We start from the raw sequence: 112371 nt of genomic DNA, 5'->3' as shown, positions 1-112371 counted from the left end.
TCCCAGTGCCCCAACACCAGTTTGTAATTGTTCCACACCTTAATTAAGTTCAGATTATAGCACTAAATGCTGATTTTTAATAGTACCCCCCTCACGTTTTAGTCAGCAACATGTTGTTTTGAATTAATCACACAGGGTTGAGAATAATGATGCGGAGATGGTGCTGAAACAACAGTCAGAGCATCTTATCTATTCACTGTTGTCCAATGAAAACTATTGAGGTCACTGGGATGCCCCCTGGTCATCAAGGACGTTATTGACCATCATTCACCTCTAGAGGATTGTGTCCAGTTTGATTTCAGTAATGTCACACCTATATGTCCTCTCCTCTTTTCGCTGATGCAGGATACCACAAGTGGCCGGTCTGTCCTTTTCTCCAATCTCCTCCCCATCCTCCTAACCTGGCCAGAGCATCAGCACCTTGGCTTTAGACTGCTTACTGCTTATACAGTGTCACAGTACAGTAACAGTCTACAGTCATGGCTACTGAAGCCTGGCAATGCACCGGACACCGCGCTGGAGCGATGTCAACCTGAAGAAAAGAAAGAAGCACCATGGTAATACTGCGCAGTGCTTTTAAAATGGTGGAAGTTAACTACACGTGTTGAAGATTTCTCTGTGCCTCTCCTGCTCCGTCTCTTTTCTCTCTCCGGCACAGAAAGGAAACCTGTGTGGGCTTGCATTGGGGGAGTCCTACACTGTCGAAGTGCGTAATACCCACGCGCAAACCAATGAGACCTTGCAGCTTCCAGTTTCCAGTTACCATGCCGACTCCGGCTCCTCCTCCTCCACCCTGCTGTCTCCATGGCGACCGTGGCTTTAGATTGTTACTCTAGCAACAGGAACATGGTAACAGTCTACAGCCATGGTCGTTAGGGACAGCTGCCGCGAGGAAAGGAGAGAGAAGACTGGAAAAGTTTCGTTGTAGCTAATGGTTAAGTTTGTTTCTGATGTAGCTCCTGTCATTTAGAAAGTAGGTCAGAGGTCGTTCAGTCATCCTTGTACTCTGCTGTCCCGAGTTTTTCAGTTTGACTTTTGTTATCGCTGTTAGTTTCTGTGCAAGTCCTTCGAAAGTCCTTTAATGTTGTAATTCTTTTTGTTCTGATGTAACTTTATGTGACAAAATACCCATGATGCAATCTACCTGTTTCCCCCGAGGGCAGCTTAACAACCAAGCACGCAATGACACATAATGACACATATTGTTTCATCTGTATTTTTATTGGATATAATGAGTTTCTTTACGGCTCGACCCCCGGGTACAGTCATAAAATCAGCGAGCACGGATGCTGAACGGATGAGTCAGCCGGCTCCAACACCTGTTCCGACCTCTTGTTTATCAGACAAGAGCAGCCTCACTTCAAAGCAGCACAGCCGGGAAATCCCAGTGGGCCGCGCAGTGACCTGCTGGCAGACATAAACCATACACTGGGTCTACACAGGTGGGCTAACCCACACGCAGACACGCACACATGCAGCTTGCTCGCAAAAAAACTGACACTCACAAAGAGTAGAGTATAGTCCTTGAGCCACTCCACCTCAAGTTCCACTGATATCCAGAGTTATGCTGCCCTCTACAGGTCGTAACAAAGGTAGCAACCGTTTTCCAAGCTGCAACATGTGCCTGATTTAATAAAATCAAATACAAACATTTGCCAGTGTTTGGTGCATACCTTGTACTGTAGATGATCCCCATGTTCTCCTGTGTCCGGTTTTCACAGTTTGTAACTGAGAGGGGGAAAAGGAGAAGAAAATTCACTGCAGATTTCAGCATGACAGACACATAGATTTCTCACTCAGATTACGTGTGGCAGCCGTCCAAACTCTCAGACATCCTCCACACTTGGGGGTCTTCAAAGTAAGTGAAAAATACAGAATTTTTCCTTCTCAAAAATTCTTTTTTTTATACAGACAACTAAATAATTCAGAGATTTGCGGGCAAATAGTCAGCACATGGAGCACAGTTCCACCGTGGCGAACCTATGACATGTATGTTTACTGCAAAACTGAGCAGACTCAAGGCCGTTTTAAACCACTGATTTGTAAAAGACAGATTAAAATGATATACGCAATTACACGGTCAGAGTGGTGCAGGCACATTGTTTTTCTAACCACTCGTCACAAAGCGCACTAATGGACGGCTTACAGAACATTATGGAGAGGAAACTGTTTCACTTTTCAATGCTTCCTCGGCCATCGCACTTGTGTTCCTCACCGTTTTCTCTGTCCTTGTTTTTTGATTGATGAAAAGAAAAAGAAGAGAAAAGACTGAACAGTTGTTTATCCTCTGCCTCCCTGCACCGTAAAAGCTCATGTGCTGACAGTTAAACAACAGCACATAAACTCTTACTGTTCAAGGCCGAGAAGTAAAGTTATATAGCACACACACACACACACACACACACACACACACACACACACACACACACACACACACACACACACACACACACACACACACACACACACACACACACACACACACACACACACACACACACACACACACACACACACTACTGCAGGTCACACCAAATTTAAAGGAGCATTCCACGGATTAACCACTGTATAAGACTGCTGTTATACATAATCATAATAAATGAGGAAACCTAAAAAACTTTTAACCTCAAATAAATGTTCGTATCTGAACAGGTCATAATCTAGTCCCAGTACAAGGCGGAGAACAGGTTGTGTATAGTTGAATTCCCGTCAAGGTTTTTATACTTTTTAATATGGTTCTAACCACAATAGCTATTTTATTGTTATCGTTTCTTTGGCACTGACAAAATACCTTCAATATTTCACTGAGCTAAACACCACACATAACAATATTGTCATGTCCCTTTTCACCACATCATCTGCTTCATGATCACCTGAAACAAAACAAAAGTGTGAGCAACAGCGTTCAGAGCTTTTGGGCTTTGTGAGCCAAGACATGACTCTCTGCCTCTGTTTCATACTGACGCCACCACAGTCCTCCTCCTCCTCCTCCGTGGTCACGATGACTAATATCTGCCCCTGCAGTGTCAGTTGGGCACCTTTAAGGACAGCCAAGCCACAACTCCCCATGCCGGAGCCAAAGCCACGCCCTCTGAAACAGTCGGGCATAGCCGGAAGCAGACAAATTGCCGCAGATGACATCATACATCAACCGGCGGCTGCCCAAAGTTCAGGAAGGCCTCGGCCGCGACCTCAGGTCACCTCCGTACCTGCTTAGACAACAATCAACATCACCGTGACCTCTGAGCATATTAACATCTGGTGTCACATTGAGACAAGACAAACCCAAAGTGAACATGTCGACCCGTCAATCAGAGATAGGATTTAGCAAGAGACCAAATCTGTGACTTTTTTCTTCTCTTTTTTTTCCAAGGCTACACGACCGGTGAACAAATAGATGTTAGCCGTATGCCTGAGCCAGTGAGGGGGACAGAAGGAGATAATGATGCGCGCGCTGACGGAGGCGACGGCAACAACCACAGCCAGAGGACACTTTGTCCACACAAACAGGAAGACCGCAAAGCAGAAGAAAAACCAAAAGCTTGTGGGTATGCAAAGCGTGGAATAACAAATGACCAAATCACAGTCACATGGAGGGAAAAAGAAAAAGAAAATTCCCATCCACACAAGTGCACACACACACGTGGACAGCCACTGCTGCCTGGCGTCGGGGCCCGAGGTGTCGCACGAACGCCGCTCGTGGATTCCTTCACCGTGTGGTTTTATGATGTCCCCTGGCATCAAATGGCTTTCCTTGCCCTTGCTGTTCTTTAAATAGCAATTTGACTGATAGCTCTAAATATACTCTCCCTGTTCCCACTTTCAGGTGTCGTCACACATCACACACACTGCACTATCTAGCCAGCTCGCACGTCATCAGATTTTTTTTCTTTTGCTATGCAGATGTGGACGCACTCAAGACACCCTCCCCCCCCCCCCCCCCCCCCCCCCCCCCACCACACACACACACACACACACACACACACACACACACACACACACACACACACACACACACACACACACAAACACACACACACACACACACACACACACACACACACACACACACACACACACACACAGGAAGCAGAGAGGCACGGCTAAATCCCATGAGATACTGGACGCAGGCCATACCTCTGGAAAGCATCCAGCATGATGTTACATCATATCCATCTGCACCAGCGTACCAATTTTACAATGCCAGCACATACGCACACAAACCCATAAATTAACTGACAATAATAACATCAATTCAATGTCCAATCTTTTTACAGAGGTATGAAAACTCTGGTTTAAAAAAAAGGAAAAAAAAGAATCCAAACTTAAACAACGGTCCTTCTGTTTTCAGCATCTTCACTTTGTCCGGAGCCGAAAAATTGTAGATTAGGGTTCAGACAGAAGTAAAAAAAGAAGTGTAAATCCAAAAGTTTGGGGGCCTGGTGATGAAATCTCGAGCACCCCCCACCCCCGGCCCCGAGTATCTTGTCATCCCAGATTATTCCACTGACAGCTGTCAGTGGTGGCAGCCGTAGTAACCGGGCAGAGTTGTTCGGCTCTGTCAGGCTCTGGATGAGCCTGGTCCATGGGGTGACCAGGCTCTTTGGAGTTTAAGTGCAAGTCTTATATAGACACACGCGCTGCTCTGTTGCCCCTCCCCTCCTGCCGTCTCCCATAACAACGAACGCTCCATAATCAAAATAGAGCCCATCTGTGCCCTGACGCACCCTCCTGCCCCCAGCTCCATTCCCAATAGAGGGAAAAAGTGATCCTTCAATTCACGATGAAGACTTGAATATGCCCTTACTCTCCCTTTTTTATTCAAAAAACAACAACAAAAAAAACTGCAACGGCCAGAGAGGCAGAGTAGGAGAGGCAAAGGGAGAGTGGGAGGCAGACGGGGAGGAAGGGAGGATAACTCCACCCTCATCTGTCTCTGTCTCTCATTCCATTATTTCCCGGTTGTTGTGCAACAGGGGGAACGGATTCCTGAGAAGAGAGTCACGGCTCTGTTGTAAAACTTACTGGCAAGAGAGACCCTCTGTGTTTTTCTTTTACCGTTTCCCCCGCTCCCTCACTCTCTCCGTTCGTCTTTCACTTGTTATCAAAACCATGTGTATGAGTGTGTGTGTGTGTGAGTGAGAGTGTGTGTGTGTGTGTGTGTGTGTGTGTGTGTGTGTGCGCTTTGAGGTCTTGGAGGGACACAAGGACCACAGGGGAGCACAGGAGAGAACAAATATGAGAGCTGTGATGGAGAAACGAGGCCACGTCGCCACGGCATCTGTGTGCGAGTGTGAGCGGCAGCAGGAGATCATCGGGCGTTGCAGCAGGTGACATGTTTTAAACATGAGACAGCGCGAGGGGGCGGATGCGGACTTTAGGCCGCTCAACTGTGAAAAAGTCTCAGCAAGTTAATTAGCCACCGACAACTGACCACAGTTGTCTGTAGGTTTTTGGATTGAGAGTGGATGTTTTTCGAGATATCCAGACAAACAAAACTATTTTTGTCCTGGTCATGAATGTGGCCGACATGTGATCGGGTGTGTTGTGCCCAAAGTGGGGTTTAGTGACACGCAGTATGAGGGAGGGAGGGAGGGAGGGAGGGAGGATGTTGGGAAGAGTTTCGGAACGAGGTAGAGGTAGGAGATAAAAGCAAAAAGGGAAGGGGAGAGAGAGAGCGAGAGAGCGCACACATCTGGAAACAATCGAATGAGCGCAGTCTGACATGCACATGCTCCTGCTATTAAAGAACAACATGTCCCTGAACCCTGTGCATTTCTGTGCGTACATAAAAACCTGTCTACATAACCCACACATGAGGAAACGTGCCCAAAAAGACCGAAAGCAATCACTGAGACTTACACACGGCCGCCGGACGGATGACGAGGGCGTCACAGGACACATGCCACCAGGTGCAACTTCTACATGGGTGAAAATGACTCAAGAAACCATGTGGAGATGAGGCCTGAGACTCACAGCTGTGAGTGAATTTATTGTGTTCACATGTAGTGATTCCTCCTTCACCCTTGGTTTATACACAACTGTCCCAAGCAAACGCTTGTTGCGTCTGTAAAGCTACGTTATGCAAAAATAATGCTGCTCAAAACTTACGAAATAAGGTTTTCCACTGTGGCTCCGCTTCTTAAAATTCTTGACATAACTCTGCACAGTCGCGGTGAAGTGTTTCCCCCAGCACCCGGAAATGTCAATTCCTCTTCTGCCGCAGTGCTCCTGCTACCGAAAACCCCTGTAAACCAAGTCAAGTATAGCACATCTCCATTTTCATCTAATTCCACAAATAAATTAAACAAATTCCCAGACTGAGCCGTCAGCGGAGGGTCTCTGTAAACTTCAAACAAAGCGCTTGTTGGATCCTCTCACTTACTGAAGGCAGAACGAAGGGGCCTGCGTCCAACGTATTTTTTCAACCTTTCAAAAAACAACAATCTTTTTCTTTTGAATTATGCAGCAACGAGACCAGGATTGTGGAGGTGTGAAACGAGGGAAAGATGTGAACTCTTCTTTAAAAGCTTGTTATTCATTTTTCACAATTCTGACACTTTTTTCTGTTTGTGCAAAAGTGAGGACAACGCATTCATCTCTTCATCTTGATCTATTCCCAGTCAATGTGTAATTAAAATCGCTTCACCGGAACAAATCCGCAATAAACACCATTAATTACACCACTGGTCTTCCTACTATGATAAATTAAAATCTATTCCATAATTATATATTTTACAAAAAAAGATTCTGATCCCCTTTTAGCAAAGAATCAACTGGTAAAAAATAAAAATAAAGATATTTAACACAGGTCACAAAAAAAGAGGCAGAGACTAAAATAGATTAAATAAACAGCTGTCCTCTTATTTATTGCCTATTACAAGACATCTTCCCTGAGAAGAACAGCAGTCGCTGAACTGTTTTGGATGGATCTGATCAGATCAGAGAAAAAAACCCCAGCATCATGACATTAAACATTAAACAAGCATATCTAAGTGCTGAGGTCACAGGTTGTAGCTCTTCTCACTGGAAACTCTTGAGAAAGTCCTGGTACGTTGGTCTGTGAGCAGATGCGGCCGGAACAAAATGGCCACCGGGATGCGTCAGGACCCGAGGCTCGAGGAAGGAAGGGAGGAGCTCTCTGCTCATGTCGTCGGGGATGACTCGGTCCTCTAGTCCAAACACGTGCAGGGAGGGGATGCGGAGGGGAGCGCTGTAGAACTTCAAGTGTTCCAAACACGCGCTGCGGAAGCCAGCGACAAGGACGGCAAAGCGGAAGCTGAACTCCGGCTCCAGTTTTTGCTCCTGGAGAGAGCAAAGGATGGCCACGAATGCTGCTCCCTGACTGAAGCCCAGGATGCCGTCGAATGGCCCCTGGACTTGCACAGCTTCCCTCACAACTGCCACGCTCTCGTCGAGCCCCAGGCTCTCCTCGCACTGCTGCTGAGCGCTGAAACTCCGAGCCTGGACGTCCGAAAACCACCAGCCCCTGGAGTCCTCGTCACCGCCAGGGCCAGGAGCCGAACCGTCCTCCTTCTCCGGAGCTTCTGAAATGATAGGTGGAAGACAGTGGTCATTGTGCTGAGAGACGCAGCACGGATGAGAGGGCCGCCGCGCACATATAATGTGACCTAGTCTTAATGAAAGGTCAATTAAACTAACAGCAAATATCATTTTCTTGACAGAATCCATAAGTAATGATAAATCCCCTTTTCACATCATCCTAGAGTCTTTGTTGGGATACTAAAATGTCTTCCTTCTTTCTGACTAACGGCCCCAAACTATCACTCTTCGAAGCAATAAAAAAAAAAAGACCAGAGAATTCTTGGTGTTTTCAATTTAAAAATTGATTATCATCATACCTGCGGAAACATTTTCTTTCATTCAACTAATAATTGCAGCTCTAAAGACAGAGAATAAGAATGTTGTTTATCACTCAATTTAACTTTAACTTTCATTGTGTTTGCCTTTGAATCAAACCCTGCATTTGAAGAAAAACTCACGGTGACGCATCATTTTATTACCACGATCCACGTCTGTGGAAAAGCCTCCCTGAGGAGAATGGGGATATTTTCAAAAGCAAAATCAAGACCTGTGCCCTTATAGCCTGGCTTCTAAAGGGACAGTTCAGTGATTTCTAAGTGACGTTGTCCGAGTTACTTACAGGTCCGACTTTCGCTTCTTCCATTTCTCCTCCAAACTCCGTTAAATGACATCGCTGATCTCCATAAGGTGACACATCCATTATGCATAAGTAATTCATACAACCCCACTTCAAAATCACTGAACTATCCCTTTAATTTAGTTTATGTATCTATGTATTTAGCCTACACTCTCTAAGGTTTTATACACTCCTCTTCCAGCATTGTAATCATTTTATCTTTGTCCCTTGCTCATCTCCGTTAGTATTTGATCTTCATCCTTTTTTTTCCATCTCGTTTAATATTTTAATAATTCTGCTTCAGATCTGTGTCCGTCCTATAGTTGGCCGTCCTCCAGTGTTTTTCTTCATTTCAAATGTATGATGGTATTTCCTCACTTCCTGTCAGTATTGCTTCGCTCTGTGCATGAAATGGTTTGAGGAGCACGTTGTGTTTCATCGTTTCCATGCAAAGTGCAACACAAGTAACGTGTGATTGATCGACGCCGACAAAGAGTTGACATAGTTTTTGCTCACATCATCATGTGGTTCGTAACTTTTTGTTCAACTGCAGCTATGAAGTCCCTGTAGAGTTGAAGCGTGGCCGCAAAGTGACATGGAGCTTCTCACGCCCGCCACCAGCGCCTCCTCGTTGCCGCCCCCCTCCTCGGTGTCGTTGGCCGGGGGGACAGGTACAGACGACCGACCGACCGACGATGACCCACCTTCGCTGCAGCCTTGCCGGACGCCGTGCGGTGCGCTCAGGTAAACCAGCTCCACCTGTTTCTTCAGCAGCTTCCGCAGAGCTCCCGTCTTCTCGCGGAACGAGCCGCCGTTCTGCCGGTAACCGTGTACACACAGAACCCGGAGAGGAGCCATGAAGGGGTTAGCCGGAGTTAGCTTAGCTTAGCTTAGCCTAGCCTAGCCTAGCCTAGCCTAGCGTAGCCAAGCCGCAGAAGTTTGGTTCGGACTTTCAGAAAGTGAAATATTTACATTTGCAGGAAACACTCGTCAAATGTCAGACCGCTTTACTGGTGAGTTGAAAGCCACGGCAGGATTCGCGAGGGATGACAAACACTTGCTCAGCTTTTAAGGTTGATCAAACTTAGGCAAGTTTCTGCACGAGTTGTCAGACAATCCTCGGTCGAGGTTGTGCCGGAAACGGTAAAACGTGCTTCCGTTCATTCTTTTCAAAGTAAAATACTTTTTGGATTAATATTGTTAACTTTACTTAAGTGGAAATACATTAAAAAAATATGTATATTGTTCTAAAAGTCCTAAACGTAAAAACACCCACTATGTAGAACGATATATATCAATACATCCTCTCTCATAAAGGTTTTAATGTTCAGTTTAAGCCGATACTGTTTCAGTGTTGATTCAACTTTATGGTTATTTTGCCGGATGATATTATTAACAGGTGTTTCTGTTTTTCCCCTCCGCCTTTTGTATATCATATAAGCATATCTCTGTCTAATGCTAAACATCAACAACAACCTACATCAAATACAATGTTGAAACAGAAACTCTAAAACAGTTTCAATTATTCAATTATTGCAGCCATATTGTATTAAAGTTCATTTAGTTTTAGCTCGGTGCTCCTGATAAATACATTTACAACTCAGAGTATGCATTATTATCTTATTATCTTATTATATATATTATAATATTGTAACAACTGCTAATTGTAATAACTTCATATATTGCTGAGATGCATCATAATTTAACCTATATACCAAGGATATACAGAGATCATGTGCCAGACAGAAATAGGACATTTGACCTCCTCTTGAGTAAAGGAACAGTTTTTTTAGTCTTTGATGTGTTTTGCAGGTGTTTATCATTTTGTGTATCTAATGATGATGATCAGCGTACATCGATATAGTGAGCAAAAAACATAGTGAGCAACAACTTAAATGTCTAGTTCAGACTTTAAATACGGCTAAAAAAAATTGAGATTCATTACAGGGCTATTTTATCATCAGTCATTTGTCATTAGATGAAATCGCAGCGGCTCAACATGTCTAAAGTTTTGACAGCCCTTCCCATCACACGCTTCCCTCGTACATCACTGCCTGTCTGCTCTGCTTTCCTTTCCTTTCCACCAGTACCTCTGATTAACAGCCTGCAGGCTGTGTGGCTCATACCGATGATGTTGCAGCCATTGACTTCAGCTATAGGCTTGAGTTGACCACAAAATGACTGGGTTGTTGTCTCCCGTGAAGAAAAAAGTTAAATCTCGCTTATCCATTATGTTATTTTATTATATACAGACTTAGTTTTGTCAATAAACGCTGCACAGTGGAACCTCAGAGAGTTGAAGGGAAAGCGAATGTGCTGACAGTCAGATCTCTGACTTTGACAAGAGAAGAAACTCTGTGTTCTTTCTGTACTGGTCTGAATTATTCAGCACTGCCGTATTCTTCTCCTCAGTGTATCTGCTACTTCGACTGGTTGAGCAGTCGACTGAGGTGAAGTTATCACAGCTTTACACATTTCTCCACAGAAGCGCGAATGCAAAGTACTCGTATGATGTGGATATTGACTGAAAACATCCCGAGACGTTTGTAACATTTCTTCTGAGCTTTGAATTAGCTTCAGGCAACAGCGCCTGGCTTTAGCCAGAGCAACACTGTTTCTCATCTGTACATAACTGTACTTGACCCCCCACTTAAACCCTCCTTCACACGTGCTTAGAGATGCAACAGTTACTCGATTAGCAATCGACTACTAAATTAATCGGCAACTATTTTGACAATCGATTAATCGGTTCAAGTAGTTTTCATGAGAAAAAAAAAATCAAAATGATCTTTTTTCAGCTTCTTAAATGTGAATATTTTCTGATGTCTTTGCTCCTCTATGACAGTAAACTAAATATATTGTGTGTGTGGACAAAACAAAACATCATCTTGGGATTTGGGAAACATTTTCCAATGGACATTTTTCACAATTTTATGTACCAAACAACCGATGGATTAATGGAGGAACTAATCGACAGATGAATTGATAATGAAAATAATCATTGGTTGCAGGCCTACTTGTGATTTTGCGCGAGGTGAGAAAACAACCCTTCCTCCCATCGATTCACTTTTATAGCAGATGCATCTCCCTGCCTGTCTGACTGATGCTCTGCTAATGGATCCGTTGTGTGGTTGCAAGTGCTGGGAGACTGACCCCTAAAGTCGCAGAGAAGAAAGTCTCATGCTGTGACGTCCCAGACGAGCCAAGAGACACAAAGCAAAATCATGAAATCTTTGAGCACTTAAAATCGTTCACCTCCCTGCAACAAACGACAAAGAACTTTATTTTCAGCACAGAAAAGAGAAATTGTATTTCTGGGCCACAGGCAGGAACTCACTTATCACCCCCCCCCCTCCTTCAGTGGCAGAACATCTTTCCCTAAGGACTCAGGCATTAGGTTTCATCTAGATTCTCTTTTTCGACAAAACATGTGAAGGCGATATCCAAAACACCATATTCCTGCTTCACACTGATATGCAGAAGTTGGCATTTAGCTAGTCTGGGGGGCGGCCCACTGCAAATGACAGCCATAAAAGTGTAGTGCTCAATAGGGGAAAATAAAGGATGAAGAAAAATAAAACCTTAAATAGTGTTTTCCCTGCGTGGATTCATAATTGCACTGTACATCTTTTTCTCGTATAATGGCCGGACATCCAACATACACAGTGTTTGTCTTTTTAATGTAATATTCTTCTGCTTACTCATCTTTGTTACTTTTTCTCAGATGACAACAGACGGTAAATTGTTCACGTGGCCGCGGGGCACACACACAAACTGAGATGTTTACCAAGACGTCTTGAGAGGTGTGTGTACTCCGTGTGTTAGGAAAGAGGCTTTTTTTCTGCTGGTGACGGGGGCGCTGAGCAAGGACGACAAAGCACGGCTGTTTCATAGGTGTGGCCTCAAGACGACTGCTTCTGTTTCCACTCAGGAAATTCTGCAGCCTGCTTCCACTCACACTATTGATGTTTGCTGCGACGATGACGTTGCAAGTTTTCTGAGTGCTCTCATTCATATTCAGCCTCTGCCAATTAGCGGTATTGTTGCCGAGAAAATGCATGCGTCGCCTTGCAATGACGCACATGGCAACGTGTGCACACGCACACACACACACACACACACACACACACAAAAAAAGGCTGTTGTTGAGGAGCCATGTGTTGACCCTCCAGAGTGAGATAAACTGATCCCCCTGTTTGATTTTTTTAAAAAATTCCTTCCAGAACTTGCTGTTTGCTTCAATCTTTCTCAAAGCTGACAAACTGATTGGTGATTATGTGTCTTACTTATACTTATAAGTTTAAATATTCAAACAATCAAACATGGGAGGTCACAGTCGGATTGTGTAGAGAGAGAGAGAGAGAGAGAGAGAGAGAGAGAGAGAGAGAGAGAGAGAGAGAGAGAGAGAGAGAGAGAGAGAGAGAGAGAGAGAGAGAGAGAGAGAGAGAGAGAGAGAGAGAGAGAGAGAGAGAGAGAGAGAGAGAGAGAGAGAGAGAGAGAGAGAGAGAGATATTGATTACTAATGTGATTTACAGGGAGAGGTTGCCCTATTTACAGAGGTTACCAATTTGGAGCTGTGAGACGGAAACGTGGTCTCCCTTCATGCAGTCCACAGGGTGGCAGTGGTGCACCGTAGGTTCAGGATGTACAGTTTGAAGCAGACGCCTTCCTCCTACCCCTGGATGCAAAATTCCACCAGCAAGCAGAAGCTACCTGTGTGTGTGTGTACGAGTACACAAGAAAACAAAATCCACAGCATGTGATTGCACAAAGTGACGATCAAGTGTTGGGTCATGCATAATATTGTAATTGGTAAAATTGGAAAACCCTGATCCAAATTGAAATTGAAGTGTGTGTGTGTGTGTGTGTATATATATATATATCTCCACTCTGCTATGTCCTCATGAATCCCGGATCATGAGGACACTCAGATTAGGCCTCCGAGCCAAGAGCCAACACAAGGGGGTCAGTCACGTTGAGAGGAGTCAGAACAGCCCGAGGGGTCGTGTCCTCCAGCGGCAGGATCAGTGCCGCCGGCCTCTGCAGCGACAATATCAGATCGATAATCAGTGAATTTGTGTGCGTTCTGCGAAAGTGAGTGTGTGCACATGAAAAGGAGGACAGAGAAGAGTGTGACAAATTGTCTGTCTGCTCCGGATCCTCGCTGGAGCTGGAGGTGGCAATGTAGGCCATGCGCGACGGCGTCGCGTAGAAGACGTAGATAGACGATCGGAAAAGAGCATCTTTTGTGCTTATTCAAAGTGTTTATCTTCTGGTGTTACATTGTGCTCAGGGAGACAGAAGCAGGGTCTTTTTTCATTTTTATCAAGACAGAGTGCCGTGCAAAAAACCCCCCAAAAAAGTTCAAGTGGGATAAAAGGCTGTTTTTGTTGTTGACAGCTGACAGATGCTATCGTGATGTGGGACAAAGGTGACAGGTGAGGCAGCAGAAGGTGGAGATATGCCACTGCTCGTGACCGAAAATGTCGCAGTTATTCCACGCGTGACATCCTCATCATTATTTTGTCAGGTAATGCAAACAATCTGTCCATCACTTCATTTCGTCTGCGTGGCATTGGCTGCGGAAACCTAATGTCCCCCACATTTTGGCAACGTTAAACATGTTTCCATCCACATGCTTTCACACATTTTGAAATTCAAAGGGCTGCGGTTCGTGGGATGTCGTGATCCTGTGTTTTCCCATTAGGCCGATCAGACCACAGTTTTGGCAAAATGCAAGTAAACAGTTGCTGCCGTGCCCCACTTTGGCAAATCAGTACAGAAAAGGTCCACCACATGGAACTAGGGCGACAGCAGTCAAACAGGATGTGTGTTAAGAAATCGAGCGCCGCACCTTGAGCTCGCCCGCCAATCTGCATCGCTATCGTGAGCAGGGGACGCCCGGCATGGACGGACACAATCCTCCGTCACCCGCCACCGGACCTGACACGTGTGAAAAGTTGGCCACGAACATCTGAGGGGAGCTGTGGCCGATTTGTCATTGACACAGGAGAGGCTCCGGGTTCTGCAACAGCGGCAGTCGGACTTGCGTGTGCCAAGTGAGTTGTTCTGGGCGTCAACATGGAAGAAGAACACGGGTCGGTCTCCGAGTATGTGTTCCAGTATTGAAGATAAGAACCCCTTAACCCTAACCCTAAAAGGTTCAGCTGAAGATCTCAACCCCTAAACCCAAATCCTAAACCTAAGCCAAGTGGCAACCCACCGTGACGCCGTCCATTGGTTAGTGAACTGGCGTTTTGAAGCCTCGAGTTTAGTATTTTCATAAGCGCCATCTTGTTTTTTTGAAACCAGAAGTAGCCATATTGTGTATTATTATGTACTGTCATATAATTGTATTTGTACTATAGTATGCTATCATCTGTATTGATACTTCAGTTCAATATTTTAGAGTACTTCTTCCGTTGTTGCTCAAATTTTCAATCAATTTTTTCACGGAACATCGACATGCGTGCATTCAGTCTTATGTCATCTCTGTACTCTGTGCTCGCATTAGAAAAGGTTTTCTTCACAGCTAGGATGGGCAATTTACAAAGAAAGAAAAAGGAAAACAATTATTTCAAATATACACACGAGTATCCAAGTTTTTTAGTAAGACTTGAAACATGTGAACCCATCCTTTAGGATAGGCAGAAAGGAGAAATCATGCGTTTGCTTTTCATCAAATTCCCTCTCGAGTGGGAAGGAGAAAATCTCTGTCATGGCAGTCGAGGTCGTTTTGATTGTAGAAAATCTGTCCAACACTTAACTCTCTGGTGAGTATTTCCAAAATGATGCACTGATGCATTACTGTTCAAATTCACAGTCCGTTGGCTGCTGCAGAGCGAGCAGAACTTCAATGGATTGCAAGTGATCCTGATGCTTTTGGGCTCCGGGCTTTCATTAAAAAAAGAGATCAAAGAGATCAAATTGATAAAAGTCTAGAAGGGAGGGTAAACCATGTCCCCATGGAAATTAAATTTCATGATCAGACACATGGGAATCAAACACTGAACATGGGATATCCCACTCTGTACCCTCACACCCTCATCCGCTTCACGCATGCCTCTCAATTATTTAATTTTACGTTACAGATATTTCAAGATCAAATAGTCGGAAGTCCAGCCACTGCATGTGTCATAAAACGTTAACTCAGTCCCGCTCCTCTGTCAACATAGAGCGAGGGGCTCCAGCATGAGGTTGCTGATCATCCGGAAGACGGTGTTGTCGTTGGACAGCGGCCGAACATACAGAGAGACAAATGACTCTGAACTTGTGCAGAATAATTTATTGGGGTTTGCGTAGAGGAGTTCCACTGGTTCGTAACAGCGGAGGCTGCAGCAGGCTAAGTGTCCACGGGGAGGGAGAACGGACGCCGAGGATGAAGATTGAGGAGATGGAGGGAGAGGTACTGTATCAGTGCTCCCAGGGAGACAATGGAGAGAGACACCCGTGCCTAATATCGACTGAAAGGTCTTCTGCTATTTCAATTGCCTGGGGCAAATGGGAAACTTAATGGGGGCTCACAGAGGAGGCACAGAAAAAGTTACTCGCTATACTTTCTCACATTTTCTTGGAACATCAAAGCTCCTTAACTCCCCACAGAGTTGTACCTTCAGTAGGTCTAAAAACAGAAAAGGGGCCAAAAATAAAAATAAAAAATCATCTTAAATCCCACTCACAGATCCTCAAAGAGTAACGGTGAAGCACCATGCCCTTTTATTTTACATGTTATAGCCTATTAACTGCAAGCCCCTTATTTTTTAAACATGTACCACGAACCATTGGCGATGTACATTGGCCAATTTCTTTATAGCCGTTGGTTTTCAATTGTCCTCTCTGAACTGGGTTATGGAGACATCTGAACATTGCTGGTTCATACAACATTTTCCATGTCCGTGATTTGGTGTCACTGTTTGTGGATTTACCACCAGGTGTAGGATGTATATACAGTCACTGAGCAAACCGAGGGGTTGCACCTGTCGAAAAAGCCTCAGTCCTCTTGTGTGCCATGGATTCAACAACATGTCGGAACCACTCCTTTGAGATTCTGGTCTCTGTTGACTAGATTGGATTACATAACTTCTGCAAATTTGTCTAATGCACGTCCATGCTGCCAGTCTCCCGTGCCGCCACATCCCAAAGTTGTTCTTCAGTCAGATCCCTCGACCGCGGAGGCCACTGAAGTTCACCCGAAACTCCTTATCATGTTCATCGAAACCTGTCGGAGAGACGACCCAAATCTTTGTCACATTATCGCGCAAGTAAGTTTAGAAGATGGTGAATTGTGATGGTGAAAATTTTCCCCACACCGTTTATACCACCACACCATCACGACCGACCTGGACCGTTGACACGAGGCAGGTTGAGTCCATGGATTCATGCTGTTGATGCCAAATTCTGACCCGACCATCTGCAGCCTACGACCAGGCTATTTTTCCAGTCTTTGACTATCCAGTTCTGGTGAGTCTGTGTCCACTGCATTGTCAGATTTCTGTTCTTGGCTGACAGGAGTGGAACCTGACATGGTATTTTGCTGGTGTTGCCCATCCGCCTCAAGGTTATAGCATTCCTGTCAGCTCCAACCAGATGGTGATGCACAGATTTTCTTCATTTTCTGGCACTCAAGTCGAGAGAGGGTTGAGTGTGAGGATCAGCAGTTTCAGAAAAACACGTACTCATCTGGCGCCGGCAATCCTGCCGCGGTCATGATCACTGAGATCACATTCTGATGCATCTGACAGGCTGCGTCTGACACTTGGACTGGACTCACCTCAACACGACTAAGCGTTGGCAACCGACAGATCTGCTGTATCAGTTGAGTTTCGGGTCATTGCAGGAGATGGTGTTTGTGCCGTAGTGAGATTCCTGGAGACCAATTGGCAAGGGAGCAGAAATACAGCTGGGTATGATGCGGCCTATTGTCAGCATTGCATGGCGTGTCTGCTGTAGCTGAATCATACAACAGGCTTTAAATGGTAAGAATGAATAGTCGATTCTTGTGTGGGTGCAGAGAGACATCGGAGGCAGGCTGCATCCTGCCGGTAGACGGAGTCTGTACGGTGCCTGTTATCGAGGAGCCCAGCTGGGACCTGGTAGTTAGGCAGGGATAACACCAACTGTTTAATAGGTGTGGTCTCCGGACCTGCTTCCTGTCAAGGCAGCTCCCAGATGAGGGTTTGTTTTCGCCGGCTCCGTCTCCCCTCAGCATCTCTGCGACTGCTTTCTTTTTCTATATTTCATCTTTAAGGACGTGCCACTAGCTTTTCGATATGTGTCATATACAGGCTGCGGTAGTTAGGTTTTACTGAATGTCTTTTGTTGTCAGGAAAGCACACGCAGGCCTACTGTTGAGTCATGATGCACATGCCAATTAGGCAGAGTTAAAAAACACACCCGGGGGACAAGGCTGCTGTTGACATTCTGCCGCGCTGATGAGAAGCTACGTGTCGACTCCCTGGGGGAGGCGCAGCGCACGAGTGAGGCAGTGCAAATAAGACAGGGTGTGATAAAAAAGGTAAGGACGAAGAAAGAAAGTGGGGGGAGTTCCTATACTCAGGTGTAATGTGGCCCTTCCCTGTCACGGTGATTTATGGAGAACAGAAATGTTATTACAATGTTCCTGCCGCAAATCAGAGAAGGGGGAGTGAGAGAGTTTGGCGGAGTAGGACGGTGTAAATTGTGTGTGCGCGTGTGCGTCTAAGAACAAGTCGGGCGGAAGAGAAAACATATGTATGAGCCCTAAGCAGACAGGAGAGTATATCAAAACAATAAGTGGACAAGGCACTCAGTGGGCTTCAGATCTACAATATGCACCGACACACTACTTTTGTAATTGTGGTATGTCCTCGGTTGTACACTGCACAAGATTACATGCGGATAATTCAGTGTCCTCTTGCATTTGTGCACAAGTCCTGTTGGAGGTCACACGTAGAATAAAAACAGAGGCCATGCCCGAATGTCCCTTTGAGCCTTTGCATTCATTTGTGAATGCTGAGAGCCGCGGCTGAGCTCTGTTCGGCTGTTCAGCGGACAGTTCTCCCCTGGGTTTTGCAGATGGGCTGTAAGTGAGAATGCGAATGTTGCTCCAGATCTTTTTTTCCCCCTTGTAACAATTTCAGAGTGAGCCCCTGTCAGACTGGAGCGGAACAATCTGCGCAAGGTTCACGGGCGCCACCCTCGCCACTCAACGTCCTCAGCCTCCCGGAGCTCACGCCTGAAAACCCAGCTCATGATTTCTCTCGACTGTATGTCTCATGCACTCACCCTCTTTTGACATGTTCGGCCGGCACGACAGGCGCAGGCTCGGTTGGTGTTTCACATCCATCGGTGAGGTTGTGTCTACGTGGAATCCATTGCTCATTATTCGGCGTTAATTATCCTTATCGCTGCTCAGCATGCGCGGAGAGAAAGAGGGACGACGGCGTGGAAAGAGTGATAACCTTGAGAGAAGGTTTCCTCCACGCGACACGCCAAGCTTTCCCTCTTTGAAGAACTGCTCTGAATCCGCTCTCTCTCTCTCTCTCTCTCACCCTCATCACATTCATTCTAACTCCTCGCCAACAAACAAACAAACAAACACACGCGCGTCTGTGAACTGTACACCAACCAGTTCGCTGGAGTTTTTTATATTCCCATCCATTACTCTTACCAACACATTCAGCATCAAGCTTCAGACGTGTTCTAGCACGAGCCCTCGTGGCCTTTCCTGGATTTTGATCAACACAAAATAATATAGAATTTATTTCAAAGAGAAATATTGGCATTGGTTATACACAGGTGGGACTCGCCAACTAAACACAATTAATGAGAAAAACCAGCAACTATGAGGTCAATCGATCCTTGACCGGCAGAAGAAAAAAAAAAACTAAAAAAAAACTTCTCCAGGTTTCATGAAAAGTGACAAACGTTCGAAATGACAAATTGCCTTTTACAGGTCAGTCCGTCAGGTCAGACTCCCACTGTTGGACATCACCACCACGACTAATTCCGCGCTGTTAATGGAACATTTTACAGCATTGCCAACCGCCATTAGTGATGGGTAATGGGCGACGAGGAGGAGTGGTGACAATACAGGGGCCACACATCAAGGAACAGTGGCGCGGAAACAAGTCGAAGAGCCGAGAGATGTGTGGAGTGCAGGAGGAGCGGGGTGAGATGAAATGAAAGGGGGGGGGGGGGGGGGATTAGCTACAGCTATTAGCAGCTTCTAAAGTAATCACACTCATTAGTTGCTATCAGATTGGGTTAGATGGTTATGAAACAAAAGAGAGCGGGAGACGCATGGAGCATATTTCTTACCTACTTTGCTCCTCCCGGTTACAGACGCAGTATTCAGAAAGAAGAGTGCACAGATTCATAATCACCTTTTAATTTGATCTGGCCAAAATTTGGTTAGGGAAAAAAGCAGCTGCTTGTTCACACGCCCGGGGAGATGCCGAGCGACATTACCCGTTATTTTGGAGTTTCGTATGTTCACAGCCTCCAGTATTCACATTTCCGAGCTCCTTTTTTCTTCTCCTTCCCCGCCCCTTCGATGACACTCGGGGGAAATATTGGTCTGTTAAGCAGCTAAACGCTCCACTATATTCACTGGGCAATCGCCGACTTTTGTCTGTCTGCCGTTTGGTTTATCGCGGCTTTGTCGCCCAGAACATCTGCCTGCTGCTGCTGCTGCTGCTGCTGCTGCTGGGAACAAAGCGCTGACGAGAGCGGATCAAAGCGGCGAGGTTTTGATCCGTGAAACCAACACAATTAGTCAAAAGAAGATGATGAAATGCCGAGGAGAACGGTGGAGGCGGGCGCTGACTGTAAACACACAAATACTTATTGCGTTAGCGGTGAGCATCAGAGCATGATAAACCATTTTTAGTTAAAAATATTGGATGTGCTAATGTGTAGACAGCACGATGGTCAAGTCATGCAAGGTAAGATTTAACTACATGTACCTGATAAATATTAATACGTTATCTCAAAACTGTTGAGGCAAGAATCAGATCTTCTAAGCCACTTAATTTGAAGGTCAAATCTAAAATGAACACGCCTGAAAATTCTGCAGAGCCTCATTCCACGGGATGACATTGCAAAACGGCGTCCTCCTGAATCTTTAAGTGAGGTCGCCGTGTTCCCAGAGCTCAGCAAGGACATGGACCGAACAACAAAAGTAAGAGCCAAGATTAAATAACCTCCAATGAGGACCTGTGTGCAATACAGCAGCCGCAGAGACAGCCAAACTGATTAATATTAATAACCAATGTACTTACTTAATAATATATTGCAGGAAAAACATTTGTCAAAATGAAATTAATATTGAATAATTCATACAGATAAGCCCATTTTTCCAGAGCATCCGAAAACGAGATGTTCGGTATCTCGGCTGTTTGGAATATTTAATCAACCTCAGTTACCAGGCGGGATCCATAACAACGTGTCATACCACGATTCTTTCAGTCATTTCTTCTTGACTGCCAACTTGTAGCTTCCACTATTCCATCAGGTGTCGTGCCGGCTCCCTTTGGGAATGGTCAAAGCAGCCTCGACATAATCTATTCACGTGACAAGGTCGATTGTCAGTGACATTATTTACATCATTTCGACTTCCTGCGTTGGCGGGAAGGCGTCTCGGGCCCCATAGTTCGGAGGAGCATTCACTGCACTGGTCACTGGTATTTTTTCTGTATCGCATTCTGCTCCTGTGCGCGGAGGAGTGGGAGTCCAGAGATGCTGCTGGAGGAAAGTTTCGAGGGGCTGCGCGTTATATCGTATGAGTGCCTACAATAGAGATGTTGCTGACTCGGTTTTCATGAATAATTTTCACATTAGCCAACAGTGCAGAGAACACATTGAGACGGGGAGAGACGGGCAGGGAGGAAGAAAAGAAAGGAGCGAATTATAAAGGAAATATCGGCGTGCGGCTACAAATGTTACACTTTTATTTCATCTGTTGTCCAGGTTTTCACATTGAAAGTCGCCTGCTCTGGCATCCAATCATACGGATTAATTAGTTGACCTTGCTGTCTCCGTTTGGCTCAAAGTAGGTGTTGATATTGATGTTCTGCCTGAATCCGTCAAAGGGAGCTGTTGCCATTGATAATCATTAATTAGTACAATAATAATTATCAGAAGGCAGTAGGGACGTGATATGTGTAATGCTCCATTGGGAGAGAAGACTGCAAATGATGACAAACTGCATACGTTCACTATGCAGTAGTCCAATTCATATTGTGTCACACATTTTGCTCTGGTTTAGGGCATAAAGTAGAAATCCATCTGTCAGAATTAGGTCACATGAGCGGCGACTTGCGACTCGTCTCGTATTCAAAGCTGCACAAATCAATATCATCATGTTAGCAATGGAAAGGAAATACTGCAGCATGTGTAACGTGTATCTGATGAACCCAGGGACTCTGCAGCCCCCCACCCCCCCTCGGCTCTGTGAAACGTGTCTTGCAGCTCATTGTTTTTGTTTTTTTCCGGTGCAACTTTACAGCTTTGTATTTTTTTGATTTTATTTTTTTTCCTGCTGAGGGGAGCAGCTATTTTTAGCAGAGAAGCTGTAAAAACACTCTGCTCAGCACCAAATGGCAGGCGGACGAGTTGGTGACTAGCGTGGTGTTGAGAGTAAAGCAACTGAGAGCCAGACGTTTCCTTCAGGACTTAGTGGAGACGAGAACCGAGGTCAACGGTGTGAATGTTGGATTTACAGCTCACTGTTGTGCCCCCAAGTGACCGCAGAGAGAGTAAAAGTGATTTGGACTTGTGTCAGAAACACTTGGGACTTGAAATGGATTTGCCTCAGAGATGTCAAACTCTTTTTTTTCTGAACGAGGCACGAGTGCCCGACTTTCATGGGACAATTCAGTTGACTTTACGACAGAGAGAGGCCTCGAGGAGAGGCCACAGTGAGGACCCCGCTATATGGGCTTGTGCAGTTTCACTGCTGCAGGCTGCAGCCCCCCGTACTCTCCACCGTCTGTGGACTCCACCAGGAGTGTTGGCGGGTGAAAAGTCCTCACCACCATGTTCTGTGGCGCAGGCCGGACAGGAAACACAGCCGATACAGCAAATGTTGCTTTTCCTTCCGAGAAGATCGACACCATCCTTGTCTGTTAAATATGAAGCGACAGCCAGGAGACTCTTAAGTCATGCTCTGACCAATCATGAGATAGTCTTCAACCATTTACACACACACACACACACACACACACACACACACACACACACACACACACACACACACACACACACACATATATATATATATATATATGATTATTTACAGGTGCTAACAAAGCTAATTGTTTTCCCTTTTTGCAGTCTTTATGCTAAGCTATGAGCTGCTCATGAAAGTTGTAGTGTACGTCTCATATCACATCATAACAAGAAAAAATAGTTAAAAAAAATAAAAACAATCATTTCAATGACTGTTCAGTAACTCCATGGTATACCTTTTGTATCACTACCAGATCTCTGATGATTTTTCTAACATTTATCCTATCAAATTCCTACTGTGTACCCCATAAATGACGAAAAACAAAACAAAAGCTGGAACAAAACTCTGCTTATTACACCATAAGCGAGCAGGGGGGATTTTAACAGCTCGGAGCAATTTAAAATTCACAAGGTAATATGTAAATGTGATTTCCAAGTTCTTGTTCCAAACATATTTGGCGCACAACCAAACAACATTCTGCCATTTGGGGAATACATTTCTATATACAAAATCAAAAAAGCCGTACAGTTTATTACTGTTTATCAAAAGCAACAGTTCACAAGGTCATTAGGTTGTCCAGCTGAAAATGAATCTTGACAAAACTACAGTGAAAACAGAGAGGTTATCAGATGCGTTGTTTGGTATTGTTGGCCTGTAATTTCCCTGAGGTGTTCAATTTAACATTATTTATATATTTCCCTACTCTTGAATCATTCATGCAGCTTATTATTGCTAAAATGTTTCACTGAAGACCATTATCATATTATTTAGGAAGTTTTACATTCAACAACCCTAAATGTTAAGGATGAGATGTGCTGCTTAAAGTAATTTGTGAGACAGCACTACGTCCCGGAAATATTAAGGACTTGCAGAGGAGGAAATGGTGGGGGAGGCTATTTGGAGGGAGTTGGGAGTCTTGTGAATTATAGATATTTGCTCTGGTCTGCGATATTTAGCTATTTATGAATAGAATTAACGTGCGGAGCAGCGAGGGGCCGAATGGTCTCCTGGCAAAGAAAAAGCAATGCACCCAGCTTCCCCTTTAATGGAGACGCCGTCGCTTCACAAGGGGCGCGTTAAGCGAGTGCAACTGAAAGGCTAAGACAAGTGTGGACAATGTGTCCACATGAAGAAAAGAAAAAGGGAGGGTGGTGATATCACAGACATAAACTCTGAACGAGTCGGCATGAGCTTCGTTTTTGCTTCGGAAGTTGCCACAACTCACACAACTCACATGACGAGTTGCGAGCATGGATCCACATGAGATACACTCCCTTAAAATAAAGCAGTCTTTAATACTTTAATACTTCATTACAATATACATAGACAGGTTTGGTCTAGTTTATTTTGATCCATTCCTGCAAAACAAACTGCTGCTGCAAATGAGCACGCGTGCATTCAATTATGGGTGGAAATACACACATTTGCTTCTGTTTCAGTGACATTGTGGAAATTAATAACCTTTGTGTTTTAAAAACGAAGCTACATATTTGTGACCAATTTTTTAAAGACTAACATCCTCAGCATGAATGGAGGGACTTGGAGCTGCGTGCCACGAACAGGGTCGGCAATTATTCAGACACAAACCAATGCATTGTTTGTTTGTTTTTTCTTCATCCGTAGCCTTTACGTTTTAGTAACATTCACTTGGATTAAAATAAAATGAATTATTCTGACCCTGGAGGGGAAATCATTAGAAAGTAAAAGATTCTATCTTTAATACTATCGATGGCAGAATATAACATATTCAACGCTAAGTCATTAATCTGAGTTGCCTTCGTCAAACTCCAAGGGACTCATTCCACACATGGTGCAAAGCACTACCAAGCACAATGCAGGCGTCTTTTCCAGTTTCCGACCGACACCGTTGTCATTTCACCGTCCGGTGCCTGTGTTGTTTTAAATAGTTGTTTAGCCGTAATCAGGAACAGAGTTGATCCATTGCTGTTATTGAGGCGGCGGCGGCGGCTGCGGGGGCGGTGCAGTATTTCAAGATGTATTTAAGGACACGTCAAGACAGTAATATGCGCCTACATAGGTGGGTGTACAACATGCGCACGCTGCGCTTGTTAAACACACAGGCGGTCCGCTCGTGTGCAAAGTGAAACTGTTTCCTCTGCAGAGAGGCCTTCTCTGTCTCTCTGCGCTACGTGGCCAAATTTCCCAAAATGAGAGCGATCCGACAACGTGCAAGTGCACCTGGCGTTCGAAGGGAACCGGAGAAAGGCACTCTGACCGGGTAATTGCGTGTCACATCCAAAGCAAACCCAGGATTATTATGAGACGACACGACGGAGCCAATGCGCCTGGCCTGGTGGCAACCCCTCCAGGCCTCGAGTTTAGCGCTTTGGCCCGGCGCCGTCTCGTTCTTTTGGAACCAGAGGGCTGACCGAGCTTGTCCGCTGCGCGCCCACCCACGCCTGCCAATCAGGTGAGAAGAAGAGTCATTTTCTCATCGACCTCTATAGAAACTGACTCCTTCTTCCGACCAGAGGAGTCGCCCTCTGCTGGTGATTCCAGACAGATACAGTCTTCAGGCTCTTCGTACAGTTTTATATACACAGTTTATGGGCCTGGCGCAGCAATGTCTCCCCCCCCCCAGCATTAAACTAGTAGATAAGGTCATGCTCTACATGCACTTGCTCGATAGCGTTGGTCCATCCTCTTACATTGTTAAAATAGAGCCCATAGTGTTAAACCGGCAACAAGTGATTTTATTTTTGCCCACTCGGGGGGTCAGCGTTAACGTCTGTGAACATCATTAAGATATCTTCAGTTTTTATGTTAACATGTTTCTGCATAGCAAGTAAATTCAGGTCCAGTTCTCATACTCTTTCGACTCTTTTTGACCTTTTGGTCCAACAGTTGAGGACAATGTCCGTCCTGTGTTCATTAGTCGCCGACTTTTCTTTTTCTTCACCTGCTTTGGCTGCAAATGAACAATGACAGCAGTGAGAGTGAACCAAAGCAGTACAGTTGTTGCCTGGACAGCAAATCGATGAACCGCAACTCTGGAGCTCTGCGGAGCCGACGGGACCTGCCGATTTGGCCGATAACTCTTTGTCGGTTCCTGTTCATGAGCGACCCCCTTTCACATCATCAACCGATTGTTTCCCGTTGACGTTTGTTCATTGTCATCGCCACCCCCGCGACAAACGCGACGTCAATTAAAGGAATAATAATTGACTTTTATAGCCTTTTGACATTTGGGCGTTCACAGTGTGCGCGCCCCCCCCCCCCCATTCCTCTCCTACCACCACATAAATCACGCACGCATGTTTCAGTGTGTGAGCAGGGGCACGTTTATCTGTATGTGCACAACTCAAGGTGAGGGCCTGCGGGCTCTCCCACGGGGGCCGACGGAGTCCGTGAAGCTCCACAGTAAATGCAGCACCTTGTCTCCCCCTCCCTCCCTCCCTCCCTCCCTCCCTCCCCCTCTGTATCTCATTTCCCCAAACCCTGTAAAACAAGATAGACAGCGATAAAACAGAACAGGGAGAGAAAGATAAATGATAGGACAAGTGAAAGATATGGATTGGGGAGATAAAATGACTCCTTCGTTTTGGCTGAGTCTCGGAGGAATAAATATGCAGTGTGTGGGCACTGCCGACGGTTTACAATCCAGCCTGTGGTAACGGCTTCATATAATATATTGAACATTTACATATGCCCGCCGTGACATTGTTCCCTGAAATCAAGTCCAACTGAGCTTTGATGGCCGCCCACAGCGGACGGAGCTGCGCTGTGAGCGGCGCTTGTGGTCTGACCACCGTTCGCGCGATACAAGTGCTCTGTTTTCATTTAGTTCCTCGTTGTGGAATTGTGGCAATGACCGGTTACGTCGCCGGCATTGTCGTCTTCGAGCGAGGCACGGCATGAGGAGAGTCAAGGAGTTTGTAAGAAAAGGAGAGCAGCAGCAGGAGCTGAAGAGTAATTGAAGAACATCGAGTCCATGGTGAGGACACGGCGAATGTAGAGAACGCAGGTACAAATTTGCTGTGGTTAACAACATAGTGGTCGATGAGCCTCATCATTTTACCCTTCAGAAGCGAAAAGAGGAGACGGGAGATGGGATTTCTTAGGTGGAGTGTTGGACTCTGTGTGTGTGTGTGTGTGTGTGTGTGTGTGCGTGTGCGTGTGTGCGCGTGTGTGTCTGTGTCTGTGTCTGTGTCTGTGTGCGTGTGTGTTGAGCAATGCTGCAAATGAAGGCGGTGGAAAAGGAGTACGAGTGCATGAAAAGGGAAAGCAGAGCAAGGAGCGGACCTTTCAGTTGAAAAGGTCGTCCAAGCAGCTCCAGTTGTCAGGCGAATCAGAGAGAGATGGGGTGGACACTAATCAGCTGGTCAGAAAGTCGTGAAAGGTCACTGAAAGGTCGCAGGGGTCACCGCAGCCCGGCACAGATCACCTGTCCATCATCCCCGCGAATGACCTATCTTTGCAAAGGGAGCGAGAGAGCGAGACAGAGATGGAGGAGTTATCACCGTCTCCGTGTTGCGTGCATTCTGCTTAGGTGAGGTCTAGTGCAGCATTTACTGAAAATGGGCCCAGCTTGTGTGGTCAAGACAGAAATTAGCCTCACAAGAGCAGATAACAGGGAGGGCAAGCAAGTAATTTATAGCAGGGATGCAGGGATGCTGGCGTGACGGATGGGAGGCCAAAGGGAAAAATGTGTTTGCAATTAAAGGAAACCAGAAGAAAGTCTGGACTCAGATAAAATGCTGAAAAAATAAAAAGGACTGAGCTGGGCAATCTAATATTGACTATATATAAGTATAAACTGAGTTTCTTACATAACAAACTGCCTATTAGTAGAATTGGATGGGAGATAAAAGAAGCCAGTGTGAGACGGACAAATCGGGTGAACTGTTGACTGATTGAGATCTGAAACGGGATCTCTCAGATAGTACAGTACTTTATCAAGGGAAGGAACGGCTGCGGTTAGTGAGGGAAAAAAAAAAAAAAGCGTCACATTTCCCTCACGGAGAAAACGCAAGGCCCCTCGTATGATCAGGATGTCTCACCGGCTCCGATAGTTCCCGGTATTTACGAAGGATTTTGATTATTTTTTAAACGCCAGCCGGGTTTAATCAGGGAACACAATCCCCAAACAATGGTTGGTCCCCTGCCAGAGGTACCAGTGAGTAATAACAAACAGCATTTGGCAGATGAGTGACTGGCTCGACAGATGGCGGGTGACCGGTGTTGACACCGGAGAGCCAGGAAGAAGACCACACTTGGCCAGGGGATCTCACACACGCAGGAGTCGAACCTGCTCCGGAGACAATTTAGTCACTTTATATGTTGCATAACCGCAGATCACGATAGAAGAAGAGCAGTCGATAGAAAAGAGCAGTCGTCACGAGGGGTGGATGTTATGTTATGAATAAATGGATGAGATGATCTGTTGTTTTTTTCTTTTTTATGTGAGAAGCACTTTTTTTTGTTGTTGTTGGACGGGCTGATGCCCGACTGTCAGGTACCAAGAAGAGGACGTTTAAAGATCCCCTCCAGGCGTGTGTAAAGACATTTAAAAAACACGCTGCTTTGAATAACAATTAGCGTCTGATACGGTCTTCAGACAAAAAAAAAAGACATTTGGAATTAACTTAAAACACTGACGAAAACAGAATCTATGAATGTGTAAAGATTGATCATTTTAAAGGGTTTCACCACTGCCCACACCGACAGGCCTGTTCAAAGTGTCCACGCCTGTGCACCGGAGGATTCGAGTCTTCGCACCACGCTAGTGTCAAGCGACATACTGGCTGAGGACCGACTTCAAAACTAGTTGTGATGTTACAACACTTGTTAAACACAGATTTGTTAAGCATCCGGCAGCAGGATGACTGTGCAAACTCCCTGCTCGTGTGAAACACGGTACTGTGCGCTGAACATCATTCTGAGCATATTTTTAAAGGAGTACCGCTCATACTCTCGATTACCTGTTACGTGCATTTCCACAGACTAGACACAGTCAGCCAGTTCACGAGTCGGTGATTATCTTCGTGTCCTGCCAAACATTTCGTCCGTCTCGAATGCGGCTGCCGTGACTGTACGTATAACCTAGAGAGAGACGTGACTCATAGCGTTATGCGGCGATAGAATTTCAGGTAAAGTGTATGGAATGTCACAGAAATTGTGCAGCAGATGAATCGATATCTTTTTTTTTGTGTATGCATAATAATAATGATAATAAATTTCATTCGTAGAGCACTTTTAATTGCTAAAAGCAATCTCAAAGTGCTTATATGAATTACATAAGCACTTTTATTTTCCAGACTGACATATCGTCAAGTTTCAACATTAAGATTCCTCCTCCAATTTAGCATCACACTCGTACATCGTTGGACTTGCAATGCACAGTATAGAGAATAATGCAGCAGAACCAGAATTTTCATCTTCTTTAATGCCACTCAATTTGCCGACTGCTCACTTTGAGATTCCAATGCTTGTAGCAAATGTGGCTAATCTAGATTCTAGCAACGGCTACAAAGATCTACTAAGCTCTTTTCTAACCCCCCAGATTTTTTTTCATTTTCCAACTCGCAGTCTCCTGACCCAAACTGCGCTGCCACAAATGACATCACCTGGGACAATTGATCAGATTTCATGCATCTGGGTCGGTGGCGGGGGGGTCGTGGCTCCCTCTGGAGCCTCCAAATTGCTTTGTACATTTTTTTTTCTTCATATGAGTATGAAATGATGGCAACATTTTGAGGCCTTGTTCGTTGATTACCATCTTTGGGAGACCAGACGAGTTAGGTTGATTACATTTTTTTTGCAAAGAGAAATGAATAATGAGTTTGCTGGTCAGATTTCGCACTGTCCGACAGCGGGAATCTCCTAATGCTCCCTCTCTTTTTCCCTCACACTTGAGAAAGAAATGAACGTCTGCGTTTTTTGCACAAACGGCAACTTTTCTTTTGTCAGACCTTTGTAGCCTTGCTTGGTTTGCGTATGCGTGCTCTTCACGCTCATAATTACTATGGCCACTCGATTGTCTTGCACAGACACCTGGGAGGTGACATGGGTGTCAGGTTTTATAACTCTTGCATGCGGTTTACTCGAGTCACGCGCATGATTTTTCCAAAGCTTGCATGCAAATTAGTGAAGCGCACATAACTTAAGTCATGCGTGAAAATTGCTTGAGTTGTGCACAACTTACTGAGGTGCACACCCCCCTCCCATCATCGGGGATACATACACCAACAGAGACGGGAGATAGGCAGGTTTTTTGGGACCTTGATCTGTGAAACAAACCAGAAATCCCTTTAATATGTTGGACATCCACGATCTCTGTCTTCCGTCAGCGTCAACTGCATCAACAACAGTTAAACGTCACTATGGTCGTAGTAAGCTGCTTGCAGAATCAAACTAGGGGGGAAGACAAGATCTCAAAATAGTACCCTTCATTCTTCTCCCACCTCATTTTCATTTTCAATTTTAACTGTCCTAAAGTCTACCTCACACAACATTTGTGATAGTTCCATCCTCAGAAGAATCCTACTCCAGTTTCCGCTCAGCTGTGGACGACTTTTCGATTATGGTTCGGCAATTATCATACTTTTAATTCCATATGTCCGTAATCTAATACTGAGGATCAATACTGGACCATGCAAATAAAGTGTGATGGCCGAGCCTGAATATGAGGCGTTAGAAATTTCATTACTCTAGTAAATCTTCAAATATGTCATCATCCTAATTTGATAAAAATATGCAGATTTATTCTAATAGGGCCCAAAGCACATTACTTTCAAGTATAAAACTGATGTATTAAGCCAAGTACCCAGTGCCCTTACAAATCACTCTCTCGTCCCCATTTGTTCATGATGAGCTGCTGAACTTGTACAACATTATAACCTGGGCACATGAGAGTTGGAATTTACATGGTCAGTCTTTTTTATGGCCTTATAATGCTGAAAATTATTCAAGAGATGTGTTATAATTATGGGGGGACACTGAGCATTTTCAATTAGGCCTCTCACACAACCGACAAACAGATTTGTCTCACTTGGGCATGGTCCAATGAGACGTATCATGTGGATCTGTGCTTTACATCGGCCCACGTTTTACTCAAGAGTGCGTATAATCTTCACACATAAATCAGACGATTTGACCTGCCGTTAACAATAGTTTTAAATATGAAATGTTCAAAGGGACAACCAATCACGAAAGCTACAAAACAATAAGAGCCCTGGGCTTAATGAGATTGGAGAATTGACTGTCGCACTGGAGAATTGACTGCAGCCCAAGACAAAGGTTAGATATATTCCACTTCTTGTGTGCAATATTTCCAGCTCAAATTATGAAAAACTGAGGGTCTCTTGACCCACACTCCAGATTACTCTTCATCAAGTGACATCATTTCATTCTGCATCTCACAAACAAAACATCACACTTTTATGCTCCAAACAGCAAATCTGTCAGTATGATTTGCAGTGACAATTATCTTTTGTTGATTGGAGGTTTGTTTTCTGACTCTGAGCCGATGTGGCTGTCTGATGCCATGGACTGACACAAGCACTGCTGAAGTGTTCACTTTTACATCTCAGTGGAATTAGCATTCACGACTTGCGTTAAGGAGGAGATGTTATTCCAGTGACAAGTCATATTGAGTTAATAAAGATGTATTTTTGTCTTGCGACTGTAATATTCCCATATCCTTTTTGCAGTATATGGAAACTTCACGGCCATTATGGCAAGATTCTCTCTGCAGGAAGCACATTTTAGTGATTGAGTGTGGAACACACTCATCCAGACGCTATTACTAACAAAGCTCAACTCATCTCATGCAGAAAAGTGATTTCTGAGTCGAGTTAAGATCGGTGACAGAGGAAGACGAGAAATGGGTTGGAAATATACAGGGATATAGATGAGATACCCACGAATTGAAATAGATGTTATAAGGAAGCAAGAAACTCAGAGGCAGAGCAGACTGGGAGAGGACGAGAAGAGTCTGACTCATCTTCAGCTTGGGAAGGAACATGTCTGTCAGAGTTGACAAACATCACACAACTCCCAGATAAACTATATGAACAGAAATACTCCTTATAACACGAAGAGAAAGACAGGAGAGGAAACTCTGGTCACATGAACAATACAGGAACAATGACGCTGATTGTAACGATGCAATTTGAACAATATTGTGTATAAATTTGATAGATTTTTCTCAGCGTAAAAGTTTCTCTTCAAGTTCTCTTTTGTCCTTGGTTTGTGGTATTGGTGAACGAAAACTTTGTCCACAACTTTTTTGATCCAGTGCATTGTTAATATTAGTGCATTTACACAAGCAGCACACCGTTGTATTTATAGTTCGATATATATTAAGCGGATGTTCTGGAACAGGACTTTACAGTCATGCCAGTCGCTCTGTAAAGTTGAACTGAGGCAGAATGGTGTTTTGAATATGCGGTTTTATTATTACATACCATGTTCACCATCTTACATGCAAATATGACATGGTCAGCACTAATAACAAACTAACTCACAAGTTTTTCAAGTATTTACTAGAAAATGAATGTGTTGGGCAAACTTGATGACGGAGCGGTATGAAAAGTTATGGTTTCGTAAAAAAATTACAACAATTCATCCTGAGGGTAAAAAAAGGAATGTGTGCAATCTCTTCAGTAGTTTCAGTAGACGCTTCGATTAATGGAACAAAACCTGGAAGTCAAGGTGGCCTCAGACCTCCGGGTCTTACGTCAGCTTCGTCAACTCGGGATGCGGTGTCAGCAGTCTCAGGTGATGTCTTGAGCAGAAGCATTAACTGAAGCTTGATCGCTCAAAGGGAACATAGCTGTACAGTGTGAGCTAAAAATTGTAATGCCACAAAATTGTGCCGGCTCTCCCTCGCAGGCGGGCTCACATGGCGTGCAGACTTCACATGACACCATATGTCCAATGCGGGAGATCCTTCATCTACCTACACAAATGTGTGAAGATGTCACTGGGTAGCAACGTGACATCTATATGCAGCATGTGTGACGATCCTAGCGTGTCAAAACACATGCACACTGTTTACATGACTCTTGGTGAATGTCCCAATTCCCCTTTTCCTAATTTGAGACAACTTGGGTAACCAAACAACTGTTTACCTCCTCCTGCCTAGTCTGGAGCCTGTAGCCTTGGTTGCCATGGTTACTGCTGATGGGAACTGAGCCGATGCGTTGGCACAGCTATGCTGAAGATACACAATGAACTGTGGTCTATAGTGGTTGACATGTCAGCGTGAGGGAACTGTATGTGACCCGTGGTCTGAAGACAACAGACTTAATGATCTGACCAACTTAATCTAGAAAAAGGGCCTTCGCACTGTGACAACGCTTCACAAGGCATTTTAGTTGTTAGTTAGAAGAGGCGCCACGGAGACTTCAAGGTCTAGGCTCAGTTTGACAAGGGACTATCTGTTCAATCAGATGTGAACTGGGGTTTGTTTTAGCTTAGACCTGCATGGAGAGAGTGCTTTAAAGCTCCACTAATCGATGGTTTTGTATTAACAAAGGATCAAATTCCTGTGTGTTTTGTCAATGGGGTCGCTCCGCTGCCACGCACGGCAGGCAGATCCCTTATCTGCCCAAGGTAAACAGGAGATGATGTCGGCAACTGGCTGGTGAACATGGTAGAGAATTTAGCAGCTAAGAAGTCTGACATTTTTCTCCAAAGTTGTTAAGGGGAAACCAACATGGTGCGCAAAGAAGAGTGAATATTGGCTTAGAAAGCCAGAAGAAGAAGAAGAACAACAACAACAACTCAAAAGGAGTGCGTGTGTTGCTCCATGTCTGCTGGGTGTGTAAAAAGGCAGCATGTTCAAAATAACAACTTCAGAAGTTGACAACACGTCAGTGCTGCCATCTTGCCCCTTTGACGTCACTAGAAGGCACAGTCTGTCGACCAATCACCAGTCAATCATCAAACTAACTAATTAAGACAAACTCATCGTACACATATGATGAAATATTCGGAGTGTGTGCAATTATAGTGCAGCGAGCCATGACGTCATGCTTAACGGACAGTCGGGATGACGACTAAGGTTAATCTATGATGAATCTTGCACTGGTTTCAATTAAGTCATACACTCTATCAATGCTGTGTGTGTGTGTGTGTGTGTGTGTGTGTGTGTGTGTGTGTGTGTGTGTGTGTGTGAGAGAGAGTGTGAGAGAGAGAGAGAGAGAGAGAAATCAGTGAGAAAGTTAATAAGAGATTGGGAGATTGCTTTTTGGCATTGAAGATACAGATTATATCCGTCAAGGGGACAATTCCATCATATGTTGTGGCCAACGGTACGATTTTCCTCTCAGCTCTTGCGCAGAGAGAGAGAGAGAGAGAGAGAGAGAGAGAGAGAGAGAGAGAGAGAGAGAGAGAGAGAGAGAGAGAGAGAGAGAGAGAGAGAGAGAGAGAGAGAGAGAGAGAGAGAGAGAGAGAGAGAGAGAGGAGGAATAATAACTGGACAAAACAAAGACAGCAGAGAGAAAGCAGGATGCCCTCAAGAATCTTGACAAAAATTGAATATGAAGAATTAAACTGCGGGAGAGGAAACCTCCCCGGAGACAGCTAAATATATCAGTACATGACATAACCAAAGGAAAAAGCCAATTGAGCAACACATGGAAGCTGTTATTGTTCTCATCCACATTTGCCAATTTGTTTCCATTTTCAAGACTCCTCATACGACTGCATTGATTTTGCAGTACTGCTTTGTTACGTTTCATAATACACACAGATACACAACCGGACGTCAACGTCATTCAAACTGGCGGGTAATTGTTTTGTTAGTAAGTTCAACAGATTGAAAGCAGATGATGACAACTTGAGAAAAAAGAGAAAATGGGAAACATACTGGATATGATAGGTTGAGAGACACGAGCACACGCCTCACTCAATCTGTGGTGGTCCAATTATAGCCACAGATAAAAAGGAAAGTAAATCAGCCATTGGACTGCAACCACTCAGAATACACTTCAGTCATGAACAGACAACACAGAGTGGCAGTGACGGTACCATCTGGGCACCACGAGTGACCAAGAGTCGAGAAAAGACGCGAAGTAAACTCAGTCGACGCAACCTGGCAATGGAGACTTCTGGACACGGACGGACCTCGAAAACCCATCAAGGCCGCAGTGTCGCTTTCAAAAGATAGCAACAGAGATACACTTTGATCCCTGCAGAGACGTAAGGACCAAGTTCTCTAACAGGACAAAAACTCAGGGACCAAGAATCTGACAGACTCCCCAGCAAATGTAAAACTCATTCGGGGAACACTTGCCACATGAACAGCAAAACATAATCCGGGATAGTGGTTGAAGGAAGACACAGAGCCGTAACTTACAGTGGCTTCAGAAGACCCCTTCACTCTTTGCATTTTTGCACTATAGGGGTGTTGTAGATTTGAGTTTAACATTGATTAAAAGTACAGACCCTTGATTCAGCACTTTGTGAAAGCCCCCTTTGGCAGCCATTACAGCTTCGTGTCTTCTTGGGCAAATCTCTGCAAGCTTTGCACACCTAGATTTGGGCAGTTTATCCCTTTCCTCCTGGCAGATCCTCCGGGGCTCAGGCAGATTGGATGGGAAGCGTCTGTGAACCGCGGGTTTTCAGGTCTCTCCGCAGATGTTCTCCGGGGTGGCAAAAATCTGGGGCTTTGGCCGGGCCTCTCAAGGACAGTCTTGGCCGTTTGCTTTGGTTGATTTTCCTGCTGAAAAAGGCGAACCATTACCCCGCGTCTCAGGCCGCATGCATCGCTGAACAGGTTTTTAGTCGAGGACCTCTTTGCATTTGGATGCGTTCATCCTTCCCCTTAACTCTGACCCGTCTCTGCCACTGAGCAGAAACCATAGTATGATGCTGCCGAGAGCTTTCTCCTCCGCACGTACGGTATCAGCCAGGTGATGAGTGCCTGGTTTCCACCAGAGGTAGTGCTCTGAGTTGTGCCTTTAATTTGGTCTCATCTGACCTCATAATCTTTATCTTTATCCTCTCAGACTGCCAGTTGCTTTTTACTCAAAGTGGCTTCTGCCTAGCCACTCCATAAGGGCCTGACTGATGAAAACAAATCCGATCTCCCATCTCTGCATTGGGCTCCTGACGATCTGTTAGAAGCTCTTAGTTTTTCAGTTTTGACCAAACATCCAACTCTATTAAGGGTCCTGGTGGTTCAAAACTTCTTTCATTTCAAAATTATTGAGGCCACTCGGCCTCTGGGAACACTCAAAACTTACGAAACTCCTTTCTTTTTTGATCTATGCCTCACAAAAATTTCCTTGGTAGGGTCTACAGAGAGTTCCTTGGACTTAATAGCTTGGTTTTTGGCCAAACATGCAGTGTGAACTGTGAGACCTTATACACAGTTGTGTACCTTTCTAAACGAAGTCATGAGTTCCAGACAAATCAAACAGGAGGCACCTGGACCGAATTTGGAGTTACCTAGCAAAAGTTCTGAACACTGATCTTTTCCCTCTGTCATTATGGCTTTGCAATTCCTGCATTACCTTACCCGACTGCTGACTGGTTAGCCACTGTGGTTTTTCAAGATTCAGACAGCGACGTTAATATTGCAGCGTTGCCTATAGCGGCCGTGTTCTCACCACGCCAAGTATATCATATACACGAGTGACGACTTCCTACGTAGCAACCACAAGCTCACGAGTTCCATTCGAAGGCAGCTGAAGAAAAGTAAGGTGGGCTAAAAAGTGCAATATTTTCCAGTTTATTGTGGTAAAGTACATGTAGAAATATTGAAACATTTGTCTGTTATATTTCAATATACTTCTGCTTTTCCAAAGGTTACACCATGACTATTACATTCCATTATTTAAAAAATATTTCATAAAATCAACGCCCTAAATAGGAGTTAAAAAAATTATGTTTTGCTTATGCAAAATCATTATCCATGAACTGCAAACCTTGTGTACTGTACAACATGCTTTCACCATAGCTATTGTACTAAATTTGAATATGACCATGCCAATAAAGAAAAGGAGGCAGTGAAAGCAAGACATAGGGGAAAAGGGATCATAAGGAGAGAGAAACAGAGAGAGAGAGAGAGTGAATTAACTGTAGTCTATAACAAGCAGTGGTAATATTGTTTATGCAGCATTCATGGCCATAAAGCATGCAGGGGTTGTTGTGATGAAATTGAATTCTGGGCAATAAAGGTGAAAGTGGAGACTTGGACATAAGTGGAAGGCACACGAATTAAAACAAGGAGGGTTTTAATATGGGAACATTTAACTGCTTCATGAGAGAGAGGGAGGGAGAGAGAGAGAAGGAGGGAGAGAGAGAGGGAGAGGGAATTATAGAGAGGGAGAGAGAGATAGAGAGAGAGAGGGAGAGGGAAAGAGAGGAGGAGGGAGAGAGGGAGAGGGAGGGAGAGAGGGAGAGAGAGGGGGAGAGAGAGAGATAGAGAGATAGAGAGGGAGAGAGAGCAAGGAGGAGGGAGAGAGAGAGAGAGAGAGACAGAGAGATAAAGAGGGAGAGAGAGATTGAGAGAGAGAGATGGAGAGGAGAGAGAGAGAGGGAGAGAGAGCAAGGAGGAGGGAGAGAGAGAGAGAGAGAGAGAGAGAGAGAGGAGAGAGAGAGAGAGGGAGAGAGAGCAAGGAGGAGGGAGAGAGGGAGAGGAGAGAGAGGAGAGAGAGGAGAGAGGGAGATGGAGAGAGGAGAGAGAGAGAGAGAGAGAGAGAGAGAGGAGAGAGAGCGAGAGAGAGAGAGATGGAGAGGAGAGAGAGAGGTTCAGGCTCTCATCAGTCACATCTCGCGGAGGGAGGGTGAAGCCGCTGCCTCGGATCTCTCCGGTAACGGAGACAGTGGACGACACTGACTCACGCTGCACATTTCAGACTCCACCTGACCCGCATGAACCTGACGAACCGACAGGAGGAGGACGATGGTGAAGACATAACAACAACAAAACAAGAAACTTCCTCTCGTTGTGGGGTTTTTTTTTTTTTTGAGGAGGAGGAGCTGGGGACTGTTTTCAATCCTCTCTGTGGTTCGGGCATCAACTCAAGTCAGCATGCGTATCGTAGACCCGTCAACAGCAGACATGGCGGGTGAGTTGAGTTGTGTCGTTGGTGACGGGACATGGTTTCGCCACCTCTTTATCCAGTAGAAGAAAAAAGAAAAGCGCGGAGGAGACAACTTCGTTTGCGCCCGCTGTTTTCATCCTTAATTCTGTCGAGCATCATCCGACCCCACTCCTCCTCCTCCTCCTCCTCCTCTTCACCTGCGAAAACAAGAGCCACCGAGGAGACAAGACATTCGCGGTCACAGGGAATCAAAGGTTCGCTCAACGGCAGCAGAGGATCGGACTCTTCGCAGGGATGCTACTCCGGCACCGACACTACTAGACGGTCCAAAACGCCGCTGCCAATATGTTCAGGAGAGGTAAGAGGAAGAGAAATCCACTCGCTTTTGTTGAGCTGTTCATTGCGGAGTGTGTGTTTGCGAGAGTTGGTACAAATCATTTGGGTTTTTTTTTAAATCATTTTTTTATTATTATTAAACGTTTTGGCTAAATGGAGTCCCAGAGGAGCCTCGTCGGCGCGGCCTCAACAACTTACCAAGCCTCCCAATGCGCGCCGTCGGCCGGGGCAGGAAAAAAAAGCAAATTAAATATTTATCCACTTCATGTAAAAATCATTCTTAAAATAGCGAAACCGCTGCCGCACTGCAGTTTGTGCGACTTGCCTGCAAGAGGGTGGCTGCTGGTTGCTGCGCGCGCCCGCGCGTGTGCGTGAGAGCCAAAACACACACACACACACACACACCGAGAGAGAGAGAGAGAGAGAGTGTTAGAAAGGAGAAAAGAAGAAAACAAAAAGTTCACAATCGGGTGGATTGTTATGAAAGTGTCATCCATTTGGGCACATGGTGCGCGCCCGCGTACTTATGGCTTCATTACGCGCGCGTTGGTGCGAGCGTCTGGTTAAATTGGTGTGAAAGGAAGAGACGCCAACCGGCAGCGGGGTGTGTTGACTTCACTTGTGCACTCAGGCGGGGGCTCTCACCTCCGGGACACGGGGGGGGGGGGGGGGGGGGGGGGGCACAGGAACTCGCCGTTTCTACTCTCTCACGCTGCCACGTGGCTGTTTTGGCTGATGACAGAGAGGACGCGCGGCTCGACCACGATGACCTTGCCTGTGGATGTGTTGACGGGGGGTTCCTCCAATCCCTCGCTCAGCCTCCCTTTCTCTCTGTGCGCGCACGCGAAGGTGCACGCGCACGAAAGTCCAGTTACAACCACTTAACTTTACAAATCCTTAAAAAGCCATTTTCACAACCTGCAAACATGGCGTTCCATTTTTTTAAAATGCCCACTCACTCAGTTATAGCTGAAATCATGCTGCAGAAATATGAAACAACAAACACCAGGACATTTAGAAGTCTATTTGTGAAGTTGTGACTCATCTGCCAATCCCCCCCACACACAAAGGATAACATATACAGAGAGGCTTCAGTGAAAGGCAGATTGTCAGGGTACTGTTTTGTGATGAGTTTAGTGCACGGCTGACTGAGCCCTGACAGCATAATAGAAAAAAAACAAACAGATTCTTTAATGGAGACACTGAGAAGATTGTCATTTGTCATTTCGATGCGGCCCAAACCTGGAGGAGGGAAACAACATGCACACACCCGTGCACATCATTATCTGTTAGCACACTTGGTTGGCTCAAGTCGGGGCACAAGCTGGGCGATCTCCTCATTAAGGGTGGGGACCTAATGGGCTTGACAGAGGGCTGATTAGTGCTGTCATTGTGTGTGTGTGTGTGTGTGTGTGTGTGTGTGTGTCTATGACAGAGCAAACGAGACACAGAGAGAGCTCGCTGGCTAGAGGGAGACAAGCTTTAATTTTAATCTTCCCGTAATTTCGGATGGAAAGCACCGCACCCACCCACGTAGACACGCACAGGCGCATGCGCGCACGCACGCACGCACGCACGCACGCACACATACAGCAGTGATTGCTGAGGCGCTGCTTTGTGTCTCCTCCTACAAATACTGTATGTGACTGTCAGTAACAATGCTAACATTCAGAGTAATTGTGCATTGTCTGCCCGAGATACAGTTATCTATGCCTGTCACCTTCACCCACGGAATCTCTCTGTGGTGGGATGAAACAAAGGCGGGAGAGAAGAGAGAAGAGGGAGGATAAGTGTTTTTGTGTAATGAAAACTCCCTCTCTCTTTCTCTCTCCCTCTCCTCGTCTGTCTCCCGTTCTTTCTCCATCTCTCTGCTTGGCCAGTTCCCGCTGCCAGCCCCAGTCGGAGAGCAGAGAGGCCTGGCAGGCTGATTGGCTGCGAGCTGCCTGGTTTGGGTAGCTGCCGACGCTTTGTTTTCCAGCTTGTTTGAAGCTGGATTTGTTTCCCTTCCTTGACTTTGCCTCTGTCTCCAACTTTAAGGCTGTCTCTATTAATCTCCAGATTTCTTTATCGGCGATATAAACACTTGAGACAGTGAAATAAAAGTTCATCTATTTAGAGTTTCCTTCATTCATCGTTCGTGATCAGTCAATTCCTTTTTTTCCCCCTCTTGAATAGTCACAGATTCGATTTAGCTTCGATTCGAAAGGTAAATGTGGATGACGTTTGACAGTGCTGACACTGGATCACACAAACAAATCCCTTGTTTGCAGCTGATCAGCGCAAGGGCTCAGCAGGGGGGTTAGTTCCAACCTGACCTAGAGGTGTGATACGCGACCCTCGAAAGATAACCTGTATAGATAATGGCTGGATGGATGATCAACATTTCTACTTTCGGTCAAGGCTACATAATCTCGTGCAGAGTGGTACTGTGTCGAGAACTTCATAAAAAGGGGAACTTTGCTAAAGCTCGAAAAACTGTTATTGTTACCCGACTCAAACTTGCTTGTTGACAATAAAAATGGACAAAGTCACAGGGTCCAGAAAATGAAGCCAAGTACCTGGAGCCTGTATCCTCTGGAATGACCAACAGAGGGCAACTCGCCGGTCGCAAACAGAAGTCCGTGAGAAGATGACTCTGCTTCCCACTCGATTAATAACGTTTTCCTGAGGAGTTTATGGTCTCAGTCGTCAATCCTATGTCTGGATCCTGTTCCAGGGTTCCTGATTGCAATGTACCCCGTGGACGTAGAGAGAATTATCACTGAATTATTTTAATGTGGGAAAAAAAAAAAAACGTTAAAATGTGATAAGTCTCAGGGAGGATCTGTGAAGTTTTAATGAGGCTGTTTTTATGATTTATTCACATTGGACATAATAATAATAATAATAATAATAATAATAATAATATTCTCAGGAAGTCACACTGAATAAGAAAACAAATCTGTTCATCACGTCTCAGAGAAGGAGTATGCATTCATGATGCACCACTCCCTTTCTAGAATAACTGAGTTTTCACATTTTCACATTTCGGGCAATAATATCATGGAATGTGTGTAAACACGTTATTCATTTTCCACGCCTACTCTTATTGAGAAGTGAACCTGAGCCCAGTCTCTTTGTCTTCTCATTTCTCACCTTATTATATACTTCTTAACATGATTTCATCCTCTTGGTTCCCCCAATGACGACACTGTAATCCAGAAAAGAAAATTGCCATATGTGAGGCAGCGAAGTGTTCTGTGATATTACCTTTAGCCATGCTAATCTATAGCTAACTCCAGCTCTGCACTGAAATTCTCTGATCAATATCAATATGTGATGGTAGAACTGCAAGTCGCTGCTCATTCAGACTATTGCTTCAACCTCGCTCGAGGGCCACTGGCTCGAATGTGAATACAGTCTGGCATGATTATGAAACTTTCCAGCAGCATTATGCACTACCGGCTGCTCGACCAAATGAGAACTTTGTCCTCATTCTATCCAAACACTTACTGTATGTATAAGCACAAATGTCGACCTGCTGTAGGCAACTCAAAAATCGATAAGTCATCCATGCTAATCGGGTTGAAATTATTCATCATCTCCAAACATGCAATGTCAGAGGACGGATTTCATTTCATCTATTTTTTTTAAAAACAAACACAGCCATCAGACGGCGTCATGAAAAAAGACGAATGTCGCATCCTTTCTCCCTCTGACCTGACAATTGCATCGGCGCACATATGTTGCCTGCAGGCCACTGTCACGTCAACAAGTCGCACAATTAGAGGTTGCTGTTTCTGTTTTTCATGGTGGTGCGTTTGTGTGTTCACCAGCATCCCCGACGGCCTTGGTGGGTGATAATAACATATGGATTAGTGACTAAATGTTTATTCGGGTCGTGAGGCACCAAATGGCGGGGGTAATTTAGTGCTGAGATTGATCCAAATTTGCTTCTGACATCCCGAGGCGGTGGACAGATTTAAAGATTAGGCAGAGGGACACTATTTAGGGGACGTGGTGCTGCTTGCAGATCCTGTTCATATACCATATCAGAGAACTTAATCGTCTCGGGATTTGATGGCTGAAATTGAATTCGTATGATAATCAATTACATCTCTAATGCAAGTCACAGTGGCGGAGGGGATGAAACGCATCAGCACACACGCCGCCGCCGCCGCCGCCGCACACAGTGGGCGTCCGCGCGATGGCTGTGCATATCAATGACCTTTGCAGCGGCTCCTGCTGCCTGATCTCAAGGTCACTCACAGACTCCGTCTTTCTTCTGCTGCCTCTGAGCTCGGCGTGGTCTTGCCTGCTGAATTCTATTTCGTCGTCAGGTTGCACGGGCGGTCTCCCTGGGCCGTGCTCGGCATCTGTTATCGGCACGCCGCGTATAAACAACGCGTTGAAACAATTAGAGCAGCGGATGTTTTACATGTTCAGAGCGTCTAAACCGGTGAACTCTCACTAACACAATGCAAAAGAAAAAAAAGAAAAGCTCAATGAGCGGGTATTGTGTTGATGCTGTGTACGCAAACACCAAACAGACAACAAACGATGCTGTGCAGAGCATGAACCGGCACTGCAGTGCTATATTCAAGCTTTCTTGCCAGACAGAGCCCCAACACACATTTATCCTTATGTACAAACAAACAGTTTTGCACTTTCAATATTCCCGAGGTTATAGTGCAAGTAAATGGAGCCAGCCATTGTAAAGTCAATATTACACTGCATTCTTTTTTGCATTGTTCCTTTTTTTCTGTGCTGGCCTTATGGTTTTGTTTACACAAAGTGGAAATGGATTATGCTTCAGTTCCCTTCTAATTAGACTCGTGCTACGTGTTAAATTGCCGCTGCAGCAAAGTCGTTGCTGAAGTGGGGTTTTTTTCGCAAAATGTGGTGCGCTCATTTGTTTTTTTTCGCTCACGAATCTCCGTGGTTCACTTAGAGAGTCGGCTGTACGCTCAGCGGGAAGTTCCTGTGTGAACAAGGCGCCCCGATCAAATGAGACATTACTCCTTGTGAGGAGCCGCGGTGAGCCGTCTGATTGTTGGTTCACTTAGCAACGGCTGGAGCTAGGTGTGCATTAACGTGTGTGCGTGTGTGTGTGTGTGTGTGTGAGTGAGAGATTGAGAGAGAGAGAGAGAGAGAGAGAGAGAGAGAGATGTGTGCTTACATGAGTGTGAGAAAGTGTTTTTTAAAAAGGATATACAGTAGATGTGGGTGATCACATAGCATGAAGACCGTGATCATAAGAGTTGCGTGCGTGTGTGTGTGTGTGTGTGTGCGTGCGTGTGCGTGTGTGTGTGTGTGTGTGTGTGTGTGTGAATCAGGAATCGCTGTGAGAGCAGGAACTGAATCGATGTTGATGCAGACATGCAGGAAAGACAGGGAAGAGAGGAACAACGTGTGAGGCAGAGACAAACAGACTAATGTAAGGAAATAAGTGATTATTCGGAAATAGACTTCACCTAGTGGAGGATCAAAAAAATAAGAAAAAGAGCGAGCCAGTGGCAAGTGAAAACAGAGTAGACTGGATATTTCCCATGTGTGTAAGTGGTTGTTTTTTGGTTTTGTTTGCACAGAGAAGTGAACGAGCCACCAGTATTTATGTTAATGCGGGCCTGTCTTATCTCAGAAGTCAAAACCTTAGGATGTGCACAATGGATATTTTTTGAAAATAGGCATATTTGCTTTCTCTCTGAGAGGGAGTTGAGCCGACCGATATCCCCTCGCGTGTCTTCGCATTAACTACGTACCTGGAGAAGCTTCGCATTACAGCCGGAGGCCGGGGGAAAGCATTCAGAAATGTAAAAAAATTCATCAGTTTTTCACCCATATGGTTCTTATCAGGCATCAGGCTCCAACCGAGTGGCAACGCAGAGTTGTCACCCGTTGGTTTGCGAGCGGCCGCTTTGAAGCCTTGTGTTTAGTATTTCGGCCAGGGCCATCTTGATTTTTTGGAAGAACCAGAGTATTTGGAGAAGCGGGGGGGGGGGGGGGGGGGGGGTGTCCACTGCACGTCCACCTACTGTACACCTGAAAACATGGTACTAGCCGTCAATCACGCAGTATCCAACCCCACCAGTGCATACGGCGCTTTATCATCTAATTCACTCTAAATAGGACCACAATTTACAAAATGACCATCCGGCTGCATTGAAGAGGACTTGAAACTATTGAACCATGAGCGTCTCGGGAAAATGTTTGCTGACGTCACGGTTCGGGGGTGGGAAGTTTTCTCAGAGGCGTGTGGAGAAAGAAACTGGCTTCTCCCTGCGACCAGTGGAGTCGCCTTCTGCTGGTCGTACGGGAGAATACAGGTGCAGGGCACCGCCGCATTGGCTTCGCTCTCCGGACCTCGCGACTACGCCCGTTTGGATGCACAGTCTGTGGCCGTCAGTGGTGAACACGGGCACACTGGTGACAAACCTCTGAGCCAGTTTGTCGCTTCGTTTGCAGAAATGGAAAACGGTCCGACATGTCATTTGTTGTAAAGCTCAATGTCTGTTTAAACGTTGCCCAGACAAGGGCTGGTGGTCACATTGACACTTTCCCCTCATTCTCAGAAAAGAGAAACACAACCGTAAAGCCGACGAACACCGCAGCCCTCAAGTCCCACATTTGTTCATTGTTGCTGCGGCATTTGTCAAAAAGTGACGGCTGCGTGTTATCAGCGGACCGCGTATAGCGCATTTCTGAACACGCTGACGGGCGGTGAAAAAAAAGGAGAAAATAAAAAGAAATTCGAATCCTTTGTGCAGAACTCCCGTGAAGGATGTGTCTCGTCTCCCCCCCTCCTCTCCTCCCCTCCCGTGTCTTCTCCTCTGTAGCCGGTTCGCTCTGTACCTGTTGAATAATTGATCGCTGTTTTGGTTCCCCGATAAGGCGTTTGGGGTCCAAAGCTCGCAGCAGCGGGGGCTTGCGGCTTTTCCTCGCGGCGGATCGCACGGCTCAGTCCGTCCTTTCGCTCCCTCTCTCCTCCTTTTCTCCCCAACGCCTCGCTTCTTTGAAAAAAAGACTAATCCACACGCCGGTTGTCCTGACGTGTGCCTCTCACATTCTCTGGAACATTGTTTCCCGCCCGCGCGCCGTTATTTTATTCCCATTCCAGACGAACTCTCGGTACCCATCTCATTCTCCTCATTGCAAACAGCCCCGCCAACATAAATAACTGGAATATGCTGGATATTACCATGGAAACAGAACCTCGCAGTGGCAGGAAAATAATAGATAAATAGGAGAAGGTTCATGAACTGGCTCAGCCCTGCAGGTTGTTACGTGGGATCTGAGTGAGGATCTGAGCTGCCAGCCGGGATCTATAGGGGGTGGACGCAATACCAGAAACACTCAATGAGCAAACGTTTCCTCTTTGAGGTGGCTTAGTCATGGTTGGAATCGCGTACAGAGAGGTGAGTCAGGTAGGTTTCAAGCCGATTAGCAGTTCTCCCTGGCTTCATGTATCGCGCTCTTTGTGTCCACGTGTGTTCTTTCTTTTTCTTTTCATGGGTGAGGATCCGAACGCAGACTTTGAGTCAGATTCATGATCCAAAACAGACGCGGCCTTTCGTCACGGCGGTACACCGGGATGACAAGGGGCGACTCAGCGGAGGCACAGAGGTGACGCGGCCAGAATAAAAACAGAAAGTGTCGAACAGCGAAAGTCCACATGGAAATAACAAAGTCCGCAACCGAAGGACGGACGAGGCCGACAGAGGTTCACTTCTGCCCCGTCGAGCGCCCGACAGGGGCAGAAGTCTCGAATGAGTGAATGCGGCCTCGTTCAACTTTTTGAAGACACTCACTGCACTCAGGTAGGATCCAGAAAAAAGGAATAGTTGGGTCCCAAAAAATGGTCAAAGTGATTTAAGACACTTCACGTTGAATAAACAACAACAACAACAACAACAACACAATCTTACCCGAACACTGTCGTTGCCCTAAACTAACAGTCGTGAAGAGTCTTTGCGTTTTATCCGCCCGCCATCGGCCCCCGGCCATCGCCTCGGCGACACCGCCGCCGTTAATACACATAATGTTTCATTCATTCAACGACTACATTTCCCCCTGAATATAATCCAGCCAGTGTTTTGCTTTATGTCTGCTGCTCCGATCGGGGGGCTGGAAACCTCTTGCCCATCAAGGGCCATTTGAATTTTTATGACGTCCTCCGAGGGGCCATAGCTCCGCTGTGTTTCTGAATGGACGCAGTATATCTCTCTAACCTCTCTCAACGCGATGTCCACAACTGCGTCTCCTCTTCTTGCCAGGCTAGGTTTTTCCCTAGGTCTTGGCTCAAGTCCCCGAATCGTTGCAAAGACTCAGCATTGGGAAGAAAACACAGCAGCGGGGCGGGGTCGTCCCACACGGAAGACAGGGGCCGACTTCAGATTGCGCGTCCGACGAGAAAACCCCCGAGGGGCGTTCGCACCGTACGGAGCGAGGCGGCCGTGCCTGGCTTTGAGCTCGCCGTTGTCTTTGACACCTCAGCGGTTTCCTTTTTTTTTTGGAGGTTGCCAGGCACACCTGCTGGTCCCGCGTCGAACGGCTCAAGCGATGGGTTGAATCTCCTTTTGTCCACAAACCTCTGGACAAGTGCCCAAGGGAGGTTTGTACGCTCGGTGGTGTCGAAAGGTCACTGCGGGTTTTCACTTTGTCCGGTGCTGGCAGCTCCACAGCAGCAGCAACAAGGCTCCTGCACTAACTCGTCCACTGACTAAGGTTTCAGCTTCTCAGCTATTAGCTTACTCACCACAAAACTTGCCGGCGCGACACTCGTCTCCTGTGTGAGAAGTCGCGTCTTGCGAAGGCCGCTTGTTTGGAACAAACCAAAGTCTGCCACAGAGGGATGACTCCATCCGAGTGCATTTGTCCGTGCACGACTCCCAAATATATATATATATATATATATATATATATATATATGTTATGAGAATAGTTTTGTATATCTGAGTTTCCTTTTATGTGTTTATGAATCATATTGCGGGCCCGATCAAATTGCGGCTGAAACATTTACTGGGGGCTGGAGCGTCCCCACCCCTGTAGACTCCTGAATCTGTTGGTCCAACTGGCAATCCTCCATCCTCTTCCGTCACCTGTCCCCACCGGCGTAGCCCTCTGTGTTAGGTTCCAGTGCTACATGAACGCGGTCCATTTGCCATTTGTGGACAACAACGAAACATATTTTGTCGCTCAGTTCGGAGGACTTGTTGGTTTCCTCGCAGAGCGAGCGAGGTACGTGACCAGTGACCGGTGAACGTCGGCGCATCACTTTGCAGTAAAAGGGCCAATCACCAACAATGACTCCGGTTCCCAGACATCCCACATGGGTAACGAATGCTGCGCGCTGACTTTCAACCTCATGCGGTCCGTTCATACTGAAGCCAAGTGTTTGTGTTTCAGTTACTACATAGTTAAAAGGCAATTTCCATTCATTATTCATGTTGTTTTGTCTACCCCCATGCGATAAATCTCTAGTGGAGCACGTGAGTATCCACAAATGTATTGGTGTGTTTGTGTTAATACGCATGTTCGGAAACGGTCTCATGACTTTTTAAAAATTTGATTTGTTCCCTTGGCTTCTCTCTCTCTCTCTCTCCCTCTCTCCATCTCTCTCCGTCCCTCTCTCTCTCTCTCTCTCTCTCCCTCTCTCCATCTCTCCATCTCTCTCCGTCCCTCTCTCTCTCTCTCTCTCTCTCTCTCTCTCTCTCCATCTCTCCATCTCTCTCCGTCCCTCTCTCTCTCTCTCTCTCTCTCTCTCTGCCTCTCTCCATCTCTCTCTGTCCCTCTCTCTCTCTCTCTCTCTCTCTCTCTCTCTCTCTCTCTGCCTCTCTCCATCTCTCTCTGTCCCTCTCTCTCTCTCTCTCTCTCTCTCTCTCTCTCTCTCTCTCTCTCTCCCTCTCTCCATCTCTCCCCGTCCCTCTCTCTCCGTCCCTCTCTCTCTCTCTCTCCCTCTCTCCATCTCTCTCCGTCCCTCTCTCTCTCGCCCTCTCTCTTCCCCCCCTTCCTGCTCACTCTGTGTATGTATAAGTGTTTCCAGTCTGTCTTGTGGGCCATTGAAGGAGATGGGTTAAAGAGGGAGAAAAGTTCATCAAATCCAGGACAACAAGTCAATTCCCCCTGATTTACCCCATCAATCCCCATCTGCCCCTCAGTGTTTCCACACACACACACACACACACTCGTACTCTCCCTCACTCTCTCTCTGTGCTGCAGTACAGACAGACAGGAGCGGCAGCAGTAGCAGGTCTTACGTAACCACATCATTGCATTAAGGAGACCATCTGCCTCCGACCGGTGCTCACAGCTCCAGCCCTGTTAGAATCACGCACTCCTCATACGAGAGGACGAAACGCACCTCAGCCGCCGCCACGCGCAGACCGACCAGGCCACGACGCGCTGAGTCGGCGTGGGGCCAAGTATGGACGCAGGTTTCTACAGATGAAAAGTCAGTGTGTTTTCATCGCAAATTTTCACGTTATTGCCATTGGTGCGTAGCCCGCCTCTTGTCTTCTGCCCCGCACCCGTCTGCTGACGCAACGCTCAGACGTGTTTTTCTATCGATCAGTCAATGGATGCAAGTAAGCAAAGAGTTTGATAATTAAATAGTTGTTTTTGAGTCATTTGCTGAAGAAAATGCCAAATGTTTTTCTCAGTCCAGCGTCTCAATTGTGTTTGTCATGTAGTTATTTTCTATAGGGATTCATCTGCTGATTATTTACCAGATTAGCCGATTCCTTGTTTTATCTGTGATATGTAGGGGAAGATTATATTTTCACACAGCCCAGAAGTAGAGTCTTGTTTATGCCAACCAACAGACTACCACTCACATATATTCAATTTTAAAGTTTAAAATTTGAAGACATCATGTTGGACATTTTATCAACTGAATTATCCATGAATTAATGAAAAAAAAATAATACATTTATTATGCAGTAGTGGAAATAATACTTTGCATAGTATGGTCCATTCCATACACCCTTTTGAGCATTTTGGGGGAATCTGCCTTTTGCAGCAGACAGCTCATCCTGATTCCTTTTTACTGACGCTAATTTGCCCACTGAACAAATGCGGGGGGAAAAAAACCCCAAAGGAGGACATCGCTCTGCAAAGGTGCCGCAGCTCACCACTCGAACGACACTGACGCATGAAATGGCTGAAATGATTCGACGAATCGTCTATTTTGTTCAAGTCAGTGTTCGATGCGCGCTTCAGAGCCATGACGGGAAGTAAAGATGGAGCGATGTGAGAGAGCGGGAGATGAGCAAAGTGGGCCCAAGTGTTGTTTGTCTGCTGCCGCAGCTTGTTTGTGTGTTCAGTTTGAGTCACATTATAACACAGAGGCACGCGCGTGTGTGTGTGTGTGTCTGTGTGTGTGTCTGTGTGTGTGTGTGTGTGTGTGTGTGTGTCTGTGTGTGTATGAGCACGGTGTGCATGCGTGTGTATTCACTTGGATGCGTTAGAGTGTGTGTGTGTGTGTGTGTGTGTGTGTGTGTGTGTGTGTGTGTGTGTGTGTGTGTGTGTGTGTGTGTATGAGCACGGTGTGCTTGCGTGTGTATTCACTTGGATGCGTTGGAGTGTGTGTGTGTGTGTGTGTGTGTGTGTGTGTGTGTGTGTGTGTGTGTGTGTGTGTGTGTGTATCACACACTTAGCCTTACATAACAATCAGATGCTCAGCTGGGGAGACTACAGATGGATCCCACGATGCCCTTTTATTGGATTAAGTGTAGATGTTTGCTGGAACTTCACTAAAAAAGTAACCAAAGACCAAGTTTTACCAAACTGGAAAACATGTGTGTTATTCATATTTGAGGCATTTTCCAGAATGAGTGAGTCAGAATACACGAGATGGATTTTACATATTTAGTTCTTAGCTGTTTCTGTCCCTGCCGTATTGAATTCTGTGTGGAACGGCTATTTTTGTAGCTGGATTTTAAAATGCTAATCATAACTGCATATTGTTTATTGTGGACAGCCTGATTAAAATTGGAGAAATGTGTCACGGAACCAATCTACCTTTAACGTGTGAATTCAAAACAGTGAACCAACCCTGATACTCTGCCTCATGTTCAGCAAATTAGAAATGATTTGTGCATGATGGGGTTAAGGTCCTGCCTGTAATAATCCATAGTGAGTTTTCCTTTTTTATGTAGTGAGCTTAGATTTTTATGTCGGTAATCATTCAAATATTGGATCGTGGCGAGGAATGAAACATCTCCGTTATGGCATGTTAACAACTGGCCAGTACGTCTGCTTTTGAGTTATTATTACCGTTCGATAACGTAAGAATGGAGGAAAAAATTCTCACCCAGATCTACAGTTTGTGCTCAGTGAGACCGAATTTAATATAGTGAGCCTTAGATAAAAGTGTCAGGATGGTATTGCCACTGCTGACGGAGCTGGTTTATGGATGTGCCGCCGTCCCATGTAAGTGGTGTTTGTGGGGGACTTCTACTGTCAGCACAGAGGGGTCAGGGTCTGTTTGACCATGATTGCGGCAACTCGCGGCTGAACAGACTGTTACTGCGGTGGAAAGAAGACAGGGTGAGGACATCCACAGTGCACCCTCCGACCTCCCTCTCCCCCCTTTACGCAATAGTGAATTCATCTTCGAGGAAAATCTCCGGGCCAAGAAGACAACAGCTTGACTAATGCTGAGTTCGGCACAGCTCACCGAGCTCGCAACTGAGTCGTAGCACCGTCGTCTTCGCGCAATTCAATCACGGAGTCGGGGCGAAAAAAGGCGCTTACCTCGGCACGCTCCGGCTCACCCGTGACTCAGTTCCTCCCCTCGGCCCCGTGTTTGGACTGGAGAGCCCCGACTTCTCCGACCTGTAGGCTTTTTCCCCCTTTAATCCCAGACGTGCGGTTCTGCAGACGACGGCGCCGCCGCCGACGACCCGCGAGCCCATGTCGGCTCCCCAACACCACAGGAGGCACGTTCACGTGGTGCACGCAGGTGTGAGGGAATGAAAAGGTGCGCGTCGCAGTGAGGTCAATGCTGTGACACCGCGAGGACGGGTGAAAGAAGGACAACGAGACCGATGAAGGGACGAGGGCAGGGTGCTCTTGAGCCCCAGAGGACGCTGGGGTTATTTTTTTTTTTTACGACTTCACTTGCGCCTGCTCACCGGTGATTACGACGACGTGTCAGATAATCACGGCGCGACAGACGTTACGATACGGTGAGTCCCAAAAACCCGGAGTGACCCGCGTTGTTGTTGCGATTACTACAGCGCCGCTGCCTGAATAAGGACTTGGCAGCTACACTGCAGCGCGGCCGTCATGAAGATGGGCCGCCTGCCCAACTGCGCCAGCTGTGCCAGCCCAACCATCACGTAATCACTCTGTGAGGGAAGCGGGGAGGATCGGGCGTGAAGTGAAAAAAAAAGAAAGACGGCAGTTGAAGATGAGATTTAAATGAAACATGCAAAAGTGCAGAGAGGAACAACGGAGGGGGAGGGGGGGGGGGGGGCATTTCGGTAAAGTGGTCAGTGGGTCGACAGATGGAAAATGAGATGGATTTGAGAAACGAGGAGTTCGATGGAGGACGGATGGGATGCGCGAGAGAAACACAGAGGTGTGAGATGCGGGGAAAAAAGGGGGGGGGGGGGGGGGGGGCACAAGAAGCAAACTGGAGAAAAGTGGAGGCAGACGAGGGACGGGAGGAAGCTGAGTGTGCCGGAGAAGAGTGATGGCAGTGAGAGTGATAACGAGGAGAGGAAAAGCTGAGGGAGTGAATTGTAAAAAGAAGGAGAAGAAAAAGGAGAAAATAATAACAAGGAGGCAGGGAGCTGAGGCGTGATGGAGAGGATGAGAGGTCGTAGAGACGCAGCTGAAAGGAGGCGAAGATGATGTCAAACATGTCTGAGGTCGATTCCTCAGCCGGCGTGATCAATACCGCTGCAATCAGTCTTGTAATAGCAGGAGCCGTATGCGGCGGCACAGACGGCAGTGCACTATATTTAGCCGACAGGGGCCGACGGGCAGACTTTCAGGACCTGCGGAGGCACGAGCGCGCGGCCGCGGGGCTCGACGGACACTCGCTGTGGCTCATGGAACGCGACCAAATGCCACGACCAACGCTGAAGCGGAGGGTGAATCAGCTGACCATTTCAAAAATGATCTATTCATCATATGCATCTGATGCATCTCTCTCCCTGTCCCTCTCTTCCCTCTGTCTGAATAAATTTGACCAAGACTACGTCAGGCGACAACTCTCAGAGCAAATCCTCCGTCTCCGGGACGGACAGGTGCAGCCGAGATGAGCACATTTGTCCGTATAGTCACGACGGGTCGCGCGTCCTCTTCACTCTGACACTGGCGATGAATCCGCGCCAAACGTTTTCAAGACACAATCGCCCGCAGAAGCAGATCATTTCATTGCCAGGATGGATATGTGCTGCGAGCCAAAGGGAGCCTCCGGCCTAACCCGAGTCGGCCGGCGGCCATCGATCTGAGCGCGTGCGATCTTGAGAAGAGCTTCAGGTTCGTATTGAACGCTCACAGTCATTGACGCGGAACTCGCAAAAGTTAATTGATGTGGACACACTCCCCGGAGCTGCTGGTGCGCTGCCGCGTCCGGCTTAATTGATCTACATTGGAAGGTAACCTGGTTAGGAGGACACGACTCACTTGCTTTTCACATGTTTTTAAATTGCATCATCTCCCCGTGCTTAATGTCGAAAAACACGTTTGATTTTCTCTCCGCTCATCCATGGCTGAAGGAAGGATTTAAAAAAACAACTTATGGTCAGATACGCTGCCAACTTTCTTCAAAAAAGAAAACTGTACAGTCAAGCGGCAGCGGATTTTTGTATCTACACATTATCTAGTATTTTTTGACCCTTCGCTGAACCCCTACATCTTTTGTTTTGTCCTATTCTGAGGACGTTATGTGAAGCGAAAAAAGCATATTCATATGAACAAAACAACCCGAACGAACGATGAAACTAGAACGGCACCCAGTCGAGAGCATGCCTCCGCCGAGGCTGAGCAGGCCTCCGCATGATTGTCTAGAGAAAAAGGAAAGTGGTCCAAAAAAAATTTGAATTATTCATTTGCCGTCAAACGTGGTGAAAGGAAGAGAAGGAGAGGCTTCCTCCCAGGCCCAGGCGCCATCCCTCCACCAAGTCTGGTGGGTTTTTTCCTTTGGCGCAACCCTGCGAACAAACAAACAGAGTGAAAACACAACTTTCCTTGGTGGAGGTAATAAGATGGAACACGTGACCTTACTGAATAATTGACTCGTGTATCCGATATAAAACGGGCGGAGCATGACACTGATACGGAGAGCCAGGCTTCCTGCCCACCTCTCAGGACGCGTTTCCCTCTCCCGGCTGCTACCTGCCCCGTCTCTCCCCATCTGTCTCCGCCTGCTCGTCTGTGGGACCTTACACGCTCCGCTCCGCTCGGCGGCGGATCAAGACAGCTACATCTTCACCAAATGTCATTCCACACGCATTTCCCCCCCGACGCGCTCACGGGAGAGGTTTTTCATGTAGTCACACGTGCATGCGCCGCCGGCCGCACAACGTGTGGGAGTCGAGTCTGCTTCCAAACATGTCACATTTTGTCTGGATCAGCCGGAGTAATAACCAATTGCGTCTCGCCTTTGTGTGTGTGTGTGTGTGTGTGTGTGTGTGAGTGTGTGTGTGTGTGTGTGTGTGAGTGTGTGTGTGAGTGTGTGTGTGTGTCGCCGGTGTGCTGAATAGATTACATGTGTTTCCACGGCGAGTGGAGAGGTAGGACGCGGGGAAGGATGCAGCCTTGTGTTTGGTTTAAATGGCGGAGTCAGAGATGGCGGCTGCTTAATTCCTCATTAATCATCATGAGATGTCAGCAGAGAAGAGGATGATAACATGTAATCCACTTCCTCGGCCCCCACTGCCGCCGCCAGTTGTTTGGACTCCAGCTCGGCGTTTTGGGAATGACAAGGACGCTTCAGCGAAGCAAGATAAATCAAGTAGAATAGATAGTTAAACTGGCAACACACACACACACACACACACACACACACACACACACACTGCACGCACAAAGTCCCACTTCATGAATTCAACGCCTTCCCCCTCCGCCCCGACCTTGTTTACACCCCTGCCACACCCCGGACATCGCAATTCCCCCGTCCGACTACAATCCCTCCACGTTAACCCGGTGGCCCCCTGTGGAGCAGAGGTGGCAGAGCACTGGCTTACCTTAAAGAGTTAGCGTGGTAATACCTCCTGGAATTGGAGTCAGTCAGCCAGGCCAGAGCAGAGTTAAGCCCCTGCTCTACGCACATCAAAGGGGATGGGCCCTTCCACAGCAATCCCCCAGAGAGAGGGAGGGAGAGAGGGAGGGAGGGGGGAGAAAGAGGGAGGGAGGGAGAGAGAGAGAGAGGACGGAGGTGAGGGGAGGGAGGCCGTCATATATTCCCTATATCACTTGGAATTTTTACGGTACAGACCTGTGATTCTGAGGGGAATTTTATGGGCTGACCAAAGATGGGCAGCTTCAATTCAAAAAGTTGAGCTGTCTCATCACTTCCCAATGTGTGTGTGTGTGTGTGTGTGTGTGTGTGTGTGTGTACATCTGTGCGTGCGTCTAGGTGTTGTGGTTGTGAGTTTTACCCCTTCTTTACTTTAAAGGCATATTTCATCATCCTGACAGCTTATTGTTTATAAATCCCGTTTTGTGCAAGGCTGATTCATGCGCCGCCGTTGCCTTCCGCTCAGCCTCCGCATATTTAATTGGGCGCTTCTCCACGGGGGGGGGGGGGGGGGGGGGGGGGGGGGGGGGTGGGGGAAACCCCTATTAATCTGCTCGTTTTGGGGAATAAAGTTTGTGTCGCGCAGGTTGTTCCTTGGATGCGAGTGTGTGCCGTTTTAAACGCGAGCGCCCTCGGCAAACATATCAGCACAATTACTTTTGGTGTTGTGGATGGATGAAGAGTTTGCCCACTCAGGTGGTTGTTGTCATGGCTTCGCAGAGATGTATAGCGATAGGATGACCTAAGCGTCGTTATGTGTCACGCGTAAATATTGCCGTAAACACGCCATTCACATTGCATTGATGAGACATGTTTCTCTAGAGATTATTCATATTCGGCTTTAATTATGAGATGGTCTCACTACACGATAAGCTCCTTATCTGACAGTGAGCGTCGGTTTATTTCCAAATGAGCCTCTGATATCCAGACCATGAGCCCGCATGTCCGCGGCCACAGAGTTGTGAGCATGCTCACTGGAGCGCACAGACACACACTGTACAGTACTTCCTGCTATAGGTAATGTCGTATAATGGAGCTGCGACGCATGATTATTTTCATTATCCGTCAATCTCTCACTTATTTAGTTGTTCGCTCTTCACAATGAAGAACATGTGAAAATAAGATATGGGCTTCCGCAGCTCAAGTTTGATTTCTGGCATTTTCGCTCGAAAGATTTAATCAAATTATGAATCTATCACCTCCGCTGAAGTTTTGTTCGTACCTGTGTCTGTTTGTTGTTTGTTTTTCTTTTTTTTTCCCTTTGCCTGCAAGATTATGAAAAAAACCACTGAACTGAGTTACACCGAACCATGTGTAGTGGGTGCATATATAAAATACGCCTACATTTTCAAGGATTTTCTTTTAAACTGACATTTTATTTGATGATGTTCCGATACCATCTCTAATAAGTTAGAGATGTTCCGATACCGTTTTTACCTTCCCGATACCGATTCCGATTCCTGTTTTTTGTGCATTGGCCGATACCGAGCACGGATCCAATACCAGCTACCAACTCTTTATGGAAGAGATGATTTTTACCATCATTGTTTGGCCTTTTGAAAAACAGACATATAGAGGGAATTAATGTCATCAAACTTATTTTACCATCTTGTTTCACAGTCATAACTGCAAAAGAACACATAAATAGATCTAGGAATAAACAATTACTTGCTTTGAAGTTGCTGTTAAAGTAACAGCAACTTCAAAACTAAAAACATCTATGAATAAATTCCTTGGAAAGAAATTGTCGCCACACACTACCTGAAATCACTTCTTCTTCGCTGCTCTAAAAGCGGTACGTGCCGGTGGCAGAACAGCACAACAGCTGTTTCGGCGCGACAAAGACGGGGGGATTTCAGTTTAGTCCGCGTGAAACTACTTTAGGGAGTGGTATTGAAATCGGTACATGGAACCTTATGCTCACGATGCCCCATTCGACATTTTCCGCAGTATCGGAGGCTTTTTCTGACACTGGTCTCGGGAAATCGGAACATCTGGTGTAAAAATGTTTTTTTGTTTGGAGGTTGTGGAAGAAGTTAGAGGAGGACACTGTCTTGGCTGGACAGCGAGGTCATCTGGTCGCCAGGGAGGCGACGGGGAGAACAGTTCCCACTCAGTGGAGCAATAACAGGTCAATGTTCCTCTGTAGAAACCAGGACGTTGATCATTTTTGACGGCCCACGTGAGCTTATTACAGTAAACACACTGAAACAGTTGCACCTTTTTTTTGGTTTCGGTTCAGCCAGTGGTGCTTGAGTAGAAGTGCAGTCTAGCGTGGGGCTAATTGCTAAGTGCTCAGTGTAAGAGCATCATCATAGTAAATATTAAATGTGCTGAGGTTCTCTCCGGAAAGCTGTTCGATGTGCTGGTTTCTATTATGGAACAGGCTGAACCCCCCAAAAAAGTGCTGCATTATTTTTAGCCCTTCAAAGTCCACTGCAGATATTCTGTCTGCCTCAGTCTCTCTCCCTCTCTCACAGACGCAGACGCATGCATATTGGCCATATTGAATGAAGTTCATTCTACTGAGTATGTTCATTAACTGTGCCACCATGATATCTGGGATAAACCAATCAATTCACCTCCATCCGTGGGGAAGCTTGAGAGGCACTAAGCCCGTCTATGGAGCGGCTTCACGGACAGACCAATTAGGAAACAGAGACGGAACTCCAGATGAGGTCGAGACACTGAGGGCAAAAGACTGAAATACGGGAAGACGACTATGCAGAGAGACAGTGTGCATGAAGTCAGATTGATGGAAGAAGAACAAAGAAGAGATGGAAGGAACGATTCCAATAGATGAAACACAAAGTGACTGAACAAAAAGAGATCAAATGAACAACGTTCAAGTCAAGAGTGCACCGGAGCGGAGAGGGGATCTTTGCAGCCGATATAAGTTTGGTCCAATAACTATCAATCTTCCAGCTAGAGAGGGAGGTGGCACGGTGAAGAGGATGCTGCTGTTTTAGAATATATAAGCGCAGCTGTCGCCTGCAGCCAAGGCAGAGCGATTGCGGCTTAACTCTGTAGCATCTGCTGCTCCCTGGCCGGGCACAGCAGGCCGCTGGAAAATACCGCGGAGAGGGGAATTAAAACAAGGGTAGGTGCAGGGCAGGGGTCCCTCACGCTTTGTCATGGTGTTCATCCCGTCTGTGTCACGTCTTCCTGTGATCGGTGTCCCGCTCTCCAGAGGCTTCAAACCCACAGGCACATCCATGCTCGTTCTCCCCAGAGAGACGGCTGGAACGAGGGGGGCACGAGGCAGAGAGGGAGCGAGGGAGGTGTGTAACACACCGACGGATGGAGGGGGGGGGGGGTATTTTTGCGGCAGAGCCACGAGGGTCGGTAACGGCGACCCGAGGAAACCGGTGGGGTGTGAGCGCGCACGGGGCGAGCGGGTCTGCGCGTGGACGCGCACGCGTCTCCGTGTGTGAAAACGGAGGTTCGGCCTCATTAGGAGCTTGTTTGCGTGGGACGCGATGTTTCCGCTACCGTGAGAAGGAGGATGAGGGATGAGGGAGCAAGGAGGGAGCTTGAAGTACAGCTGGGATTGAAGTCAGATTGGAGGCTAGTTTCTGCAAAGACGGCACGCTGAGGAGGGCATCAAAGAAACGCGAGAAAAACAAAGTCAATCGGCTCACTCCCGTGTGCAGGGCCATTCATGTGGCCGTGGCGGAACAAAAGCTTTCGAGAGAAGAGAAAAGGCTGCTGGGATCCCGAGGAAGTTACATACATTTTACAAGGACATGCAATGGCTACTTTTAAGGCCACAGATAAAATATCACACTCGTATACATCTTCGAGTAGAAAAACTGAAATTCTTATCATTATTCATATTTTTTAAATTTATTTATTCATTTTTCCTTCCTGTGTGGCGTTTGCATGTTCTCCCCGTGTATGAGTGGGTTCTCTCAGGGCTCTCCGGCTTCCTCCCACAGTCCAAAGACATGTATGTCTTGTGGCTCTGTGATAGGCTGGCGACCTGTCCAGGGTGAACCCCGCCTCTCGCCCAGTGTCAGCTGGGATTGGCTCCAGCCAAAACAATGTTTTTTGTCACTATTGCGTTCGTAAATGTGCACCCAACACATAATTATATGCTCATTACTATACTTAACTGCACTTCTTTTTTTTTTTAAATTCAAAACAGTTTAGACCAATGTGTATTTTGATTCAACATCAACACCAATAATAATAATAATAATAATAACGACATGAATAATACGTCAAATGTATCGTATCTTGTTGACTGCCATTGCCCACTGTGCACAGCCGAATACTTAGTACCGCGAGTGCAGCAAGGGTACAAATTCGAGTAATCTTTGTCGAGGGGGCTAAGTAGACAGCGAATTAAAAGAGCACAGCGAGAGAAGAGAGAAAAGAGAAATTTAGAGTAGAATTGATGAGGTGTAAAAAGAAAATGGGTCTGCGGTGGCTTTGATGTTTTTCGTACAGCATCCCTGACAGCCACGCTGCAGTGGGACTAAGAAGTGTTCCCATTATTGGAGCTATGAATGTGTGTGAATAGAGAGAAAGAGAGAGAGAGAGAGTCCTATGTATGAGTCTATGCAGTTAACGTGGAGGAAAACATTCAGCAACCATGTCAAAGACGCACGTGCGGCGCTCTGCTTTGTCTTTGTTTTTCTGCTGAGATGCGATCGGGTTGTGAAAAGCTGCGGAGAAGGTTCACACATGCTGTGCAGTCACCTTTCGGAGAGAAGCGTACATATTCTTTGCATTTCAATGTTTACATCCGACAGCGTGCTTCGCTTTAGTGGAGTTTTAGTCTCCCCCACCTCCTTATCTCTGTCACCCGGCACTCTTCCTTTTCCTACCTACTGCTGACCCCTTGTTTATGTGAAATCAAAGATGTGTGAACAAAAAAAAAGAACATGATTCATAACACGGTGTTAGCGATGTGAAGGAAAGCTCATTAAAATAAGAAGCAAAAAAAAAAGAAGAGAACTGCATTTCAAACTTTTACGTCACAGTGAAAGATGTACTTGCAGCGAAATCAACAGTTTTCACACTTCTATATATAGAGGTTAAAAAAATGCTGTGGTCCCAGGGGAGCCCTGTCAAACCAATTCATATGCCTTAGCAGCTGGCTACTTTAAACTACAGCGAAATGTAACACCTGGTAAGTGTCTTTAGTTGCTTTGTAAGGTCCCGGTGAGGAAACTGTTTCCATTAGCAGTGTCTCAGTCGGCGCTTTCTCCCCGTTGTCCCGTGCGGGCCGAGCTCCACCAATCCCCTGGTTTATATTTAGATCGAGGAAACATAAGGTAAACGTTCAATTTAGGTCACGGCCCACTCTTACAGAGAAATAAAGATGCACAAGACGTCGGGAAGCATGTGGGGACTGAATTTGACCCAAGAAAACAAAGTCCGTGCATGCACGCGTGGACAAAGTCGACAAACGGCCTCGTCTCTGTTCGTTACTTTGGTGTCATTACATATATGTGTGTGTGTGTGTGTGTGTGTATATATATATATATATATATATATATATATATATATGTATATATATATATATATATATGAGAGAGAGAGAGAGTTTGAACAAGAGTTTTCTATTGAGGTTTATTTCCAACATGTCAGAAAGAATTGGTAGTTGTTGCTGTGCCAGAAGATAGCTGCAGGACTTGAATAGCTGCCAGCATAAATTGGTGTATGCTGTAGTGTAGGCTGCATGAACATGTATTTGTGTGTGTGTGTGTGTGTGTGTGTGTGTGTGTGTGTGTGCGCGCGCGTAAGACAGTCAGAGCGTGTTTTCGTGTACACAGATGTTTAACTCGGCTCATCTTTCGGCAGCCGACTGAATCCACCTTATGTAACTCTGATTCATATTTCATACCCTTCTACTTCAGCCCCTCCACCTGACGTTAGGGGCGACGCAGTTAAAGGACTAAGGGGCGTCTGGGATGTGACAGACGCGCGGAGGAAAAGAAAAAGGGTGAAGGAAGCCGAGGCCGACAACACACGGGGGAGTGGGCCGACGTGACTTAAGGATACACGGGGGCGTAAACACATACCCGGGTCAAACATCTTTTGCAGAAACTTTTAACAGTTTGCCATGACTCTCTGAGATGCCGCAGTTTAGAGATGTTGCCCCTCAGTGTGAAGCCTTTAAAAGGCGTCCCGTGACTGACTACGTACCTGATTTGACCTGACAGTTAGAACCCCGCACGTTTGGTGCATGTTCACATGCGAAAGTGATTTGTGCCGCGTCTTCGGGCGATTTAAGTGAAAAAAAGTTGTCCGCGTGATGTCACATCGTGCCTGTAATCCTACAAAGACACTAGCAGGAAGAGGCATAACATTCCAACCGGCGGAACAAATATTGTTGGGCTGTCATATTCATCAGAGGCTGATCCCATTTGTGAGGATCAACACCCCAGGAACATAATCTCACAGTAATCTCTCTCTCTGTTTATACAACACAAACATCCCAGTGTTCAAAGCAGAGGGACTTTCTGTAGTAGATCAGAATGGGCATTTTATTTCACGTTAGTGCCCCTTCCCCTGATGAAAAATAGCACTTTTCCAATACAGTAATGTCGGCTATTTAATGCCTTTGCGTGAGCTGCTCTCTCATCATCTTTTAGTCTCCGCTGCCTGAAGGTTCACTTTAAATCGTTTTCCAAAATGCCTCACACAACAGCCGACACACACACACACACACACACACACACACACACACAAACAAGCACACACGCCCTCAGACACAATCTAATCCTCCTTTATTGTACCAATCCACATCTCCTTTCACGCGGCCACGGGAGGAAGGTATTTATGCAAAAACAGGAGATACACAAACAAAGACATTTACTCACGCTCACGCCGTGCACACGCATGCACATGTGCACACGCTCTGTCGCTCCAACTGTGTCTCAGGTGACAAGGTTGCTGCCAATTATTACAGCAGTTTCACTGGAGATTCTATCGTATGCACATTTTTTTTTTTTAAACCTGTCTGAAACAAATGCCTTCCCATCAAATGATATATTTTTTTTTACTCCTCCCTTTTATTGTCCCACGCACGCACACCTGTGTCACAATCAGACGCGCTCGAGCGCGCCGGCACAACCGCACCGACAGACTCTGGGTGGCAGCAATAAAAGCCTGTCCAAACTGGAAATGATAAGACAGCCGCCGTGGCAGCACATTACAGCACTACGGCACATTTGTTTGGAAGTCGCCCCGCAGAGGCACAAGCAAACGGAAGGAAGTTTGCCAAGACATAGAATCTGCATTTTACACAGGTGTGTTGTGTAAAATGAGGGAAATAAAGTACGTGACGATGGGCCGGGCGGGTTCGCAGCAACACGGCCCCTTTCAGTGACGGAAAAAGGTGATTTAAATGAGCGATGACAGTCAGGTACAACAATTCTAGATTCAGAAATTCAAATGCGTCTTACTGAGGCACAACTACACTCAATCTACAAAACTTCCGGGACGCCTTCCTGATCTCGAGCAGCAGTAAAAATGGAATTATCGTACTATTTTTACTGTAAGCCATCTGCTTCTGTTCATCTGAATATTTGCCCGCTCTGTTCAACGTTGCGATTGATATTTAGTAAGGGGACTCCACAAAGGATACTGCCCTTTGCCTGGATCCACCTCATCAGTGTGAAAACGGCGACGCTCTCTCCCATGTGCCGCGCGTCCAGTGCCACAGCTACGTGCCCGCTGCGACTCGAGGGATGTTCCCGGGTCGTGTCCGCCGCGTGGCAGCTCTGTCCACGCCGCCGAAATCGCTCTCTCCTGACTGCTGACACATGTAAGTCATGTCAAGATCTCCTCCGCACCGAGACAGACGCGGCTCCCGGCAGCCAAGCGCTAGTCTCTTCACATCTCCTCCACCACTGTCAGCGTTCACCTCTGTGACAAACCCTGTCCCGCTCTCACAGCCGTGAGATCTCTGCCACCGAACCACGCCGGACTGGTTCCGGCGGACGTGACAGGACGGCCGATACGAGTCGTGACCGCAGCCGCCCGAGTCGCAGGAACGGCAGTGGAATCGCAAGACAAGAAGAATTCCGCCTTGATATGACGTGGCCGAGTCCAACATCCCAAACCACCGCTGTCACGCATGGCCCGAAGCGGTCTGGATCCTCAGTAAATACAGACCCACTTCAAAGAGCTGTGGAACATTCACAGCATTGAAATGTGACTACATGACCTGACTACATTTACCTCTTCACACTCCAGCAAATTCAGCTAACCCACTTCCAGAGTTGAATATCGCTCACGTCTCAACTATTGCACAACAACTATTGCTGTTTTCAAATTGTTCTCTCATAGTTTTTCCCGCGGTAGAATATAATGTGGAGGAAAGGGTCAAATGTACTTGAAATTGGTGGACTGTCGTGGTAAATACTGCATCTGGGCACAAACAACATGGCTGCTGCCGTGTTTGTCTCTGACTCAAACACTGAAGCATTTATTGCATCTTCCTGCGTTGTCTTAATTTTTGTAACGGCTATGTCAGGCGATTTTGAAAATATTAAACGTAATAGATGCACCGTGAGCTCATTGTTTAGCGCTGATGAGACGCTGTGGAGAAAATTCTTTGACGTCGATGATGATGATGTGTCCTTCAGCACTCGTTTTGGTTATGCACGAGGGGAAACCCATCTTTGGGTCTCAAACTATTTCACAATGTCCCCAAAGTAGACGATGCCATGTAGGCGACCGTACATCAGGGCAACACGATGTAAGTCATGCTCTCGGCGACACTGCGCCCCCTACAGGTGGGAGGCGTAATGCATCTCTGTCGTGGATTCAGGTCGTGGTTCGAGCCTCCCGCTGCACCGCGGTTCACATGCTCATCTGTTGACAAGCTACTCCAGAAGCCATCCAACCCTTGGTGACTCACGAAGTAGAGTAATGCTACAGGCTTTTACAGAAATGCCCCGATATTCACTCTTGTCCTCTTCGTCTCCTCCGACAATATCCACCCGGGGTTTGTTCGCTGGCGACTTCCATAGTGCAATAGGCATACCGGGTTGTTGTTGTTGTTTTTATGGTAAAAAAAACAACCCAAAAGGACAAAGTGTTGCTATGAGAATTGTATTCTCCGACTAAATAGTGCATGAAGCAGAGATGTTCATGTTCATCAACTCCATTGGATCGCACTTTTTTTATTCAACTCATGTACAGACTCCTCTAGTATTCATGAGCAAATGTTTCCAGACACTGAAGTTATATTCGTGTTGTGCAACAAAAGCCGCTTCCCTTTCATGTTTTGGCCTGTCATCTTTCTTCAGAGGATATCCAATCAGGTACACAAAGTTGTCAAAAAGCAATGTCATATCTTCTGAAGAAGGTTTAAATAAAGTGACACGGTCTGAAAAGACGATATTCGCAGTCGTGGGACGGAAGGAAGAAGGTTGTACTTAGATTCAAAGCTTCTAGATTTGTCCCCCCCAATCCTTTTTTTTCTTTGCAAAGCTAGTGATGCAAAAAACAAGTGCTGTTAACTAAACCAGGACAATTTCAGAAAAAAATATTTGAAAAAGCAAAAGAGTCACACACAACACCTTGAAAACATTGGAGCAAACATCATGCATTTCAAAAAGCCCATGTGGAAAACCAGCCAATGATCACAGCTCACCCAGCAGAGACCACATTTCCAATTTCCTAATATATGAGTTAGTTATATAAGGTATGACCTTTGAGAGTTTCATTAACTCAAATCCTTATTCTCCGCAAAAATCATTGAATTCATACAAATTCAACGTTTACTCCATGTGATGGTTTCTACGTGGCAGATTTCATGCAGACGCAGAGCCAACTGTTCCCTTGCTCGACGAGGAATTCACAAAACGAAAAATGCACCTATTTCAGAGTCACCGTGTGTAATTTCAGATATTGCTCATGCAACATTAAATGGGAAATGTCCTTCTGCCGCGAAACGTTCTGAAAAAGCATCTACAAAACCACAGTCATTTTCAGATTTATCTATTTTTTTTTTTTTTGACAGTGGGTCAATTTTGAATATTGCCGGTAGTAATGATAGAAGATGGAGAAGCCACAGTGAGCTGCAGGCGACAAGGTGCACACCTCTTCTTAACCAGCGGAAATGCTATTCAGGCCAGGAGCAGCACCAGATGACGGTTCCGACTATTTTTGGCTGACAACTTCATGAGAACAATGGGGATCTATTTGTCTGTACGGTAAAACTGATACACCAGTTGCTCCTCAGTTGGTTTTCAACAAGTGTTTGCTGCAATATCTGGTCTTTACCAATGGAGGGTTAATGAGCTTGTAAAGGTAAGAGTGATGGTTAGGGTCATGGTGACGTGGCAGAGAATCGGCACGATTACTTTACAGAACATGAGAAAATCCATCGGAATACACAAACTGGATGGACTTACCAGGACTGTGTGCTTATGTAACTACCGCTAGAGGTCTGCGGCCTTTGAAACGACCACATACATCTTGAAAACGCTGCATCAAAATGGACCCAACTGGTCGTTGTTTGGTGGAGGATAGTCTCGACTAAACATGTAAGACACTTTGGGTGGATGAGAGGAGCACTTTAAGATCATTCAAACAGCCGCAGACACTGAGAACCACCAGAGCCACTCTCCACGAGATGTTTTGGCACACCACAATTTCCTTTCAAACTTCCCTTCAAAGTTCTGTGTCAACGGAGGGCTGAAATATTCAGCAGTTGGGAAGCGTGCAGGAATACATTCACAGCCGGGGAAAAAAAAAAAAAAATACAAATACAGATTTGCAAAGCAGAGGATGTCAAAGCGTCCTCGTCCAGGCACCTCATCAGCATCTTACAGTACTCTGGAGGAAGGCCAATGCTGCTTATGCGCACAAGTGCCATGACATCGGGGCCCCCCAAGTGCACATCCCGTTGAGGCAGTGCCACGGCGTCTTCCTTTGTTGCAGTGCAGATAAAACCTCTCTTAAAAAATTCAGATGGATGGCCCAGTGGCAGCGCAGGAACTAGAACACATGGAGAACACTTAAAAGGGGGCAATCTGCCAACTCGGGTAGGCCAAGAAAAAAAAAAAAAAGTTGCACCAACTTGAAGCCACAAAAGACAAATCGGTGCATAAAAGTCTGGATACAATATCTGTGAAATCACCATAAAACTATCAGAATTTGAAGTCGATGAAGATGCTTCTTCTTCCCCACCACTGACAGTGAAAGGTTGACCGAGAGAGCTCCCTCGAGCTCGTGTTGCTGATTCGGCAATGTCTTGTGGATTCTACTTAACCCTAATATGTCGATCTGCTCCCCTACCCAGCGTGGCGAAGTCCTCGCTGAACACGAACCCTTTGTGACCGAGCGTACCGAGCACTGTTCCGTTTTGTTGACACCATCTCCTGCAGAGTTGGATGGCTGAACGGGGGGCGGGGGGGGGCTTTTCAAATCACACATGCTGCACAATGTTAAAGCGTAGAGGGTTTTCACCGTCATGCGTTGTGATATAATACAAACACGCATTCGGTATTTCTCAACGACATTCGCGTGCATTTGTGCTCCCGCGCTCTCATCTCCTCCAATTCATCAACAACTTCAGTCTTAATTAGTCTTTTCACTGGACCTCGTGTGGAATTTCCTCCACGGACAAAGACAAGTGTGCCAGATACAGTGTGTGAGCGCACTCCCTTAAATCCAGCACTTGAAACCTCGGTCGAACAGCATTTCAGTAGGTGTATATGCTTATTCAACATTGCCTTTTGGCACAGCACTAACAGCTTGCGCCCAAAATAATCCAGAATTCATTACGCACATCCTATTTATGAGAGCGGAGCCATAATTACTCTTCAGCGTGACTCTTCAGCAGAATGTTCCCGATGAATCACGTGCGTTTTCGTAATTGGCTCTTTTTGTCAAGTCAGCCGTTAACTCACATAATGACGTGACAGTTTTATGGCACAATGTGAGGAAACATGCTCCTTCGTCCGAACATCCCTGGCTCATACAGATTCCGGTCGGCCACGTGTGCCGGACAAACTGCAGCCTCCTGCTGTTCGCCTTGATGTTACTTTCTGAGGGTGGATTGTTCAAAGCCGGTCCTTCCTTCCAAACACCCACATACTTCTCCAACATGCATTCGTAAATGGCACACACTTTCACCTCATTGTTCAATCTGTTTTGCTCAACAGAACAATTTGTTTTGCTTATCGTTACATCACCTCGATGTTGAGCAGAGTTTGCTGCTAGAAGGCGTTCTTTCATATTCAGTGTCTCTGCACTCGCCTCAAATCTGACTTTAGCACGTCGTGTACATACAAGCAGGGTTTTGGTGATATCGCAACCATATCGGGAAATGTGGAAACCTTCGGTGCACATACAGCGAGGATGTACTTCTCAGTGAAGTCATGTCCCGCAGCTAAACGTTTGAAATTCATGAGGAAGTAGGAGCAGATGTGAATGCAAGAATTAGCAAAGGTAATTTAACATTTTGGCGTTTTAGTTTGGAAGAAGCGTGTCAGATAAAATAATTATTCAAAGCGGGATGTTTTTTTGTTTTTTTATGAATCTTAAACCGTGTCTGCAGGGATCTTTAAGTGTGTGTGTGTGTGTGTGTCATGAGATGCACCATAAACACATATAGAGCCGTTTCAATTCAATTACACTGGTGGGTGAAGCAAAATGATAGTTGCATGAATGTGAGTCATGAATGACTCAGATGGGCTCCAATGTGATGCTGAACAAATTCACAGCTGCATTTATCAGTTCTATAACTTTCAACTATACTGTGACCGCGATGCTACCTAAAAAAAGAAAAACCTAATCTCCAAGTGTTTTCATAAAATGTCTTATGTGTGCATTAGGGATATGTCAGGTAACTGTGTGATGTTATGTGTTGTGTGTGTGTGTGTGTGTGTGTTATCCTGGCGGTACCAGTGAAATCCTAGTTTCCTGTCTGTGACATTTGTCTCATGTCAATTACGCAGCCCTGTAATAAACTTTTTTTTTTTGTCTCACCCTAATTGAAACTGTCAAAAATGAAAGAAAATGGCCCGAGATAATCCCTTAAATGGCTTTCATGTGCTCAAGGAAAAAGGTCTTTCTTTCAGCCACAAATGCCTCCAACACTGCAGTTAACACGCGGGACTTGCCAAACTAGCAGTTCCAGCCGCTGCGCTCGCAGCAAGGTACCGCAGTCTTTTCTCCTCCCCTCTCTGTTGCTGCCATGCTCCACAAGGACACTGCATTTACCACTGTCGATGCTGCTGTAAGTGCTGACCTTTTACAGTCTATTTCCATCCCCGTGGATCTGTGTTTTTCAGTGGGTTAGTGTGCACGCCTCGCGGAGCAGAAGCTGCATTCCCCAATAAAGCAGAGACATGACACAACAGTCACTTCATGCTTGTGTTTACTGGGCACTTTGTGACCTCTGGTCACTTGCAGGTAGACATTTTCCCATGATTCACGGTCACTTTGTTGTGCTGCGCATTTATCAGCAAAGTATCCGGTCAAATCTTTAGGTAGGTGCTAAGAATGATGAGTTGATTATTCAGTCAGTTGACAGGAAATCGATCTATGACAACTGTGACAACTTCTTGGTGGTTTAATTAATCTATTAGATTATTTCATTTCCTTAATTTGAGGATTTGCGGCTCTCCTCGGATTTTTACAACCGTGAAATCAAATATCCGAGGTTTGGCCTGTCGGTTAGAAGATGTGGTGCTGTGGGCAGTTGGTCCAGACTTGCCTACTCAAAGAAGATGGCTCGCCATAAAAGTCGTTACAGGCATTGATGGTCCTCGGGCAATGAATACGCCCTACCTTTTCCTCTGGTGCAGGGGTGAGTCGTATACAGCTCGCAAAATGCAAATGAACAATTCATGAATACAAAATAGATCAACACAGAAATAGAAAAAAACATCTCTGTGATTAAAGGAAAGTACCCTTCAGGGTAAGATAAGAAAAGGAGATGGAGAATGTCATGCGTTCCAAGAGATAGAAATGGACAAACAATTTGTATTTATATTGTCATTTTGATTAGATTTGCATGGATGCGGTCGCAGTAATGAAAAAGGCCAATCTCAATATCATTATAGCTGGAAACATGCAGCTAAACCGGATGAGTTGCGAGGACAGAAGCACTCGGATGAAGTTGAAGCTCCTCGGCAGAGTATACGGGCACCCGACAAGCAGCTTCCACAAGACCAATGTCTGACAGACGGGAGTGCGGGAATAGCTCAGGAGCTGAGACCTCGTTCAGTAGAACCCGTGAGGGAGTGTCTTGTTGCCGCTGTGGAGCTGCTGCAACCCGACAAAGTAAAATTGTTCCAAAGTTACGATTCGTCTTCAAGAGGCGTCGCAGGGCAGATTACTGATATGGCACAAGATGTTGAATTGCCTGTAATGGAACCACACACAACAAACAAACTCCCAACTCACCATTTCTTACCAAACGGAAGCAGTTCCAGCAATCGCATCTGTGTTCAATAGCTTCAGGGTTCAATTATTTAGTCTGGTCGGTGAAGGATGTTTCACTGGCTCTTGAGAGACTGCCCACCCGCACTCTCGCGCCACCGTGTCTCGGAATGTCTTGAAACTATTGTAGGAATTGCCATGAAACTTGGCACGTACATTTGTGTCCTGCATTTTCACACAATCGTGCCTCTCGGAGTAACGCAACAAACAGCCACTTGCACTAGTCTAGATTACTTAGATTGAGTTGGGCTTTGGTCAGTGGGCCGAGCGAGTTCATTTGAAATGCACTTGTCTATCTTCTCCTGTGTTCTTTTTTCAGTCAATAAGCCAAATGGATCGTTGCTCGACTTTGTAAGCAGACTCCTGGGGATTGACAGTCTGTGATTGAAAGCCAGGTTGGATTGAGCCAGCTCAAAGGTTGGTCCCACAATGTATCTTTGGCCAAGCCTTTGATTATGTCTACTTCTGCAGAGGAGGTTATGTTTCCGCCCCTGTCCGTTGGTTTGTCAACAGGATTTCGCGTAAACGGATTTTTCGAGAAACTCGGTGGAACGATGGGACATTGGCCAAAAAAGAAGAATGGTGCGGCTCCAGACAAACCGACAGAGCCAGGAATTTTCCAAGACTTCCTTCAACGTAGCCATTCGCACAAATTTCCCTTGGAATAATTCATGGATCTTGGATTTTTTAGGGAACTAATATCTATGAATGTGTGCAATTTGGTGCGGGTTGATAGAATTTAAGGGGACTTGGCGGATGTATGCGCTCTAGTGAGAGCCATTGAATAATGTATTTGCTCCGCTTGCTCCAACGCCCCGATGCCTATGCATTTCAGGGTGATTTGTAATAAGTTTGGGGGTTCTCTGATTTGAACTCCACTGACATCACAAGATCAACATTACCACATTTTTCGAGTACTTTTTTGTAAATGACAAAATGTCCGTCCTCGGCTGTACGAAGCACATTTTCTTCTTTGGCAATTCACCAATATAATGCTAATATGCTAAACTGAGACGACAAAGAACATCGAGCGCTGCAGGAAGGAGTCATGCAAAAAAGCATTTTAGAATTTTGATATGTTTAGTGGTGTTTGTAGTTAGATGTTTGTCCGTGTGGTTAACACAAGCACGAGACATTTTCACATTTTATCCTAGGAAATGAAACAGACCAGTTTCCACAATAGCCCAAAAGCCAATGAAACAGTTCTACCGGCTGTTCGGCTGGAGAACCAGGGCGATGCTCAGGTCTGGGTAGGCCTCAGATACCGGGACTGTCTCCACGTGAACATCAGCATGTGAGCATTGTCGTCGTGAACATATTTGCATGTTTCATTCTGCATTTGGCTCAGATGACCCATTGTACCTAACGCCCCACTAGCACGGGCACAGCCACGATGCTTTTTCTTCTTTTCTTTTACACTTGATAATTCATGGATGAAATTATTAATCAAGAGAGTCTTCAATCAGGACATTTATGATAAAGGAAACCCCTTGTTCAGTTGGTCTGTTTTCCTCCTCTGCCTCTGATGTGGATCAGTCCGTCACATGTTCACTATCATAGCCTCCCCCTCTTTTGTTAATGTGACACTGCCTCTGTTTACGTGAACGCTGCACCGCGTTAACCCATCTCTGTCATGTCCTGCCATTTTATCTTTCCTCTCCCATCACTATGCCCATGCTATTATGTCTGTCTCACTGTCGCCGCTCCGCTCTCAGGTAGACTCATTATGTGGCAAGGCCAGCTGATAATACCAAGCATTTTAACAAGCTCGTGAAATGCTCAGAGCGACCCCCCCCCCCCCACCCCCGCCCCCGCCTCTCTCCCGCCCGGCCGCCCACCGACTTAGTCTCGTCCCATTCTCTGCCTCGCGTCCCAGTTCTACATTACAGCTGATATCAGATATCAGATGCACACAGCGGATGCAGTTGCTGTGGCGGCCGAGCCTCTGTACCCCTGCATCCCCTTCCGATTGTTCCATTTGTTTGTGCACCTGCGAATAAAAAGAGACGGCCGGGATTTTCGTCACATCTGCCGTGTCTTATTACATCACGTTTTGGTTTGTCTCATCCGAGCCACTCAACACTTGTTTGTTTGGTGTCCTGCCACCTTTCTTTTTTCTCTCCATCTGATCTAATCTAGTCACCCCGCGCCGTTCTAGTATTTGGCTTTGTCGCGTCTCCCCTGACTAATTCCTTCCCCTCCACCTCCCCGTGGCTCCCCCATCATTCTGCTTGCTATGCTGCTCACACAGACCTGTCTAATTGCAGTGGAAAGGAAGAAAAAAGGACGGAACAAGAAAGAACAAGACGCATCCCTCTCTCCGCCGCTCCCAGCCCACCTCTCTCTTGTACTCTTGTGTGCTTTCTTTTCATTTCTTATTCTACGTTTTTCTCTCCCTACCTCTCATCCCAACACACTCTGAGTTGTACGCTGGGCACATGTTGTCCAGATGGGCGCCGGAGCTGGAGACGTGAGCCTGTTGTCATCCGCGGAGCATTGAGCATTGATATTGTGTGTGTGTGTGTGTGTGTATGTGTGTGTGTGTGTGTGTTTCCCATCCGCGTGCACACACACACACACACACACACACACACACACGCACACACACCTGTTCCATTCTGACTCTCCACTCCAACCTAACTGTGCCACAAAAAAAACACAAATCCAGAACGGATGAACTCTCCCGCTTTGAGCTACACGACGACGTGATCCGCCGCAGCTCAGATCCACGTTTGACCACAGATCCAGATGCGTGTCCATCCTGCCGCCGTGGCCTTTTCGGAGCTTAACAGACTGAGCCCGAGCAGCTCGATTAGCCTCGGCTCTTGTCTCACTTGGGAGACCTCAATTAATTCGGGCTGCTCGGCCAGGGGGCTGGTTGCCACGCCGCTCGGACGTCAAATCACACCGGCGCTTTCATAACCTCTGTTCTTCTCATCGCTGCCGTCACGCTACATTTAGCCCGAGCGACGGCTGTAATTGTGTTACTTGGCCTCTGCCGGCTACGAACAGACAGGTCCTAACAAGACTGGTCGTTTGTTTTCACCTGGGAGGGTGGCTACTGTAACCGAAACCACAGACCTGCCAGGAGCGAACCGGCCAAATAATAAAAACCCCCCCCCCAAAAAAACCAAACAAACTGTGATCCGTTTGTGCCAAAGACACAAACAAACTGCAGGCTCATTATTGGACGAAGGAATAGGAGTTCAACTCTCTCGTCACGTCTACGGCATCATTCAACAACAACAACAACAACAACAACAAAAACGCCGATCACTATTGGAAGAAGGAATAGGAGTTCAGCTTTTTTTTTGAGACCATTATTTCTGCCGTTTCGGACGAACGGAACAAAACTGCCGGCTCATTATTGGAAGAAGAAGGAGTCGGAGTGAAACTTTTCTTTTTACCTTAGCTCATTATTTTTGTAAATTATTTGAAGGCACTAATATAATCGCTAATATATAATCCGCAGTTCATATTCCTGCAGACCATTTGCCTTTTTGTCTTTTTGGACTGCGTTGGAAGTGTCACGACTGAAAACGTCTGATTCGTGGGTGGCCATGGGTGGTTACCCTCGGAGGGTGGTTAGGGTTACAGTAAGCCCTACGGGGAATGAATGTCACTCTATGTAAAGTCCCCAAAGGTGACCTATAACAAGTGTGTGTGTGTGTGTGTGTGTGTGTGTGTGTGCGTGTGTGTGTCTGTGTGTGTGTGTGTGTGTGTATGTGTTTGTGTGTCTGTGTGTGTGTGTGTGTGTGTCTGTGTCTGTGTCTGTGTGTGTGTGTGTGTGTGTGTGTGTGTGTGTGTGTGTGTGTGCGTGTGCGTGTGCGTGCTTGTTTTTGGATTACTTTGGGGTGGCAGAAGTGCTGAAGACGAAGGTTAGGGTTGAGCTAATGGTCGTTAAAGGCCCCAGTGTTTATCTTGTCCTTGTCAACATGAAATATAACCTCCCTCCGTCCCTTCCTTCCTTCCTTCCTTCCTTTCTCTCTCTCTCTCTCTCTCTCTCTCTCTCTGTCTCTCTCTGTCTCTCTCTCTGTCTCTCTCTCTGGCAGTCGCCGTGTGTTATTGCTGTGGGTCTCGGTCGTCCGCTCACCTCTGAAAGCCGGATCTTTCGTGTGTGTAGCCACCGCAGCGGATCATTGGGAAAATTTAATTACCCGTCTGAAAGCTCTTTCAATCAGACAGATTACCCGCTCTGTGCGCGCGCGCGCGTCTCTGTGTCCCTGCGAGCGTGCGTCGGGGGCGTGTGCGTGTGCTTCCAGGCGTATATGCGGTCAGTGTTGGCGCTGGCTGCCCACTGAGCACCAATCCCGCGAGCCCGGAGAGGCATGATACTTTTTTGTCTTTTTTTGTCTTTTTTTTTATCATAGCTCTTTTCCCACACAAGAAAGAGTAAGATTAATGGAGGGTGTATTTGATCAATTTCCATCACGCAGAGACAGATTTCTCACAAAGAGAATCAAAAGAAAAACTGAACCTTTGATATTCTTAGCCCAGACTATGATTTATTTAATAATAGGGCAAAATACTAAGCAGCTGCACAAAAGTAGCACATGCTGTACCTTAGGCAAATAAAACAAGCCAGAATGCCTTTCAAATTTACAGCTGGAACGTAAAATCAAGCACAAATCAATTTGGTACTGAGGTCTTCGTGATAGATTCTTAATATGGTACAGTAGTTTTCATACTCCTCCCTGTCTTTCTTTAAGCTTAACGCTGAGGCCTAATCCCTTGGTCATGTGGATTATGATGGGTTTTATTTTCTTTGGCTGGAGCAAATAATTCCCGCTGAATTATGCTGAAACACAATAAAAACCAGACTGTCCGGCTCCAGATACAGGAGATACTGTAGCATGAAGGATCACATGGTGCACCGGAGACGTGCGCTGGCGGGAGGAATTGGATTTAGGGCTTTGTTTGCCTTCATTACCAGAAATCCGGGGCAAATGTACGAACAACGTGTACAAACAAAAACAACAACAACATTAATTTGCCATTTTCCTACATAAAACTGATATTTATGAAAGTAGACTGTGCAGGCTTCACGCATACCGCACCTTAACAGCATAAGAGATGATATTTGAGAAGCCAGTTGTAAACTTATTATATTGTTTGGGTTGTTTGCCAATGTCCTTGACTGGGACATTCAGTAAAATGTGGCTCGAAGGACATTTTTACGACTAATTTTACGAATTTGTTTTCGTTCTTTTACTCTTTTTTTTTCAAACCTTTGAGCCATCATGTCCATTGTGAAGTCTTTTTCAGCGTCAGCTCTATAAATGAATCATTGATTATCTTCCTGTCGTTTAACAACAAACAGATATCACTGCCAACGATGGTTTAAAGGCTCATTCGATGAATTTGTAATACAGTCACTATAAATAACCGCTGCCACGCGTACTGTCAGTCGCTCTGGGATTGTTGTGGAACCTCACCGACGCACCACAGTCAGTAACACTGCACAAACGCAACAATTTTTCTCATGGGTGATCGTGACAAAAGCATCAACTTGGGCCCATTCATCAAACTGCACATTAGTGAAAGAGCAAACTTAAAGTCCTACTAAGCTTTTGAACTATTATCAAACTTTTCATCAAATCTAAACTATCAAAAAATATTAACAATACAATTAGATGAAGCATTTTTTATCCTAACATTTTAATAATTGAGTGTGATGTTACACCACCTCTTTAATGTTTTCCATAACTTTTGTGTTCACCAGAGGGGCGGAAAAAAAAACCCCCCAACAAGAATAATTCCGGCACTGAATTTATTTTCGGTCTCTGTCCAAACAATTTCACTGTCTGTGTATGCAGTGCTTAAATTCTCTAAAATACAAGATTTCTCTGACGCACTTCCAACGGCAGACTGAAAGTTTGTTTCCCTTTCTGCCACGTTATCATCATTTTATCCCTGATATCCGGCGTAAATTCTGCCCAACACATTGGTATTTAACTGGGCCGCGATGCGGTGACTGTGAAGACCATGGGGCTTCACTTTCATTTTCATGCTCAATAAAACATCCAGCAAGGCCTCGTGCCCTGTAAGGGAGCGTCCATATTCATTATATTTCTCCACTGAACTACTTAGGATTTTTTCTTTGTTTATTAACCCAGTGATGGAGGCAGTCGTGGCCTCCAAACACCGGTTGCCACTAAATTTAAAGCCTGTGTTTCTGATTACAGCGATTTTTATTTAGCTGCATGATTTAACCTCCTGCTCCATGTCAGACCTTTTAATCCCACCTGAGCCGGTGTGCTGCCAGAAATCCACAGGAACGACGGCCTTGGGCTTCCTAACGTCAAAGACAAAAGGCAAAGAGGTTTTGGCAGTCAGAGCCCAGAGCCATGGAAAACAAACTGTACCTTAAGACTTTAAGAATAAAAAAAAAGTTTTTTTATCTTAATCTGATATATATAAAAAAAAAGATTCTAACAAATTTCTGATTTAAAAAAACAAAAAATCCTGACGGTTAAAAATAAAAACAGTGTGACTCAACGATGTTCTGAGGTGTGACATCCATCTGAGGATTGATCAGCCTTGGTGGATGAGTGCACACCGGGGGCATTTTAGGTCACCGCGTGATTGCTACTGCAGGATTTCCGTGCAGTAGTTGATCGATATAGAGTATTGGCAGTTTAACTAAAGGCTCTCCTCAGCTTTGGTTTCCAGATTCAAGTGACTTATTCTGAGTGACATGGATTGACACTGTTGAAGCGGTAGCTGGTGCTTTCATGTGTAACCACACTTCCGGCCACAGTGGCTTTCAATGATTAGGGTCCAGATTTACTCCAGGGCACTTAGACAGAACACAGTCCTGTGTGATAAACAGTCTTGCAGATGCAGGACTCGTTGCTGTGAACCTCAAGTAGTTCAATCTAGCAACATGCAGTACGTCCATGTGAGAGGATATGAAATGGACAATTTGTGCCGCAATAAGAAAATACCTGCATGTCTTGTCTGGTTGGACCAATAGTGTTGACCAGTACTGTTTGCCTGCTGCTTTGCATCCTTCTGTTGCCTCGGGCACGCGGAGAAACGGTGCAGGCGTTGCAGAGTGAGCTAATGTGCAATGTTGCAACAGGGTTCGAACAAGATTGTTCACGACTTCTCCTTTGGACTCCATTGATAAAACGATGGTCGCAAAATATGATGCAGGACAACTATAGAAGAGATATGTCATACAAATTACAGTAGGCTTCATTTAACAGTCCAACGCTTTGAGACCATTATGGTTATTAAGGAGAGAAAACACAAAATTGAACTTAATTCAAATTAGTTCATTTTAATAAAGAAAAATTATTTTACAAATTCTAGTAACAAGTGCCCACATGTTAATGGAGGCAATGATAAGCAGAAGAGCTGATGAGGTTCATCGTTAATAATTTTATGCCAAATTTAGAATCTCATCGTGTAGCCCTCTGGAGAGCTCCAAAACTCCTGGAGGTACACTTACCCCAGTTTGGGGAAAAGTGGTAGGCTACCCTTTACAATATGCTCAAAAGATCCACAGGCCTCATTTCAGACTCTTACACATATATTTTGTGTTTCCCAAAAACTCAAGTCAAAACTTATTTTTGAATTGGAAAAATTCACAAAATTTTTGTGGTTAAAAAACCTATGAATACAAGTAGCTATAGGTTAATTCTTCTTGCTTATATGCCCTATACGCTGTAGCAAAAACCCTCTTTCTTTGATAGATGATAGCGCATTACTCAAAAAATTCACTTTATTAAGACAAGCTATTCTCTCATTCCCGTTTGACATCAAAATATTGTACGAAGAATGAGTCACCGATTTGACGGTAATGTGACGCAAGCGAGCAAATCCGGAGTCTACTTATTTGAAGTGAGAGCTTTAAATTAGACGGAGCAGGGAATTGTTAAGCAAGGAATAATTGTTATTGTTCAGAACATGCACTGTTGCATAATGCAAGAGTCGACGCTTTGATTCTTCAAGCTGCCTGTATGCCTCACATTCCAGACGTACGGATGCCGTCTTTGAGCTTAAAGCAGTATGCAAATGTTCTCCTGGGAATCTTTTTTTCCCTGCATAAAGACATGCTTATTATGGTTCAAACCTGCCTCAATTTTTGCCTTTATTCTTGCATTAATTTCCCATGAACCTGTCTCAAGCCTGAGCGTAGCAATTCTTCAACTTTACTCTTACACAATGACACATTTGCATTGTTTCCCATGATTTCCATATTCATATCCCCAGTAATTCTCATGCTATCAAAATTAAAACTCGTACAGTCGCGCTTTCCCTTGTCAATATTAATGTCATTGGCAACTCCCTGTAGCACTGCGGTCCTATATTAAATACTGTTCGTATAGTCAGTGGAAAGTTGTGTTCGAATGATGACATACTGTAATAAAATATACACATTTGTGCTACATTTATGCATATGGATTCACTGCTTTAGTCCATATGCATCGTGCATCATGTTTGACCCACAAGTGCCAGTCTGCATATAAATCTGTGCTTGTTCCAGTTGTACATTTTTATGATGAACAGTAAGGACCTGCAGTCATAGTTCAGCAATGGAGTTGATGCTTGGTGTAAGTGAGTCACATCGCTGCAGGTTCCTGTCCGTCATTTGTTTGCCTCTGCAGCTCGGCTGCTGCGCACTTCTGTTGGTACTGTAACTTGTGCTCCAATGCATCAATTTCCACAAATACAGTTTTCTCTCCCTTTCATATCGAAAAACCCTCAAGTTTATCTCAGGACTGATACGCCGCTCCTCATTTTTCATCTCTTCATTTTTTGTAACGCTATCGGAGGCAATGTTCGTTGGTCCACCACCTTGGACCAAAGTGAAATATCGCTAACAACTCTTTGGGGGGAATTGTAAGGAAACGTTGTACAGACATTCATCACCACGAGGCTGACATTTTGGGTTTTGAGTGAAATATCTCGACAACAAGACTCTTCGATAGGTTGTCAAGAAAATAAATTCCCATCAAGACCTACCACCTGGTCAGAATTTCAGCTTGTTCCATTCTTTAGTTTACCACCAAATGTTTGAAAACTGCCTGCTAATAATCTGCATATGGAGTTCAAGTCAAGTGGGAAGTTCTGGGATCCTAACCTCATTCAAAACCCCACTGACATTTGTAACTATGCTTGCATCTTACAGCAGAAAGTAACAGTGTTTCTTTCTTCAATCTAATAGGGCTTTAATCAATAATTCCGTTTTTAGCTGCCTTTAATGTCCACAATTTCCCCCCCAAAAATCATTTTTTTATTCGGTTTCATGCCCTAATAAAAGTGCAGCAATGCTGGACTATATGTTGCAGAGGTTTTTGGATAGTAGAGATGATGAATAAAAGGTAATTTTTCTTGGCAGGTATATATTTTTATGTATGCTAGATAATTAATTAGTGGTTAACCTCAGTAAAGGCCTTGATGTTTGAACTCGTCATAGTGAGCAGTACTGGATGCCAATTAGTCTGAGAATATGGTCGGTGAACCCAGGAACACAACAAGGACTGAACAGGGAACCATTAGGTTGTGTTGCAGAAGCTGGTGGATCAGAGGCTAATGCTTGCTGTACATGACGTCCGTATGTGTGATGTGATTTGGAGTTGGGCCATTACGGAACACGTGTTTCTTGAATCCTCGCAGCGACGCACAATTACCACGCTCTCTTTCCATATCGCTGCATGTAGGTTGGACATTTTCGATGATGCTGTACTCCATGTGTAGTTTCTACAGCTCAGTGCCTCGCGTGTAATGTGGACATTTTTTTCTCAAGGCAACATGCCACAAACATCTGCATGACATGGAGAGTCATAGTCCGAGATGGGGCTCGATTGACTCGTGCACACTGGGTTTCTCACTCTTAAGATGACCTACCTCACATCATGTTTGATATAAGTCCCTCTTGCCATCTTGCGGTTTCTCCGCGTTCTTCTGTCCTTTCTCTTCTCTGTCTTCGCCACTAGGTCAGTATTCCGCCTTCATCTGCCCCCCCCCCCCCCCCCCCCCCCCCCCCCCCCCCCCCCCCCCCCCTCCCTACGCTTATAACTCTTCTGCTTTAACAGCCCTCTCCTGTTAGTCTTCACCTTTCAACCTCCTTGCTGCAGGACCATCCAGTAGCCAATGCCATGCTTCATTAAGTGTTCATGAGGGTGTGTGGGGGAAACATCCCGTGTTCTTGCAGGCGCCGTTAGTTTTGACCACCACTACCTCTACACTTCACCTCCGTTTTAATCTCATGAACTCAGGATGAGAGACTCGACCTCCAGCCACGTGATTTCCGCGTTTGCACGCTTGTATTATACAAAGTGTTTGTACAATATGCTCTCAAAATGATACCGGTCTAGGAGCGGTACCACGCGCCTGTGAGGTTCAAATCTGTGACGTTTAGCCTTAATCAGTAATCTGCAGACTGAACAAGCGGCACACGATGTAAAAAGGACACGATGTGCCTTCGCCGCCCCATTCTGCTTCATCATAACGGGGACTTTTCCATGTTGGCAGGCTGGCTTATAATAAGCATTATCTAATTTTTCATCATGCCAGTTAATCTTACTTCACTAATACCCGCATGCGTCAACTATTATATCCAAGTGTATTTAAGGCTTATGGCTTCATCATGGCTTCCCCCCCCCCCCATCTCTCTCAGCTGAACACACATCAGCTTGCCGACCGGTGTACACAGCGCATTTGATTTCGAACGAAGAGGGCGTTCACGTGTCCCTGTGCACCAGGCCTGCAGCACTGCCGGTCAAAGCTCGAGGAGCGTTGCACCCAGGTGATGGGGCATTGAGGAGTGAATTTCCTGCTCACAGTTAAATGAAAGCTCCCACAGTGAGAATAGCAAGTCATTGTCACGTGTGCATCTGTGTGAAAGTGAAATATACATTTATTTTTTAAATTTACTTTGGCATTTCAAAGTTCGCGAAGACTTCTTCTACTCGACGGCTTCATTTAGGTTTACATTTGTCTCTATGTGTATTATAGTGTGCACGTCTCAAGGCTCTTTGACATTTTACTGTAATCCTGCTCCAAGTTCCGTCTCAGACTCACTGAAGGTAGAAAACATCCCATACACTAAATCCTATTTTTCTTCTATCCCTGATAACCTCTGACCTTGGCTAAGCCAGAGAAAAGCCTTCAGGGAAATGAAACATGAAGCCGGTTATTTGATGCCTTTTTACAGATCCCTGCACACTACGCACACCCACACACACGCGCACACACACCTATTCAGTTCTGAGCACCTCTGACCTCTACACCTGAATGACTATGAGACTATCCGTTTAACATGAAGATGATCCTGTGACCCTGAAGTAACACATCTACGCTCTGACATCACCAGTCAATCGTACCTATTGATGTAAGTCTTTAGAAGATGACTTTGATAATGGAAGGCCTGTGTGAAGAAGACTTTGGGCGGGGGGGGGGGGACTTCATCCCCGAGGGAGCAGTTATTCTGAGAAGGAATGGATGGCGTGTCACATTGTGCTGCGCTGGGCAGAATCACAAGGGTTTTTAGTAATGGCAACCCACTGACCTTTCCACTAATGCCCCCCGTCCTCCCAAGAATCACAACATCCAACACTTCTGAAACAGCAGAGTCTGGTGAAATTTAATGAAATGCAAAAATGAAACTGTGAAATGCAAATTATGAAACCGCAGACAGAAACTCTGCGGACGCTTCTTCGCTATACAGGGAGGGGGCTTAGCAGCTCTCATGGAGGTCTGAGCTCCCTGGAAAACAACAGCGTTCTGCGTCACGGAAAATGTATAAATTATCAACCACTATTATTGCAACATCCTCGCGACGGCGTTGGTCTGGACACGTGCGGACTTTTCTTTTTGTGTATCATGACTGTGGTTCTGCAGCTGGACAAACACACACTTCCACACCTCCTCGTGGCGAGTTGTATTTTTCATGATGATGCTTGAAGTATTTTTTCTCCTGGATCTATCCGGGGTTTCTAAAAAAGTTGAATGACCCAAAAGTGAGATCATTTTGACGTCGGCCGAAGCGACGCGGCGTCGACTTGGTGTGTTGTGCACTGAAGAAAATGTTGATGATGATGATGAATAACGCTTAAGGAGGAGCTTGATTTTGGCCACCATCAAGCAGCTTCGGGAAATTTGTCTCGCGCAGCCGTCGAGCGATGAAATATTATCCATTGTGACGCTTAAGAGACGGATTAATGGCTGTTTCTACAAATGCCGCTCCCTCATTTATTAGGTGTGATGCTGGGATTATATAATTCTCTCAGCGCTCAGTCACATTTCTGTATCTGTCGTGTACGGCAGCTGTGGCAGGTGTAATTTATTTGACAGCAGAGCTGATGTTCAACACGACATTCAAACAATCATGGATCAGTGCTCCATTTTTTTTGCTTAAAATTCCGATTAACCGTGAACTGCGCAGCACCGGGATGTGAAATCAGCGTCGCATCACAGACTCAAGTGTTGAGTTTCCAGCTGTGGCAGAGACTCACACACACAGACGGGAGCTAATGGTGATGTTCTACTCTGGAGGGAAGATCTCGCCATGAGCACTGTTCGACTTGAAATGCCCCGTCTGTGGGATCATCATAGGATTATTATAGTTGTTAAGTAGACTGTGGAAGCGTGCATTTTTCCTCTTTCTTATTCTTACATACACACTGAAGTTGGCTTTGATCATTAACCTTTCATGAATTGCCTGCATTCTGCAGCCGGAAAATGAACAATGTTACAGTATGTGCTGTATTAATAATCATCACTGAGCCTGTCAGCCTCCTCTCAAAGTTAAAATACACAGTAGGCCGGAATTTGACGAAAAAAGGAATTGTAGTCGTTACAGTTTTGCACCCTTTATTCTTAAAGGGTGTAACAAGTCCCCGATATGAATCAGAAATTTTGTTTCAACGTAAGACATGCGACTACATCGATATGCTGATTGATCTAATTGAACTTTGAACTGGTGGATTGCCCGTTTTTTTTTTACAGAATATGAATACATATTATACATATTATGAATATGTTGACTGAAGCTGCTGCGCCGCCACTTCCGCACACCGCGTCTTCAAACTCTCGCAAAAGTTCTCCATCAGTGATCCTTGAATCCGATCCCCAACTGGGAAGTGGCCTACTTTGTGGAGTCTGTCTCAACTGTGAGCACTATGAATTATTCATTGATTACGTTTCTGACATTTGGTAATGATGACGGATTTTACAGCGACGATGGTTTGCACATAGATGCGATCAAACCGCCACAGCCTTGCATATGCGTGAGGCATAATGTTGCAGAACCTCGCTGACGCGACACAATCAATAAAACTGCACTTGCACTCACTGACAGGTCTGACGAGTGGTGGAACGGGCACAGGTATCGGTAGACAAACAGTCAGTAAGGGGGGGGGGGGCTTCTGCGTGCAGTCTTCAAAACAAATATGGAGGTGGAAAATGAGGCTTGTGCGCGTGCAGCCCGTTCCACAATGATCTGGAAGAAAACGCGGACGCTGTGGTCACCGCTGGTGTACACGGATAGAATCAGCATCAAATAATCGCGTACGCTGCCTAATGTTAAGAAATACTGCAGGTGACGGGGAGGGACGGCTTGTGCACCTGCCTTTCGATGTGTGAAGACCTGTCAAACCATACACGGCTCTTAATATATATCGAAATGATACGTACGAACACTTTTGTAGAATCGGAGTCGGCCCACTCCTTCAATGTGTGCCAGTGTTTACAGTGTATAAACGGCGCCAGGCATTCACAGCCAGTTGCCCTGCTCTCCCCTCCGAAACTGCTCGTCATCCACTACAGTCCCTTTTGATGACCTTGATGTGACAACGACCGAGAAGCTGTGTCCCTCCTGTCACAGTGTGGGCAAATCCCGCCTTCAGATAATCATTACAACAGAAATGAACTGTAGTCATCTTACGAGAGGGTCCGATTTTTTTCAAATGTCTCCCTTGCGGCGGATTTCCCCGAGCTCGCACAAAACGCCCGATGAGTTTTCCTCCTGCCCGTCCGCCTCCCCGTTTTTTTTTTACCCCCCCTTGACTTTAGCAGCATGCCGGATAGATAATCAATAGCTTTGTTCCCCTGCATGCTAGATAATGGTTAGGGTTGCCAGTGTGTTCGGGCACGCCTCATTAACCACCGGTCGCGGTGGTTTGGCTTTTCCCGCGCAGCACCGGCCGCTGGTAAACACCATGACTAATGCACCTGACAGTCATGGCAATGACACACATATTTCAGCCCCGGTCGCCACTGCATGGCTGACGGTACTCTCATCACCAGCACTCGCTCAGCTCAAGTCATGAGACACGGATGACTGTCTTTTGCTAAATTTGCGTCTCGGTCTTTTGTGCAGAAAACATACACAAATGAAATATGTGTGCGTGTGTTAAAGGGTAAAAAATCTATCAGAAGGTTTGATAGTGTATAGGCACTAGACGGGTCAAAGTCACTGAGGTCATCCTCTATCAATCATACTGTACCTGTACACACACACACAAATGTAAAATGTGGGAGGCTGAATGCAAAATTATCAGGGGAGGCGAAAAAGAATGGAGAAAGAGAGATGGTTGTGTGAATGGTAAAGATGGAAGGAGAAGCTCAGAGATACACTGAGACTGTGACAATTCTGCCTGTGTGTGTGTGTGTGTGTGTGTGTGTGTGTGTGTGTGTGTGTGTGTGTTATTCTTATTATTAAAATATGATTTAAAATCATACATGTATGGTGTTTCTATTATTGACTTTCAGTGACAGGTGGGGAAAAAATAGAACATCACCTAAACATGTGACCCCCAAATACTGTTTTGTGTGCGAGCTCGATACACATATTTATCTGGGAGAACACGGGAAGCCTCGTGTTCTCTGCTTTGAACGTGAATTAGAAAATGTTGCAATTCTCCATAATGGCTTATTTATACGTCCTATTCATTATGTAGCACACTCACCAATGTAAAACTCCTGTTACGGGGACAGGCGGGAAAATAAACAGCACTGACAGTGCAATCAACACGAAAACAGCGTTGGAAGCGTGGGAGGACTAATGAGCAACTGGAAATTATAATTGCTTTTCCCGTGAGAGAAAGAGAGAACTTTAAAGCAGGACGTGTTAGCTTTAAGCCTCGTGTGTTGAGAGCAGCTCGGTTTCCTCTCTCTGTTTCCTGCTTCCTCTCGTCGCATCGCTTAGGTTGTGTTTTCTCTCTCCCTCCGCCCTCGTGTTCCATATCCACCTGGTCCTTGATTGGACAAGCTCCTTCACTGGAGATTTCGATTGGCTCAGAGGCTCCGAGTGCATCGCCGTGCAGTTTCTGTGTCGTGCAGGGAGACGGGGCTGCGGAGTCTGCCTCAGACAAGATGCCAAAAAAAAAACGCTCCAGTGTTGTAACGGTGGATCTAAATAACTGAAATTGAGTCATACCTGCGCTCTATTCCCCAACTAATAACGTGAGGCCAAGATGGACACCCAGCAGATATCCAGGTCGAGACATTACTCAGTCGCTCAGATCATTTCACAATATTGTTGTGATTCTTTTTTGTCAAAAATAGTTCAGTAGACCAGAAAGCACATGCCGGTATGACATTTCTTTTTTGAAGAAGTGATCCGATGATCTGTGTTACCTTCCCCACAAATATCCCTGTCGGAGCACAGTCAATCTTTAATTCTCCTCCAGTGTTATTGTTCATTATTAAACTGTCTGCAGGAGTGTTCAGCACAGCACAGCAACGACTGCACACTTTTGTGTCGCAACACCTTGACAAAGGACATTTCGTCTGAAACAAATGGCTATCAGTCTTTTTTGGAGATGGAGAGCAGTATGCAATAGACGGTGGATTCAAGACACAGTCCTAAAGTCACCAGGAAACAAAAATAATGACGCTGGAAGTTTGATCACTGGTGAATAAGTCGAACTACGTGGCAGATACAAGAGCGCGATACATTAGGGGCAGGTGCAGACAAATATTAATCCTCCTCATCTAACCCTAGACTGGATATTAAGCATATTTCGCCAAACTAGCTCTTTAACTTAAAAAGTTGTAACAACATTTTTTTGCGTGATATCGGACTAGGCCTATGTGGAATATATCTTTATTACAATTTGCTCATATCATCACAATACAATAACAATGAAGGTTTGACACGCAGGTTATAAATGCTTCGTAAAAGTTACGGACACAGCATTGAAATAGATGTAAACTGAGCAAGGAGCAAACAGATTCACGCTGTGCAGGACCATGAGCTCACGCACCAAACTATGATCAAAATGGGACCTTGATACGTCAAATGCAATGATGAGACGCACGGTGCTCAGTTCAGCTGAGTCGTGACGTTTTAGGCATGACGCGTGTACACACAGTGGATCAGCAACTTGGAAAGAGCAATATACGATGAATTATTTCTACCCCGAGATAAGTTGCCCTGTCGAATTAGGTTTTTTTTAACTTATCATCTATCACCAGAGTCCGACGAGGCTTAGCAGAGCATGTTTCACTCTGCTGTATATCAGATGGCCAACTAACAGTGCTCCTCTGAGCTGTTCTATTTCTGTACATCACATTAACTAATCCCCTGCTCTGTGATCCTGTACATTAAACACTTACAGCACAGTCGCTGCCGCACCGACTAAACCCACAGATTATAGATTATTGTAGTCGGATAAAAAAGATGACAGGAGACAGACAAGAGACTTCGGCGAGAGGTGGGACGAGACGGAGGGGCGCGATGGAAGGAGGGGACGCGCACACACGGGTCCGTGATGACGGGGGGGGGGGGGGGGAAACGTGCGATTTGTATTTTTTACAGCAGAGGGAACGAGGCCGAGAGAAGGGAGGGAATGAGAGCAGGGCTACGTCAGGAAAAGATGAATATTTCATCATACTCTTGAAGACCCGGAGCGGCGCGGGAGAGGTGAGACGGGGAGCGTGAGGGGGAAGAAGAAGTGCAGGACAGAAAGCCGGTTGTGCCTGCCGGGTGTCATTGAACACACAGAGTCACATCCTCCAGACTTAATGAGAAAGCCACTCATCGGTCATTGCCGTCCCGGACGTGTGAGTGTGTCCCGATGTGGCCGGTCTGTTATCAGAAAAGTCCTCCAACCTACACAGCACATAGGTCATGACCCCGACCCTCCCATGACCCGGAGGAGCATCAGGTGCCCCGACCAGTGGTCGGAGATATGCCACGGATGAGCCGCTAAAACCCGCACGAACCCCTGTTAACTCTGCACCACACGGGGTTTCTCCTTACATAAGGCCAATTACTTTTACAAAGGGACCGTTATGAAACTCACTTTTGTACGTACAATGCCTGTTCGGACCTTTAAAAAAAAGTTTCTCCTGGGAGTCATGCTGCAGCTCAAGCTTTCCTGTCCACACCTCCTGTCTTAAGCCAAAATGAATCAGTTGTTTGGCCACGTGGCGGCAGAGCAGCGCGCTGTTAGCACAACACTGACATCGAGAATAATGGGGCAAAAGCAGTCGCTTATTTGCGCATAAAGCAGCGATCGCATCGAATTTGGTTGAAATCCTGTTTTACGGCACACCAATATTTCATCCACTGCTAACAAACAAAAAGATAAGATAGTCCTTCATTCGTCCCGCAGCGGGTGACATGTGGGTGAACGGCAGTAACACTGGGTTGTGATGGCAGGAATAGTAGTGATTTAGTAAACTACTAGGACTCTATGTAAACTTCGAAATGCATGGACACATTTCTGGTGCAACCTGCTCTTGTGCTCCTTGTCGTTTCTCTGTTTTCTTTGTTCCCTACCACGCTGACTTCTATCAATTACTATTTTTTCCCTCTCCCCCAGCATCGCTCCTCCTTCACCACCTCCTCGCGCTCTTTTAAAAAAAGAAAAGCTGCCTCTTTTCACCTCTGCTCAGTCTTGCAAGTTTATTTTGGTCCTGTGCCTGTTAACACTGCAGCGCACGGTCGTCACTCTCCCCCTCCTTCCTCTTTCCACTGGCCTAAATCATTTTCTTCCTGGTAATCCTCATCTCCTCCTCTCTCTTTTGACCCCCCCCCCCCCCCTCCTTCTGGTTGGTCAGTGTAATCTTCTTTCTCCGTCCTCCTCGTTCTGTCTGTCTCTCCACTCCTCCGGACACTCAGGAGTTGTGCTGTACTTTCAGGAGGCGGGAGGCAGACGTTTTGGCATCAGCCTCACTTGCTGGGGGTTCATCGGTGCTGGGTTGTGAGGACTCAGCCTGAGAGGTTGCACGGGGGTTACTGCCACTGTGGAACTATAATTACTTCAGCTGTCAGTCAAACAGCAGTGCACACACACACACACACACACACACACACACACACACACAAACGCAGACTTGCGAGGGTAACCAAAAAGAGAATAATCTGGTGTGTAATGTGCAAATTTGTGTTCATATTTGTGCACGTGCACGTGTCGGCCTCGATTCAATTTTTTTTTGGTTGTTACATCTCTGTCGGTCGCTGCTGGCTCATGTGTACGATTCTTCGAGTTACCAAAGGTCCTGATTTTTAGATTCCCATTCTACATGTGATTGCAGACATCAGACAGATACTGAGCTAACGAGGGCGTCCAGCTGATCATTTTTTAAGGACTTTTTCCCATAAGGCTGCGCAGGGACGGCGCTGGGCATATACCGCAGTGTAAAACCAAATATCTGTAGGCCAGCGGTGGCATTAACCTAATGCTGTGCTGGATTTGACACAGAGTGACATCTTTGGTGTATGGCAGCCGTAAATGGAGACACATTGGATTTTTGAAATGTAATTTCCATGTTGATTTCCATGAAAAAAAAAACACAATTTCAGTTGCCACAGTACACAAGTGCAAAACGGCCCGATAAGCGGTTATTAATTTCATCCAGCAGCAGTGTCCAGCTGCGACCAGAGTCTCTGGTTTTTTTTCGTTTACATTCTACTCAAGCACATATTTTTTTTCGCTCAATGGATGCTCATTATGTTTAGCTTGGATGTGCCCTGTGTGTCAAATGAGTGTTGTAATGTTTTGCTGCATCCAGTCACAACACAGTAATTCCTTCTAAATCGGGCTGTGACCTCACAAGTCTCCGAGGACGCCAATTAGTTACGGCGGGCGGGCGAGCGAGCGCGGCGCAGAGGAGATGGCATCGGCATGGGTTTTTGGGGTGCGGTTAATGCAGCTAACACGGTGCCGCTTGTGCTGAGTGAGTTTTCAGGGAGTGCAGTGTTAAATATTTCAGCTGATGTCCTCGCAGGCGTTCGCCGTACGCGGAGAGTTCTGAGAGAGAGAGAGAGAGAGAGAGACTATTGATGTGGTTTACAGCTGAGAGACAGATGAGGTTGGATCAAACTGAACCACAATGGCAATAACAATAAGGCAATAACAATTTCAAATCTTTGTTTTCCCCCGTAAAATTATCGCTTTCATTCCAAGCGCCAGCATTGTTTTGGACTGAGATGGAGTGATGGAAAGACGGAGAGTGTCCCAGGGTGCCACGAAATGTGGATCCCAGCAGACTCCTGCACAGCAGTCACACTAACAAGGACGATCTTGATGTCTGGCAATAAGTCATCTTGGCTGCTTTGCTCTTTTAAACCCTCTCCTTTCACCAGCCTTTTCCTCATCCTCTGTAGCAAATCTTTTCCTCACTGATTTTGCTCTCGCCCTCTCTGTCGCCGAACTGGCCCCGACCAGCATATGCATGTTTGTTCAACTCAGGGATTTAAACCCAGGAAGGGGCGAAAAAGCCGCCGTATGAAGAAGAAAGAGTCTTTTCCACCTCTGCCTGCCCCCTTTTCTGTCTCCGCCTCGACAACAAGGTGGAGTCAGTCTCAAATACCGTCACGCAAAAAGAGCAGAGAGAGGCTGCGGATGCTCGCCCGGCTATTATTCCCAGTCCCCTCCACGTCGGAATATGCTCAGTGCTCTCTTTTGATTTGCACAATAAACTTCCCCGAGGAGCGCCACGGGGGGGGCCTGTGCAACACTGGGAGTGGCGCGCGGTGGGGGAAGGCATCTCTGCAGCTCGCGGACAGCCAACGCAGCTGTTGCAGACGAAACGACACGGAGCCGCACCGCTCCGCATCCCGCACGCCGCCACACATGGTAAATCACGCAGCGCTGCTTTGTCATAATCGTGACAAATGTTTGAGTGGCAATAAATGAATCGAAAAATTCAATTAAACACATCCCAACTATTCAGTGGTGCTGTTTCACCAATGCAAAGAGTGGAGGCAATAATGCTTTTTTCTTTTCTTTTTTTTTTTTACAACTGTGTAAAAGCTCTTACCCGCTGTACTTAATCGCTCGCTGTGTTTCGGATGCAGTGATTCAAACATTTCTGGACGGGTAATGACCAAACCAAAGAGCAAGGGAGCATAAACAGTCGCCAAATTATCGCACCCCAGGGTGTCGCTCCCCATTTACACAGTTTCTCCTTCTACATCCTAGTGAATCTATGGGTGTTTGCTCCGTTCCTCGAGTCTGCCTCGGCCCCCGTTCCCTCTCTCTCCCTTTTTTTTTTTTTACATCCCTCGTCCTCTAATCAGACTTTTTTTTTTTCTTTTTTTTTTTTATGTGAAGAGGGAGAGGAGAGGGAGAGAGAACGTCTCCAGGAGATTTTGAGAAGCCCACGAAAGCAAAGCGGCTCTCTTCCAGAGGCAGCTAAGAGGCTCAGGGGAGGATGGCAGTCGTCGTCTTCTTCCAGAACATGTGCCTCAAAGCAGCGACACGGTGTCACAGTGAGAGAGGCGCGCGGAGGAAATGAGGAGAAAGCGGAGCGGGGAGGGGGAAAAAAAAGAGAGACGGAGAGAGATGGAGAAGGAGAGGAAGATAGACGGAGAACTTGGTCAACTTCTCATCCATAATGGATTGCCTATTATTCAGTCAGGCCCATCCCGCCTGGTAGGCAGAAAACCCTCTGTGCAGTATTTTAGGATCTCCGTAAGAGCAGCTCTGCTGTTCGGAGTAAAGTGTATTGCCGCGCACGCCGTGTAACCACATGATGTTCAGCTTTTTGAAGAAAAAAAAAATGAATTTGTGTAAAGAGGGCGATAGGCCCATTTGCTGTCGCGACGCCTTTACTTTGGAATGCCTTGACGAAGGTGATATATAAACAGAGGCCATTATTATCTTGTACAATGTTATAATATTGATGTTTTTAATTATTATTTGAAGGGGGCCACAATTTTACATGTAGATGCTTATTTTGCCGCAGGGTAGCTAAATGACTATCTCAGCTTGGAGTCAATGAAAAGTCTGTGGGACACGAGCGGCCGGTGACCCCTAAACTCTGAAGCCCGATGACGTAGGACGTCCTGCATGAGTTAGAGTAGATCACAGGCCTCAGTCACCCAAGCCCAGGAGGGAGGAGATGCAATGTGAAAGGATGCGAGCGAGGAAGAGGAGATTTAATAGACGAGACGGCGAATAGAAAGAGAGAAAAAGGGGGTGGAGCTGAAAAGGCCAGAATAAATTTGAAAAAAAAAGGAAACGCGGCGATTCACCAAACTGAGCGTGAAGCGAGATCGTGATTAGCAAAGGCACAGGATGGTAAGGACACAGGTATGCATACTGTTCACAGTCTCGCATAAACTGTACTGTTATACTGTGTACAAAAAAGTTGCAGAGAACAGTGCAATAGTTATATTTTATCATGGTCGAGGCTTGTACACATTAACTGTCATTTGCACTGAAAAGAAGAGATTTTAAATATCAATTTGTAAAGAAATACCTGGTGAGGTGGCAGAGAATATTGCAATGCATATCAATTCTTCCACATACATGTAAAACTAAAATTGGAGAGAGACTGTGCACTTATTTGCAGTGCATTGGAAATGACGATGTTCTAGAAACATGAATTGTGAATAACAAGGCGGTTGAGAATAGCACAGTATATTAACGCTATGATTATATAGGCTATTGTGTATCTCCACCATAAGAGGTTTTGAACTACAGTGGGCTGGTTCCCATTCTGGTGCTGGAAAAATAATTGTATATACCACCGTGATATCACACGAGGGCTCAAAAGATCTGATTGAACCTTATTCGCTCTATGGCGAGAACTCACACTTTGCGGCCTCTCGCGCTGGAGAACAGGCATTAGACATGTGCAGTGTGGGTTCTAATGGGAGACACCATGTTTCGGCGTAAAAATGACACGTTGCATCGGCCAAAGATGTGAAGGACGTCCGCATCTCACCTAGGCCACTCTCCACGGGCTTTGTCGACTTTCTACGTCAATGCATTTAGGGATAATGCCACATTGAAAGCTTCTTTTTCCTAACACAGCAATAAAAAAAATAATAAGAAATTAAAAAACGTCAGGCTCAACTGTTCGAGGCAGACATGACATTTACCCATCGCAGGGAAAGTAGGGAAATAGTTCCCAGTACAACTAAAAGCAAATGCTTCAATCATGTATTATATATCTATTTCCTTTCATATTCATTTTTTTTTTTCAAAAACCTGACTCTGTGAACTCTTTTTTGGAGGATTCTAAGGCTGCGTCCACATTACTGCATTTCATTTTAAAATGAAAACAAAAACCATCTCTGTCAGTTTTGATCCACATCCATATTAACACACCTGATAAAAAAAAGGATGCCACGTGACCATTCATGTACACCGGGCAGGGAAGGCACACGCCGTGTGTAAACAGGATTGTCAGATTGATGCTTATTTACAGAAAAACACTACGAATGAAAAATAAAAAGCCCGTCAATAATGAAAAGTAATTCGAGGGCTGTCTTATGTTGGCGCGACGACAAGGTGAAGCCGCTACTGACAGTAAGTGTTTGCAGCGCCGTGCATTCACTGCTGGTGCAGTAACGAGAGTAACTGAGTTCATCCAAACACGCCGTCTGTTTCCGTGGCGTAGGACCGACTCCTCGCACTGATCTTTCGCGCGTGTAAATATAGTCAGTGAGCAGAAGTCGGTCCTGTCGGACGGAGCGGGCCGGCGTGACTCGGTCTTCCCGGTCGTTCTCATTCGAACAGTCTGACTTCACGCCTGCGCCGACAGCTGACAGCGCTGATGCTGTTGCAAAATGGCCATCGTGACCAGGTGTGTGGTTTGCAGCGGTGCATTTTGGTTTTCGCTCGGACTGTTTCATTGGAGAGACCAGGGCAAACAGACGACGGGCGTGAAAAGCAAATCCCCTGGAACCCAACAAACAGTTTAGCCTCCGGGGACTAAAAGGAGCAACAACCCTCGGACAGCCTCTGCTCCTGGATTCATGTCGGATCCGGCGCCGCAGACATGTTGCTCTCGGATTTGAAGCTTCGGGGGCTGTCGTCTGTTCACTCGTTTACAGAAGCAAATCCGTTTCTTTGTGGCTCTTCAGTGTAACATCTTCAGGGCGTGCACTGCACCTATTTGCTTCCCGTGGGAGTTTAAACGATTCCTGTTAATCGCTTATCACAACTCCTCGTGAGTTGTTGTTTTTTTTTTAAAGTTTGTCCATTTTTCTCAGGGTAATATTATTCTAGCAATGTCGCACTCACCGATAAGTAGCACAGCAGAAATCTTGGTAATAATCCCTCATTACATGGAAAAACTATGTATGTAAAACTGGTTTTAAAGGAATTGAACACTTGTATTTCCACGTCCAGCTGTGTTACACATGTAACATATAGGCTTTGTCCCGCTCTTTATTTTGGGTGGTAAATCTCCACCTTTATGGTTACTACAATAATTACCGGAGGCCAATGACACTTAGGGATAAAACTGCAAGGATTTTCCATTCGTTTATTATTTAGCCTTATCTTAAACTGGAGCGCCCCAGGTGACGGGGCTCGAGCAAACGCCTTTGACAACCATTTTCACCTAAATGACACACAATTTCAACACCACACAACTTGATGAGCATGTCGCAAAAACACACAAACTGTATGAAAACACAAAAACTGGCGGTGACAATCATAATACTTCATGCTAACGCGCATGTGTGTGTGTGTGTGTGTGTGTGTGTGTGTGTGTGTGTGTGTGTGTGTGTGTACCTGTTCGTGGGTGCACTGCATGTTTGTCTCAACCCCCCAGCCGAGATGCATTGTTGTTTTTAATTATATGGATGTTGAATGTTGTGAGGGCGACCCCAAGGTCTAATGGGATGGGATGTAAATAGCCGCTGAACACAGCAGGAAGCCGCTTGTGCACTTGTATGGCTGTGTGTGTGTGTGTGTGTGTGTGTGTGTGTGTTTTGTAAGGGGAAATCAGAGAGAGACAGATAATGAAACGCACTACAGGTGACTAATCCATGAGCGGTGAATACATTGAGGACAGTTAAAGAAGTGGACAAAATGGCTTCAAAATCCAATTTCCCAATCCTGCTCTACATTCAGCAGGGAATGATTTTTCTTGAATGCAGCATAACTTAGATATTTTCTTTCTTCTGGAAGCACATTCAGCCGTCCCTGACGTATATATATATATATATTTATTTTTTTCTATTACTACACATGCGTCATACTGTACATGGTAGCGGTCAAATGGAATAGAGGATCAAATATTAATACGATGACTGAATGTTGGTGCATTTACTGTATTTATATGCACACGGAAGAATTCATTCATGTCTGCTCTGGGATCCGTGTGTTTCAGTGAACATGTCTGATCATTTCTCTGTCTGATTCTATGCATGTTGATTATGGTGTTTCTCTGTGTGTGTGTGTGTGTGTGAGTGCGTGCGTGCGTTCCCCTATTGTGAGCTCTGCAACTGCTCATTTATGGTTTTCCAAACATTTGTTTTTTTAATCTACTTCACTTCAAAGGGGCACACGGAGAGCTGGGGGCCTTCTACCATATGGGCCCTAATTGAAGAAAGACAGATAAACAGATAAAAGGGGAGAGGGAGATAAATGTCGGTGTGTGTGCGTGTGTGTCTAAGGGGGTGGGAAAATTGCTGGCGTACAGTTTGCCTCAGTGCAATGGGACACTTTACCATCATGCAAAACCCGACAGCAGAGAATAATTGAAACAGCCCTGTGCATTTGTGTGTGTGTGTGTGTGTGTGCGTGTGTGTGTGTGTGTGTGTGTTTGTGTGTGTGTGTGTGTCTACAGGCCTGCCAGGAGAAAGTAGCATTTGTTAAATGCATATGCACACACAGAAACGCAGAGAAAATAATGTACAATATGCTGTTGGCATTGCCCACCAGCCCTCTGCTAGTTGGCGGGGAAATGTCAACGAGCTCTCTGTCTCTTTCCGTCTCTGTCGCTCTCATGACACTCACACACACACACACACACACACACACACACACACACACAAACACACACACACACACACACACACACTCACACTCACACACACACACACACACACACACACACACACACACACTCACACACACAAACACACACACACTCTCACACACACATACACACACACACACACTCACACACACACTCACACACACAAACACACACACACTCTCACACACACATACACACACACACACACTCACACACACACACACACACACACACACGTACACAAACACAAATACCGACATTAGCCTTTGGTCGGTTCCATCATTTCTCAGTTATTCTTCTCAGTAAGGTTCTATGTTGTTTGAGATGTTCCGATAACGGTGCCAATACCTGAGCTTCAATATGAAAATTGAGCTCTTTTTCTGTCATCCTACTGAGCATGTTTTTTTTTTCTTCTTTTTTCTATTTCCTTTCATTTTTACACAAAGCAGCTGTACACCATCGTTTTGGTTTCTCTGCTTTGGGTCTTGTCCATACAAGTACAACTAATTGTTGATTTATCTCACAATTACTGAATTGTGGTTGTTGTTTTTTTCTCATAAAATATCAGAAGTAGTAAAATGTAAAAAATCAGAATGTTACTGAAATTACTAAATTAATTGGTTATCCGCTCTCATCCACACCAAGCTGCTCCAGAGAGGTTAAATATAAAACCTCAGGTCTCTTGTTTTAGTTTGGACAAGGAATCGGAGACTTTGAAATGTAATGATGGTGCAGTAGAGTTACAACTGCCAAATTCCTGTCGCCTGTAAATTTCTCTGTTATCACTCACTGTAAATGTTAATGTAGGCGATTACAGGGCACAGCTGTTGTCAGTCATTTGCAATTACAACAGAGACATTTGATTGACATCTTAGTGCAGCGTACAGTACGCACTTGCTGCCTGCAGGTAATATTCATGAGACCAAAATCGGAACAAATGTTTATGTGACGCAGTGTTTTGCTGTATGCCAACTGAAATACAGCACTTCACAGATGAAGCATCAGAATTCACACATTCACACAAGGGTCAAGCCCAATTCAGACTCGTAGCTGGGGGGGTTGGGTTTGGTAGTGAGAAGGGGGGGGGGGGGAGGGGGGGGGAGATGGAGAAGAGGAGTGGAAACAGAGTGAAGAGAGGGGTCAGATGAAGGTGGTTACAAAATGGGTGAGAAATTGAGAGGAGTATGTAGTCAAGCTGGCGGTGGACTGAGTGGATGGACATAGCGAGGATGGAGTCGGAGATATGCATTCATAATTCATTTCCGGAAGGTGTGCGCATTTGTGTGAGTTTTTGGTGGGTGTGTGTGTGTGTGTGTGTGTTGTGTTGTGTGTGTGTGTTGGGGATGCGTTTGTGATACTATGCAGATAGTAAAAGTTTGGCACGGCAAAAAAATGCACACGTCTAAGCGTGTGAACGTGGGTGGACCGTATTCAAAAAGAAGTCTATGTGAAAATGACTCTACTTCTCACTTGATTCATAACGCCAGCGAACGTTTTCCCGAGGCGTTGACGGTCTCAGTCGCTTGATTCAAATATGCTTCAATGCAGCGCGATGTTCATTTTGGTTCACTTCGGCTCATTTCGAGTGAAATAGATGATAAAGCACCGTTTGCATTGGGGCGTGGATGCAGCGCGATTTAACAGCTAGTACCGTCCGACCGGGGCGTGGTTGCAGGTGGACGTGCAGCGGACGAGCCCCACCACCCCCTCCTCCACATGGGCTTCACTCCTGGTTTCAAAAAAAACAACCCAAGATGGCGCTCGTCACGACACTGAGCTCGCAGCTTCACAGCGGCAGTTCATAAACCAATGGGTGATGGCACCGCGGGTTGCCCCTCGTTTCGAGGTGTTAAACTCCAGTGTAGTTAATGTGTGCACTTTAGTGTGGGTTCGTTCATTCATTGGAAGGTGTGTTTGTGTGCAACGCGTGGCTTTGAGTAAGAGAATCAAATCACCTCTGGAGCTGTGATGAGGGCAGTTGCCGCGGTGCTGAAAAGGTCGGGGACGCTCTCTGCTCCGGGTACGTGTATATCGCTCACTGCCGGTGAGGGAGAGAGTGAAGTCACGCCGTCTCAATTAAAACGGTCTCATTTAATTCAAAATCCCACATCAGATGTCTCTTGTCGAAGAAGCCTTGTCCTTGTGTGTGCATGTATTGCGTGTAAAAAGATTTTTTTTTTTACCCTGAGTTAAGCCTCTCAGGAAGCTCGCACTTCCTCTCGACACTTGGACAAATGAGACCCGGTGAAACCAAAACCCACGACTCTGACCTACATCTTAAAGAGTTGTTGCACCCAAACCGGACAACAAATGTTTTCCTATGTGCCCGTTGTTGGTATCCAGCCATTTGATATATCCATCTCTGAAACCTCTGTGGCCAAATCAAATCAAATTTCCTTTTGTGATGTTTGAAGCACCTGAAAAAAACAACTGACAGTCTTCGAGTGATCCTGAACAATTCTCATTTAATCCAAATTTTTACCAAAACCAGAAAAACAAATAGTAATAACCAACAGTAGCAACAAAGTCAACTGTAAGTCTATTGTCATAGCACAGAATATGGTACATAATGAACTATTTGAGTTTTTTAATCCCTCTCATACTTTACTAAAAAATAATAACTTAAAAAGATAATTATTTGTTCTTTTTAAGTTTCAATGTGCCAGTGTACCAACATTTTATGGTTATTTTTTTTCATCTTCCATCTATTTGGTGCAGACCTCAATGAAGTCACATTTGAGATCGTCAGTACAAAGCAGAGAATCCCCCCCCCCCCAAAAAAAACTGTGAATGTTCCATCGGTGTAATCTGCGTAGGGAGGCAAAACGGAGGCAAATGAAAACGGCTGAGCTCACTCCGACCGCGCCGGCGTGCCGAATTCCAATGAAACGGGAGCCGTGCCCAACAGGCGCAGCGCGCTAGGTGTGGAGTGCACCCATTGGTCACAGTCAAAGGTGGGCTGGGAAAAAAAAAAAAGGCCTGACATCATAGAGGGGGTTGAGATATGATAAACGTCCAAGTTGTCAGAAGTAGTTGTGTGAAAAATGAAATATTGAAAAAAAGGAATATCATAGTCAATTGCGGCACAAAGTGAATGTGCTCGAGGACTGTTGCTTCCTTAAAGTTACTAAACTGCAACGGACAAATCAGATGCAGCAAGGCAGAAGTCCTCTTTCTGCTCTGCCTCCCCTCACCTCTAGAGGTAAGCAGCATATTAAGTGAGGACGGTCTGTTGCTGAGCATCTAGCCAAAGTTCACTGTCACTGCGGGGAATCGAGACTGGACAGCTGCCGTCCTCTGCAGAGGAGCAGCCTGCGGACAAACTTCCCAAAGGGGCGCTGAGAAAGTATTGAGAGTATCCCACACTCTTGTACTGGTGTATTTCACCATCGGGATGCAGAGCGCCTTCAATTGAGAGGTGCCGACGGATTGATGATCAAAATCAAGAGGCGGCGGCTGGACGCGAACTTGCAGGAGCCACGGAGGAAACACAAGGGATCTGCGTAAAAACTAGAAGGAAGCAAGAAAGTGGAGGGCAGGAGGAGAGACGGACGAGACATTGCCGGATGATTCCGACCTTCGCAGAGGCCCGGCGTCATGACTGATGGCGGAGTTCAACCAGCAGCCTTCAGGTTGGCTCGATCCCGTGACTGATTGAGGGAGTTTACCCGACACCCTCTCATCCGTCTCTCTTCAGCTGATGGAGGAAGGCTGTGACGCCTCCCGCTGCTCTCCCCTCGTACATCCTTCATCTCGCTTCCCACTGCCCGCCTCATATTTTCTGATGGGTGTCTTCCCCGCACTATTCCTCTGCCATTCCACCTGGACGCGTTTGCCCGTCCCGTGGCGCGGCGGCGGACTACGTCGAGTGAGAAAAGAGCGGGCCCCCCGGGAGGGGGACGCGTAACGCTTTGCCGCGCCGATATCCTGCTAACGGCGCGTGTTGTGAGAAGCGGTGGAATTTGCCGTCAGTTGAGCGCTGTCGGAAAAAAGCAGTTTGCGTCGACACCCTGGATTTAGACGGAGGCGTCCGATCCAACGCTTTCAACGACTAATGCAATGTATTGTGTATGTAGCTGAGCGCTCAAGTCATGAATCACTTTGGTGCTGTAGGTCTCACATTTGTCAGTTGCTGGATAACTCACTTTGGAACTAAACTGATCACATCAAGCGCTGGCAGTTCTTTAGCGCTTAAAATCCTTCTCCATGGGGAGGCTGTTTAATGAGAAAACCGATGCCGGTCTCCCCCTCTCGCTTTGGCCAATCTGGCCAGGGAAGGAAAAGGCCAGTGCCGGCCTGCGATTGGCTCAGTCAAAGGCGAGTGTGCAGTAGCAGCGCGCTATCGGATAAAACGCCGCGCGCTGACAGATGATCCCTCGGACATTTCGCTGCACTGAAATCTCTCACTCCGCTTGTCGTTCTGGATATTTGGATTCGCATCCCTTCATCTCGTCCGCCTGCTGCCTCCTTCTCCGCCTTTTTTCTTCTCCCTCCTCTTGGGTCCGCGCGTGTCCGATTTGGGAGTGCACTCGCCGAGCATGACGGGGGGGGGGGGGGGGGGGGGAAAGTTTCTCACTCTGAGATTCCTCCAAGAAACAAACACTGAGGAAATGACGTGCAAGAGCGCAGACACTCGCTGCTCTTAGAAGACGAACGCAATAATGAGTCCTGATGTACCGTTAACCGTCTTTGTCACAGAGACAGACGGGGAGCGGAGGGAACAACCAGGGAGGGGTGAGCGGAGGAGGGTGACAAAGGGTGATTCATACCTGCGCTGGAGATTGGAGAGCAGGGAATGATTTAGTCACAAGAAGAGGAAGTGAGATTTCCCTTGTGTTGGGGGAATTGGACAAACAGCTATTAAGAGGAGAGCCGGCGCGCCCCCATGCTGCCCGTTCTTGTCCTCCCCTCGGCGGCCCGGCGGACGGGCTCATTTCTCGCTGCTCTCCGCTGAGGATTTCTGACAAAGAGCATTCCAGATCCAGAGATGGCAAGACAAGAGGAGGGCGACCAGCACCGCAGCCACATATGCTGTGGAGTGTGCACACACACGCACGTGCACACACACACACAGATGTTAAAACTGCACATGCACATCCATACATCATCTCAGCAGACACAGCTGTCTTCCGCCAGATCAGGGTCAGTCAACTGTGAAATTCCTGTGATTGGTGTGTATGTGCTCCGCTGGGGCTACATACGGTATGTGTGTTAGTGTGTGTGTGTGTGTGTGTGTGCTATTGTTTGGAATAGTGTATTTATTATAGTTTCCAGTATGTAATGACTTTTTCTGTACTCCTGTTCGCCAGTGTACCTATACGGCTATTTTTTTTTTTTTGTTGGTATCTTTCCTCTATGTGGTGCAAACCTCAAAGTCTTGATATCTGCAGTGCAAAAACCAAAAATCCACAAAAATTGTGCGGGGGCTCGAATCGAGCGTGCCAGCGTGCCGAATTCCAATAAAATGGGAGTCGTGCCCAACAGCCACAATGCCCAGTTTTGGAGGAGGGGGTCACAGTTCACAGTTCTCTTCAAAATTTGCAGCTGATATATATATATATATATATATATATATATATATATATATATATATATATATATATATATATATATATACTGTATATTGTCTTCCATTTTCATGCCCGGAGTACAGTGACCAGCACGTTCCTGTGTTGCTTCCGTGTGCACGGGTCTCGCCCTTCTGTGTCCCCGCGTGCCTTGGAATGCGTTAGTCTTTGATACCTGTGGAGGAGGTGCCACATGTCCCCCTGTCGGTCTGCGTTATCGTTGTGGTCGCAGCGAGGCAGGACTGAGACGGAGAGCAGCGGCGGCGGCGGCGGCAGCAGCAGGAACACGCCTGCTCACATCCTGCCTCCACTAATAGGCAGGAGTTAAATAGGGAAAGCTGTGACCTGCATCATCTGATTATGCATGTGGAGAGTCCATGTGTATATGGGAGGGGAGGGGTGGGCAAAGTTTTTCAGAGTATAATTAGAGCTTGATTAGTGTTGAGATAGGCTTAGCCTTTCAAATGACCCAATTACTGCATGCAAAGAGGGTAGAGGTTATTTTTGCACATTTCTCTCTCTCTCTCTCTCTCTCTCTCTCGCTGTCAATGTCTCTGCCTCCCCTCTCTGTCCCACACACACACACACACATACGTATATACGCTCACCCGTGTCGGAAGTCAAATGTGTGTATTTTTTTTAATGCTCCAGTGCGTCGCGTGCTGAGCACAGCGTCGGACCAGGGGCCGAGCAGGCCGCAGCAGACCATCAGACCACGCCAATTATGAGATACCTAGATTCCTTGGAGAGAAAAAAAAATAGCTTTTTGAGCACATCCTCTCAGATTTGTTAAACGGGAGAGTTGCCCCTTAAGGGGGCCTCGTGATGATGGACATTGATTTGTCCTTTCCACTGGAGGCACTTTGCTCCCCCGCTGGACAGGAGGCAGGCCACAGCGCTCCGCTGGAGATCCTGGGCTGGAAGAGCCCACCGCCTCTGACTAGTTTCTCCATTCCTTTCCACTTTGCAGGTTGCCAGGCTCCCGCCTGATGAGGCCAATGGTGCACTTGCTGGGATGTGGTAGTCCTTCACTGGGGGCACTTCTTTGCATTTTTGACACTGCATCTGTGAAAGCAAGGACAGATCTTAAAAACAAGTGCAACGGGTGGCGTGCTGGAGGACACGTCAACATCAATTTGAGAGTCAGCTGCTGAAAGTCCTTGCAGTCAGTGATTATGTCTTTTCGGGAAACCGTAGAAGACGGATGTCAACCAAACATGGAGCTTGTAAAGAGGGATGACGTCAGTTTGGTGGCTTTGCTCGCTCGAAACGTTCATGATGCGGGGGCTCTAATTCAATCAAAGCTCGCGGTGTGTCTTTTCGAAAACTTGTTTGATTTAGGATTTAAAAAAAACAATTTCCTGCAGCTGAATGTATTTAAACGTATTGTTTTGTCTTACCACTAGCCAGAAAAACCAAAGGGCATTCAAGTTAACATTCAGAAACGTGTTCACATTGAAGAAGCTGTGAACCGTTTCTTTCCTTTTGTGGTCATTTTAAGTTCAAACAACACACTCAATGAATCGGTTCCACTCCATTTGAAGTCAATAAGACAACATTTCTTCTCATGTTCATTTAATTGCTTCACTCAAGTAAAGCAGAAACAATCACGGGGCTCCAAGATCGCACAGCGTCGCCATGGGAAAATCTGAAAAGAAGGGGAAAAAAAACATATTTAGAGGATTATTCTAATAGGATTCAATGTGTAAACTCGTGGTGGTTTTGTTCTTCGAGCCAAATCCCACAGACATTACGTCCAAAATCTTCCGTCAACATTCACACAGGATCACAGATCAGGGATCAGATGATCACGTCGGTTACAGGAAGACATGTTGTCACTTGCTTGTCAAGCTTTGTTTGACTCTTTTGTTCGGGGGCCACGCAAGTGGAACTGTAAATACAAGAAACTTTAAAGACCACAAATTAGAAACTCCTAGGCCACAGCGAGTCGGCGGCGCCGAGCCGGCAGTATTGACCTGATTTGTCTCCAGTATGAAGATGGATGTCATGGTTATGTACTTTATTCCATGCGAGGGGAGGATTATATAGCGCGGCGATATTTCAGCTGTGTCTTTGAGGCAATGACGCCGTTTAAATCTCTCATTAACTCTGCCAGAGATTTATCACCATTTGAATGAGCAATGCTAAATGATCTTTGGGATTATGCTAAGCTAAATCAACCACCAACAAGCGGGGAGCAGCATCTGCATTGAGTGGCTGAGCTCCGTTGTCCGTCCTGCGCCCTTGTCTCACTCTCTGCCTACAACTAATTGTCCACATTCCACCCTCACTTTTTCTCCCTCTTTCACTCCCTGGCTTGCTCTTGCGTCTTTTGTTTTTCCTTCTCCAGCGTAGGTCCCGACACTTATGCTTAATCAGTGCTGTCTGCACGCGGACGTCTGCACAATTGACGATACAAAAAATGCCTTCTTTCGGTGTGACCAAATGTTTCCCCTCTGCGTGGGTCCCAAGCCTAATGCCACCGCGTGTGTTTATGTGACTCACCTCGCGCGGAAAGTCGTGGAACTGGTTGGCAATTCACCCGGAGTCACAGTCGCGCCCTGCGCCAAGCCGACAGACATTTGAACACCTGCCTGAATAATGGTCTTCGCTTCGCTGTCATCCCCATCACCCTTTTTTTTTTTTCTCCCCATCTATAGGCTCGCTCGCTCTGCTCCTTTTCCCTCCCACACCGCCACGCTGTGCCTCTCTCCCCTTGCCTCTGCTTTCATGTTGTAAGAGCTCCTCATTCCCTTTGAGTGTGATACCCCCCCCCCTCCCCCCACCGGCTCCTCTCCCGTCCTTCTATTCCCTGCTCTGTTACTTTCTCCTTGTGTTTGCCAGAGTGAGTGGCAGGTGTCTCCCCCAACTGCCAAGTTATAAATGGGCGGCAGTTGCGACGATGGCTCGACAAGAAGTGATGTGTACGCGCTCGTGTGTGTGTGTGTGTGTGTGTGTGTGTGTGTGTGTGTTGTTCTTCTTTTTCCACCCCGTGTTTTTGTGCACACGTTGTGACTGGCGTGGTGAGGCGGCGTAAAAGACGGAGGAGGCAGACGGCTCCTATAATTGAACCCTGGCCGTGCTTGTTGAGGCTTTCAGCAAATATCTAAGTGGGGAAGCTAAGAGGGGGATTTGGACAAACAGCCAGCAGGAAACTGATGCGGGCAGAGAAAGAGATTTGATTAGAAAGGCATCACTTGCTGAAATGGACAATTACTACAACAAGTGAAAGCCACAGGCGTGTATACCAGCCCAGAGGACAAAAAGGACATCATCAGCCATGATTAGGATCCAATCAAGCCCAAATTTGAATCGCAAAAAAACCCCACATCTTTGACCGAACATCGCTTCGACACTAGAATGACACCGCGTGGTCAAAAGTATGTGGACACTCCTCTCCATATAACATTGTGTTCTTTTGATCTGGGGATGTGCGTTCTCCGCGCTTTCACGACAAGGGAATATAAACTAAAAATGATACTGCTGCTATTATTCACAATTAGTTTTTTCCATAATGAATTGTTTTGGGACACTGGTCCCGTTTCGACATTAAGAAATTTGGAAGGACTCATTTTGCAAAGGATCGATTTACGTTTGGGTCACGGAGCATGCGGCAGTGGGCAAGAGGTCACTCCTTTGTGTCTATGATCCATATCACATTGCGTGATCAACATCAGGACCTGTGTTAAAACACATCTATGTCTGACCTCTGGCGGGCGTGCGTTTCTTTCCTTTCATTGCTCAAATTTACAAATGACGAAGTGCGACACAGCTGCAGTCCACATTGTGCTCTGCGACTGTGTTCGACGGAGCACCCGGAGGGCAGAAATCTGCAAAAAAAATATTTCAAACTCGAGCTTTAAAACATTACATCCTTCACCAGAGATTCGCACCAGCCACAAACCACTCTAATGGAAGCTAAACCCTGACTCATTTCCCCTCTAGCTGCAGTACTTGGGGAAATGCGTCGCGAAGAATCACCGGCGAATCAGATTTTGATGTACCTCGGTGCTCCTCACTGGGAGTTGTTACAGGTTGGAGGCCTGGCTTAGTGCCAGCTTGATGCCTCAGCTAATTGCTCATTTGCAATTAGTTGTCTATTCATGTATCCCGGGCTGCCGTACAGTCGCGCAGCTGGAGGCAGACCGAAGTCTGCGGGAGTAGATCCGAGGATGTGCTGACTTGGACTGAAGTTGTTTGAAAACATGTTTTTAACATTTCAAAACAAGGTATCAATAATTTGTTGTTGACGCAAGATTGGGGATCTTTGCCCCAACTAAGCACACTCTCATCTTAATGCTCTTATCTAACCCTTAACCCCCTGACCCTATTCTATCAAAGCACTGAGCGGCCGTTTTCCTCCTCTGTGGCCTTACTATCAGAAGCACACTAACACTGCCAGTGAACAGAGATGACTCCACGTTTTACAGGGCAAATGATGAATAAAATGTTTGAACAACTAGATTGTGGTGGGAGATCCTCCGCCCCCAGTGTCAGAGCCATGTGGCCCTAAGAAGCGTTTCCATCAAATGCCCTCTCTTCCATCTCTCAATCTGTGAACTTTAAAAACCTCAGTGATTCTGCAAGAAGAGATGTACAAAAAAGATTTTTTTTTTTTTTTTGATGGGCTCAAACGTATTCATACTAGCTTGGGGCATGAATTTTTTTTATATAATTATATTATAAATACAGTACATTCTGTGTTGCATAATGAGTAAGAGGAAGATCGAGGATGTGATTGGAAAGAATGAAAAGGGAAAAGGGGACGAAGGAGGAAATTATAAAGTGATGACGATGATGAAAACACCAAAAGACAAAATGAACAGAAGGCGACGAGGACGCAGAATCAATTGGAAATGCAAATGAAGGCAAGAAACATTCTTACAAATAAGTGTCAAGCAGACTTGCTGAAGATAATTTGAATGCAAAAAAAAGGAAAAATTCTAAAGGCAATGGGACCAGTGGGATCCTCCCATTGTTGAACTGAGAACACGCACACTTGTGATTTGTGGTTCATCGGAGGTTTGAACAAATAAAACTGTGATATTTAACTCTCGTTCTTTATGGAAGCCTTTCTGCTCGCATGCAGGGCAGGAAGACTTTAGGATATACAACGAGGGGCTAAATGTCACTGTCGTTTCATTCTTTTTACCACAAAGTTTAGGACCTTAAACCGTGTAGTAAAACCTGAGGGAAAAGGTTATCGGTGCCAAGAAAAAAACAGCTCGGTCAAGTGCTATCAACCGATCCTCACTAAGAAGCATCCACAAAAAACACAAGGACTCAGAGTCACTGATGCATATGCACATGCACGGTACAAACATATTTACACACTCGTGCACGAAGTAGCGAATAGCCGCTTTTTATCGAATTAAGAGAGGCAGCAGGCAGGGGCCCTGCAGAGAATGAAGATGAAGCTGTGGATGAAGGGAAACGTAAACGTTCTGGTGAGAGGAGGCAGAGAAGCATGAAGCAAAGGGTGAACACAGATGGACAGATAAAGAAGAGGAGGAAAGAGAGGAGAGAGAAAAATCTGTTTCATTCCCCGAGGAACTGAATACATATACTGTACGTGAAAAAAAAAAAAAGAAAAGAAAGAAATTGGTGTGAAATAGATAATAATTACAAGGACAAGGGGAGAAATGTCATCTTCAGCATATGCGTCAATTTATAAACAAGCCGATCTTAGAATCATGGTCGGTTAGTTTTGCTTGAAATGCCCATCCTTAGTTTAATGGGAACGGGATTAGTTTTGCAGGTATGTGGTCGTAAACCAAAGCACGGGGACAAATATTGACCTGTTGTTGTTGCAAAGTTATCACAATTCGTCTGTTGGGGCACGCGAATATCGGAGGAGAAGAAAGAAGTATGTGCGTTGCATGTTGTAGATATGTTTCTGGCTACTAACGTTAACTAGCCGCAGCGTGAGCGTCATAGGCCCGCTCAATGCAAGCAGCCTGGCTACTGTCCAAAGCAAAACAACAAACAAACAAACAAACAAATAATTCATACAGTATTGGTTTATTGTTGGCACAACAGGACAGAAGATGGGCTGCCATGACAACAGCATGTGTTTTTCTTTTTCTTCTTTTTTCCTTTTTTTTGTCTCGGTGAAAAGGTCAGCCGTGTCAAATACAAAAAAGGCACCGCTCTTATGTCTGAGATAAAAAAAATGTCACGTACTGTGGACACACACAACACCGACAAGCGCACACAAACGTATACACGCCATGTTAACCGTGTGCACACATGCTGAGACATGTGCACGGAGCCACGCGGCATAATACTGCTGCCCTGTGCTGACATGTCTGAACATGTTGTTCTTTACGGAGCAGCGGCGTCACAGTCAAACTGACATCTGTCCATCACATCTGTCCATGTCACTGCTGCTCACACACACACACACAAACCAGACAGACACACACACACACAAACCAGACAGACACACACACACACAATACATCAAACAGTAGAAAGATCTGCGGCAAGATTTAAAAAAAAAAAATCAAATAACTAAGGAGCGACGAGGAGAATCTAAAAACAAAAACTAATATCCACTTCACAGGCATAGTGCAGATGCTTCCACTCGCTCTCTCTCTCTCTCTCCCTCTCTCCTGCCTTCTCCGTTTCCCTTATTGTGGGAATTACAGGTGTGATGCGTGTTCACTTGTAAGCAGAAGAAACATCGATTTTCTGTCGCCTTCAGAGGATAACCAAAGGATATTTCCCAGTGCGGTGCGATGCTCATGTGTGTGTGTGCTGCATCGTTGAGATTGGTCCAAGGGAACACATAAATGGAAATGTGCACACCTCTGTGACATTCATAAAATCACACAATAAAAGACACACTGCTTGTGCCCCCGCGTGGTGTTTCTCTGTCTGTGTGTGGTTGTGGTGGGGGCATCTTGGTATTAAGGATTTTCAAGTTGTTGTTGTTTTTTTGTTGTTGCAAAATCTAAGAAATGGTCCTCTGGGTCCAGAGTTTGGCTTTCGAAGCAATTTAGGAAGAGGATGTCAGCGGAGGGTAAGCGAGGTGAAGGGTGAACAGTCTGGGGAATGATTGCAAAATGTGCACAAAGAGGTGACTCATGAAACAATACATGAATGTTTGTGTGCATTCGCGCGTGTGCGTGTGTGCTTTTAAGAGATTTGTGTCTGCGTTGTGATTTGTCTGCACTGAGCCGTGCCTATTGTTGTCCTTTTAAACTGAGCGCAATGAGTGTTTCATTCAAGATGCATCTGATAACAGAAGCTCTGCCGGATGAATTCAATTAATTCTGCTCCTGTTTTTTCTTTCTTTCTCGCTCTCCTTTCCCTCCACCTCTTTCTATCAACGTGTTCCTCCCTCTGTCAGGTTACGGCGGGGTGGAGTTACTGTTGGTGCTGTGTGGCCTAGATCTGTCTCTGCCCTGCCCTCGCCACTGCATCTGCTACACATCGCCCAGCACCGTCTCCTGCCAGGCCCACAACTTCCATGCCGTGCCCGAGGGCATCCCCGCCCAGAGCGAGCGCGTGTTCCTGCAGAACAACAAGATCCAGCGGCTGCTCCGCGGCCACTTCTCGCCCACCACCACCATGTTGTGGCTTTACTCCAACAACATCTCCTACATACAACCGTCCACCTTCCACGGCTTTGACCGCTTGGAGGAGCTCGACCTTGGGGACAACCGGCACCTGAAGGCGGTCGCGTCAGACACCTTCCTGGGCCTGGGTCGGCTACATGCCCTGCACCTATACCACTGTGGCCTGATCAGCCTGCCACCGGGGATCTTTTCGGGCCTGCATAATCTCCAGTATCTCTACCTACAGGTACATGGATAATAGCCTCCTCTTATCTCTGCTGTACTGTGCATCTGCATTCACAATCGCATTATGTTGTAATCTGTCCATCAGCCTGGCTCAGCACTTACCGCCTATGAATTGGACACACTGATCAAATGCTAGCCATTATCCTGAGTGCAGGGACCACAAAGCCTCCCGTGCAGTAAATAGCCTGCGCTATAGTTTCTGCGGTCAACCACTGGAGGACAACAGTACAGAGATTGAAATCACGAATTGAGTAAATGATTTCGTTAATCACATGGGGGGGTTGTGAGGATATAGGGTTTTACTAGACGTTAACACTCTCCTATGCGTAGTATTGATTGGAAAATAAACTGGTATTTAAATCCAGCAAGTGGGGCAAAGGTAAAGCTTAAATGCTTGACGATATTCTTACATTACCCGTAAGAGTTTGGTACAACAGTTGTCAAATGTACAAAAGAAACAGATTGCTGTGAGTTGATCTCTGACAATCATTGGCCCCATTCTTTCAACCAAGTCCTCGACTTCTAACACACGATCAAAAGGCAAAGAAAAAATTTCTGACCTGTTTTACACTGCTCACCTACTGTACCGCCCTCTGGAAACTCAGATCACCATGCATCGAGAAATAATGCTTACTTTGAATTCTTTGGTCCAGCCATTTCTTGCTCTAAATGATCTTTGTTAATGATTTCTCTGTAATAAGACACATTTATTCTTTGTGTTGCATAATGTATAAAATTGTTATTTCATTAGTTCCTAGTGTGATGCTGTAACTGAGCTAAAAGCCATTTGGCATACTTTGCTGAGATCGATGTTTAAACAGCTTCAAATCATTTTTTTCTGCAAAAAATATTATCACGATGCAGCACATTCATGTCAAATTATTCAGAAAAGTAATTAATGCACTGCATCCCATCTCAAGCTTCTGTTTCTACCTTTCCTCCTTCCCCAACATCCTGGCAGGACAACCAGCTAGAGTTCCTGGAGGATGACCTGTTCATTGACCTCCTGAACCTCAGTCATCTCTTCTTGCATGGCAATCGACTATGGAGCCTTCGTCAGAACACTTTCCGTGGTCTGGGGGTCTTAGACCGTCTACTTCTGCACCAGAACCGAATCCAGTGGGTTGACCGCCAGGCGTTCCATGACCTGCGGCGCCTCACCACCCTCTACCTGTTCAATAACTCCCTGACCGAGCTAGCTGGTGCCAGTCTGACTCTACTGCCGGCCCTGGAGTACCTACGACTGAACGACAACCCCTGGGAGTGTGACTGCAAGGCCCTGTCGCTCTGGGATTGGCTGCGGAGGTTCAGGGGCTCCACCTCCTCACTGATGTGTGTTTCCCCACCGGAGCTGGCAGAGAAGGACCTGAAAACGCTGAAGAAGGAGGAGCTGCCCAGCTGCTTGTCCAGCGAGGGTCAAGCACACAGTGCCCCAGATCGGGAGGTAGATCACGGAGAGTCTTTGAACCACCTAAATCGTCCCAGAAACCATCATAACCACCATCAGCGGCCGTACTTGCCCCACGGGGACCAATACAGCCTGCCGTCACCTTCACCGCTGCCACGGCCGCCTAAGGGAGGCCGCAGAAACTGTACCCGCCGGGGTCGCAAGGCAAAGGGGGGTATCAATGAGGTGGAGGTACTACAGGAGGGGGGTGACAAAGACTATACCCCAAATGGAGGCAAATATGACCTGTCTGCGACTGCAAGGAGGAAGAACAAGTGCACCCCCAGGACTTCTGTTGGCCCACCAAGTGGGGTCCAGAGAGCTAATAATAGAGCGGGGTCGCACCTCGCAGGTCACACTTTCTGTTTCTCACCAGCTCTGCTGCTGTCGCTCATCTCTGTAATCCTACGTTGAGGAGGGAGACGCACACTTTTGTGCTGGTGATGCATCTCAATGATTCACCCCCATGAAAACCCCCGCCCTGGCTCTTGAACTGAGGCATGTGTGCATCACCATGTGTGTACATGATTGTGTATAAAGAACATTATCAAATATCTACTGTCGGAGTATCCCTGAGGTATGAAGGCAGGGATCACGATGAGTCATAATCAAAACATGGAAGTCAGGGAAAACTATTTATCCCATCGCTTTGATGATGTCACCAAGGGGAACAACAGGAAACCTTTGCATTTGTCTCTGTGGCATCAATTGTTTCACTGAATTCATGCAGTTATGGAACTGTACAGCCACACAAAACAAGAAGCCAATGATTCATTGACATAACAGCAAGAACAACACACATAATGGATCAAAACATGCAGGTTTTTTTAGGCTTAGTCTCCGTGTGTAGCCCCCTTGCCACAGTGGTGGTCTCTCAGCGCAGCCTTCATCTGCCACTCGCCACTAACACTTGACACAAAGACACAATCATGACAGTCACACTTCTCACTCAACAGCACCTTAAGATGAAGAAACAAAATTCTGCACAACACAATCGGCAGTGAAATGAGTCATCGCATGGCGTGTCAGCGGTAAAAACTATAATTACTATATTGTCTACTCATAAAGTGGTTTTACTTAAGTGTGTCAACGGCAGGGTCGACTCACTTTAATCTGTATACTTGGTTTTAGTCCAAACTCCACTGAACCACTGCGCTTGTGACACATTAATATAAAAAAACAAAACGTTTCCACTCTGAACGCTGTTCGTGTTAATTTGCCCATGCGTCCTTATCCAGTGAAAAAGCCATTCTGAACTAACCACTCATAATATGAGCCAACTTGTCACAGCCAGTGTAAATGAGTGAGTGGATGAACACACAGGTACATACAAGTGAAGATGTCCGTGTTACTGCTCGTATGACTGTGTGTCCACCGACGAAACAACACTAAAGCCATGCGGGTGGAATGAAGCTAGATAGCAAGAGTGCCTAGTGAGAGCCAGAGGCCAGTGAGGACAAACCGCGCAGAGAGACGTTTAACTCCACTCTTCGACCTCGTTGGCTACAAAATGCAGGCCTCGACGAGCCTGAAACGTCTGAAAGGGTCGACTCCCATGCAGGCCAAGGAAGAGCTGAGGCCCGAGCCCGGCTCGCAGAACTTCAGACTTCCCAGGAACTTGTATGCACTTTCCTTTGTAATGCTCTGGAGGTTTAACGTGAAATATCCATATCTTAGATCCTTCAAGCAAAGACAGTCCAATCCATGCAGCGACAGAAGGATTTCAAAAGCCTCGATCAGGGAAGAGCGCAGCTTCGCGTCACAAAAATCGCAATATTTGTCAACGCGGTGGTCCGATCAATTGCCGTAACACGGACGACGCGAGCAGTTAAGAACCTGCGGTGCTCATCGCGGGGCACAGGGGACTGACAGACGCCTGCGGAGTTTCCAGCTTTGTCCTTTCTTCTGTGTTGAGCACACTCCCCCGGTCGGACGGACTTCAAGCCCTGGAGTGGAGTGGAGGTGTGGATTTTTAATGCTGCTGCGTACGAGCGAAAGCCCTTTTTCTGAGTGTCCGGATTCTTCGTGTCGGAAAAAAAAATGGCCGAGAAGGACAAAGGACAAAGAGGACTGTGTGGGAACGGCGCCCTGAGCCATGAACTGGAGCAGTCACCCATAACGAAGCCCGATCACCTTCACAGCCTTCCTGTACCACTGCCCCCCCCCCCCAGCCCTCGGCTTCCGACCCCCTCAGGAGCGGAGCACCACAGATGCCGTCCAGGCTCCGACTCTGCACATGAACTACTTCGGAGTAACTCACCAAAACGTCTCAAGCGCTCCATCACCATGTACAGACGCACGCGGGCCACCCAGGTACCCCGGCTTGCCTGTAATGCTAAAAAGTCTCCTTATTCCTCGTGGCATTACAGAGTCGTTTGAATTTCAAAGAAACAAAAAAACAAAAAAACAAAAAAACAACAACAACTCTCCTTCTCCGCACAAGACGACGCGGCTGAAAGGATCAAATCATGACATGCTGAGGAAAAAAAGCACAAAGAGTTTATTTTGGTTTGGTTTGCTAGCAACCTGAAAAAACGCCGCGTTTTTTTGGGGGATGGGAGTCCGATCAGCGGGGGCCACGTCCGCGCCCTGCTTGTGTGTTTGTTCGCTGCTGAGTCCCGCCTTTTCATGTCTATCTATCTAAATGTCGGGGGGCGGACGGACGGACGGACGGATGGACGGACGGACGCCTGCCACCGGAGTCGTCCTGCCGGCGTGTAGGATTAGGGCCCCCCCCCCGCTGGTGAAACTTGTGTGTGCTGCAGGTGATGTGATTTGTGTCTGTTTATTCTCGTCAGGACGACCCTTTTTGTTTTTTGTAAAAAGGAAAAAGAAAAAGAAAAAGAACCCCCCCCCCCAAAAAAGGAGAAACTGACTCTGTTGTGTCTCAATAGTTCCCTAAATAAATAAACAGGGAGCTATTGGGTGGACAATTTACTTTTTTATTTAACATTATTATCATCATTCATTCCCCCCCCCCCCCCCCCCCCCCCCCCCCCCCCGTTTTGTTTTGCTGACTCATTCCAGATAAATGCTACACTGCACTGCCGTCTCCCGCTCCTCCTGTCTTGTCTATCCTTCCATCCCCTCCTCTGTATTTCCCTCCGCCCCCCCTCCTCTTTACTCGCCCTCCACACTCTCCGCCCCTGCGCCCCCGCCGCCCTCCGCCTCTGTCTCCTCATTCTCTTCCTCCGCTCTCTTCCTTTGTGCAACCCGGATGTTTTTTTTTAAAAATGTGGTTATCAAACAATGCCAGACTCAAAAGCTGTTTATAAATAACATTAAATGGAAAGTGTCCTCGAATGGCTGCCGTGGCCCGCGTCTGTTTGCCTCCCTTTTGTCAGCGTGCGTGCACATGTGTCGGTGCGCCTAAGTGTCTGTGTGTGGCTAATACACAGACCCCCGAAATGGGCCCTGAGGCTGAATGATAAGGCTGAGAAAGGAAGGAAAAATGGTTCAAAAGTAGGAAAAGAAAAAAAAAAAGGTAATGGAATGAGTTCTTACATTCATCTGCTGCAGAGAGAGAAATATACCCACATTTAACCAGGATACATTTGGGCCTCCTCCATGTCCTAGTTTCACTCATGCACTCGCCAGCCTCCTATAAAATATGCATCAGAGCGACTGTAGGCACAAGCGCGGCACACACACACACACACAGACACACACACACAGACACACAAGCGCACAAATACGCGCCGCTGCCGGCCTGTATTAGCCGCGAGGGGGGCCGACGGAGGCGCCTTGTGTCAGGTCAAGGTGAGGTCGAGCAGAGGGCCGACATGTGCTACGTGCAGTTTGATATGTTTGTGTGTTTGTGTACGAGATGTGGAGGAGTCCGCCCGTGTGCCGCGTGTGCCCGTCGGATGCGGCCTGACAGCCGGCGAGGGGGGGGGCGGCGGGAGAGAGGTGTGCCGCTGAGCGACAGCATCACCGCTCTGTTTGTAAAACAGAGCTGACAATTGGGAGCGAGAGAACGAGCAGAG

The 112371-nt window shown here is 46.2% G+C and overlaps 2 protein-coding genes and 2 long non-coding RNA genes across 4 annotated transcripts; 2 read left to right on the top strand and 2 right to left on the bottom strand.

Moving 5' to 3' along the window:
• The first annotated feature begins 131 nt into the window (after window positions 1-131).
• Window positions 132-1651, top strand: LOC118301460. Its single transcript, XR_004790313.2, has 2 exons — window positions 132-557; window positions 659-1651. It is a non-coding gene; the product is annotated as an uncharacterized LOC118301460 (long non-coding RNA).
• LOC118301459 lies at window positions 1206-2369 on the bottom strand. The gene is made up of 2 exons (XR_004790312.2): window positions 1674-2369; window positions 1206-1574 (listed from the first exon to the last, which is right to left on the bottom strand). It is a non-coding gene; the product is annotated as an uncharacterized LOC118301459 (long non-coding RNA).
• A 4470-nt stretch (window positions 2370-6839) lies between these two features.
• ovca2 (OVCA2 serine hydrolase domain containing) lies at window positions 6840-9314 on the bottom strand. Its single transcript, XM_035626851.2, has 2 exons — window positions 8866-9314; window positions 6840-7547 (listed from the first exon to the last, which is right to left on the bottom strand). Exons 1-2 carry the CDS (start codon window positions 9017-9019, stop codon window positions 7024-7026), a joined length of 678 nt encoding a protein of 225 aa, XP_035482744.2. The 5' UTR covers window positions 9020-9314; the 3' UTR covers window positions 6840-7023.
• Window positions 9315-36978: 27664 nt separating this feature from the next.
• LOC118300823 (reticulon-4 receptor-like 1) lies at window positions 36979-111232 on the top strand. Its single transcript, XM_035625636.2, has 3 exons — window positions 36979-37748; window positions 106485-106939; window positions 107900-111232. The coding sequence occupies exons 1-3, from the start codon at window positions 37736-37738 to the stop codon at window positions 108797-108799; spliced, it is 1368 nt and encodes a 455-aa protein (XP_035481529.2). The 5' UTR covers window positions 36979-37735; the 3' UTR covers window positions 108800-111232.
• The last annotated feature ends 1139 nt before the right edge of the window (window positions 111233-112371 follow it).

Source organism: Scophthalmus maximus, chromosome 2, assembly GCF_022379125.1.
Source record: "Scophthalmus maximus strain ysfricsl-2021 chromosome 2, ASM2237912v1, whole genome shotgun sequence".
Classification (NCBI taxonomy): Eukaryota; Metazoa; Chordata; class Actinopteri; order Pleuronectiformes; family Scophthalmidae; genus Scophthalmus; species Scophthalmus maximus.
Note: the sequence above shows the minus strand (reverse complement) of the source record. Positions and strands in the feature narration are given on the sequence as shown.

What these genes read in the sequence shown, in the direction of transcription:
- LOC118300823 (XM_035625636.2), top strand. An exon ending in TCCAGTATCTCTACCTACAG is followed by an intron (nt 106,940 to 107,899) that starts GTACATGGATAA and finishes ACATCCTGGCAG; the next exon opens with GACAACCAGCTAGAGTTCCT.
- ovca2 (XM_035626851.2), bottom strand. Translation starts at nt 9,019, where the DNA reads ATGGCTCCTCTCCGGGTTCTGTGTGTACACGGTTACCGGCAGAACGGC. An exon ending in CCGGCAAGGCTGCAGCGAAG is followed by an intron (nt 7,548 to 8,865) that starts GTGGGTCATCGT and finishes CTATCATTTCAG; the next exon opens with AAGCTCCGGAGAAGGAGGAC.